This window comes from Athene noctua, chromosome Z, assembly GCF_965140245.1.
Source record: "Athene noctua chromosome Z, bAthNoc1.hap1.1, whole genome shotgun sequence".
NCBI lineage: Eukaryota > Metazoa > Chordata > Aves > Strigiformes > Strigidae > Athene > Athene noctua.
This window is the reverse complement of record NC_134077.1, coordinates 71,832,396-71,976,574: the sequence shown is the minus strand read 5'-3', so window position 1 is coordinate 71,976,574 and position 144,179 is coordinate 71,832,396. Positions and strand designations below refer to the sequence as shown.

The 144,179-nt window shown below is 40.5% G+C and overlaps 2 protein-coding genes across 2 annotated transcripts; one reads left to right on the top strand and one right to left on the bottom strand.

Moving 5' to 3' along the window:
• Positions 1–52,944: 52,944 nt before the first annotated feature.
• TMEM252 (transmembrane protein 252) lies at positions 52,945–54,656 on the top strand. The gene is made up of 2 exons (XM_074932715.1): positions 52,945–53,222; positions 54,299–54,656. Exons 1-2 carry the CDS (start codon positions 52,945–52,947, stop codon positions 54,654–54,656), a joined length of 636 nt encoding a protein of 211 aa, XP_074788816.1.
• An 8,635-nt stretch (positions 54,657–63,291) lies between these two features.
• Positions 63,292–133,950, bottom strand: PGM5 (phosphoglucomutase 5). Its single transcript, XM_074932726.1, has 11 exons — positions 133,561–133,950; positions 125,447–125,609; positions 122,804–122,950; positions 120,386–120,511; positions 117,700–117,890; positions 116,666–116,820; positions 88,404–88,519; positions 81,678–81,813; positions 80,527–80,710; positions 75,093–75,227; positions 63,292–64,846 (listed from the first exon to the last, which is right to left on the bottom strand). Exons 1-11 carry the CDS (start codon positions 133,819–133,821, stop codon positions 64,757–64,759), a joined length of 1,704 nt encoding a protein of 567 aa, XP_074788827.1. The 5' UTR covers positions 133,822–133,950; the 3' UTR covers positions 63,292–64,756.
• Between the last annotated feature and the right edge of the window lie 10,229 nt (positions 133,951–144,179).

Genomic DNA, 144,179 nt, shown 5'->3' with positions numbered 1-144,179 from the left:
TTATTCTTTCATATGCTTATATGAAGAATGGCATGCTTTAAATTGTGAAGCCATTTCTTAAGCACAGTTTATCTCATGAACCTCATTATGCATCTTAAGTTTAAAAAGGATAATATTTTAATTATAGAAACCTTCTCTGGTAGTGCTTTGAAAATTACTGGGAAAAGGCATTATTCAGGAGCTACATGTTCCTCCACCATTAAAGGAAAGAGCTTTGGAGAAACCAAACCAACAGCTGAACAATTGTGAACAAAGATAAAAACTGCAGTTACAGTACAACATTTAATTTAAAGGGCCAAGAGTTTTGACAATGTTATGAGCTTTCACTATTCAGGGCACATGCTAACTACCCATCACATAGGATTATAAAGAAACTTCTTTTCTGGACTGGTTAATTTATGATTGCCCATTTCAGGACTTTTTCATCTGTGTCTCAAAGCTTCTTCAGCCATCACACAATACTGTATTAAATTGACAACTAATTCACTAAGGCAATTCCCAAGTTCCTGTTCCAAGCAAGTATGTTAAAAAGGAATGCAAAACCAGCTTAGGTTCTGCTTAAAGAAACGGATTTTTAAAATTTATTTAACCAGCCCATGTCAGTAACTATATGCTTAGCCAATAAATTCTCCTTCCTTTAGTCCTGAAAGTTTGTCAGTCCCAGCACCTCCCTAACAACAAGGTTATTTTCAAGATATTAGTCAACACTGAAACGTTCGTATCAGCGGAAGCTAGGTAATCATATGGTAACTCATTGTCTATGTAGTTGTTAGAAGATGTTCACCTTGGCCATGGAAATGACAGGGAATGTATGAGAGCATTTGTTGTGCTTCAGTTTTCAGTTCTGTAGGAATTTGGAAAATGTGCAATAACAAAAAATCGTATTTTCTTCGATACTTGAGAATTTAACACTGAACCCATTAAATCCTACTGGGAAAACTGGATAATGATCAGATTAGTTCACCCAGAACAGAATGCCTTTATTAATGTACCCGTTCACACAGAAATGCTCGAGTTGAATATATAGTCTTCTGTATAAAGCCTCTGTATAAAGCCCTCATAAACAATTCCCAGTGTTTCATTTAATACTTCTACCATGCAAAGCCTTAATTAGTGATCTTGCATATGTCAAATATTTAGAGGACCTTTTAAAATTTGCAGAAAGCTATTTCTACACAGGAATAATTATTGCAGAAAATATTGCTTACTTATTTTACATTTACATGCTTAGCGTAGCTGGTTTTAAATTTCACACAGTAAACCACCCCAGAAGTCCATTTGAAGACATTAATGTTACATTTAAAACATAAAACTTCTCTCAGTTCATATTCTGCTTGGCCTGAAGTATTTATAGATTAAAAAAAAATAAAAAAATATAAATACCACATTCCTTTTCAGTTTCCATCTTGAACTGGTAGTACATGGATTTTATAGATTCCATGCCATTCAGCTCCCCTTTATTCCTGAAGGCCACTCCTCCACAGCTGTCATTTTTTTCCCCATTAGTGCTGTGATGCAGAAGTTGTGCTGGTTTAGAGAATAACCCATGTACCGTTGTGGTATCGAGCACTATCCAGCTGCAGTGCTGGTCCTCTTTGTGCTGGAATCCACAAGAGCTTTGCTGTTATCTGCCTCAGAGAGGTTCCAACTTCCATCATGTTGTAATAGCAGGGAAGACGTAGCAACAGGGATTACTGGGTTGAGACCCCTAAAAACATTAAAGGGTGTTGGAGAAGAAGAGAGAGATGGGAAATTCTTTGAGGAAATTAATGAAGTATCTGCACCACATTTTATTATTTGCCACGTCTGTTGCAGCTGTCTTTACAAACTTGGTCATCAAGAGTTTAAACCTTCGCTCTGCTTGCATAAGGTTGTGCCTTCATTGTAAGTTCATTTTGTGTGATGTCCACATAGGAGAGCCTGAAAGGCAGATAGTATTCTACAGCATCACTGACAAAAGTTAACTTAGGAAACAGGGATATATTTGCCATCAACTGACAAATGGTCAGTTTGAAGTGTGCTCATGGCAAGCCCTACACTTCAATTGGCAAATGAATCGTCCTGTTTCTTGAGTGATTGTCTCCTACTTCTTTGATTTATTTCTTAGGATGAAAAATCTTCACTGATAAGAAATTGATTCCCAGAAGAGAGCTAAATTGCACATCTGAAATGCAAACTTCCTATCTGAGATTATAGCCATTAAAACATTGTACCTCTGCTTCCACACCTGTGATGTAATGAAAAGGCATGCAGAGAAGAGTCCTGGGATGAGTCACCGGTGGCAATGTGAGTACCAGGAGCTTGTGGATATGGGCACTCAGTTGAAACAACTCAGAGAGAAGGGTACCAGGCAGGACTGTGAACACTGCTGCAGCCATCTTTTTTCAGCAGTCTTGCAAGAGTTTGGGGAGGGACTTTCCCAGAGGTTGGTGTAAAGGTTGTAGAGGAGAGCTGGAGCCAGAGGGACTCACCACGTTGTACCACTGTTCTGTTACACCCCTGTCACACTGCTGTACTGCAAAGACAAATTGGAGGCAGAGGGTACTGGCTTCCAATTTGTGTGAAGGTCTGCGGTGAGGTTCAGCCAAGGATGGTGTTGGGGTCACAAGTAACTGAGGACATGTTTTGTCCAGAAATAACTTCAAACATCTTAAAAGTATTTTTGAAATGGTTCCTGCCTGCCTAAAATAAATCCCTGAGGACTAACCTATATAATTCCATCTTTTGGTGTCTCAGGCTAGTTGTATCCCATACATTTATGCTGAACTAAATATTGCTCGTGTTAAGCCAGTATTAGTCTGGTATGCTGGATGTAGAGAGCAGACAGAGTGAGAATGACCTAAGGTTAAACATAAGTTCTATTTATATATTTTCAAGTGATCAAGTTAATCTGCATGCACCTCTTGAGTGTGACAGTCACTAATATGCCATTGCAGTTCAAACCAACCCCTTTAAAGGAGATATTACATTTCCTGGAAGGAGTAGAGAAGTGATTCTGCACAGATTTATGAAGATAACAATAACTGCTGTAAGGCTTTACTGTAACTTGTCAGCTATAAGGCACCATGCAAATGGAGCAGATCATAAAAGACATTCTAGCCTAGCTTCTAGCAAAGTTTGTGAATGGATTCTTGCTAAAAAATGTGAACATGCAGAAGATGACAAAGTGACTAAAGCAGAAATAGTGCATTATAATGCTATTTATAGTCATTCCCTTGGTGAAAATTAAGTCATTTTTTTCAAGATTTGCACATAGCTGTATGGCACCTTTTGGTATACAAACATTTCACATGTTGCCTGTAATATAGTACTCCCTTTTTCAGCTGGGGGTAAAACTGGAGACTTGGCTCAGGTGCTCATAATTGTCTCTGTGGGCACAGCTGTCTGAAACGCTGGAAGTAACCAAGTGTTTTTCCTAGCTTTGTATTACAGAATTAAAAAACAAACAATCCAACAGGGGGTGGGGTTGAGACAGGTTTTCCTGGATTAAGAACATTTGTATCTGCAAAAAGCGTCCTAGAGCCAAACAGACAACATATTATCTTTTGCAGATGATTTTGGAACATAGAGTGAAGAAATGCTTTCCACTTACACATCAATAGCAAAGCAGGGTGAAATTTGCTTCTAGATAATTGTTCAGTTCAGATACTAAATTATGCAGCAAAATACACCATAGATAGTCACAATTTCATCCTAAAGACTGTAACAAATTCTGAATCAATTCTCTTCAATTGCCAAAAGAGTTTCAGCAGTATAAAAAATTCATTTTGTCAAATGTGAACATGCAGAAATACCGAAGCATTCTTCACAAGAGAATTATGCCTACATACTGTTCCTGAAAGGTTAAGCATGCTTATCAGCTATTATAATTTACTTCTGAATATCAGGTCAAGGAGAAAAAACTGGTCTAACACGCACTAACATATACAAACTATACATACATTGAGGAAAAATTTGGATCCCAGAGTTTGCTTCAGCAAACTATACAATTTGTTCTATAGTAAAGAAAGTATCTGTCTGGAAACACTTTATAGTCAAACAGGGAATTGGAAAGTGATTTCATTCCATTATATATTCGATCTTAGACCTGACTGCAGGTTACAGAACTGAATTAGCAGTTGAAACAGGATAATCTTGCATTGTTCTCTCCTATTTTTTATCTTGCAGAAAATGATGCTGACAATTCAAGGTCTCAAGACTAGGTAGCATTCGTTTATATGAATGATATTGTAGGCTGAGAAAGACAGTAGTGTTTGTGCATTCAGCTTTGAAGATATTTGTACCCCCTGTGCTCCATCAAAGTATTATTTTAAATAATAATCTGAAAATTACAATGGCTGAACTTTCATTTTGGACAGCAGAAAATATACTTTGGTAAGATGTACTTCGGAACAGACAGTAAAGAAGGACTAAGAATTCACCTTAGAATCGATGACATACAAAAAATACATATCCATTCTATCACACTCAACTTGGTGGGGGTATCTGACAGACCATCCTTTTCCGTGGTCCTGTATCAACTGCTTTACTCAGCATTCAGGGCAGACACAGTCTGAATTCTATCAGTCCACAGCAGGAACGTGAAATAACCTCTCCAAAGCAAAGGGGTCAGGCCATGATCCCTTTCCTTCCCCAGAAGCATCAGGTACCCCTCTTCTGTGACTGGGGTACTCCCTGAGGCAGACTGCAACTGCACAGGTTCCACCAACAGCATGCTCCCTCAGCCATGAATGCTTTCCATTTCTCTTCACCTATTAACACTCTGCTGGGAGGCCTGAGATAGCTGGGATACCTGCAAACAGTTGACTCAGGGCATCCCCAGGTCTGCACTATCTGAATCAATTATGCTCAGGTCATATGTTCCCACTCTTCTCCTAAACCCCATGGAATAAATACTTCCCTTTGAAATGGAAGATGCTGCACTAACTGGTGCACAGCAACAGCAGTTGAAGACACTGTACTGGACAATGAGTGAGTCCTGAGAACGAGACCTGGTAGAAAATATTTTCCTGTGTTTACCTCAAAAAGAGCTCAGTAGACTCTAAATTACAGCTGTGGATCTGGCTCGTGGGCTTTGGGCTGGTCAGAATGCATCTCAATCTTTCTCCCAGATGGCAGAATCACTAAGATTTACCCTCTGGAAATATTCTTTCTTGAGTGTTTTCACCAATTTTGCCTTAATTGTTATCTTTCCAAATGCAAAACTATGAACTCATGGTCAAAATCTGGCAGAAGCTTGCAAGAGAACATTGCACTCCACATCTTCTCTGCAAGACTCAAAACACTCTGTTCTTTCTGATAGAACACTGCACAGTATACATTGTTCGTTCATTTATAAATTTTATAGGCATAAGGACAATTTCCCATGCAAACCTTACTATGACAGACTTTTTTTGCCCACTATCCATGAGATTGCTTCCAGTGGGCCAGCAGCGATGCTCACTGTCACAGCAATCACAGCCACAGTTACTCATCTTTTTCCCAGACTGAATTTTGAAAATATGTCCTGAAGGGGATGTCTTGAAATAGCTTAGTCAGAATTTAAATTAGCAACTCACTTTTGACCCTGGAACATGGAGGACTTGAGTCAGCAAGTCTGCAATGATGATGTTCCTACAGACTTCTTCACTTAAAGAAAAGTCATGGACAGTATGATGTTTGAGAGAGCTACTTAATCATGACATTAGAACATCTCTCCTCATTTATCAGCAAACACCTTGGCAAAGACCACAGCTGATAGAGCAGTTGCCTTAATTGCTTTCTCTAAAGTTAAAGCAGAAATCTAGGCCTTGCTTTAGATGTAACGGTATTTTAGAAAAGATGCTCCTTCCCTGGCAGCAACACGGTGTATCAGTAGATCAACTTGTTTTCCTCAGAAGCTTATGCAACACATAACTGAAGATTGTATTTTTACAGATAAAATATCTTTCTAGAGTAAGAGGAAGAGGTGCTCTGATGTCAGGGGCTTTTCTTGTCTATTGTTATTTCCTACAACCTAGTAATTAGAAGCTAACCATAACCAAATCAAAACACTACAGCCAAGCACAAGCTGTTCTTTTGTTGCTGCTGTGCCCCTTGTATTTTGAGCTGCACTACTGCCTGGCATTGCAGTGCATAGTTCCACACGACTGTTGCCAGTGCCTGAGTCACTGGGAAATCAGAAACAAAGCTGTGACTCAGCACAATTCCAATCAAAACAAAAAAGAATATGATATGCAACACAAAGAGTAAACCTCAAGTAAGTCAAAGCCCAAAGAAAAGTAAACATCGAAAAGAACCACCACTTTTATATGGGAGGATATTCTTCATTGAAATGGCATCATCCATCACTAGCTGTTACAGCAGTTAAAATAAAACCAGCTACAACCACATCAATATCTCAGATGCTACTGTTTCTTTCTTCCTATTTATGCAACAAGCTTAAAATACATAATAAATGTATTAGTGCTTGATTTTTACAATGTGTTGTTCCTGCCAGCCCAAGATTTCTCTCTCTGAGCAGTTCTTAATATGCAGGCTTCACTTCAGCCTGGCTTTTGTCAGCCTGTCAGTCACCCTATGAAATTTCCAACTTGGAGAGTTCATCTCTTTCCTGATTTCAGATAGCTTCCATGTAGCGAAAGCGTTTTTATCTTCCTTTTCTCTGGCCACCTTAGCAAAGCAGGGGAGATCAAGGAAAAAGTGAACTAGTGTAAAGCATGTGGTTTATCTTTCCTCTCACAGGTTGGTTGGAAACCTCTGAGACCATAGCAAGCCTTGAAGGTAGCAAAGTGGAAACATTCATGATTGCATTACTTGGGGAGCTTCATTTCTGGACCCTGCAGAAGCCAAAAGGGTTTCCACACACATCAGGAGGGTGCTTGGCCAGATCAGCCTGGTGTTGCCAGCCATCAGCTTCTTCCCCAGCTTCCCCTCTTACCAAAAGCAGCACAGACCTCACCCCACACAGCAAAATAAATGAACTTACTCCTATGCACTATCTAATTAGTCTCAGTGGAGACTGAATCTCAAAATTTCAGCTCCTGCAAGTCACACTGACCTATACCAACTGAGGATCTGCCTTCTAAATACTCTCAAGGGGACATTAATTGGATCCAAGTGTGACATTTTCCATCACAGCTGCCTGCTCAAGGAGAGATGTAGTGTAAGGGGTGAATGGGGAAGTTAGTGCAAGGTTGAAAACACCAAATGCTTCAATGTCTAAACAGTATGTTTTGGGATATTTCTATTTCAGCAGTACCCAAGTCAGGAACTGGGAGCCTACTGTGAGACATGGTTGTTTCCCACCCAGGTACAGAGCAGACTGTAACTCTTGCTTTTGCAGTCTTTGAGCTATTATTTTTTGCTTAGAGTTTTGAGTAATGAACTCTAAGGTGTGAGAAACCCCCTATGGTACACAGAAAGAGCAAAAGAAGGCAAAAGTGTGAGGAAGGCATTTACAGGATTATTCTATTTTTTGATATATGTTTTCAGAATGTCTCATCTCAGACCTCCTCCATGACACATCTTGGTGATACACTGGCCTCCAGTTTGGATTACCAGTGGCCACAGCCAGGTGCCCAAGCCAACAGCAATCATTGAAAGACATGGCTGAGCTCCAGACCCTACTACCCAGCTGAGTCTCTTTAGATAACAGCTCTTCAGAGTTTGCCAGTTGGTCTTATTTTGCCACTGCCCATATGCAGAGCCACCATGTCCTCTAGGATTGTGCTCAGAAGCATTGAAAAGGGACTCTGCTGCAGTGGTCGTATTGTAAAGAATACTCCTTGCCAGGAGCTGGTGCAGGCAGTGATACATTTACTGTAGCATCTCACACATTTCCAGCTGTCAACCAGTCCCCAGGGTTTCTCTATGGCTTCTCTAAGATCCAGGCAGCAGGGCTGAGCTCTCTCTGCATTCCTCTCTGTTCATCATCCACCCTGAACAATAGGATGGGTAGAGGGAAAAGAAACCTGATCCCTCCCAACCTCCCCACGAGGTCCCTGTCTGCCTCAAGCTCAGTAACAGTCAGCTGGAACTCAGCTACTTCTAGGTGCAACCACAGCATGACTGTTGTTTTACAATGTGAGGTGGGCCTAGATCAAAGAGCCCTAGAGCTGAATCCCCCAGAAACCATGGAGCACGCTGGTCTGGGGACATTCTCCCATAGCACCAGCAAAGCTGAAGGCACTCTGCTGCAAGCTGAAACTACAAAGGTTGGCAAGGCCCATCCTGCTTCTGAAATCAGCTAGCTGCTTCTCCTTGACTGGAGAAATGAAGGAGATGATGCAATTCTTAAAAAGAGAGAGAGAGGGAAAGAAGGAACTTCAGCGCCCCAGGCAGCTGAGCAAAAGCATATGGTGAGATCTGCTGGGGGGGGAGATAACCATAATAAGGTTTATAACAGCAAATCATGAGCCCTGACTACTATCAAATAACTACTGAATCAAAGGAATCAGTCTAAATCAAGTGACACACTGACTAAGGCTGACGTTTGTAAAAGCAATGCTTTGTCAATGCTTCCATAAGAAACACAAGCACAACAACCATCAGGAAAGAAAAGAGGTGGCTGGGTAGTTTCAACCAGCTACATTTAAAGGATTTTTGACATCAGTTTCCAATAACCAGTTTAAAATACTGGAGACATATTACCTCACCAACTTGTGGGAAATTAGCCTGGATAATGGCCATTGTGTTACTACATGCACAAATTCCCTTGCAAAATACAGAATGCCCACCCAAAACTGTCTGGACACCCGGGTGGGGGAGCAGCAGCAGCAGCAGATGCTTTTCTCTTTAAGACCTGAAGGCTCATAGCATTAGCAGCTGAGATTTGCCCAAGCCCCGTTTAAATAGAGTCTGGGCCATTTTTATGGGAATCGTGCCCTCTGTTGACGCAGATGAAACACTTCACAAAGATGTTGCTAGCTGAAACGAGGCTGCCTTGGTAAGCCGCGTTCTGATTTAGAAAAGGGTTGGTTTTGTTTGGTTGGATTGGTTTTTAATGATACTTTTCAAGTAAGCACGTAACAGACATCTCCTGACAAGGACTGGGCAAGAATGCACTAACCCGAAAAATTTTTCCTTGTTCTTACTTACGAATTTCCCCGCTGGGATGAGCATGAGAAGAGCGGGGCCACATGTCCACCTCCCTCTGGTGTCCATGCATCTGCGATAAGACAAGCTGTGTCTTGAGCAAGCAGGAGCGGACAGTGCTGTGTGTGCAAGTTTCTCCATTTGCAGGGTTTCAGTGTCTGAAGTAAAAAACAAAGTAGGAATGAGAAGAATAACAACAAATTAAATTCATACAATAAATTAAAACCTCACAAAGTATCTGGATTGTTCCTTTGGACATTTGTCTTTTCCAAATCATACTTCTATTTTCTCACAAAAAAAATCAGAGGAGGCAACAAAACTGTACTCGTCTTACCAAATGAAATATGCCATGTTTGGCATACAGAATATGCCAATATGGCGATACAGAATACCCTCGTCTTTTCCTTTAAGTAGCATTCTTTAAACAAGAATTTCTGAGCAAGCATCTTATGTCCCTGGTGTTTTTCACTCCTCTAACCAGGAGTGCAAGACTCTGGCTTGCCTGATGTCAGATGTACCATTACACCACTGGAGCATCTCCTCCAAGCACTCTTTTTGGCTTTCTGCCCTGTAGCCTTTTCTATCCAGACCTGGTGTTGTGTTCATTAGGGAGATTTCTGGTGGTATTCACCCCAAGCCTTTCTAAAGTTTCACTGCTTAGTGCCAACCTCCTCTTTACTGATTTTTTTTTTTGATCCCTTTATTCTAACTACCTTCACACCACCGTTTTCTTTTTCTCTTTTGTCACACTTCCTGTAGCTGTAAGCCACCCTTCCCAGCACTCAGCCATAGATGTTTTATTTAATATCTTCATAGGGATATTCTTTTTTTTTTTAATTATTATTACAAGCACTGATTTAAAATAGTGCAATTCTTACATTTGAGTTTCAAGCAGATTGGCTGCAGGGTATGTGCACAGACATATATTTACATGGATAAATGTAAAATCCAAGGAGTTCTGTGAAGACTTGCTGTTTCCATCTCAGAAATGAATAGGATATTTGTTATCAGAGATCAAGACATAAAACTTGGGAAAAAGCTAATGTGGTTCAGACTTACAAACTTTAAAGACAAGGACTCTGTCATCTGCCCAATAACAATAGTGGCTGATGCTCAACAGAAAGGGAAAAGTCTTTCAGGTGCTTTCAGAAGTGGCACAGGAACATTGCTCATAAGAGACAATATTAGATGCTCAATTTCTTGGTTTCTTGCTCATCTTATCAAGGACATGTTTCTTTATATAAAAATTGATATAATCAAATAGTCACCATCAACTGTTATTGCAGAGCTTGAATGCATTGTTTAGGATAGATAATTACAATACATCATGCTATGTTGTGCACCATTAAACATCTCAGTAGTCATGTAGGTACAAATACCTATACTGCTTTGTTTGCAAGAGTTTGATATGAAAAGAATTATATTTAGGGAGAGGGTGTGCTAGAGATAAAATAGGCCTCCCTTAAGCCTTTGACTGAGAGGGGTCTTATCAAACCTGCTTTCCCATATTCTGTAATACCTGACAGATTCCTTTTCACCTCTGAAAAGTAAGAACATCTCTGGGAGTCTAAAGATCTCATGGAATAATTTAGCGTAATTTATCAATTTACCTCATAGATAAAGTTATATAGTCTTATAGTTTGAAATAAAAGCCTGGAGATCTCTAATCCAAACCTCTGCTCAAAACAGAGTTGATGTCAAAATTCATGGCCTCAGTCAGTCAGGTTTTTTACACCTCCAAGGACAAAGATCCCACAACATCCCTCAACAGTCTGTTTCAGTGTAATGACTGTTGTGATGAGGAACTCTTTCCTAGTATCTGCTCAGAATTTGCCTTGGTGCAAACTGTGTCCTTTTACCCTTGTATCTTGGAAGAGACTCTTGCTTCATCTCCTCTGTAATGCCCCATTAGGTACCTGGAAATAACAACTAGATCCACCTTTAGACTTTTTACCTCCCAGATGAATTCTGTTCTCTCAGTCTCACAACCCAAAAGAGCAAATTCAGATGCATTATCCCACCCCTGACTCCTTGCACAGGGCTCAGTCAGGTGAAGTGCTAGCTGAGGTGAGAGGAGACACATTTTCATTCACCTAAGCCTGCATTTTCAACCCCAACTTTGGATTACTCCTGACTTTCAGGAAGTTTGATTTTAAACATCAACTATTTTCCTCCATAGCCACGGTTCTAATCTGGCTCCACATTGGGAGTAGAAAAACAGGTAGAGCACAAAGCACTATGATCTGTGCTGTTTCCAGCTCAGTGAAATCCAGGAAACAGTGAGCTACTCTGGGGACAGGACTACATGGTGAGACTGCCCATATCAAGGAGATGTGGTTGCAGAAGGAAAAACAGCTTGTGTTTTTTCTACACCAGTACTGACCTAGTCCTGCTTTTGCATGCCTCAGTGGTAAGACACACTGAGAAAAAACCTGGGCACTTAATTTATAAGCCTTCTGGAGAAAGGACTGTCTTTCTTGTACTTTTCACATAGTACCAAGCAGACTGTCAGATCTTAAGATCTTAAACAAGGGATCCATAAAGAGTTACTTGTATTAATAGACACATAAGAAAAAACACTCATCTTGCACTCAGAGCCATCAATGGCTCAATGCCCCCTTCAAAATAAATCCCACTAATTTTAACATTGGATTATGAACATGGGCCTCTTCCCACATTCAACTTAAAACACGTGAGAGCTGTGGCTTCTCTGCATCAGCTGTGCATACTGCTGCCTGTGTTGTAAATGCAGTGGGGATCGGATTCCTCCTGCTTTTTCAGATGTCCCCACTGTGATTCCTTAAAAGAAAAAAAAAAAAAAAAAAAAGTAAAAAATAAATACCTAGCAATATTATTAATGGTCATCATTTTCAAGTGGAGACAAAGAGCTGACTATACCACTTTAGGGACTGCTCTGATATAAAGTCTTTCTGTTTGCATTCACTGTGTCCTTCATTGACCACGCAAGTGTGTGAGTGCATTGAAAATCACTGGGTGCAGGGATCCCTCACCTCCCGCTCCCCATTTGCATGAGACCAGGCCATGCTTCATGGGCCAACACACCCCTGTGAGGTGTGAGGAACAACCACGTTCCCCTGTTGCACCTACATCATTATCCTCCTGCCCTCCCACCCCTGAAAAATTAGTTATATTTTTCTTTGTGAAGGAAATAGTCTCTAGGAATGACAGTAATACATTCCCATGCCCTCTTTGGCACATAACAGGCAAAATTAAGTACCAGCAGTCTTCTCATAATGGACATTATTTCACCATCATCCCCTTTGTGCTCCTTCTTTTACTTAAGTTTCATTAAAAGCACAGGTGAGTATCAATGAGTACCAACAGTGCCCACTATACAACAGTGTGGCACAGACAACATGTTAGGTAACCTTTCTAAAATGTTTGCTTTCCAGCATCACCATCTACTCGTGTTTGGCAGTGCAGGTGTCCAGTTAAGTAACACACAGAGATGCCATTGGGTCAGTATTTTCACTCAAGGCATAGAGATCTTGAGAAAGGTCAAAAGGGAAAATGTGAGCCCTCTCCAGAAGGAAATGGGAGATGTGGTTTCCCAGAATACGAAGAAGGCTTAGATAGTCAATGACTTTTTTTCTTCATTCTTCACCAGCAAGTGCTCCAGCCACACTGCCCAAGACGCAGAAGGTAAACATGGAGACTGGGAGAATAAAGAACCACCCACTGTAGGAGAAGATAAGGTTCGAGACCATCTAAGGAACCTGAAGGTGCACAAGTCCATGGGACCTGATGAGATGCATCCGTGGGTCCTGAGGAAATGGGCAGATGAAGTAGCTAAGCCACTATCCACCATATTTGAGAAGCTGTGGCAGTCTGGTGAAGTTCTCGCTGATTGGAAAACATTTTTAAAAAGGTGTCTTGGTATCAGACAGTATAGAGTTAACTTTCCTTGGGCTGAGAGGGAGCACAGCTGGAGGGCCAGGTCCCAATTGATCACTGGAGCATTCCATGTCATGGGATGTCATGCTCAGCATATAGGCGGACACATGCTTTCTCACTAATATTTCTTTGTTTTCAGTTTTCAGATCAGTGGGACAGGATTCTCTGGTGTGGTCAGATCACTGCTGGGGACAGGCTCTGTACTGGTCACCACTCGGTGAGCCACTGCTGCATTTTACCCATTTTGGACTACTATTGTTACGGTTGGTTTTGTTAGTATTACCAAATTTTTTTTAATTCAACCTACAAATTTATTCTTTTGTCCCTCTCCCATTTAACCCAGGATGAGGGAGATAGTAAACAACTGTCCACGTGGCTGAGTTCAAACCACAACAAAAGGGAAAAAACAAAGGCCCAGGAAACTACAGGCCAGTCAGTCTCACCTCTCTGCCTGACAAAATCATGGAGCAGATCCTTCTGGAAACTATGCTAAGGCACATGGGGAATAAGGAGGTGATTGGTGACAGCCAGCATGGCTTCACTAAGGGGAAATCTTTCCTGGCAGGTTTGGTGTCCTACAAGGCAGTTACAGCTTTGGTGGATAAGGGAAGAGCAACAGAACTCAACTACTCAGACCTGTGCAAAGCTTCTAACACTGTCCCACATGACATCTTTGTCTCTAAATTGGAGAGATATGGATTTGATGGATGGACCACTCGATGGATAAAGAATTGGCTGGATGGTCACACTCAAAATGTTGTGGTGAAAGACTTGGTGTCCGACTGGAGTGCAGTGACAAGTGGAGTTCCTTGGGTGTTGGTGTTGGGACCAGCGCTGTTTAACATCATTGTTGGTGACACAGATGGTGGCATTGAGTGCACCTTCAGCAAATTTATTGATAACACCAACCTGTGTGGTGTGGTCAACACGCTTGAGGGAAGGGATGTGCCATCCAGAGGGACCTGGACAGGCTTGGGAGGTGGGCTGTTGCAAAACTTATGAAGTTTAACAAGGCCAAGTGCCAGGTCCTGCACATGGGTTGGAGCAATCCCAAGTACAAACACTGGCTGGGCAATGATGAGTGGATTGAGAGCAGCCATGTGGAAAAGGACTTGGGGGTATCAGTGGATGGAAAACTGACTATGAGCCAGCAATGTGCGCTCGCAGCCCAGAAAGCCAACTGTATCCTGGGCTGCATCAAGAGAAGTGTGGCAGCAGGTCGAGACCTCCTCTACTCTGCTCTCATGAGAGCCCACCTGCAGTACTGTGTCCAGCTCTGGGGCCCCCAACGTAAGAAGGACACGGATCTGCTCAAGTGGGTCAAGAGGAGGCCACGAAGATGAACAGGGGCTGGAGCACCTCCCCTGTGAGGACAGGCTGAGAGAGTTGAGGTTATTCAGCCTAAAGAAGAGTGACCTTTCAGTGCTTAAAGGGGGCCTGCAGGAAAGATGGGGAGGGATTCTTTATCAGGACCAGGCATAATGGTTTTAAACTGAAAGAGGTTAGATTTAGATTAGATATAAGGAAGAAATTTTCTGTGAGAGTGGTGAGACACTGGAACAGATTGCCCAGTGTCCTGGTTTCGATCAGGATGGAGTTAATTGTCGCAGAGTATTTCACACCAGGTGATGTGATGCCCAGGTGGGCAGGTCACTCTCTCCCTCTCGGCTTTCCTCTGCTCATCCGGTCGGGGTTGCTGCTGGTAAGCTACTGTTGCATTTTAACTGTTTTCTTTTGAACTCATTATTGTTACTGTTGTTCTCTTGTTATATTTAGTAAATTCTTTCTTTTTACTCAACCCACAAATTCTCTTCTTTTGTCTCTCCCCTGTCTTACCAGAGCGAGGCGGGGGAGGTGAAGGGCCGGACACCTGGGCTCTGGCTGCTGACTGGGTTCAAACCTCCGCACCCAGAGAAGCTGTGGCTGCCCCCTCCCTGGCAGTGTTCAAGGCCAGGTTGGACGGGGCTCTGAGCAACCTGGTCTAGTGGAAGGTGTCCCTGACCATGGCAGGGGGGTTGAACTAGATGATCTTTAAGGTCTATTCCAACCCAAACCTTTCTATGATTCTATGAAAACAGGTAGGCCAAATTCAAAATGTTGGTCTCAGAAACCCACAGAATTATGTCGCTTTTGGATTTGGCTTCAGTTTGCACTTGAGATTGGTCTCTAACCTAAGATCTTCAGCAGCTGAAACTTCTGCTACTTCTCTGCCGGGTTCTTATTACAGCAGTTAGGTCAAACATCGGGATAGGTTGCCTGAAGAGGCTGTGAAACACCCTTCTGTGGAGAGGTCTGGAGTAACCCATGGAGGTGCCTTGAGCAGGGATTTGATCACAGACCCCTGGTGTTCTCCAGCCTGAAGTTTGCTGTGGCCCAGCATCTCCTGGTTGCCCACATTCACCGGGGCATTCTTCTGACTTGATTCCCAAGCCATCTTCTGTAGCCTACCCTGACATGCACTGAAACTTTTGTTTTGGTGTAGTGTCCCATCAGCACGTGTTCAACATCTTTGGGCCAAAGGCACATCAGCAGCATCTGGAGATGGCAGGGCTCAGTCTCTCTGTTGTCAGCTCTTCAGTCAACAGCCACAAGACAAACTGCAGGGCTGGTGGGTGAGGGGAAGACAACATGTAGATCTTTTTGGGTTTTTTAAGTTTGGGAGGGAATGCTTGGTTTTTAAGAAGAAATGTTGTATTGACAACTGGATTTGGAAGCTGCTAGATTCCAAGGAAGAAAAATACAATATTCAAGCTGTAACAACCCAGGAGCTAAACTTGCTTCTTCCTCTCATCATGGCCAGAGTTCAACCTGAGACTGAGGGCAAGGAGCTCCCCCATCTCCACAGCTTTCTGTCTGTGCTCCTCCTTCTTTCTCCTTTGTTCAGCTTCAGGTGCTCTTGCATACACGTTGCTGAAACACTCCCTTCCTGCCCAACCACCTTTGCTTTTTCCTCTTTCACCCTTCCCTTAATAACCCTCTCCTCCATGACTCACCCCTTCACCCTTGTCCACGACCCTACTGCAGTTCCCATCACCAGAAATACTGTTACATACTCTTTTACTCTGCAGAGCTCAAAGAGCTTTCGTTTTTAGCCTCACATGCCAGTATCTCTGGTTATTCCTATTGGTCTTCATTTTCCACAGCTTCTACTCCCCTCACATACTTTCCATGACAAGAAGTGCAAATAGTGCTTGACCTGAAGTTGTGCCACTCAGTCCTCTTGCAGAACTAATGTCTTCTCAACAGTGATCTTCAGAGGAAAAAATACCACCTTACTATAATATCTCCTATACTCTTTGGATGACTAAAACTCACAGAGCAGAAGTTTCAGTGAGCTACCCACAACGATGTTTAGGTCAGAAACAGTAATTATATTTCACTTATATGAAACATGCATAGTAATTAACTATGACAGCTCTTGGTGGGTTAAAGTAATTGGGTCTTATTATGATGTGCACTTAGTTTTCCTAATCATCAGTCAAGTCCTGGATAGGAGGAAAAATGACCTTTCTTTAAAATAGTGTTTCTTTTCTGTGTAATCTTTATTGAACAATCAGCATTAAGTTTGCATTCCTTAACTCTGCTAAGATTAAAAAGTGTAGAAGAAGAATGGATATCCAGAACATCAGGTTTATCAAAGGAGCTTCAGTAGCTCTAGAAACACATGCCGTTACTTAATTTAGTGGCAGCAGAAATACCTGCAACTCCCCTACAGTGTATCAACTGCACATCATTGATGTTTCTATGCATTATATGCTTCTAGCAATCATTCAATTTTCAATTACTATTTGAGAAAACATATTTAGGTAGACATAATATCAAGTAGACATTTTAAAGTGGCTTTAAAAGGCCAATTATTAAGATACATTTTAAAATTGTTAGTTTCAATAGGTCTGTGTGTTGCTGGTAGCAATCACTTCAGCAACAACTTCCTCTAACATGCAAGCTAGCTACTAATAAAATGGTAGTGCTGCTTGTTTTGGGATCTTGGAGCAGTGATGAGCTGCAGTTTTGGCGTGATTCCACACAAATTACACTTACGGGTCTCTGATTTCTTTGGTTGTCTAAATTCAGAGACAAAATTTGTTGGACACAGAATTAACTCCAAATTGTTTTATTATCTGAAATCAGTAATGACATCTAAATAAGGCTCCTGAGCTGCTGAATGTGGCAGCTCTGTTACATAAAGGGCATGAAAGTGTATCTCAATACTACAATCTGAGCAGAGGTATCTCAGTGAGGCGTTAACCCCACCTCATAGTATTACTCAAGCTAAATGAGAAATTTGTATGGTATAGTGATATCAGGGAGTACTGATGAAAAATTCTTTAACATAATCAGAGGTGGTAGACTCTTGGCCCTTGATTTCCATGGGTCAATTCCCATAAATAAGGGCTGAAAAGACAGAGGCATTTTTTCCATATTGAGCACAAGTGACCACTGGAGCACAAAATTTTGTTTTGGTTCCATCAACTCCGTGTGTGTACAGATCACACAAAGGACTGAGGAATGCCTTCTTTTTAAAATATGAACCATAGACCAGTATGCCTATTGACATTCTTTTGAAACTTTAATCAAGGACTATTTCCACTGCAATTATTACCCCTCTGATTGTGGATTACTCTTTTCACTCCAGAAGAGAACTGTCCGGCAAGAACTGTATGAAATGTGTACTAGGACTATACCACCCATGTACAAGTATGTTTTGTGTAAACCACAGGTACTGGAGAATTCTGGTGTCTACAGCATGCAATTATAACCTCACAGGCAAGAGCCCTTATTTAAGGAAAAAGATGTCACTTTTTGCTCTAAATGTGCCTTCTGTTGTTGTTTCTAACATTCAGTAGTCAGGGTGATTACTGGCATTATGATAATAAGTTACTTCAATGTAAACACAAAAGTGTAAATACAGCATGTATTTGCAAAATACTGGGAATGTGACCAAATCAGCTCAGAGCAGTGCAACATTTGAATGGCTTTATTCTGAACACTTAATTTAATACCTGGCATTTTAAGTAGTCATGGCAGAATTATATGAGCAACTGCTCATTATATGAGCTACTGCTGCCCTTCAGTGGGCATGACTGATACAACACTGAAACAGTGTGCAGAAAAGGGTTCCAACATTGCCAAACTGGAAGAATTTCTATGAGAGAGGTCTGTATCTGTTTTAGGGTCTTGAAGAAAGTTTTTAAAAAAAATTCAAAATCAACAAAATGTGTGATAAGAGTCTACCAAGACAATTGCAAGCAAAGAGAGTTCTACCACCAAGAGTTTTTCCCTCTCCCAAGCTTTCCCTACTAGAGGGCTGCTCACAGTCCCTCATCTATCAAAAGCGATGAGGGTGCATGGCTCTCGGTTGGTAAAGTAGCAAGGTCCCACCATTAAGCAAACTTCTTTCTTTAAGCTTTACTCGTCCCCCAGCAATGCAAAAGAACTGTAGCTTTCTTTTTGTCTTATCCCCAGGAGTACTGTTTCGAAAAGACCACAAAGGTCACTTCAACACTTAGAAAATGGTTTAGAAAAATTAATTTGTCCAGTTTTGTAGCAGAAACCCCACCACATGCCATAGGGATAGTTTGAAATTTGAAACCCATTGCACTATGATACTTTGCAATAAAGAGTTTACAAATCAAACCTTCAACAAAGTACACAAATCAGTCCGCAAGGACAGGGAGAGGTTCCTTCTGAGGCAGCAGAAGGTACTCCTGCAGTTAATCGGTCTGACCCCAAATTATTGCCAAATGACTGCCACTCTCTTCTAAGTCTGGTCAGCTAGGGCTAATCTTAGTGCAGAGCTTTGCATCAGGGGCAAAACTGATCTTACAAGAGCTGTTGTTTCATCAAGATGACCACAGAGCACAGAGGCAAGGAAACGATAAATATTTCCTAACAAGCTGTATACAAATATAGTAAAACACAGTAAGCCGTAAGTGATGATACCTCACATTGGTGATTAATGCAGCCGTTCACTTGTTCATTTGACTCCAGCAAGCCCAGGCATGGCCCTCATTGTGGAGAAACAGGATAGTGACAGCTAGTTATTTTCTTTTCTTTTAACTCTTTTATGATGATCCTGTTACACTACCTATACATTAACTCCTATTAGCTTCTCTGTGATAGGCCTTGTCAAACTATGGATATTTGGCATTGAAATCATCCTAGTTGGAGGTAAATTTATCCTAGTTCCATATCAAAATCTGCATACAAACAGTAGCTTCCCTTCAACAAGCCAGTAACTTTCTTATAAATCCTGATGTCAGCAGAAGGCTTTTCACACTTGTAAGTAACAGCAAAACAAACATTTTAAAGTTTATGCTGCACACAGAGGCACATGATGAAGTCTGTGCCTCAGCCTGTGCTGAAGCAGCCCTAGCATTAGCAGTATTATAGCTATTTTAGCAGCACTTGTAACTGGAGTATCAATGCAGCAACAAGGTGTTGTCCACTTTTCCCATCCTTCTGTCCTGCTCAGCAGGCAACGAACACCACAGGTATGCCAAAGGCAGCTTGTTTATGGACAGCAATGACTTGTGCCTTTCTGCTCCAACTACAAGGCACACTGCTTTGCTCTGCTTTTGCTCCTGTGAAACACATGGCTATGAGTGCACCTGAAGAAACCAAAAACCTTAAATCACTTTGCACAGAGATTTCTCCCCTGGGAAAGAGTAAAAACTGACAAATGTTAAATCTTGCAGGTAAACACATTCCACTTTGCCTTCATCACTGCAGTATCATGAACCTTTGTAGAACTGAGTCCTCCTCAGGTGAAAGTCTTTGAGAGGCAGGATACTCTCAGCAAGTTTGAGATCTGAAATTCCTGACTTCCAGTGTGAGAGCCTGTGTGCAATTCTGTTTTATCTCCACAGGTGTCAGTGAAGGATCGGCTCTTCTGAGGTTTCTGGAGCGCAAAATAGAGTTGGATTGAGCCACAGAAGTTTTACACAGCTAAACTCCAGGGCTGTAGGCCCATCACTTGGAAAGCATGTAATCTAAAAAAGGCTTCAAAAGACATGGTTTCTTGGCAAGCTCCACAAAGACCATTCCTAAAATGAGGAGGGCTGAACAAATCAGCAGAGAAGTTCCCTTCCACACCTATCTGAGTCCTTCCTTTGTGCCATGAAACTGTCTGATTTCTCTTTATTCCTCAGGCAGAATAACTCCAGTTTCCCCATCCCACAGCTCTTTTCATTTGCTAAATTCCCAGTGTGTTTTCCTTTCCCTCCTCTGGGCCCCATAGGTGCAAGCTTGCCTTCTCTGTCAGTGCTGGAGAACTTCTGCCTTATTTGTGCTTTTTCACATCAATCCCATTAAGCTTCTAGTTAATGAAAAAGGTACAGAGTGACTTCTGAAGCCTTTCTATGTAAGGTTTCCCAGACTGTTATTGCTACTCTGAGAGCTACTGAAAGAGTGAGGGAGAGCTCATGTATGAGATGAGAAGCACCTTAGAAGTGGGCATTTCTCACTCCTTGCTCTCAGCCCGGGCTCACAGCATACATCTGGCCCTTGGGGGCACCAAGACAAGACAAATCTTATGGAGAACTGTTTGCGGCAAATAGAGGGGGTAATGCTGTCCCCAGAGACATGCAACCAACTAAAACACAGCACCCTCCATGGTGTCTTCCTGTGTGTGATGCTGTGGTATTTGCATCTTTGTGATCTCCATCTAGGCAGGATGCTCCTTTGGAAGCAGATGCAGGATAACGCATTCCCTCACAGGAACCACCTAGGATCACTTGGGTATACAGCTGTATCCTGATACACACCTCCTACACAGGAGCTACAGATGTAAAGCAACTCCTCGCTACACGATTGAAAATGAAGATATTCTTTCCCAAGCAGATCACCGCTCTGTATCAGCCTAGCTGTATGAACAAGTCTGTACTTATTTTCATTTGTACAAAAAAACCCTGTGTCATGCACCTCTTCCCAGGGCAGCATGCACACACTCCTCATCACAGCTTCCCTGCAGAAAATCATCATTGACAGGGAACACACTGTGATGTTAAATCATCCAGCCTTGTCAGAACAGAGCCACAGATCAAGCTGGGAGGCAGCTACATGGCTGCTCTGTCCATTTCACGCCACAGCCACGAGTGTCCTTGGCTTTGGCTGAGCACAGTGCTGAGCGCTGCTGCTGCCAGCTGCCAAGGCTGGCACAATCTCAGCCAAGCCAAGGCACCAGGGACCTCCTTTCCCTGCTGCTGCTCCTTGGAGACAGGTGTTTGTGGCTGCAGGATGAGGCTGGGGCAGGGCTGCTTTGCCTGTGGACCCAGTGTGCCTGGAAGGGATGACTGGGTGCAGCTCTTTCAGATAGCCAGGCATTATACTTGCTGCAACTGTAGGTCTGCGTCCCTTCAGATGTTTCATCATTGCAATTTTGGAAAGAGTAAATAAAAGGCTTGTGAATGTCCCCACCCATCATATAGAGGCTCTGACTTATGTGAGATTTTATTATCCTTGATTTATCTTTTATTATCTAAGAAAGAATGTAATTCATTAAAATTTAAGATTTAAGATGGAACTGAGATGGAGGTTACCAGTGAAACTCATGAAATAGTGACTGTTGCAGTTGTGATGCTGCTGTCATGTTAGTGAGGAAAAAAATTATGCTCATGATCATTTCTGAAGTGTGACATTTCTTGTTTGGAGGATAAGGGGATAAGGTGTAATGCTTCAGCTGCACGTGTTGCTTACAAAAGTGGGAAGAAGATGGTCCTGTGGAAGAACATGAGAAATGGTTAATCCTGAATGAAGGACATAGTATAATAAGAAAATTTCCTGCTGTGTAATGAAAGTTAAAATAAACTCTTCTTTTGTTTTTTAAATACAAAAAAAAAAAAAAAAAAAAGAGACTTGGAGAATGACCCCCCTGCAATCCAGGAGACATTCAGTGACTTACTGCATCACACAGACATACACAGGTCTATGGGACCAGATGGGATACACCCGAGGGTGCTGAAGGAGCTGGCTGGGGTGCTCGCCAAGCTGCTTTCCATCATTTACCTGCAGTCCTAGCTGAGCAGGGGGGTCCTGACTGATTGAAAATTGGCCAATGTGACGCCCATATATAAGAAGGATAGGAAGGATGATCTGGGGAAATTACAGACCTGTCAGCTTGACCTCAGTGCCCGGGAAGCTGATGGAGCAGCTCATCCTGAGTACCATCACACAACACATGAGGGACAACCAGATGGTCAGTTTGTGAAAGGCAGGTCCTGCTTGACAAACCTGATCTCCTTCTACGACAGGGCAACCTGCTTATTGGATGAGGGAAAGGCTGTGGATGTTGTCTACCTTGACTTTAGCAAGGCCTTTGACACTGTTTCCCACAGCATTCTCCTGGTGAAACTGGCTGCTCAACGCTTGGATGGGCACACGCTTTGCTGGGTAAAAAACTGTCAGGATGGCTGGGCCCAAAGAGTTGTGGTGAACGGAGTTAAATCCGGTTGGCGGCCGGTCACCAGTGGTGTCCCCCAGGGCTTGGTGTTGGGGCCACTCCTGTTTAACATCTTTATTGATGATCTAGACGAGGGGATCGAGTGCACCCTCAGTCAGTTTGCAGATGACCCCAAGTTGGGTGGGAGTGTTGATCTGCTCGAGGGCAGGGAGGCTCTGCAGAGAGACCTGGACAGGCTGGAGCCATGGGCTGAGGCCAACTGTGTGAGTGTCAATAAGGGCAAATGCCGGGGGCTGCCCTTGGGCCACAACAACCCCCAGCAGCGCTACAGGCTTGGGGAGGAGTGGCTGGAGAGCTGCCAGTCAGAGAGGGACCTGGGGGTGTTGATTGACAGCCGTCTGAACAGGAGCCAGCAGTGTGCCCAGGGGGCCAAGAAGGCCAATGGCATCCTGGCTTGTGTCAGCAATAGCGTGGCCAGCAGGGACAGGGAAGGGATCTTACCCCTGTACTGGCACTGGTGAGGCCGCACCTCGATTCCTGTGTTCAGTTTTGGGCCCTTCAGTCCAAAAAGGACATTGAATGACTCAAGCGTGTCCAGAGAAGGGCAACGGAGCTGGTGCAGGGTCTGGAGCACAGGTCGTACGAGGAGCAGCTGAGGGAACTGGGGGGGTTTAGTCTGGAGAAGAGGAGGCTGAGGGGAGACCTCATCGCCCTCTACAGCTCCCTGAGAGGAGGGTGCAGAGAGCTGGGGATGAGTCTCTTGAACCAAGTAACAAGTGACAGGACAAGAGGTAATGGCCTCAAGTTGCACCAGGGAAGGTTTAGACTGGATATTAGGAAGCATTTCTTTCCAGAAGGGGTTGTTGGGCGTTGGAATGGGCTGCCCAGGGAGGTGGTGGAGTCCCCATCCCTGGAGGTGTTTAAGAGTCGGGTCAATTCAGCGCTGAGGGATCTGGTGTAGTTGGCAACTGTCAGTGTTAGGTCAATGGTTGGACTGGATGACCTTCAAGGTCTTTTCCAACCTAGATAATTCTGTGATTCTGTGAAATACCACTATATTATATGAATATGTATAAATAATGATACATTAATATATAAAAATATATTGATAGATATAAATATTGTGCCCCTGTGAAAACCCTTTTTTTCATGAAAAATTAATATTTAAATGCAAAGTATGGTAAAAGTTCCCAAACAAAAGTAAGTGTCCATGAAATAGTTTCATTTTATGTCAAGTGTAACCAGATGTAGAACTACATTATGTTAATTGCTGTATCTTTTGAAAATGTCACTTCAAACTGCTCAGAAATACTTTGGATGCCACTGGATGAGCAACTGAACCAACATTACAGTCTGCACAGGTTTACACTAGTCTGCAGTATTTGCTGTCAGTGAAGCAGTTTCATGCTTTGCAATTTACAAATGATAGTTCTGATTACAGCAAATCTCTCCAGTTGTCATTCTCCATTGTAATCTGTAGAGCATCTACAGAGTATTCAAGACAAAAGTCCTGGTTTCGAAGCCACAATTATTCTATTATGCTGTCCCACTGAGCCAATTTGTGGTTTGGTGAATTTTTTTTTATTTGGAGGAAAAAATTTTCATTAAAACTAACTCCACTCCTGTTAGCCTGCAGACTACTCCTATCATGTAGAAAGGTATATTTGGTGCTCAGATTTGCATTACAAATTTGTGTAAAACAAGATCCCTGTAACATCATATGTGGTGAAAGGGGGAAGAATCAACAGCAAAGCCATTTTACTTCAATTCTATGTCCAGGACAAACTTCCCAAATCTACACTCCGTTTCAGAGGTCTATGAACAGGTATGTGGTGCATGATCTAAATGAGCGTGGTGTAGGCAGTGGTAGCTCCCACCTGCCTCAGGTTATTTCTGGGCCCTGCAACTCTGGTCAGTGTTCAAGCTTGCACCTCCAAACAGTGATCACAGTGTGCAGGCCCTGAGCCATGGAGCTCTTCAGGGCAGCCAGAGGGTTGGTTTTTTCAGTAATTTAAGTGCCATCAGCTGTTGCTGGCACATTGTTACATACACAGCATCTCCGGGTCCCTCAGGCAGCTCTGTTTCTAGCTCCATAACCTAGCCCAGCCCATACAACAGGTCCATAACTCCAACATGGGGACAGGCTGTAAGAATTGTGTTGCTGCTGCAGTGCCATAGCATGGAAGCTGGTGAAAGGGGTCGAGATGAGTCCCAGTTCATGAGACTTAAGGAAGCTAGTGATGAGTTTTTAAGTCAGAGGTGTTAGTGCAGGAAATGTTACTGCTCCTGTTTTGGTTTGGTTTGTTCAGGCATCATTAGTCAGGTTCAAGGAGACTGCAAGAAACTGCACACAACGTAGAAGCACAAGGCAAACATTTTATTAGCTAACTCCTGCGGAAAGCACATAGCATGTAACAAGCTAGTACACTGAGCACTAGAATCCTCACCACCCTGGCCAGGTAGAATGGGTGGAATGGGCAGGCGAGGCACCTGAATCCATGAGCTATTAACAGTCCTGTCTCACCACCTGCCTGTGTGAGTCAAAGTTATGCAGCTGTGTCACACCAAGGCTGTGACTTGCATCCTTGGCAGACCAGCAACAAAACGCTTGGGTGGGAGAAGCTTATGGGAGGGAGACAGACATGATTGCTGAGCTTCTACCACTGGGAGGAGTAAAAAAATTACTAGCATTTGTGTGGGACAGAAGTGTTGGAAAGTACAGTCAGTACTGCCTCTGCTGTAGATTGCCCTTGTAGCTGCTGGTGGGTGCTGGTATTTGAGCAACTCAGTTTGAACTAAGTGATAAGTATTCAAGGAGTTTTAACTAGAAATTTGTTTTGTTCTAACAAGCTTCCTGTACAGGAAATCTTGAGTGGAAAGTAACCCTAAATTGTGAAGGAGCTGGTAAATACTGTGCAGCCTCATTTGTTGAAAGGATGACGGTGCTGCATTTTTGTGTTTTACTTCAAGAGGTTTACTAAAGGTCTTCTGGATTCTGCACTTAATCAGACGAGGTTTCTTTAGAAGTAATGACTGTCTTAGGATTATGGATTGTCTGTACATAAAGGAAACAAATAGTAGAGAGTATGTCAGCTACTGCTTGGTTTTGCAACCCATGTGAATATAAGCCAAGCCACAGCAGGCAAATGTGTAGACAGGAGACATGTAAGGAAAATAAGTAATTTTCTGATGATATAGTGTGATTTATTTTGCATTTGTGTTCTGGAGAATTGTTAATATATGTATACCACTTGCATTCTACATATTACATGTGTATGCTTTTGGATACAAAAGAAACTCAGTTCAAGTAACTTCCTGCCGTGCTCAGTTTATGGTGTTTCTTTTTTCCAAATATTACGGTTATTTGAAAACATGGTTTTACTGATGCGCCTATGTGGATGTCTGTCAGAAGAGATCATACACAATGAATTTGCACTGAGTTGCTGCACACCAGTACTGATATGCATGCTCAGAGATTAAAACAGAGGTCAATTTGCTACAGTAATACTGCCCGGAGGCTTTCTTTAGCAGCCTTGTGTAAATGCAATAATGATTATTACTGCCTCCTGGAAATAACCAAATTATCTGGCATATATGTATCCCATGGAGAATTTTTGAAAGCAATGGAAGTACATTTCACAGCTCTGAAAGCATAATACCTTATGGTACTGAAAGAGCAAGAGGCACAATAAAAATTACTTGCCATCTTATTAATGGAGATGCTTCTTCACACTAGGAGTTCACCAATGTGCGCATCACCTTTTTGCTGAAAATAGCCTGTGGTTATTCCTGGTGAGAAGGCCTTGGCTTTTGAACTATGGCATAAATAAACAATCTTTGGCCTGAAATCCTTCAGAAAAATAAATTCTTCAGAAAAGGAACTCTTTAGTGTCATCTCTTAGTGAAGTGTAAGAAGAGGCACTGAGCACTTGCAGTATTAATTGCACTTTTGTTGAATGTACAAAGAGTAAAATGGTATATTTTCATCTGACTTCACATATTACCATGGGATTATCTGACAATTTATATGCTGCATACCTCTATAGCAATACAGCTGTAAGGGTATGTTTCCCTTATTTCATCTGTTCAGAAACATCAAAAACATCAAAACACAGCCCACACACCATTATTTTGGGCTGGATTACCCAGTTTGATGGTCAGCTGTGCCATGGGTGTGGACAACGCATCTGGCCCTGCCTGGGAGTGATACTGTGCACCAGGACAGAGGCACCTGGCAGAGCCATTGCTTCGGATAGCCAGCATTGTAAGTCCTACCTGACCAACCTAGTGGCTTTCTATGATGGAGTGACTACATCAGTGGACAAGGGAAGAGTTACAGATGTTGTCTGTCTGGACTTCTGTAAGGCCTTTGACACAGTCCCCAACAGCATCTTTCTCTCTAAATCAGAGAGAGATGGATTTGATGAGTGGTTTGTTCAGCAAATGAGGAATTGGTTGGATGATCATATCAAGAAAGTAGTGATCAATGGCTCAATGTCCAGATGGAGATCGATCAAGAGTGGGTCAGGGCAACTCAGAGTATCAATATAGGCTGTAGGATGAAGGCATTGAGAGCAGCCCTGCAGAGAAGGACTTGGGCGTACTGGTGGATGAAAAGCTGGACATGAGCCGGCAACATGTGCCCACAGCGCAGAAAACCAACCATATCCTGGGCTGCATCAAGAGAAGTGTGTCCAGCAGGTTGAGGGAGGTGATTCTCCCCCTCTACTCCATTCTCGTGAGACACCACCTGCAGTACTGTATTCAGCTCTAGGACCCCCAGGACAAGAAAGACATGGACCTGTTAAAGCAGGTTCAGAGGGCCATGAAGATGATCAGAGGGATGGAACACCTCTCCTATGAGGCTGAGAGAGTTGTGGTTGTTCAGCCTGGAGACCTTATTGTGGCCTTTAATACTTAAAGGTGGCTTATAAGAAAGTTGGGGACAAACATTTTAACCGGGCCTGTGATGCTAGGAAAAAGAATAATGGTTTTAAACTAAAAGAAAGTGGATTCAGACTGGTTATAAGGAAGCAATTTGTTATAGTCAGCATGGTGAGACAGTGGAACAGGTTGCCTAGAAAGGTGGTAGATGCCACAACCCTCAAAACCGTCAAAGGTCAGGTCAGACCTGATCTAGTTGAAGATGTCCCTGCTTATTGCAGGGGGATTGGACTAGATGACCCTTAAAGGTTCCTTCCAGCCCAAACCATTCTATGATTCTATGACAGGACAGTGCAGCCCCTGGGATTCTGTTCACCCCAGGAGGCTGTTTGGGCAGGGAGCTCTCTCCTGCTAACTACACCAGGTCCACCACACTGCTTCAGCCACTGTTTTATGGTGGGTGACCACCTTTTTCGACCATGTCATGCCCCATGTGATTTCATGTCATCCTGTGATTGCCTGCAGGACCAGCCACCCCACCAGTGTACCCAGAAGTAGGTTAGGAAGAGAACCCCCCCCACTGCTCCAGGCAGCATCACACCTCATGCACTTTCCTAGTGTACCCTGAGGGGAAAAAGGGTTGGGGGATTTTTAAGCCAAACAGCGGGTCAGATATCCCCAGACTTGTTTCCTCATTCTGCATGACAAACATCATTACGGTGTTAAGGATGCCAGGAAGATATATGAAGCAGGCAACATCTGTGAGCTTTGTCATATATTGTATAACCACAGCCAGTGCTGTAAATACTATTGATGGCTCTACTTTTCTCATGACCTTGCAGGGGACAAGGATAAGGTGCCCCAGCCAGAAGCCACCATGCATGTCTGGGGAACACAGATTTTACAGAATGTTTATGGTTCTCTGTGTGAAGTGCAAGACCTGCGTAGGAAGACATCTCAAATGTAAAGTCTGGAAGTGGAGGCTGTGCTGTGGACAGATCTGTAACATAAACCAGCACAGGTGATTCGTACCCATGATCAAAACTCTAGAGGCAGGGCAGGCCTGTACTATCAATGACATGAGATGTATGCATGAAAGCAGGACATGTACCCCAAATGATGTTTTTGCCATGGAGTTAGGACCAGGTGCCAATTGGAACGCAGAAGAAGGGATAAAGAGGGAAAGATCTGAGTGGGAAACGGGAGTTTAAAGATAACATGTCTCATAGACTTAATTCAGCTGCCTATGGATATAAAGTTTCAGAGCTACACTTTCCTAGCAGGTAACACCAATGGCTATAGTGGCTACTTCATTGCTAGTCAACTTCTGAAGAAAAAAATGGATGTGCAATTTATCACCCAAGGTGGTAAACTCATATGCATAGGAGTAACCGGCCTAATTATATATTCATTGACTCTTCAAATAATTTACCCTAGTGTCCCCCAAGCTTGAGGTATCAAGGTCTGCTTATTGTTTCAACATTACTGAATATCAGATTATGATGATGAGCCATCTCACATTCTGAGAAAGAAGGCAGTGAATAGGTGGAGATTTATCATTGTAGGGATCCCTTTCTATATACCATGCTGCCCTCTGCTTGTACAGCTACATACCAGTTTATGTGCCTCAAACCTAACATTGCAGCACTTCTCCAGCTGGCGTTTTGTCTGCAAAGCAGATCCCAATGAAAAGGTAAATGACTATGATTTTACTAGCCTCTATACCTTCACCAGGAAACCAAAACCATACCCTCTTGTGCAACTGAAAGCTGTTTTTGAGAATTTTGACACCCTGATGGTCTGTTTCAGGATGGTCAAAGCAAAGATCTACCTGCCTCATAGACTCGTTTTCCCCTGAGAGTCAATGGCAAGCCATCTCTTCCCTTACGCTACTCTTGCAGTGAAACCTGCCATGCCCTCTACACCTAGTGAAGAAGAATGAGCCTGTGTGGGCACCTGGTGTTCCTGGGAACTGAACAAGGTTCTGCAGGAGGGCTACAGGCAAGTTTTTGCAAAGTTTTGCAAAAGGAGGGGTAGCAGCCTCTTCTCAAACTGGATAAACATGCACCTCTGCTAGAAGCAGGAAGCATCAGACTACCCAGCGTGGTGCACAGATGATAACAAAAAAGCTACATATGTTGAAGATTACAGGCAGAAAGAAGATGTCCTTTTGTGGGCTGAACATACTAAGAAAAACCCTGCCAAATGCCAAACTGCAAAACTCTTTTTAAATTTTATATTGGGAAAATTTGGACAGAGATCCAACCTCCCCAATACCACCATCATAAGAGAACCAGATGAGTTGCGTGTTTACCTCCTTTCTCTGGCTTATGGTTTGTGTTCTTGACATTTTTTTATTAGGGATTGATTCTTCACATGGCTGCTGATCGTAGGAATGAGCTGCATGTATTCACTCACACAGAATTTATTCTCAAAATCTGGCTGCAGTGGTTTTGCTAGTGTTTGCTCATCATGAAGTAGCCCACATACAGGGTCGTAAAATTTGTATCATGAAGATGAAAGGGTTCTTAGCATAATTGCAGCTATATGTGTCATTATTTATACATCAAACAAGCAGCTGTTCCCAAACCAAATTTTCCTGGCTGCTGACATGACTGCTGGATGGTGTGGTGAGCACTTACATGCCCACCTGCTCCATACTCCACAGTCAATGGGCAGAGGGAGCTCCTCCACCACCACCCAGCCTCTATGTCTGACACTTACCTTGAGGTATAGTTTGCGATTTATGGGCCCATGTGGTCCTTTTTGGGACTACCTTAGGGTCTTTTTCTTATTCAAAATAAATATTTTGCTATTGGGTCCACATCCAACCAACAGGGTTAAGTCATATAACCCAACTCAGTTTTCTCCAAAATCCCATTTCAGATTCAGTCTGTAAGAAGTGAATGGGATATAAACTGATGAGATTCAACTGCAGCATTGCTCAAGCTCCAGTCCCAAGGCTCTGCAGGCACACAAGACCAACAAGTTAATTTTTCATCATTTCTGTTAAAAGGATCTAAGTGGAGACTAGATCCTATGTGGACCTTGACATTATAATATAGGGAGATTTTTTAAGACGACTATTACAAAGGACTTGAGCCAAATCCTGTTTAGTTAACAAGAGTCTTTCTTTGCATTTCAGAGATTTTAAAAATAGCATTCTCATGCACATCCTAAGCAACCCTGATACTATGAATCATACACTTTTAATGTACCGCTCACATCTGCCTTGTTTCATACTAAGGAACTTGGCCAACAGAGCACAAACAGGATCTTTACTAGCTAAAATATACCAGAAGTCATCCACTGGGGAAAAAAATTTGAAAAAAATCTACCATGTAGACCCAGATCTTAGGCATGGACACATTTTGTGGTAGTCATCTACAAAGATTTTTCAAACAACTATGTACATCTTATGTATCCCAAACATCATCTGCCTAATTATTGTGAAAAAGCATAATTCAGACCTTTTGTGTCCTGGCTTTGTTCTTTTCCATTTTATTTCACTAGCACATGGAATTTCTCTGTTTGTCCTGTTTTTTGGGCTTCTTTATTTCTTGCTTTATAAATCATACTTGAGGCCAACCTCCACCTCCTTTCACCTTCCTTCCTACCTACCTGCTTGCTCTGTGTAACTCAAGTATGCTTTCCCCTTTGCAGCTAATGAACGTGGATATATGTTTGGTGCAAATTCTGCATTGTTTTGCTACCAGTAATCCAGTATCATGGATTCTCAGGTAAACCTCAGGTTAAAACACCTCTCCTTGGGCAGTAGAATGGAACAGTGTCAGCTTTCTTCTTGTGCATGGCATGTGCTTTTCTGCAATCCCAACGAGTAAGAGGGTAGGAGAGAACTCCACCTTACATAACCTGTATTTTAGGACTGTTGGTTACAAATGCAGCTCTCTGACATTACTCTCAGTTATGTACTACATGCAGCTAAAGTCTTCTATCCTGTAGTCTCCTGTCTCTTCTGCTTATGGGTATTTTGTTCACCTCATGTTTGTGCAGTGCCTCACACTATTCACATGAGATCAGACTTACCAGGAGGGAAACTGCCAGCACTGTATGGAAATATGGGTAGAGAAAGGAAGATTTCAGGTCAATGAAGAAGATAAAGAGATTGAAAAGTTATTAGTACTTTTTATTAAGAATATTATAATCTTTTTAGGTTGCTATTTAAGAGGTGACAACTAGAAGAGTGCACCAAAATCCTTAAAATAGATATACACTTCCATAAACACTATGGAACAATTTCATTCTCAATTTATTTCACCTGCAGAAGATAAAGCACTCCTGTGATCATGTTTTTCCAAAGCCATGGCTCAAGGCACTCTAAAACAGACTCCTTTTTTTTTTTTTTTTTTGCCTTGACCTGGAGCATTTAGTTTAATTTCCATCTTGTTAGAACAAAATCTTAAACAAAATGAAAAATCTGTTGGGGGGGACTTGGTTTACAAGGCTATATCCTGCATACAGATGAGTAATTAGACTGTACTGGATATGGTGCTTTGTCTTTACCACAGCAAGATGACTTACTTTCATGAGATAAATATGCAAACAGAGCACAACAGAGCCTTAACATCAAAGTTGTCACTAGCAGTTCAAGATGCTTTGAGTTACATCAAAGGAAATAGCTCCCACAGTGAGATCACGAGTTGCACAGTGCAAAGTCTTGTTTTGTTATTGCACAGTTGGGGAGGGAGAAAGTCTTTGAAGCTGCATTACAAGAAAGTAACAACACAAAATTTCATTAATTCTCTTCTAGTCTGACCATCCCCAGGAAAAAAAAAAAAAAAAAAAATGAACAGCAACAAATGTTCTTTGAAAAGAGTGTGTTTCACTCAGTGATAATACGTGAATGACAGGATATATCAGAATTAAAATTGGGATGTGAAAGTGAAGACTCATTGGACAGGGGGACCCATGCTGAGCGCGTCTGTACTGGAATGGCCCCATCCCTATCACTTGTGGTACATAACGAACTTGAGGAAGTATAAAAATACAACCTCCCTCCTTTTGTCACTGCAGAGTTGAGACGCAGGGAAGTAGCGGGCTTGTCACAGTCACAGAAATCTGGACAGTTCTCAGCTCTGGTCTGTGCTCAGAAACACCTTTGAGGTGCTTTTGCGCTGTTTTATGAGAATCAGGCAGATCTCATGTGACACCTGCTCCCAAGCCCTCTGAACCAGTGGAAACAAGGAGGCAGAAATACAACTGTCTCCATAAGGGGTCATTGTGAAGTGAGCAGATGACTCAGGAAAGTGAAGGGAAAGTGAAAAAAGGAAGAAATACATAAGTGGGAAGAAGAGGGAGGGAGGTGAGAGACAAATGCAAGGATAAGGGACCTTAACAAAACAGGTAAGGAGAAAACCACCACCTTCTAAATGTAGTAACCCTTACAACTATCTCACAAAATGCATAATAAACAATCCTGACACATAGCAAGGACTACTTTTTTACAGAGGATGTTTACAGCCTTCAGTAAAACACATGTCAGCTGGCTTGTGATCTACGGCCTGCTCCTTTCAACAGGAGTTGGGTACCTGACTTACCTGCAGAGCAGTTTTAACAGGAGGTGTAAGGGAGCATCTGTATGCATGTTGGTGTGATTGCAGTTGTGAATTCCTGCAGGTTAGCTCAGGACACCTGGTGTCTTCATCTTAACAGTTCCACACTTCTATTATTCACTAGAAATGCTACCAAACCCAAGGCAACATGCTGATAGCATGGCTTGTCTTACTCATAGTCAACAATGGACTTATAGAAATCAGTTTTTATGATAATCTAAAAAACATAAAGAGGAGGCTATTGGAAGAATGTGAGAAGTGCCATACCTCTGCACTGACTCATGGATGGTGGCAAATGCCCTGTGTGGGTGATTACACAGTGGAAGCGGAGCAACTGGCAGTGCAGAGGCAAACCCATCTGGGCTGCTGAATTATGGCAAGATATTGCTGCTCGGGTAGAGAATCTGGTTGTGAAAGTACACCATGTAGACACTCATGTACCCAAGAGCCGGGCCACTGAAGAACATCAGGACAACCAACAGGCGGATCAGGCTGCCAAGATTAAGGTGGCTCAAGCAGATCTGGACTGGCAACATAAGGGTGAACAATTTCTGTCTCCCTGGACCCATGACTCCTCAGGCCATCAGGGAAGAGATGCGACATACAGATGGGCTCGTGACCGAGGGATGGACTAACCATGGATGCTATTGCACAGGTAATCCAGGTATGTGAGACATGTGCTACGATCAAGCAAGCCAAACGGTTAAAGCCCATTTGGTATGGAGGATGATGGTCAAAATATAACTATGGGGAGGCCTGGCAGATTGATTATATCACGCTCCCACAAACTCAGCAAGGCAAACACTATGTGCTTACAATGGTGGAAGCAGCCACTGGATGGTTGGAAACTCATGCCGTGTCCCATGGCACTGCCTGGAGCACCATTGTAGGCCTTGAGGAGAAAGTCTAATGGCCGCATGGCACGCCAGAAAGGATTGAGTCAGATAATGGGACACACTTCCAAAACAACCTCATAGACACCTGGGCCAAAGAACATGGCATGGAGTGGATATATCACATTCCCTACCATGCACCAGCCTCTGGGAAAATTGAGAGATACAACGAGTAGCTAAATAGAAACTACACTGAGAGCAATGGGTGGTGGAACTTTCAAACACTGGGATGTGCATTTAGCAAAAGCCACCTGGTTAGTCAGTCCCAGATGACGTGCCAAGCAAGCTGGCCCTGCTCAATCTAACCTCCTACATTCTGGGTTAGGGATGAAGCCCCCGTAGTGAGCATTAGGAATGTGTTGGGAAAGACTGTCTGGGTTACTCCTGCAATGGGTAAAGGTAAACCCGTGTGTGGGATTACTTTTGCCCAAGGACCTGAGTGCACTTGGTGGGTGATGCAGAAGGATGGAGAGGTCTGATGTGTGCCTCAGGGAGATTTGATTTTAGGTGAGAATAGCCAATGAACTGGACTATCAAATAACCCTGTTATTGCAATTGGTGCCTCACAAAATCCCTGTGCCACATCCAAAGCCTCCTGCTCCACTGACTGAGCCAACTCTGCCTCATTCCTCAGCCTTATAGACTGTCATAACAGATGGAACCCAAAGTTATGGACTAAATGAACTCAGAAAACATTGTGAAAGGATGGCCCATAGACTAAGGGAATGATATCTGTGAGACCTGGGAAAAAAAAGGTGTGGTTATTCCTTAAGATGTATTTGTAAACCTGAGCATAACGTCAATGGTATGGAATAAAGGGTAGAGACTGTCCTGGTTTCGACCAGGATGGATTTAATTTTCATTGGAGTATTTCATACTATATGATGTTATGCCCAGGGATTTAGGTGGGTGGGCTCTCTCCCCCTCACTCTCTCTCACAAGTCGGGCTGTGTTGTTGCTGTGGGGGTGGTAGCCACGCTCAGTAAGACATTGTTGCATTTTACCCGTTTCTTTTTGGACTCACTATTGTTACTGTTGTTCTCTTGTTATATTTAGTAAATTCTTTCTTTTTTTTCAACCTACAAATTATCTTCTTTTTGTCCCTCCCCTATTTCACCAGAGCAGGGAGGGGGAGGTGAATGGCTGGCCATGTGGCGTCTGGCTGCTGGCTGAGTTCAAACCTCCACAGCATGTGATTCTCTAATTTATTCACATTCTTCATATTTCCAGAATGAGGAGAAATAGAAAAGCAATTTCTAAAAACTCCCAAATTTGTCACTTGGTTGTGATTTCAAAATCTAGACTATTTGGTGGACCTTTAGTTCTGAGAGTGTCCTGTGGGCTTTAGCTCTTCACTTTAATTTTGTAATTCACACAATATATTGAACAGTTGTTTTATGTAATTGGCTGTGATGATGACAAGCTTATCTGCTGAGATTAAACAACTTATTTGTTTTAATGCATTTTGTATTTGAGTTAGTTTGATGTATTATTGATGTAAATACATGACACTGTATTTAAGTGTTGTGGTCTGATCTCTTTCCACTGTGGATGGAGGCTTGCAAACATGTCCATATCCTTGCTCTCAAAGTTGACCCTACATCAAAACAGGATTTTAGAGAACACTGATTCACAGAACCTAAGCAGTTACTGGATTACAGCAATCTTCTGCAGGTATGCTTTAGATAGTAAAGATAGATCCTGATCTGGTCTTCTTCAATGAACAAAATTATTGACCGATGCCATGACTTAGGGGAGTGAAATAGTCTTAAAAAGCTGATACTTAGTACAATCTTATGCCCTTCCTTCCTCCTGCCAAATCTAAGATCCATATACGAATCTTCCAGTTTATGTGCAGACATTTTACATTTAAGGATAACAAGTAATTTCGAAGAGCTCTTGTTTTCCTTTTAAAAACACTGATGTTTCTTTTCAGCAAAATATTATCATTTGTTGAACATCTGAAGAAAAATAGCAGAGTTAAAATGCTGCTTATCAGAAAAGAAGTCTTCACACATTGAAGTGTTTTGTACCTGAGAATTCAAAATAAAAGTTTCCAAGAACCAAACCCTGTAAAGATCATAGGCGTACTTCCTTGTGAGAACATGTTCTCTGTCATGATTTTCATTACATTGACAATTTGTAGATTGTCTTTGCTGGCCTCAGCATTTTCAGAGGAAATGATCCAGAAGGAAGTCAGAAAATGAGATTAAATTAATCTGAAGGCAAAGCAGACGAAGGAGCTACTGGGGGATAAATCAAGAACAGGAGACCATACCAACTTTTGCTAAGATGCAGAGTCAAGGGTTAGGGATAAAGGGAAGCAGCATTCCCTCTTTCAGTAAGTTTGAACAGGACCTGTAGAGTCCAGGAAAATTAATTGCAAGCAGACAAGATGAAGTCAACTAGAAAGATGGAAAACAGTGAAAAATGTTGAAAAAATACAAATACTGGATACTCTCTCCCTCTAAAATATAGCTATCTTAACTGAGCAAATAACGTACTGTAAAGGAGGGATAGTCTGCAATATTTCCAAAGTGAAGTGTTGTCTAATAAACTAGCTGATCAGCTAAAAAAAATAAACAGTTTTACACATACTACTTGATGGAATGGTTACACAACATATTGTAACATGTCTAAGATTTGTTTAAATGATTCAGCTAATGAAGGTGGACAGCAGTGTCTTACATTATGAGATTTCAAACAAATGAAATGTGGCATTCTGTGAGTGTCATAAATTTGGAAAAATATTGCCAGCTACCTTTCTGCACCAATAAGCATCAGTCCTCATGACAAGATCCTTATGCTAAATGATAGTGTGCTTTTAGAGAAGAGTTTGCTGCTACAAAGGTGAGCAGTATGAGTTCAATATCTTGTTGTATATTGTGGTTGCCATGATAAATAATGGCAATTATGTTTGAAGTTCTACTAGATACTAGATTGCTGCTTTCTAGGTAATGCCAAAGAAAGGAAGGACTTAGATCAGAAGGCTCCTTGCAGAAGTCACCTAATCAAGGCTTCTTTTCCAGCCAGGGTTAACTGCAAAGTTCAGTCAAGTTGCCAAATTTTGAAAATCTGAAAGACTGGAGATTGCACAATCTCTCCCAGAGTTGCACCACTCCCATGCTTCCTTATTGTAACTTTTACCTATTTGCTTTTTTTTCCCCTACTGTTTCACTTCTGAGAAAAGTTTGGCTCTTTTTTCTCAGTAAGCTCCCTTCAGGTGATGGAAGTCTCCTTTAGTTTCCCCACTCCATCCTGCTTTCACTGCGCTGAACGAGCACTCGTCCTCTAGCTTTTTCTCATACTTCATGTGCTATGACTACAGCTATTTGAGTCATCCTTACCTAGACTTATTCAACTTTATTAGTATCTTCTCTATAGTGGAGAGATAAAATTGTACACTTTATTGCTGTTGGAACTTTGCTGGTTTCAAGTAACAGTGCAGCCGCAATAAAGAAAGAAGCTGTCTTTGCAAAGAGGATTGGGTAAGAGGCAGGAAAACCTGGGAGAAAATGGTGACAAAGAACAGGGGGAAAGAAGAAAATTATTGAGAATGAGAGGTAGGAAGTAGCACTTCTGTCTGAGGAATAAAAAACCCTACCCAGAATGTAGGTATGAACTGTTTCTCCTGTGGGTATATAACCAACAAGTACACTGACACCAAAAGGTCAAATCCTGCCCTTTATCATGCGCCAGCTGCCCATTTCTAGCTGCTCCTTCAGGTCCAGGAGCCAAACAGCTGCAAGCTGAACTGGATCAGCAGAAAGAGGATGGAAATAATAGTTTCCTTTTCTGTTTCACACTGTGGCCATTTGAACGTGAATGCTGGATCAAATGGAAGAGGAGGGAAAAAGGAACTGAGAAGGTCACAGGTCAGTGGCTGTGAGCTCAGAGGAAGCCAGATAATCCCTTGGGTAGCGGTTAATGCTATCTGAAGATTTATAGCATTAATGTGGAAGCTAAATTACTTCTGCACAATGTTTAATAGGAACTGAGGAGAAAATGCAGAGGCCTTAAATTCTGTTTCTCCTTCAAGGTCAGACTATTGAAGGTTTTAAAGGATACACATCCCTGAAAAATCCAGGGGCTGATTCACAGAATCACAGAATCATCAAGGTTGGAAAAGACCTTGAAGATCACCCAGTCCAACCATTAACCTAACACTGACAGTTCCCACCTACAGCATATCCTTAAGCTCTAAATTGACCCTACTCTTGAACACCTCCAGGGATGGGGACTCCACCACCACCCTGGGCAGCCCATTCCAACGCCCAACAACCCCTTCTGGAAAGAAATGCTTCCTAATATCCAGTCTAAACCTTCCCCGGGGCAACTTGAGGCCATTCCCTCTTGTCCTGTCACTTGTTACTTGGTTCAAGAGACTCATCCCCAGCTCTCTGCACCCTCCTCTCAGGGAGCTGTAGAGGGCGATGAGGTCTCCCCTCAGCCTCCTCTTCTCCAGACTAAACCCCCCCAGTTCCCTCAGCTGCTCCTCGTACGACCTGTGCTCCAGACCCTGCACCAGCTCCGTTGCCCTTCTCTGGACACGCTTGAGTTATTCAATGTCCTTTTTGGAGTGAAGGGCCCAAAACTGAACACAGGAATCGAGGTGCGGCCTCCCCAGTGCCAGTACAGGGGTCAGATCCCTTCCCTGTCCCTGCTGGCCACGCTGTTGCTGACACAAGCCAGGATGCCATTGGCCTTCTTGGCCCCCTGGGCACACTGCTGAATTCTGGACAGAAGAACCAGTCCTGGCTACATGCAGTAAGGAAAATATAAAGAAAGTGCTCAACAGCTTCACTTTGAAAGGAGAAACCTCTGAAGTTGTACTTTTAATAGCTTTGGTGTGCTTCAGACAAATGAATAGATTCAGTGATTGGGACATGATAGTAAAGGCAATAGATATCATGAGTGTGGGACCGTCCTACTTATAAGACCTAGCATGGATCAGGTGGATAGAATCAATGATCAGTGATGGACACGGATGCCAGCTGGGCTTGTTATCTGGGAAGAGGGAGCTGGGAAGACAGCTCCTAAGAAGTTAGCTGGGAAAATGAAGCATTACCCATAGCCTGAGGTATCCTACAGGTGTACGGCTACAGTCTTACACTTTTTCTTTTGCCAGAGAAAAAATAATCAACCACAGAAGTTAATGAAAAGGCTGACACAATGTATTAGAACCAGGTTCACCTTAAACTCTGCAGGTAAAATACCTCTGAAAAGCCTTTCATGCCTTCCTGCTTTGGAGGCAACATGCTGGGAAGGAAAAAGCAAGACAGACTTTTTTTTCTCTCAAAGACAACAGGGTTGTTTTAGTTAGAGTATTTTATATGAACTGTGGTTCAGGTTCATCTGTTAATATCGATAAGTGAACTTCATAATCTTCGTTTTATGAAGCTTGCTTATGCAAAGTGTTATGGGGATACAGGACAGGGAAACTAGTCACTGCGGATGTGCATTCACTGGCATTTAGCCCCTTTCTATTAATCTATTTTAATAGCTGTTACATTTTTTTCCCTCCTGATTACGAAGTGAATCAAAAAATTCCCTCTTCTAAGCCTACTCATTTCCAGGCTAAGTTTCTTCCTGGCTATTTTGAATACTTTTTTCCTTGTACTTCCATTGCTAATAATTTTAATAGGGGTTTTTTTACCCCTTGGTATTCACTTGTTGATGTGTTTGTAGACAAAACCCATAGTCTCTCAGATTTCATTTTGACAAGTACAACATGTCCAGCACTTTCAGTTGCTTCCTGAAGCCACTGTACAACAGGCTGTTGATTCACCTCTTTAATTAATAGTGCTTCTGTGCATCTGCTGTAGGCTCAAAGGATCCTCAACCAGGATAACATAAGCTGCGCATGGCATCATTGCCTTTGAGTGTGGATATTAATACTTCTCTATCCCTGCAGAAGAGATTTTCCCTGATGCCTCCTATGATTGTATATGTCTGTATTACGGCTGCATCACTGAGCCCTGCTTGTCATCAGCAGTACTGCAGATTTATTCCCTCCCCTCTTGTGAAGCCATAAGTGTTCTCTGTGAAGTGTTTATCCTTCTCTGTGTAGCCCTGTTGTTTCCTAAGAACTTGAGTCAGTTCAGTACAACATATATTATCTGCCTCTTCTGCTCCTTTCTAAGAACATATTTAATACTGTTTGCACTTCAGTTCTTCTTAAGTCATAAATTCAAAGTGGATTTGCTGTTTGACTCATCCAGACTTTGCTTTTGTTGGGCTTTATTCCCGTTTTTTTCCAATTTTTTGATAACTTGCTACTTTTTTCTGTGCCTTGCCTTCCTTGTATTTTCAATCAAAAGCAGTAGCTTTCTTTGCTTCTTTTTGAGTGTCATTGTATCATCCACCAGATTAGCATTGAATCTGTCCAAAACAAAAATCTGTGTTACACCCTATGGTCTCATGAGCACTCTGACTCCAGCATCGCCACCAGCTCAACTGAGGGTTTCTAGTATTAGCCCCATGAGGTCTACTGTTTAAAATCTCCCTAAACTTTATACCTCAAAGGATAAACGTGACCTTTGCTACCTTTTTCTCCTGTGGCTATAGATCCCAGCAAGGGGTAAGCAGTGAGGTGCTGAACCACAAGCACAGTTTCTTCCTCCTCTATGAAACCATCAAGGCCAAACTGATAGCAGCTGGAGTGGTTGATGTATTTGGATCTCCACACTGTTGCAGATGAGGTTGTATTTTAGGTATGTATAGATCAATCTGCATCATCTCCTTGACCAGAAATAGTGTTCACTCTGCTCCCCCACATGTGATGGAAGAGCTCAGCCAATGACTTCAAAAGACGCCCATTCCTGTCCTGCAGACCATTGGTGACCATCCTAACAGATGTCTCTTCTGAGGTGGGAAGTGCTCATTAGTCTACTCTAAGTTGAAGGCTGGTGATCTACAAAGGAGGCAGAGTTTGGAGGTGCATTCTGTGATGTTGGAGATGCTCCTGTATCACATATGGGAGGGAATCTTCAAATCATGACACCATGCTGATACAGTGTTCCATATCAGCCTGAAAGGAGAATGGAAATCCTTCCTAGGGGTGTGAAGTTAGCCAGCTTTTGCAATTGGACTCTCAGCCTCTGCATGCATCTGCTTGTGGTGCATTTCAGATCCTGCAGTCCTAACAGACATTTCTTCTTCAGTCACCCGGGAGATATCAGTCTCCTGCACTTAATTTTCCCATACAACAGCCACCGAGATGTAGGCCTCCTTGATTCGTGCAGTGTTGTGTAGGTACTGCCTGCCAGTATCAGCAGTTCTGGCTTCTCAGCTGAAAACTGAAGAGCACTAGGACTCTGCTGTTCTGTGATGTTCCTAGGTCCACCCACCAAAATGCAGACCTTCATCTCTAAACTGCCTGTCTGGACTCTCCATGTTACTCTGGCCTCTTTTTTTGCTGAATATATCTGACAAATTTTCCATCAGGCATGCCTGTTCATTTGCACAAAACTGTGAAAACTTTACACAGTGCAAGCTTTATACATGCTACAGGCTGTAGCTTTTTTCTCCATGTTTCCCCAGCCACTGAATAATTGTGCTAGTTGCTGCTTAGGCCACTGTACTTATCTCCTTTTTCTTGTAATTTCCACCTCATTTGCTTTGGCAAATAACATATGCTGTAAATGCTGAAAGCCTGCTACTTTATAAACCCGACTTCATGAATGATGGACTGTTGAGGCTTCCTCGAGTTCTGAATAACTCGTTCAGTTCAAATCAGAGACAGGTAAACCACTGCAAACAGACAGCCATACCAAAGCACATGCTGCAGTTACAGAAACAGATACGTCATTTCTGATACCAGATTCACTCCTGAAAATAATTATTATTATTATTTGAAGTCTTTGCTACCTGAGACTATTTGTTGGTTTTGTGTAAAACTCTGTCACAGGGTGTTTCCTCTAATCTATAACAGGGCTTTTGCATCCTTCCCACTTAAAATTCTGAAAAGTTACACCAATTACAATTAAACTCTAACAACCTGTTAGTATTCTGTATTTGACTTTAGAACTTAGCCAGCCTACTGTAATGACGTCAAATAAGAAGAGTTTCAGGAGGTTCAATCTAATTACATTATAATATTTAACTATATTTGAAAGCAAATGGGAACTCTTGTTTTAATATTAAACCTTCCAGCACAGACAAACAGCTAGAGCTGTAAGCTTTTCGTGCCTTTTTAGAACCAGAGCTATCAGCAGTTCCTTCAAAGTTCACTTCTAGTCTGCTTTTGACAAAACTGATGAAGCAAGCCTGAAGACCTGACTTTGCTCTGCTGCCAATGAAAATAGGCATCAGTGCCAACAGGACTGTGCTTCAGTGCCTTCCTCACCATAGAACTAAAGATAGATTAAACAAGTGCCCAGTGTGGTCTTCACTTTTCCTAGAAGAGGGCAGCACAGCTCAAATGAGCAATGTCTTTGCATGCTTATTCGAGCCTTGTTTGGAAGTATCTATAGAAGGTGTGTAGCAAACAGTTGGTAAAGATCAAAATGGAAATGACCACCCTACATCCCCTGTAATTCACACTGCACAGTCAGACAGTCATCCTGTTTTACCTATGGCTATAATTCTTATGCCTAGGTAAACAGATAGCAAAGCCTCTTTTTTTTATTGGTGATTGTTTTGCTCCTTAAAAGCTTTCAATTTCACTGTACAAGTGACAATTTTTAACCCTTAATTTTACAGAAAGAACCATAATGTCTGATTTTATAGGAACGCATATGCTGTTTATAGATTACCCAGACTCTTGGATATCATTTGAGATGTGATATTTTTAAGGATGCGAGTATGAAACAAATAAGGTATGCCTGTATTTTCACCAATGGACCCTTCCTTTATAACCTCTTGCAGACAGAAGAACAACATCTACTGATACCTTTTTTGACACAGGGAGCTAGCATTCATTTTTGAGAGAGAGAAATCAAAAGGGAAGCCATCACATCTGCTGCAAATCCCTCATGTTCATTTCAATTATATTGAAAAATATACAAGTTCTGATATTAACAGTCTGATAGTTCAAAAGTAATTTCACATTCATTAGGGAACTGTGCCATTTTGTATGTGATTTTTTTCTTTCTAACCAGTTCACAGCATCACTGTAAACTGAGAGCGGGTGACTCTCTATTGAGAGGCACTGGGACACTCATCTGCTGGCCTGAAAAGGAGTCACGAGAGGTATGCTGCCTTCTGGAAGCTGAAGTTCGAGATGCTGCTGAGAGGGTGCCACAACTTGTCAAGAGTACAGACTACTATCCAATGCTACTCTTTCATGTAGGCATGAATGACACCACAAGCCAGAACCTGGTCAGAATCAAGAAAGACTACAAAGCCCTAAGGGTGCAAACAAAAAGCTTTAGTGCCCGAGTTATTTTTTCTTCCATTTTACCAGTTAGAGGAAAGGATGCAGCCAGAAATAGACATATAATGCAAATCAATTTCTGGTTTTGTGGCTGGGGCCATCGTGAGGGCACTGACTTTTATGATAATGGGACATTCTTCCATGACTATAGCCTGCTAGGATGGATGGGATCCTCCTGTCTGGAAAAGGCAAGGGAATCTTTGGCAGTAGCTAGCCAATTTGGTGAGGTGGGCTTTAAACTAAAGGACTCAGGGGGTGGGGTCCAAAGTGGCAACCCTCACACCATTGCAACCAGCTGTGGAATAAGCCAGGCCAACCAGATCAAAGACAAACATTCCTCAGCTGCCTCCCAAGACAGGAACCCAAAAACCAACCAACTCAAGTGTATGTATACTAATGCATGCAGCCTGGGGATCAGACAGGAGGAACAGGGGCTCCATGCCGTCAGAACAGGAACAACTAAAATGTGGTGGAACAACTCACATGACTGGAAGATCATGATGGATGGCTATAGGCTGTTTTGTAAAGACAGGGAGGAAAGAAGAGGTGGAGGGGTTGAGCTCTATGTTAAGGAGAATTCTGAATGTATAGTAGTCAACTATGGCGATTGTGGAAGCTCTATTGAATGCCTCTGGGTCAAGATCAGAAGGGTCTGTCTCCAAAGCGGACCTAACAGTGGGCATCTCCTACTGACCTCCAAACCAAGAGAATAAGGCCAACAAAAAAATATTTGGGTCACTTGGACAAGCTTTGGGTCAACAGAACCTGGTTCTTATGGGTGACTTCAACTACCCAGACATTGTTGGAAGAACAATACAGCAGATCACATGTCATCCATCAAGTTCCTGGAATGCACAGAGGATTGTTTCCTCATACAAATGTTAGTTGTGCCAACCAGGAATGAGGCACTGCTAACCTGCAGTGAACTGCTGTAGAAAACCTGTTTTGTAATATCTTGCTTAGTGATATAGTCTTGGCTGCAGTGATCACAGTATTGCGGAGTTTGGGATCCTGCTGGGCATGCTGAAGGTTAGTACTAAGACAAAGTTTTTAGCTTTTAGAAGAACAAAATTGACCTTGCTCAAAGCTCAGCTGGGAGGGAAGCTTTCCATTGAGGATAAATGATCTAGAAAGTGCTTGCAGTTTTTCAAGAAAGCTCTCCTGTAAGCACAAAAACAGTTCATCCCCTTTAAAGGTAAGGGAAGTAGGTGGAGGAAAAGACCCTTCCAGCTTAACTGAGAGCTTCTGAGTCTGCTCAAAACCAAAAAAAAGAAGCATACCAGAGATGGAAAAGTGGACAAATACCCACTGAGAACTACAAGGGCATTGCCAGGGCATGCAGCAAAAGCTCAGCTCAAATTTAAATTGGCCAGAGATGTCATTAATAACAAGAAAGAGTTCTTCAGGTATGTAATCAATAAGCAGAAACAGAATGAAAATATTGGGCCACTGTTAAACATGAGAAGTGAATTAGTCACCAACAGTGCTGAAAAGGCAGAGGTTCTTCACTTCTTCACCTCTGTCTTTACCAGCACTGTTGGACCCCAGGCCTTGAGAACAAAAATGCATGTCAATGCAAACACAAACCCACCATCAGTGAAGGAAGAGTTGGTGTGCAAACTATTACAGGAGCTTGGCCCCTTGTTGCCTAATGATGCTTAATGACCTGGCTCAGGGAAAAACAACACGGTGGCCAAGCCCAGGCCGCTCGGTCCATCTGCACACAGACATCAATGTGATGGATGGCAAATGGCGTTTATTATTGTATAACACCACTTTTTATACCCCGGGTTTATGATGTCACATCCGTCTGCCTGCGTCTTATCTTCCCGTAGAACGCGGTATCTTCCGAGCGCCAGACCCTAACTACCACAGCCCCTACAAACTGATGAGCTCTGATGTTATCCACCTGAAGGTGTTAAGAGAGCTGCCTGATGTCACTGCAAGACCACTCTCCATAATTTTTGAGAAGTCATGGAGATTGGGGGACATCCCAGAAGACTGGAAGAAGGCTGGGCCATCTCGTCTAGACTGTGCTTTTGCCAAGAAAGGTTGCACTAGATGATCTTTGAGGTCTCTTCCAACCTGGTATTCTATTCTGTGCTTGTAAACGATTAAAATGTTATCACAATTGCTGTATTTCATTCTTTTAGTAACTAAACAAAACAATAAAATTTGGAAAGAATACCTGGAAAACATGAATGTGTGAGTTACCAAAAAAGCAAATTGCAATATTAAATATCAATTATGTAAATTTGTAATATTAAATAATTAACACTAAATAATTAATATTAATTAATATCTGTATTAATACTAATATTTGTTGATAACTAATTATTAATATTAATCAAAATCGGCATTATTTATTTATAGCATTAATAGTAACACTCTTATTTAATTTCAAGAATATCATTAATGTTATTAATATTAAGATCACTAATTATTATCGGTTAGCCATTGATATTAATATTAATCTTCGATTAGCCATTGACGTTCGTAGCAGTCATTAATATAAATATTGCTAATTGATATTAACAACATTAATTTTTATTGATTAGCCAGGATATAAATATTAATCGTTGATTAGCCGTTATTATCAACATTTGCCATTAATATTAATTTGCTATATTATTTACTATATTAATTACAATTAAATAACTATCAATAACAATAAATATTAATAAAAATTAGTTAATCAATCAATTAAATTTTGATTAATAATCGATTGTTAGCATTATATATATTAATTCAATTGATTAATGTTATTTGTATTATTAATGTTGATAATGTTTTTAATATTATTAATATTAGCCAATTGATATAGATACCATTGATTATTATTAACTATTAGTCATTAATATTAATGTTATTAAGATTGATATCAATATTGAATGATTACTGTTAAAGGACTATTACATAATTAATAATTAGTATTAATTTTAAATTAATTATAGTATTGAATATTAATTTTGTAAATTTTTTTTGTTACAGCTTAAAATTTCCTCAGTGATGAACTTAGTATCTAACTTCTCCTTACTTTAGGTATTTATTACTTGTTTGACCTGCCGACTCCTGGGGCAGATTACTGTCAACCACTTAGGGAAATTTCCCAATAAAAGTCTCGTAGTTTACAGCTTTCAACAGATTATTTCATCCCTGCTCCTTTCAAGTACTTGTAGAATAAATTGAGCTCAGTTTCCTTTATGCAATTCAATCATTCAATCACAAATAGCAACTAGGCCTTGTAACACCACAATATCTTCAAAACAAATATTAGCCCTGACTCTGTTCACACATCTAGGTTTGCATAGGCATCAACAAATTCACAGGTTGGGAACTGCTCTGTGAAATACAGTTTTGATGTTCATAGTGCTTCTACATACTCTTAACCTCTCTATGCTCTCAAAAGCATTGTCATTAACTCAAGTATGATATGGAGAAGGGACTACATCTGCAGAGCTTAAAACAATCTACCATGCCCTGAAGTGCAAATTTTTAATGAATACTACAATTGCTAAAGAGAGGACCATTGGTAAAACTGCACTGAATTATTGATGATAATGCAGAATAGCTGTTGAGTCATTTATTACCAGCAAATCATGTCAGCTAAGGGTGCTAGAAGGTGAGACAAGAAAAAAAAACCCTGGTTTAAATTCTGAGTTTTCATTTCATTAACAATAACACATTTCAGCCTAGAGCAAAAGAAATAATCTTGAAATTTCTGGTAAATTATTACTTTTTAGTTGCCACAGCACACATGACCTACAACATGATACTATCTTGCATCATGTACTATCATATGATATGCAGCTGGTAGTGCTACATCCCACAGCATTCCATTAATTTATTTTTTTAACTTTCTAAATTTAAAGCTTTCTACTTTTAAAATATATTTGTGTTTCACAACTTTCATTAAAATGTGTATGATACCGCAGATTTATTTTTGAGTAGCATAATTCTAGCAACTGTTTTGTGAGAAAACTGCCTTACAGGTTTCAACAGGATACAGGATAAGCAATAACCTTTCCAAGTCAAATGTAAATTGCAAAACAATTAAAGTCATCAAATCATCCAGTGGAACATCCATTAAGTCCATCTTCAGTCAGACTTCCTAAGAAGTGCTTTCTGTGTGTCTGGACTGCTACCTTTTGACCTTGGTCTGCAGCCAGTCTTACTAGGCAACCTTTACTCCATGTTAGTTATTCCCTTTTCCCACCTGATCCTCATTAGCGGCAACTTTCTTCCTGTTTTGTAAGAGAAACAGGAAAACTGCTCATCCAGTCTGATGCAGTCCAAAAAACTCACTGCCAAAAAAACAGTCTAGCTGCAAAATGGGGAGTTGAAAAAGGCCAAGTGCAACATTACAGAAAAGTGACAGAAAATAAGAAAAACAATGGAACCCTGAAAATTAAACTGCATTACGAGACTATTTCAATTTCTCATCTTCTCTTTCTTTTTCTTTATATACCTACTGTGTGACATGCAGTAGTTTGAAATCAAGTGCTAATTTCAAGGATAAGTTACCCATAGCCTCTCATCATAAGACTTAACTGACCTCTTACAGAAAGTACCAAACTTCTGCAGCTTGCAAATTAAGATCTGCAAATGTGAAACAGCTGGCAGATATATAGCTTCCTATATAAAAATAACTCCTTTATTTCTTCTTTTCCCACAGCACCACAAGTGACTAATCCCTTGTTCCTCAGTCACCCCTCTATCCACAGCTTTCATGCAGCACTGAACAGTCCTTTGTTCACCACACCTTGCAGTCAAAGTGCAAGCGTGCTGCCTCCCGGGGGTTGTGTGTTCTGCCGTTCTGCTGTGGTCTTGCTTGCTTCTCTTGAATTTTTAGAATTGTTTGGGAACTGGCTGTGATAGAAAATTACTTTATTTTTCTGAGGCTGAAGTTTATCATGAAAAACAGTTCTTCCCCCCACATGAGATGTAGACTAGTCACTGGCTTTTGATTCTTCTGGCAGTTATAAAGATTATTTAATCTTTGTAAGTTCTTCATTAAAGATTTTTCAGAATATCCCTTTATATCTCTTTTCATACCATATAAAGGGAGTGTATCTGAATTCTTAAATTTTTTCTCATAGCCGGAATATAATTTCCTGTCCAGCTTTTTCTGTAGCAATTAACTCAGCCCGCATCACCACAAATATGATGTTGTCATGTTCAAGCTATAAAATTAAAACATGCAGATCAATGAGTACAGATCAATAAATAGAAAACAGGAAGTAAAAGTTGCCATCAACAAAATTACTTCAGTAAATATTGTGTAGTAGCAGAAGGACAAGTACTACAGAAGATGTGATTACTTGAACTTTAGATTGCATGAATAATTCAGTATTTCTATTTATGTATGTGGATAGTCTGAAAGATCTGAAACATCAGAAAATCAGAAGAAAAATTATTTTTTAAAGTAAAGCATATTTAACAGGTAGGGAGAAAGTGCAAGTTATACAGGAAAAATGTTACAATTAATTCAGCTGGATCTGTTAGCCTATGGAAAAAACAAATTGCAGAAAGAGCATTCATGAATATTTGAAACAATGAAGCATGAAGCAAAGGTGCTCTTGGAGACAGTCCTGCACTAGCAGGGAGATGACCTGGTGGACTTCATACTAGACAAGACAGATGTAAATTACATGCCTCTTTAAACAGTTTGTTTCACTGTGTTTCTGTCATGTGCTTACACTTTCTGGAAGAGCAGCTGTTGCTGGTGAGTGGGCACCCAGCAACACCAACTCTGCCATAGCTTTGAGGGATCCTGCTGTGCCCCACCTGCCTCTTGTGCCCCCCAGCCTCCACTCTCATCTTCCCTGCACAAACTCACAGCCCCATTACATGGCTTATTCCTCTTGGTCACTGCTTTCTTCTGCCATAACTGGACCACCTCCTTCAAAGACCTGAATTTTTCGCAACTAGTGGCTAAACTAACAGTTTTCTGTGATTCCCCAGTCGCCTGGGAATCCCTTCCCAGGACAAACCTGCACATGCACAGGTGCTAAGTGGCATCTCAGGACAGCATGAATTTGCCCCACTTCATGCCTTCTCCAGTGGAGCAGCTCTTTAAAGGAAGGGATCCTTCCCATGTCAATGTTTGTATGTATGCACGTGTATAGATATGGATCTATGTACTCCGTATGTCCATCCTGGCTCATCCTCAAGGGCTGCTGGAACACACCTTCCAGCAAATGTGCAAGCTCACACCATGGAGGGTTAATGGCTGGTAGGCATCCCCATTAAATCAGCCCACAGCCTGCCTGCAGTGCAGGCATGTGAACTGAGAGCACATGGAAAATGAATTTGTCACACTTGCAGCCAGTTTCAGAGCAGCATAGGCATCACATGGAGTCATGCCTTTACTGCTGGATGACAGTAGCAGAATTCATCTCTATAAGGAGCCTTCATTAAGAAAACAAAAACCCATTAAAGAGTACCACACACAACATGGACTCCCATTTGTCTAAGAAGGAAACACAGTACAGGAGAGCTCACTGTGAGCTCACTGTTTTCCACATCATAAAGATAAAATTTTTGTAGCTCATTACAAAATATGCACATGTAAGTTTCAGAGGAACATATAGAGGATTTTGTTTTCGTATCATAAGGATAAGAAAATTATTTTGCATTTGGTTAAGGTTGCTACTGTTATCCAAAATATGCTAGCCACCTCCCTAGCTGGACTGCATGACTGGAAAACTGTAGCAGTGGTACTGAACAAGCCACAAGCTCATAAGGGAAACTTTGCTGAGAAATTTTAATTCTTAGTCAGCCATGATCAGGAAAGGCAATGTATTTCCCAAAACTATTAGCAAGTTTTCTGTGAGGAGGTAGCCCAAACCACAGAGATCAGCACATAATTATTACCTGCCTCCCCAGCTACATCACATATATAAGGAGGAGAGATTTGCCATGGTACAGGATGCAATCAAGGGTTCAAGACATCTAAGCGGAAAGTGTACGACAGTTTTGTGCATCCAAGGCATCTGGAGATTTGGTGTATTTAAATATGTTTGTGAATTGCTATTGTGTGTAATGATCCTGAGACAGCAGACTGTGATGTCCTCATGCCAGAAAATCATAAAACTATTGACAGCCTAATAAGTTACTGGTAAGGTGATTTTCTTCTTGTCATAATTGAACAAGGTAAATATGGTAAAGGAAACTACATGTGAATGTGAGTTTCAAATGCTGAGATCAGAATAAATAAATAACTGACTTTTGGTAAAGGATAAGGTAGCTTACAAGAAATATGACCTGAAAGAATTTTGAAAGCCTGGCAGAGTGGGAAGCACTCAACTCATACTGCCTGGTTTATCATATCAGCCACAGATTAGCTGGCACCCACTCATGCACTTAACTGTATGTGAAGTGGTGCCACGCTTCCTTGTGCTGTGTAGATGGCTGTAGCCAAGGGCTGAGAGAATAGGACTATTTCAAGTTTGGCAGGGGTTTGCTCTGAAATGAAGATTACCTCAAATCACTCCTTACCCAAATGCCTTCCTTAGGAAGGACAGAAGCTGATCTTGCAGTGTGCTCACTTTTCCTATGACATAAGAGTGACCCACCTTAGAAAAATTCTGTCTAATGCTTATATTGTTTTACAAAATTTGTTCTTGATGTTAACATTCTGAAAGCAAAAGTGAGAAGGACTTTGAAGTCCCTTTGAGAATTGAAGAAGCAGTAATGGGGGTAGGACCTTGAAATAACTATACCTGATCAGAATGTCTGACAGCTTTGTACCAGCAGCTGTTTCCTTATAAATGCTCTGATTTGTTGTAAATGAACATCCACCACATTTGAATAAACACAGGGCAGAAAAATACAGTGCTGGTTGAGCAAACATGAAACACTGTATAAGCTACTGTAAAGCTTCTGTGAGATATAATGTGGTGCAGCTCACACAGGTACAGCCCAGGACAAGGTAAAACAGGACACCCAGTACTTTCAGGGTGCCTGACCAGTCAAAATCAAAACTATCTCATCTAAGTTGAAGATACGAGGCTCAAGCATCCTATTGAAAGTGCCTGTGAAGAGCTTCCCCTTCAGAGCTGCAGGGAATGTCTACAGTAGAAAGAGCTGGCGCCTTCTTCATCCCAACAAATGTGATTCTCTCTTTTTTGTATATATGACCTACAGCATCTAGACCCAAGAAGTATATTTGAAAGTTTTATGGCATTGACTACAGAAGTCCTACAGCTTCCCCAGACTGCAATGAAATAAAGAGTCCACAGTCGCTTGGAAAAAACCTTCTTATACACCATGGCAGAAAATTCTCATGATTCTTACCCATACATAACTTACCTCACTGAATATCTCCCAACAATTCTTGCAATGAACTCATTATTGCAATAAAGATTTGATCCTGAGCCTATTTTTTGAATGGTCCCTTGTTCTGAATTGCTCACTGTGGGCAATGGAGATTTTACAACACACCTAGACAAGGTCTGTTTAATTATTGTCAAAAATATTCAGAAACATAATTAGTAGTGTTCCAAATAAGGTAGAATTTTTAGTTCTGATTATGGAGTTTGCTACGCCCTGGAGAAAACTAGTGGGTATACTCTCCGAGAGAAAATCCATAGGCTAATTCTATGTTTTGCATTGGAGGTTAACAATATTTAGGCCTAAATTTGTTGGTGGCAAGTATTTCTCAATTTCAGATGTCTAATTGCGGGAGAGCTGAGCACGCACATGACCAATGTGATCAAGCAATGCCCATTTATTACCACTAAGAAAGCCCTTTTATAATGTTCTCCCGCACACGTGAGTAACATGCAGTACAAGTCCTCAAGACTGGACAGTTAACTTAGCCCGCGCTTTAAACCTTCTTATGATGGGATAGAAAGTGCCACATCAGCCTTGCCAGGCTTCCTGCCTCGTGTAACTTCCTCTTCCATCCCAACCCCTTCTGGGGGTTGTTTGTCTCGTCGAGTTTCTCCCCCCTCATTCAGGGTCACATCCTTATCACATTCTTGCTTGGCTGAGGCTCTTATCAGTCGTGTTCTCGCACAGGATTGCTCATATGGCCATTCTCTCGCAGAAAGTCCTCTTGAATCCCAACATCTAATTATATCTGGAAAACCAAGTATAGGTGTTCCTGCATAGCTTTAAGCACTGACCCTTTTGAAAATCAGTCAGTAAAAATTGCTGGAAGAGAAAGCAAATAACAGTAAAGGATTCAGAGTGCAATTGAACCTGCAAAGGAGATTTCTTGTATGCCTATGCCTTTTTTTAACATTATACAATCTTGATTAGTTTAATTTAATGAATGAATTTAATATGAAATTAAATGAAATGGACCATTAAAATTGACCATTGAATAATGTGTTAAAGACAGAAGGAGATCAAAATACAAAGAAGAAAATGTGTGATACAGAAAGAAGGATATTTTCCCTTCAAACTTTTAACAGGGGGTTATGAACAGTGTGTTTGTTCTTTGTTGGGGTCTTTTTAAAGACAAACAAATACAGTCTCATTCATAAATTAGCAAAGTATGTAAACCATTGCAAACTGTAGCATACAACAAATGCAAAAGTTCAGTATGCACTCCAGAGATTACAGTGGCCAAGGAATGGTGCAGGAAGTTTTTGTTTCCTTCCATAAAGCAGGTTTAAGTTTATAAATTAATCTCAGAAGATATTATGAGTATCTTGAAGAGTTAATGAGTATCTTAAAACTGCCTGCTTCTCTTAATTGTTCAAAGGCCAATTGATCCTCAAGTGTATAAAATACCAATGCATGAAGATGAGAAGCACAGCCGAGACAGCAAGCAAACAAAGAGCAGACAGGAACCAAGTGCTGTGTCTGCTGGGAAAAATGCTAAAAGGTTTTTTTACCTTCATTCGCCTTTTTGTGCTCTTACTTGGTTTCTCCACTATTTGTTTGGGAGTCCTTTGCGTTTTCACAAGTTCCCCCACATGCAAATGTGGAAATAACAAGCTGGTGTTTTATTGCCTGTTAGCTCTGGGGTTCTTTCTCCTTATTACTGGCATTTTCTGGAGCACTTTCCATGAAGCCTTGAAATACAGGAGCCTCAGCAGCATCCTCATTCAAAATCCCAGCTGTAGAGAGCTACATGTCAGCACCGTAGACAGGTATGTGTTGCAGACTGCTGTCAGTGAATTGGGAGGGAGGGATGCTGTTCTGTAAACATACTATGAGAGGAAAGAAGCCATACAAGGTTTTTACAAATCAAAAAATATGAAGCCACTTTATTATACTTCTGTGTAGACAACTGTAGTCCAAAATTTTATTTACTAGAGCAAGCAGGAAAGTGCAAATAGCAATTTAAGCAAAAAAAATATGCAAGGTAAGATATACAGGAAACATGGCAGGCTGCACAGAGTAGTCCAAAGCCATGAATGGAGGGAGCAGGTGTAACTACACCAACTTCATGGAGCTCCTGGAGCAGCATCATTAGTTCTGTCTCAACAGAATCTTCCAGATATTTGCTGTGGGATATGTGCTCATATTACTTGTTACCAATGCGGTATGCAGAGAGCTTTACCTCCTGATATGGTCCCTGCTGAAGTTTTCTTGTGTAATTGTCCCTGCTATTTCTAAGCAAAGTCTGACACTTTCAGAGAGAGAGAGTTTCTTAAACCAGTTGGCACTAGGCCTGACAAAAGTCTTGAACAGGATCACTGGATACAGATTACTTTTCCCAGACTGTTGTGGAAACCACACAAGAAACAATAACTATGTGTGCTCTAAAAGCACTATAAAAACAACATTCAGCAAATTCTGGTTAGATAGATAAGCAGAAACATGCAAAATGTATTTTAAAACTGGGAAAACAATATCATATAAATATATAACTCACTAACCTACTTCGGACAGTGATCTCTTTCTTCTTCCAAATCAAACTTTTCTTGGGCACTCATAGAAATACTCACAAGCATGAGTGTTTGTATGCTATGGGTGGGAAAGCTCATCTTTTTAGAAAGCTGTGTTTTAATAAAATATTTTGCAGAAAGACACAGGTAATGATCCCAGCTATGCCAGCTGTTTTATATTAATATAGTTCATTGATCTAGACCTACTTGGTTTTCCATTTAAACTTTAAGCCTCACCTAAACTTTGGAAACATGACAGTCAAAGAATCTAACCACACTCTGGGATAAATCACATTTTGTCATGACGTGTGTCTTTTTGGTTTGTTTTTTTTCAGGCCTGACTTCTATCCCCCCTCCTATGAAGACAGCACAGATCCTGAAAAACAGAACTCCCCACTACCAGTTGTCTACACACTAAACCAGCAAGAAGTCATCAATATCCCCCTGCCACCCTATAGCAAAAGCAGTGCAGAGTTCACCAGTGAAACTAGCGAGCAGGAACAGCCACCACCATATGAATTACCTGAGTGGCAGCTACAGCAGCAGCAAACAGCTGACCAAGACTCAGACCCTGGAGCGGAGTTGAATTCTCCTCCATCCATACAAGAAAAGAGTAACAAACAGGATACAGACTGCCAGGGGACCCCAGAAAGAGCAGCTCCTGCCAGAACATCTGAGATAGGCAGTGGGTAGAATCCTGCATTTGTGAAGAGGGGAAAAGTGGAAGAAGACATTTGTCAGTGATCCTTAAGAGTACACCACTTGGGGTGAAACTGCCCAGAAGAAGCACTGGCCATTTATGTGTTTGAGTGGAGATGGAGGGGATATATATGAAGGTGCGCAGTATTTCAAAGCAGAATGAATTTCCATAGAGAGAGAAATAATCAGGCTGTGTATTATAAAAGGCAACATCTCTGGCAATAGGAGTTTCTTATGCCGCAAGATAAATTAAGTATCATGCTGTTATTAATCTTAAGTGTCTTGTGCCTCATAAGGAGTTTCATCTGAAAGTGGTTTTGTAATATTAGTTGACTGGAAACCTATTACCTTTGCTGGGAGTTTGTAAGTTATTTGCTGTAATTGATTATTTTTGTATCATATACCTTTCAAGATATTTGTTTTATTTTGGGGTCCTAATGGCTCATATTTTACTAGTGAATTAACGAATAAATTTTGTATTTAAAACAAACGCCTTCTATTTGCTTATAGGATACAAGGTGCCCATGATTTAGCATAAGCATACAATACAATACACTCCCTAGCTGCTAAACAGACAAACCTGTTTATGCCCACGGCTCCTCAGAGGGAACTAGCAATTGTAGGAGGAAAAACCTTCTCTGACTCTTTTGAGCTGTGTCTAAAAGCAGTTGCTTCCACTGCAGCTTTCTTGAGACTGTGGGAACTAAAAAAAGGGTCCTGTATCCTGTTTCTGATACAAGTGGCCTCATGGTTAGGGAACAAGTACCCGAAAGAGGACAGGCCTGGACTCATCCTTTCTCTGTTACGTATTTTCTTCCTTCCACAAAATCACTGTGGCAAATTTTCATCCAGGCCACTGCCATCTACAATTACAGATTACAAGAAAAATTACATGGAGGTTCACTTAGATTTGGACCTGCAAAACAGATTATAGATGGAGTTTTGTTTTTCATAGAATCTTGAATAATTTGGGTTGGAAGGGACCATTAAAAGTCATCTAGTCCAACCCCCCTGCAATGAGTAGGCACATCTTCAGCTATTTCAGGTTGCTTAGAGCCTTGTCCGACCTGGTCTTGAATGTCTCTAGGATTGGGGCATCTACCAACTCTTTGGGCAAACTGTTCCAGTTTTTGTTGCCAAACCATCAAGACAGAAAAATTATCACGCTTTCCAAATGCACACATGCCCCAGACAACAGCTTTAGCATTATGGCTGCATATACATTAGAAATGCAAGCCATGATGGTGATGGTAACAATGGCTAAAGACAAGGAAGTGATAATCACATTACTATTTTCTTACAAAGAATTTCAGCCTTTAGTGGGAAGGACCTATAAACCTTCAGTTGATGTAATAAGAAAGGAAAGCAGGATAAAATGGGGTGGAGAAACTACATGAAAACAAAAATCAATTCAAGACAAGTTGAGGAAGACTAACGTATTAAAACTATCACAGGCTAAAAAAGAGTCTCCCTGAAAAACATAGAAGCTGGTAGAAGATGCCACCAGAATATAAAGATTTTACAAAGTGACTGAGAAGTAGCACAGCACAGAGGAGAACAGTAAAAGTCAGAGGAACATTACACATTATTTCCAAAACAGCTAAAGTGAGGATCTCCTATACCAGGTGACCTTGTTATGGTCTTACCTCCTAGCACTACCATACCCACACCCTGAAATCCCTTGCTTATTTACTCCTGGGCACCAGATCCTGAAGGCTGTTTGCATTGCACAAAAATTGATGCAGGGATCAATCACATCAAATGAAGCTGATTAACCAGTGAGATGTCCCATGGCAAAATGCTTATCCTGTGCTTTTTTTTTTTTTTTTTTTTTCCTGTGGAAATTTAACTTTTCCACCAGAAAACTTTTAAGGCAAAACCACATGAGTGGGAAATGATTGAGACTACAGGTAGCTCTGAGAACAAGTATTGCAGAAGTACTACTGAAGGTTGCTCTTGGACCAGTTAACTATATGAAATGACATTCAGATTCTTTCCACATAGTTTATGGGCCATCAGAAAGGATTATGGACAATCCTGTCTCCATTTCCCCCAACCTCATGGCAGTTCTGTAGCTCCCTTTTTAGCTCCAGCCTTCTGCAGATGTTTTGAGGTCTCAATGGATCCAGAAACGTGAAACTGAAGACAACTGCCTCTTCAACTTGCAATATGGAAAAAAGTATTTGAGACGTGAAGGTTATTGAAATAAGGAGAAAATTAAGGTTAATAATTGACATTTTATTTGATACAATCCATTTTTCAGTTTGTCTTTTCAGCTAGTGAACTACTTGGCTATGAGCTTAGTGGAAAATGTGGGCAATTAGCTCAAAAATTTCAGCAATCTTAAAGCAGCAAAAGCTTTTAAATGGTTTGCTTTTGATCAAACTTACTAGTGTGAAGACATCTTTGCCAAGAATAGTAGCAGGAAGTTTCAGATTAAAGGCAATTTTCTTCAGACTGGAGGATATGAATAGGTCAAACTAAGGCTTCAGAACAGAACAGGTTCTTTCAGTGCATTGACAACTTCCTGACACACGTGGTTGAGGAGCCAACAAGGCGTGTGGCTGTCCTGATATCTTCAATAACAGAAGAAATGAGTAGGCATGTGAAGGCCTTCATTGCAGTGATGATGATATGGTGGAGTTCAGATTCTTGAGAGGAGGGAAAAGGGCAAAAAGTGATACCAAAGTTAGTAGAGCAGACTAATCTCTTCAGACATCTACTTGGAAGAACCCCATGGGTTATGGCCTTGAAGAGAAGACGAGTCCAGGACAGCTGTTTGATTTTCAAGGATCACATCCTGCAAGCTCAGAAATGGCTCATCCTGACACACAGAAATCAAACAAAGGCAGCAGGAGGCCTGCATGGATGACCAAGGAGCTCCTGACTAAACTCAGATATGAACAGAAAGTTTATGATAAGTGGAAGCAGGGACAGGTGACCCAGGAGGAATATAGAGACACTGTCCAATCATGCAAGGATGAGATTAGGAAAGCCAAAGCCCCTCTGGAGTTGAATCTGGTGAGGAATGTGAAGGGCAACAAGAAAAGTTTCTACAGGTACATTAGATGAAAGAAGACTTGGAAAAGGCTGAGGTGCTCAATGCTTTCATTGCCAACATCTTTACCAGTAAAACCAGCCTTCAGGAATCCCAGGTCCTTGAGCCCAGAGGAAAAGTCTAGAGCAAGGAAGACTTATCCTGGGTGGAGCAGGATCAGGTTAGGAAGCACTCAAGCAAACTGGACATACACAAGCCCATGGGATGACTTGGGATGCATGCATTGTGCTGAATAAACTGGGCCATGCCATTGCAAGGCCACCCTCCATTATCTTTGGCAGACTGTGGTGACTGGGAGGGGTTCCTGAGGACTGGAAGAGAGCAAATGTCACTTCTGTCTTCAGCTGAAGAAGGAGGGACTGAGGAGTTAAGGCTGATCAGCCTTATCTCAGTCCTTGGGGAAGTCATGGAGCAACTAATCCTGGAAACCCTTGCCAAACCCATAAAGGACAAGAAGGTGAGTGGTAGTAGTCAGCATGAATTTATGAAGGGGAAATGATGCTTAACCAACTTGATGACATTCTACAATGAGATGACTGGCTCAGAGGATGAGGGGAGAGCAGTTGATGGTGTTTGCGTCAACTTTAATGAGGCTTGTGATGCCACCTCCCATAAGATCTTCATAGACAAGCTAACAAAATATGGTTTCGATAAGTGGACAGTGAGGTGGATTGAAAAGTGGCTGAACAGCCAGGCCCAGAGAGCTATGATCACTGCCACAAAGTCCAGCTGGAGGCCAGTTACCAGCAGTGTGCCCTAGGGGTCAATACTGCAGCCAATACTGTTTAACACCTTCTTTAACAATCTGAATGTTGGGCCAGAGTGCACCCTCAGCAGTTTTGCAGAAGATACAATATAGGAAGGAGCAGCTGACACACCAGAGGATTTTTCTGTCATTCAGAGGGACCTGGATGAGATGGAAAAATGGCTGATAGGAACCTCAGGAAGCAAAGGGAGATGCAAAGTTCTGCCCCTGGGGCACAAATACATCCTGGGCCAGTCGGCTGGAAAGCAGCTTCCCAGAGAAGCACTTCGGGGTCACATGCCCCAAACGAGAAGTTGACCACTTGCCAGCAACTCACCTGCATAGCAAAGATGGCCAATGGCTTCCTGGGCTGCATTAGGAAAACGTCACCAGCAGGTGGAGGGAGGTGATGGTTCCCCTCTGCTCAGCACTCCTGAGATGCATCTGGAGTGCTGGCTCCAGGTCTGGGCTCCCCAGTACAAAAGAGACATGGACATACCGGAGAACCTCCAGCAAAGGGCCACAAAGATCAAGGGACTGGAACATTTGTCATATGATGAGAGTCTGAGAGACCTGGATGTATTTAGCCTGAAGAAGGCTCAGGAGGGATTTTACTCATTTCTGTAAGTACCTGAAGGGGGAGAAAGATGAGGACAGAGACAAGGTCTTCTCAGTGGTTCCCAGTGACAGGACTACAGGCAATGGGCACAAACTGAAACACACAAAATTCCATCTGAACACTCAAGAAAGTTGTGGGGTTCTTTTTTACTATGGGAGTGGTCACACTTGAAGAGTTTGCCCAGAGAGGTTTTGAAGTCTCCACCCTTGGAGATAATCAAAACCCAACTGGACATGGTCCTGGGCAACCTCCTCTACCTGACCCTGCTTGGAGCTGGGGGATGGACAAGGTGATTTGAGTCTTCATGGACTAGATGGTTCATTCCAACCTCAAGGGTTCTGTGATCCCATGGTTCAGGTGAGTACTACTGCCTTCCAAATTGTCTCTGAACAAAACGTGCTTCTCATCCAGCCACTAACTCTCTTACAGAAGGGAACTTCTCCCAGGGGAAGGTGTAGTAATAATTTAGCTGTGCTGGCAGGTGAATTTGCTGGTATTTTATGACTTAGCTCAAACCATTTGATGGTGAGGGGCAGATGCTTGAAGCCTGTGTGGTAAAAAGCCACACCCATGCTCCCTGATGAGACTACACTAAATATTGCTATCACCACTCATGTTAATAAGTAAAAGTCCTCAGGAAATGGAACTTTATGAGACTATGCCTACAATCTTTCCTAAACACATCAGACATATATAAAGATATACACCACACTTCAGCCTTACAGAGTTCTATTCATCTTCTACCAGCTGGAGTGCATGGAGCTGTGCCTGAGGATAGATGAGGAGCTAACTGAGAGCTTGTGGGTCAGGATTAAAGGGAGGGCAGGGACAGAGACGTTGTAGTGGGGGTCTGCTACAGGCCACCCAACCAGGAAGCCTGAGCAGATGAGGCCCTCTTCAACAGATAGGAACAGCCTCACATTCACAAGCCCAGGTCCTCATGGGGGACTTCAACCACCCCAAAATCTGTTGGAGGGACAGCACAGCAGGGCATAAGCAATCCAGGAGGTTCCCGGAATGCACTGATGGTAACTTCCTTCTCCAAGTGACAGAGGAGCCAGATAGGAGAGGTGCTATGCTGGACCTTGTTCTCACCAACAAGGAGGGGCTGGTGGGAAATGTGAAGCTCAAGGGCAGCCTTGGCTGCATGACCATGAAATGGTGGAGGTCAAGACCCTTAGGGGAGCAAGGAGGGTGCACAGCAAGCTCACGACCCTGGACTTCAAGAGAGCAGGCTTTGGCCTCTTCAGGGATCTGCCAGGCAGAGTAACATGGGATAAAGCCCTGGAGGGAGGAGTCGGCCCAAGAAAATGGGTTATTAGGGATCACCTGCCCCAAGCTCAGGAGCATTGCATCCCGACAAAGAGGAAGTCAGATAAAAACACCAGGAGGCCTGCAGGGATGTACAAGGAGCTCCTGGACAAATTCAGACACAGAAAGGAAGCCTACGGAGAGTGGAAACAAGGATAGATAGTCTGAGACGAGTACAAAGAAATTTTTTCTGAGCAGCCAGCAATCAGATTAAGAAGGCCAAAGCCCTGATAGAATTAAATCTGGCCAAGGACATCAAGGGCAACCAGAAAAGCTTCTATAGGTACACTGGTGATAAAAGGAAGATGAAGAAAAATGTACGCCCTCTGTGGAAGGGAACTGGAGACATGATTACCCAGGATCTGGAGAAAGCTGAGGTAACTCAATTTTTTGTCTCCGTCTTCCCCAGTAAGTGCTCCAGCCACACTACCCAACATGCAGAGGCAATGGGACTGGGAGAATGTAAAACACTCACTGTAGGAAATGGTCAGGTCTGAGAGCATCTAAGGAACCTGAAGGTGCACAAGTCCATGGGACCTGATGAGATGCACCCACAGTTTCTGAAGAAATGGACAGATGAAGAAGCTAAGCCACTATCTATCATATCTGAGAAGCTGTGGCAGTCTGGTGAAGCTCCCTCTGACTGGAAAAGAGGAAACATAACCCCCGTTTTTAAAAAGGGGAAAAAGGAAGGCCCAGGGAGCTACAGGCCAGTCAGTCTCACGTCTGTATCTGGTGAGATCGTGGAGTAGATCCTCCTGGGAACTATGCTAGGGCACATGGGGAATAAGGAGGTGATTGGTGACAGCCAGCATGGCTTCACTACGGGCAAATCGTGTCTGACAAATTGGGTGGCCTTCTACGATGGGGTTACAGCACTGGTGGGTAAGTGAAGATGTCATCTACCTGGACTTGCGCAAAGCCTTTGACACTGTCTCACATGACATCCTTGTCTCTAAATTGGATGGATGGACTACTCGGTGGATAAGGAATTGGCCAGATGGTCGCACTCAAAGAGTTGTGGTGAAAGGCTCGATGTCTGGCTGGAGAGCAGTGACAAGTGCCGTTCCTCAGGGGTCAGTGGGACCAGCGCTATTTAACATCATTGTTGGTGACACGGACAGTGGCATTGAGTGCACCTTCAGCAAATCTGCCGATGACACCAACATGTGTGGTGCGGTTGACATGCTGGGAAGGGATGTGCCATCCAGAGGGCCCTGGACAGGCTCGAGAGGTGGGCCCATGTAAACCTCATGAAGTTCAACAAGGCCAAGCGCAAGGTCCTGCACATGGGTCATGGCAATCCCAAGAACAAACACCGGCTGGGTAATGACGAGTGGATTGAAAGCAGCTCTGCAGAGAAGGACTTGGGGTTGTTAGTGCATGGAAAACTGACTGTGAGCCAACAATGTGCGCTCACAGCCCAGAAGCCAACTGAATCCTGGGCTGCATCAAGAGAAGTGTGGCCAGCAGGGCGAGGGAGGGGATTCTCCCCCTCTATTCCATTCTCAGGAGATCCCACCTGGAATACTGTGTCCACCTGTGGGACCCCCAACATAAGAAGGACATGGATCTGCTCAAGGGTCACAAAGATGATCAGGGGGCTGGAGCACCTCCCCTATGAGGGCAGGATGAGGGTTGAGATTGTCCACCCTAGAGAGGAGAAGGCTCGAGAGACCTTATAGCAGCCTTACAGGACTTAAAGGGGGCCTACAGAAAAGATGGGGAGGAACTCTTTATCAGGGAGTGTAGTGAAAGGATGAGTAACGGTTTTAAACGGAAAAAGGGTAGATTTAGATGATTTCTAAGGAAGAAATTATCTCCTGTGAGGGTGATGAGACTGGCACAGGTTGCCCAGAGAAGCTGTGGCTGCCCCCTCCCTGGCAGTGTTCAAGGCCAGGTTGGACGGGGCTCTGAGCAACCTGGTCTAATGGACGGTGTCCCTGCCCACGGCTGGGGGGTTGGACTAGATGATCTTTAAGGTCCCTTCCAACCCAAACAGTTCTATGATTCTTGCAGAGAAAAGCAATTAACTGGTGGAAAATACCAGTTGTTACATTTCATCAGGATCACCTGTGATAATAAAAAAGGGATAGTGAGTAGATTTGGGATTAGGCTAGTTCTGAAATCTGCTGTTTGACAGCTGTCCAAAACGACACACAAACCCCTTGTTTCTGAAGCCCAGTACAAAGTCAGTAGTGAGATTTTAAAACATAGCCTTTGTTCACAAAGACCGCCTTCATGAAAGCAGTTTGCCATCTACTGCAACTACTGGTCTAGTGACTTTCTGATAAAAGCATAATTATGCATCCTCACAGTCCTGATTTGTTTCTCATGAATCTTCCTACCACATCTAGAGAGACACCTGGCTTCAGTACATCTTACTTTTCAAAGCACAATCCCAGTCCCAGAAGCTTGGCAAATGGGATACTTGGTACTTATAACTAGCTAGTTCACCATGTGAAAAAAAATTATTTCGTTGTCATTCTCAGTACGTGTAAGATATTTTGGAAGTTCTTGGAATGTCTTTCAGAACATTCTTTCATGCAGCCCAGTAATTGAAACTAAGTGTCATAATCCAGACTATGTCTATGTTTGACCACATGAGAACACTAGTTTTTAGCTTACTATTTTGCACTTGGAGGAGTTTGATCTATAAGGAAAATTAAGGATTAGATAAACAAGGTTTCTGTAAAGATGAACATTCCAAAAGCAGATGTCCAAACTCTGTAAGAATGCCATAGTTGTCTCCAAAAACAAACCCCAAAAAAACCTTAATAAAAAGAACTAAAGCCTTAAAATCACTTTTGGCTTATGGGAAAACTTAATGATACAGTAGAATACCACATAAGAACATTAGTATCTCAGCTGTTTAGAGTCAATTAAGTAGATAATGTAATTGTATTAAAGGCAGTTTTATTAGGATGCTCAAAAGTGCAGTGTGTCTTGTCCACAACTACGTATTAAGACAAAAATACAGCATTATTCTTTATTGTGTACTTAGTGCCATAACAATTTTTTGACAGAAGTGTTGAAAGAAATCAAAACAATTTCTTTTGCTGCAATATTATATAAATTGCACTAAAATTTGACAATCACAATGAATTGAAACACACTGCAAAGAGGCAAGTTTCACAAATCCACCTTGACAAATGATACACGTGACCACACTGTTCCCAAGCAAACAAAGCTTTCTAAGAAGTCACATGCATAAAGTGTTTGTGTTTTTCTTCAGGTCACAGTATTGTAGCTAGAACTGCAGTATCATTTCATTAGCAGAAAAATGCTGATGTCCATATCCCCAGTATCCTTCTCAGATTAATGCCAGGATGTCTCTTCTCCCTTTGCACTCCCTGATATTTTATTCATGATCCACTGTTACAAAGAATCTAATAGAAATTGTGTCCAGCTGGTGAATCAGACAAGTATTTCTATTTAATTCATTAGCGTTTCATTCCTGTTCACTGCTTCACTTACAAGTGGTAAGTGGAGCATGAGTATTCTAAAGACTTAAAAACTTCCACAGTAACTCCTTCATGAAAAATTGCTGAACTTGCAGTGATTAGCTTTCAAAGACAGTAATGAGGAATATTGCAAAAGACAGCAGGATTCCACACCCGACATATTGCTGGAAGGACACAATCAGCTTCTACAGCACAAATGCTTCCCTTTGGAGGGAAAAAAAAAAAAGGAGTCAAAAAATCAGGAAAATCTAAAGGCACAAGTCACATTGATATGCTTTAAAAGCAGGGGTAAAACCAATATGGGATGACCCCTTCTTTGGGAGCATGTGCAAGTGTGTATACAACACTGTCAGCGTGCATCTGTGAGCAATGGGAGGCAGGAGAGGAGGAGTGGTGTCAGGTGAGAAAATACACCCCTTGCAAAGCTTAGTATACAGTCCCTGTGCCTCAGACATGCTCTGTATGTCTCTTCATAAACCAACAAGAAGGTGACAAAGATCCCAAAAAATATTCATCAGCATGTCTTTGCTTTGCAACTCTTCCCGTCTCTCCCTAACTGAAATTTCCCCAACCTTTATCACAGCATTCAAAAACAAGCAGTTTTCCTTTTCTGTCAGATTGCTGACAACATTTGAAGGTTAAGGCCTCTTTCTTTGGTTATACTGTTATTTGAAATTAAGATATTGCAGGTAAAACAAGTCAATACACTACTGTATTTGGAGAGCAATGCAAACGAATATGCTCAATATTATATCGAATTTTTATTCCCACCCTAGCTCTATCCCCCAGAAAACATTTAAAATCATACAAGGCACAAACGGCTAACATGTTTCAGCAAGGTACTGTCTCTTCCTTGCTGTTCCTTTTTTGGCCCTGGTTTAACAATCTTCCATGGCTTCAGGTGATGACAGTGGGTCCCTTTCGCCCTGTCCTCTCATGAATCTGAGATATTTTCAGTGCGATTGCTATAAGAGGACTCAGCACAGCCTAAAAAGGAAGAAATACACTGAATTACATAAAGCAGCAACATCAACAGATATATTTATAAATGCCCCTTTTAATTGTAGTACTATATAATAGTAAAGCGTTTAATTATAAGAAACACTGACACTGCTACAGTGTCATTGATGCAATGAAGTACCACATTGAGAGATCTTGTGAAATCTGCTGTACAAAACCACCTAGAAATCACAAAAGTAGTACTATTTCTATTCTGGGGAGTGGAAGCCATGTAGATGAGATTTTCTTCCTATACACACTTAATCTGTGAAGTTTAAGGCCAGAAGGTACTGTAACACCTTAACAAAAATCATGAAAGTGTGTTTTAAGTAATACCACCTATAATTGTATTTAAAAGGATAAATTCCAACTGAAGCAGCATGAACTCTCAGGTTTCAGGCTAGAGACCTTATTGAATGGCCATATGTATGAAACTACCCACATGGGTGAGTGCGGATAACAACTATGATAGTACAATATGAAAACCAAGTAAAACACAGTTTTTCAAATGGCAACTGAATCTTCTCACAGTTAATTAAATGATATGCAAAGATAAACCGGCAGAGCTGAGTTTTGTGTGAAAACCTTCTTTTTGGAGAATCATATATTTGATTACCAGACTAGTAAGGCAATTTTCTGAACCTCAAAGATTTTGCTCTGCTGCCTCTTTCAAATAAATTACATTCTGGCTTCACACCTGTCAGGTTTAAAAATCAAATCAAACAAACCAGTAATTCTGGAGAGCTTAAATTTAGATATCTTTTTTATAAGCTTAATATAATCAATACTTTGAATCTGTTCCAGCCACCTAGCAGTTTCTGATAGTGTGAGGTGTTTGCTTTATTTATACAAATGGTCAGATGGTTAAATCAAAAGAGTAAAGAGACAAACTGTGCAAGTACAGTCATGGAGTAACACCATGAGTGCCGCTGATGTCAAGTTTATGGTCAAATTTTGTTATGTACAACGTGTGAGCAGTGTGACATGCTATTATTCAAAAAGCTCTTATTTGTAGATGTCTATTTACTCAATAATCATTGAAAACAAGTCCATTAAAGTCAAACATGCTTAGAGAAGATTAATACACAGAGCACAAATTTGGATCTGTGGGCAAATGCTGCAAAAGGTAAATCCCAGCCAGCAATCATTTATAGTTAATATGACTCTATAACTTGAAGAGATCTTGGTTTTTAAATATTTTTCAAACGGTTATTTCGACTTAAGAAATTGTGAAACTTTACTATTGACATGTCAACTCAAAATGGCAATTGCAATCACTCTGTCAGTTAATAACATTTATCTCTTGGAAACTGGGAGATAATGACATATACTTCAGATAAAATTTAAGAACTGAAAATTAACAGAATTAACTTAAATCAGAATTTTGCTTTAGTAATAATAGATAGAAGTTATACATCTAAAAAAATAAATGGTAGGAATGATATCCATACTAGGAAATACATCAAACAAGCAGATACGTAACATAAGGCAAATAAGGATCAAAAGCCTTTTGCTTGGGAATAATCAGTACCAGAGCTGTCAGAGTTATCACTCCTGCTTGGCTCACGTAGCATTTTTTCACTATGATCTTGCAAGAAAATTCTGTACAACTCCCCTTCTTCTAGTCAAGATCTCAGATAAGATTTGCCCCATGATACATTCAGTTTATCAGAGGCTCAGGCAGGGCTGAAATATATCTGCTTGCAGTTTAAAAGCTCAGCACGTGTCTCGAGTTTGGCTTTAGAAAATGTTTTTCTCACAATAGGTGGACACATGCCACTTGTATGCCAAGAAATGCCTTGTGAAAACCCACTATGGGCTGCACTTATGCTAAAACTTTCCAACTTGCATGCAGTTCTGATGCAAAATCATCTGTCCAGACTTTGCCTTGAAAACTTGTGAATCTTTTCAGTCTCTCCCTCAGGCTGCACTGAATTTCCCTCGTTAGGAAAATCAAAATTAGGGGAATTTTACACAGTCTAGGCATGGACATTTTCCATAGGTCTCAAATTCACTTTTCCCAGCCCAATGTAAGTCTCAAAACCAAGTTGCCCCATCAGTCTAATCACTAAAAAGAATTCTAAAGAATATATCTGCAAAAAATAAAACAAAACAAAACAAAAGCTCAGAGAATGGCAATACCCTCATATAGGATCCAAATATTTTAGAAAACACCAGCTAAGTACAACTCTCTTTTACAGTTCTCAAACTTTCGCTCTGTCTTCTCTCACCGTGCTGATCTGCATTTTGCATTCAGCAACATGTCCACCAGTGTTATCTTGGACTTTCTCAGCTTTATATACACCCATGGAACACAAGGTCAATTATTTGCATTTATGTCAGTATTTGTAAACACTAAACCATTTGCTCCCTGTATTCTGGGATCACAGGAAGAGGTAGTGGAAGGCCATCTGAATTAGCCAGTCTTAAAACAATGTCCTACTGGGGACCAAGATCCAGCATCAATCAACTGAACCTTGTGTGACTGTTAAAAAGGCATTTAGATACCCGAATTACTAATATTCAAAATGACACTTCAGACAGTAATTACTTCAGAAACACACGTTCAGACCTTGCAACAGATTTCTAAGCAGAGCTGGCACAGTGCTACATGTTCCAGAAAAATTCATGTGCCTGGAACAACTGTTAATACTTAAAATTAAAGAGAGATAAACAAGTACAGCATGGAATCATCAAAGAAGGGCTATAGTTTAACTTTTGGAGCTCTGTAAAGATAGATAAGCCAAGTGTTTTCTATCTCTGCATCTTCTCACTCTAAAAACTGCTGTCAAACCCCAAATCCTACCTCTTCAGCTGTTTATCTATCCAATTTAGTAACAATTAAAGTAGATCTATAGTTTGCAAAAGTAGCCTTGAAAAAAAACATGCTTGCAGAATACTTTGAAGTCACTAAAAACTGTAGTTGCTGGGTGGTGTTATTATTATTGTGTAAATTATGATGAGCCTTGATGTTTCAGGCATGGGCTAGAAATCCTTTTCTCTCCTAACAAATTCATTTTCAGTCATTCTCTTTTTATCATTTAAACATTACACAGAAGGTTATTCAGAGAGGTCAGATAAACTGAGACAACTCTACGTCCTGGAACAAGGACACAATTGAGAAATAACTCCATCCTTTCTTACCTCTTCCTGCTCCCATGTCATTTTCCCTTGCTTCATGTGACTGCTTAAGGCTGCTTTGTAGCCTGAGCAACAGAATCACTATCACCTGAACTAAGGGCAAGAAAAACAAAGGCAGAAGACAGACGCAAATCCCCCCAAAAACATGTCTTGATAGCCTTACCTATTAGAAGGAGATTTTCCTTTGGCTATAATGTACTTTACAAGTAAAACCAATGCACACTGAAGCAAGACTCAAGTGGTGAAGAGAGACAAGAATGGACTAAAACAACTACAGAGTGAGCTCAGCACTAAGACCACACAGTCTAGCACCACAGCTGTACCTCCTGCAGGGCTTCTGCCATAAGGGCTCAACAAACAGCTCAGCTTAGCATGCCTGCTCTGGTCCTACATTCCAAAAAACAGAGGTCTTTGGAAAAGTTTATGCTACAGCCACCCATCCTGGAAGATTTAAGCAATGTGGATGGCCTGGTTCATCATGGAACAAATTGGACTGGCTCTGTAACATCCACAGCACTGGCAGCATTCACTTTATTACCATAAAGCAGCACACTCACAATGAGAAAAAGGAAACACTCCTCCACTCTTTGTGCATGGTCTGTCTGCTAACTCAAATAAAATTACAGTGAAGGTCAGGAGGCCAGCTGTTCTGCCTCTAGCAATAGAGAAGGGCAGGCATGAGGGTTGAAAACACAGGAGGAAAATGTAAACTGAGTGATGCTTGGAAATGACTATGTTTGCAACAGATTAGTTCTTTTCTAGTACATCCAAAGTGCTTTGAGTGAAGATTAGGTTTAATGAACTCATTTCCTTGATTCATGAACTATTTTATAATTGCTGTCACATGAGGTATTTTTCCTATGCTCCTTTCCAGTTCCAGCTGATTGAAAATTTGTACATTGTATGGATTTAGGCAGAATCAGGAGTTAAATTATCTTAACAGCACAAACATACTATGTTACCTAAGAATGTGATCAAAGAGAAATCTCTATATCCAACATCCCCTTAAAGAAAATCTTATGAATTCTAATAGTAAAGGCAGAACTTTATATGATTTCTCTGGACCATAGTATGTTTTAATAGCCAACCAGAGCCATGCTAAAAGACCCAATGCTTCAAACGTAAATGAAAAGGCAATAATTCTCAAGCAAACTGCACTTGTGCTTTTAAGTGTCTTGACAGAACCATAAAGAAACCTTTAATTCTATCCCTATTAACTCATATTGGACACAAGGACTTCAAAGTTATTGATTTCAGTTCTCTGCTCTTAGACAAACTCACACCATAAACAATCACTTTATATAATCACTATATACATACAATCATATATAATCATAATCCTTTCATATACTGACCAACATCCACCTGAAAATCAGGGGTTTTTTTCCTCTGCTACTTGCCGTTCAAAAAGTGTTTCAGAAATTCAGTCTTTGATGATCAAGACACTTTCTATCCCAATTATTTTTCTTCTGATTGGCTTGACCTTTTGGACAGAAGCAGAAAGAAACAACTCCTGCCCCAAAATCTTTGCTTGGCTGCTGCTAATCTAATGTTTCTGTAGCTCACTAGCACACACTTCGCTAGCCTTCGGTAAAAGTAACTGCAGCATTTGTGATTCACTGCATCCCATTTAAATAGTGTCTGATATGGACTGCATATGTCTATGACAACTCCTGTTTATTGCTCTTGGAATTTACACAGTGAATAATAACATACTGTAAACAGATCTAGTTAGTCCATATTCAGAACAGATTACTCACTACACTATTCCCAGAGCATTTATCCTGCAACAGCAGCACAACTATGTTGTTGAAGGACACACTGCATTTTCAAATGAAACAATTCAAAACAACTCTGCATAACAATTCATTTCTTTGTATATGAAACCCTGATTGAACCCAAGTTCAGTAATATATCCAGGTGGCTAGACAAAGGACAAGAAGGTATTAACCATGTGTCAGGATCAGCAAATAATGAATAATGAGCTGATCTATAAAATGAGGCTATAAATGAGCTGAAAGGTTAATAAACTTTTATTTTAGTACTTCATGCCCATTTAACACATCTCTAGACTTTCCATCTGTGTAAATTTAGGACAGCTAATAACTCTATTAACTCTAGAAAAAAATGCATACCAATGCATAAAGGTCCAAGATTTCAGAGAGAAGTCTGTTGTTTGTTATAATGAACTGAACTTCCTGAAATTGCTAGTTGGATGCCTATTTGACTGGTTAAAATTAATGATATTGTCTTCTAGGGAAATGTTCCAAGTTAGCCGGAAAGCAGTTTTTTCAGGAATGCACAAAAATGATGAGGGGCATCACCACTGACAAGGAGTATCAACAGAGTGGTCTTCCATTCTAAGGGGAACATTTCAGTTTTAGAAAAGCATTGTGCATTGTTTTCAAGACTATGTTTTGGAACTAGATTGTGTCACCACTATAAATTATGCACTTTTAAAATGCTCACATTGAACTGTTTTTAACATACTTTGCAGAGAGCATGGTGGTCATTTTTCCTTATTGCTCCTGGTTTTCATTCCTACTGATACTGGCTTATAGGAAGCACTGAACTACTCACAGTACAAAGCAGCCGCTCCTTATCTGCCAGGTGACCATGAAGCCGCTTCTGCCAATTTCCTTCAACAGATCATTCAACAGCCAGAAGCCACCGCTATTCACATTTATTTATGACCTTGGACTTCTAACTATTGACGTATTTTACTACTTTCTCTTGCACTCCTATGTTGTTAATCAGGCAGTTGTCTATGCTGAATTTATTCTAAGTGGAAAGTATTACCAATTTACTATATGAAAGACACTACTAAAATAAGATTTGGGTGACCCTTACATTCACTAATAGCTACTGTTTGACCTACATACAAATTGGAACAAAACATCCCTCCAAGCCTTGCTTCTGTCTGGTTACAAGAATGTTCTTACTGAAGCTCTAATGTTTCTGAAGGAAAACATACACTTAAAGGCAATAAGGCCTGAAAATCAGCTCTTCCTCTAAGGCTTATGCAGAGTTACCTGCAGAGTTACACAGTACTGAAGCACAACAAAGTATAAGGAGAGCTTCACTTCAGTTCCACTCACTTGAATGGCTCCCTGGGGCCAAAATTAAAAGGCACAGCTTTGAGCAGTCTCAGTAGTCCTTCAAAGTATGTTAGGCTTTCTGTTGGGTAACAAACCAAAGTACGGCCTAGAGTTAGCACTCTCACAGTAGCTGAACCTGGATGATATTAAGCATTGTTACAGATCTTTCTCCACATTTTATTGTGTGCAAGGGTTCCTCATAGAACACACCAGGTTACAAGGGATGCTGAAAGATCATCTGGTCCAACATTTTGTGGGAAAGGAGTTATGGTCATCCACAGAAGTACAGCACCTCTAATGTGAATGATTAATTCTGTCCACCTCAAGTGAACAGTTCTTTTTAAAAGAAATGTACTTATATGTGTTGTCTTTACAAGTCTCAGTTAACACAATGCATATTGGAAGGTGTAGTTCAGATTTCTGCTTATCTGTGGAAGATTCACCATCAGCAGTTATACTGTCAAAAACAACAGAAGAAAACTAGAAAAACTTTGAAAACTGCTTAAAAGCCGACCGATTGGTTTTGGAAAAGGCTTTACACAACTTCTTTAGGCTAGTGCTCTTTAAATAACCAGTCACTTATGAATACACTGACTATGCGCCTATTACTGAAAGTAAATAGGAACCAAAGTACTTTAAAATCTGTCACAGCTCTTCTCGATGTACACGTGTCAGCATGAATCTCAAAGCAAACTAAACAATAAAGGAATTACAGTGTCAAGAAAATTATGTCACCTCTCCCTGGCAATGCTGTCTTCTGAAAAAGGAGTTTGCTATTCACTTTTCAAACTTTTCACTTACTCAAATGGTCTCAGAAATTTTCAGTTATTTTTGTACTAACATGAGGATCTTCTGAAATCAAGTTTACTTACTCCCTTGAAATCCACCACCTGCCTGTGGGAAACAGTCTATGACCCTGTAGGTCCCAATGCCCTCACGTTGCTGGCGATGTATCCAGCCAGGGCAAGGAAAAAGGAGCAGTGGGAACTCTGCAATACTATACTAAAGAATTTATTGCATTAATTGAGATGAAACTGCTATTTGTCCCAAGTTTTGTGCACATGGCAAGAGATGAGGAGCCTGTTTACAGTATTACATATTTCCTGAGGCAGTCTGAATGTTAAAACGTCTATCTGCACTGCATGAATTCAGGAAAGTGCCTGCAGTAAGTTAAAGGCAATGATGTTTCTACCCCCGGGGATTATCTCTTCACTAGTGAGTATCCTATAAAACAGCCAAAAGTGTAACAATCTGACAGACTCTGGTACATGTATAGAAAAACACTTTCCAGCCTTCTGTCCCTGGGAATAACAGAACTTTTTGATCTCTAGAATAAAAGACCAGATGCTGAAAGCCCTGAGGGCAGTGATAAACCCTACTGGCCCTGTTGAGTCTCCCCTGAGGACTTTCCCCTGCACCCTGCCCATGGGCTAACATGGCCCATTTCAGTCTGCCCCAGTGGTGTTAGTTCCTGCCTGAGCTATGCTGTAGGAGTGCTTGTCTCCAAACTGATCTGTGGCTCTGCTGCCCGGGTGGACCTCAGACCTGTACTATAGGTAGCTTTATTCCTGAGGACTCCTTGGATGTACATTGTAGCTTGTCTCCAGTTCTGACTTTGCCCCTGACTTTTGGATGGACCCACACTGTGGCCTTGTCCCCACCCCTGTCTCTGGGCCCATCTCCTGCTGTTCCAGATGGGCCCTGAACCTGACCTATAACTTGCCTTGTCTGGGATGGCCAATGAAGCTTGTTACCAGAGCCTTACTCTGCCCACTCCATTTGCCTGCTGTGGGGACTGTCCCCCAGACAATGAGGGCACTGCCCATGCTCTAGCTGCTCTGGGTGTCTGGCTCCTATTACCTCATGCAGCCCCACTCTTGCTGCTCCCTGGACGGAGTCTGTGTTGCTGGTGAGGTCACAACACCTTACAGTGGACTTTATGCACCTCTCTCAAGCAAATCCATGCAGCACAGAGATGAAATGTAACAGTAGGGCAGCACATTCCCCATTTTCTGAGGATAACCTCTGCTCCTTCAATGTAGTCTCTTCACAGGTGGAAAATTCACTGAGAATATTTGCTATTTTCCACTTGTTTAAAAAAAAAAAAAAAGTGTTATATACTGGGCATTGATTATAGGTTACTTTAGGAGACACACAAGCCTAAACTTTGACAGCATGTCACTTCTCTCACATTGCATACCTTGTTACAAGTAGAACAATCCATTGATGCAAAAAAGATTCAATTTTAAAAGGCATGTTCTCATTTAGCTAGATAAATGCTGCACGTATATGCTTTATTGTTTTCCAGTATTGTTAGGATTCATTAGACAAGAAACATGTTCAGATCACACTTGTTGTGACACATATCAAAGGTTACTCTAAGTCCCCTAAAATGAACTCTTACATCTGTCTCTTACCATGACTTATTTTCATTTCATCTGCGCCTTGTCTATATAGCACAAAGAACCATACTTAAAATGGTCAGCTTAACTGCAACTGATAAACAATCTGTGCTGTAACGAAGTTTGCCATAGCTGTGGTGCACTGACCTTGGCTACCTGTCAGGTGCCCATCAAGACACTCTATTATTCCTCTATTCTTCACATCACTGACTGGCTCAGCTTTGGCCAGAGGTGGGTCCACCTAGGAGCCACCTGGAACTGCCTCTGTTCAACATGGGGGCAGTTTCTCATGTCTTCTCACAGAAGCCACTCCTGCAGTTCCTCCAATACCAAACCTTGCCACATACATCCAAGTAGCAAGTGCAAATGGGGTTGTAGAGTGTTCTTCTTTGGTTAAAATGTATTTATGACCCTGATAGCTGACTAAACCTGGATACACAGAAAAATGGCAAAATGGCTAAAAAATGGTCCTTTACTCTGCCGGAGGCTTAACATTATAAGCATTCTATCCAAGGAGTTCCTGACAATGCAAACTGTTACTTTAAGAAAAAGCAAATAAAATTAATAGATCATATCTGCAGGAATGGACTTCGCATTTCCGGAAAAACTGAAGCATTCTTTGTGACTGATTGACAGTTATTTAAGAGCATAAGAAACTTCACAGAATCACATAATCATCAAGGTTGGAAAAGACCTTGAAGATCATCTAGTCCAACCATTGCTGCCGTTTGTCATGGGAATCTGGTGAAAAAAACAAAGTCAAACATTTACCTAGTGTTCAAATGTGTTTGACAGCTTTTATGTTTTGGGGAAATTTGCATTTGCATCCCAGTCATGAATACACAACCACATGGGACTTCAAAGTACAGGCGTCTGATTTACTACAAGCCAAATGCTTATCCTCTCTTCCATGAAACATCCTTAGTCCTTTCTTGTTGTGTATCACAGCATGAACGTGTTTTACTGTGAAAAATCTGAGAGTCTGAAATGTGATTTATATTATTAATTTAAGGCATCTGCTGGACTATACAGCAACTTGCTCTCAACGTTCACTCTTCTCAGGAAAAAGTCTGGTTATGATATGAGAATTCTCAGACAGCTGCAAGTCTCTCCTTACATGGAAACCCTACATTGTTCAGTCTCTGACATCCGTATTTCCTAACTATACTCTCATCATGAGGAATCTCTGGGATGCTGTAACTAAGTGATCCCCAGATAACCTTCTTGAAAAATAATTATCTTTTAAAAAGTATTTTTCTGTAACTCAAGATTACAAAACTTGCAGAAAATGAGTGAAAAATTAAAATTAGCATGGCTTCTCTTAACAGACTAAAAGTCATTGCTCAGTATTTATCACCAGGCACCTCAGCCCCTGATATTCCTGTTGTGTTAGATATTACACAAACACATATTAAAACTGCTGGTCCTGCCTCAAAGCATGTACATTCACATGGCTAGGAAAATCATCCACAAACACAGTAAATGGGTCAAAGTGGTGCGTGAGAGTTCCTTCTGATTAAAGATTAAAACCTGTAGCCATTGGTGCACAGAGAAAGCGCATTACTTATTGACATTATAATACTACTGCATTACCTGTGGTTCCTTATTGTGTTGGCTAGGATCCTTTTCATAACTCTCTGCATAGATTCGGAGGGTAGCTCTCACATGGCTAGAAGCACTCATTCTGAAGATAAGCCTGGAAGCATCTGAAAAAATAATCCGCAGTCCCTATGGAAGAAGAAGGAGAAAAACTTCTTCAGGACCATGTAAACCACTGTTTGGGTGATAATCACAGCATCATGTGTTTGGGTTGGAAGGGACCTTAAAGATCATCTATTTCCAACCCCCCTGCCAGGCAGGGACAACTTCCACCAGCCCAGGTTGCTCAAAGCCCCGTCCAACCTGGCCTTGAACCTGCCAGGGAGCGGGCAGCCACACTTTCTCTGGGCAACCTGCTCCAGTGTTTCACCACTCCCATCATAAAAAATTTCTGCCTTACATACAGTCTGAATCCACCCTCCTTTAGCTTAAAACCATTACTTCTTGTCCTATCACCACAGGCCCTGCTAAAAAGTTTGTCAACATCTTTCTTACAAGTCCCCTTTAAGTACTGAAAGGCTACATTAAGGTCTTCCAAGAGCCTCCTCTTCTCCAGGCTGAACAACTTCCACTCTCTCAGCCTGTCCTCATATGAGAGGTGTTTCATCCCTCTGATTATTTTTGTGGCCTTCCTCTGGGCCCACTTGAACAGGTCCATGTCTTCTCTGTGTAATGCCCATCAAGACTAGGAAATATACAACAGGAAAACATCCGACATGGATAAAGGGTTGGAGTAGATAGCCTAAGAGATATATATTTTCCATCTCCAACTTTGGTGATGCCATGAAAATTTTTTAGCTGCTGTATCTTAACATTCATCAACAACATAAATCTAGTAGTTTCAATATGTACAACATAAGGGACAAACAAAAATAGTTTACAATTTGGAGACTGAGCTTTAGAGCCTGTTTTTCTAATATTTGCTGTTAAGCCAACTTTGGAATGAGATGGCTGTAACTGATGCTGATGGGAGTTCTGCCATTGATTTCAGTGGAATCAAGATTTCATCTTGGATACCTAGAATTATACAGACAGTTTGTTCCGATCTGATCCTGTGAACAAGGGGTTGTATCCTGATGATTGCTCATTTACACTTTATGACAGTGAAAATAAAGGAGATAAATTTAAGAGTTTCACAGTTCTGGGTATAGTTTGTTTTGAATGGTTGTGAAACCCAGGATCAGCATCCCAAAGTACTGAACATTAATGTCAATCAGCTTTAGGAGAGAAGGCAGGCAGTCTAAAATATCTGCACAAAATGAAAGCATAATCATCAGAGCATGTGTCTTCCTCTCCAAAGACTAAATGGGCTTTTACATGCTCCTACCAGGCTTAGCAACTCCTACAATGAATGACATGACCAGCAAGACCACTTGAATACTCTTCCCAAACTCCATGTTTTTCTGGCAATAATTATAACAACATATTGTTACCTGGTTTAGCACATCTGAAGTCTCACCACTCGTTAAATTATGGTTTTTGGAATAAAATGGATTCATAAACACTTCCCATAACTCTTCTCGTAACTTTATGACACAAAAATGCTCCACCAAACTACAGCACCTGTAGCCAGTTTGATGTTACACTTAATGGCACTTGGGATGTTTAAGCAATGTGTATAAACACACAACCAGCATTCAGACAGTCCACTGTACTATTTCTGAGCTTATTATTTTACGCATTTTGCATTTCTCCGGGACAAAAAACTGACAGTATTGATTTTTAAACATGCAAGACGACCGCTAATAGTTGCCTGTAAAACCAGGATTCCTGCCACAGAGCTGAAAACACTCTGTAAAAGGGAATTACAGAGACACAGTGGCTGTACTCCTTAAAAACAATAATCCTAAGTGCCAGGGAGAAACCATATGCTAGGGAAACAATGGCTTTTAAAGGTGGATTGTCACAGTCAACTTGTCAAATCACAATATTTATACCTGGAGATTTAATTTAACTCATTTTTTCAAGAGCCCAGCAGCAAAAATCCTGACTTTTTGACTCTCCCCTGGAAAACAGTGGTTTGAGTACTAGCAAAGCTCTTCACTCAGGAAGGCCACAGAAATTAATGAGAGATATTAAATTTTTTTATTCCTCACTGATTCCTGGAAATTATATCTAAAATCCATTAATTAAAAAAAAAACCAAAACAAAAACAGCCAAAAACACTGCTGCCAAATAAATATGAAAAAGCATTGCTTGGAGAATAACCTGTGACTCTTCATCTTGTGTAAAAGACAAAACCAAATGGGTTTTCCCTGCTTGCTACAGAAAGCCCAGTCTAACATAAGAAAATTTCACTTTTGGACATTTTTGAGCTTTTGTGGTCTGCAAGGTCAAAGCAATCTGGTGAAATTGCAAGTAGCCTACTTACTGTTTGTCATGGTGGTATTTTTATGCCTGATATAAACTCTGTTAATTTAAAGCCACATATTTGCTATGTATTATATAGAAGGTCAGCTCCACAATTTTATATGCACAATTTAGAAACAAATCCATGTGGAAAAGACAGAAGAGTAACACACTGAAAAGAAACTGAAACACTCTGTCTCAGAGGACAGAATAACTTCCAGTTTTAATAAAACAGAATGCACTATTTGTCACTAGCAAGAATAATGCTTTCTTATGGGAACAGAATAATTTTTTTTTTCTGGGAAGAAGCAGATGAAAAGAAGCAGCTCTGTACAGCTCCCACACTGAACATCTGCAGATATTTATTTTAGGCAAATTGAGCCTGGTAATGGATATTAATGAGCTGTGTGGAAACTGAAAGAAAATTAAGTTCCATGTTTGACCCACTGGCTTTGAAGCTAATGTGATGGAGCTTCACATGGATTTCTCTTTACACATTACAATCCAGTTAAATGTACTAGTATCTATGAAGCACTCAGAAAACTAAACCTACTACGTACTGTACTAAGTAGTTTGGTTTCCAAACTAGGGTTTTTTTAGTTACTAATTTCATAATTAAATAAATAATAATAATGCATTAGCATAGTATGTTAGCATGAACAAGACTAAGCAGCAAACTTAAAGCAAAATACCTTACTATTTTGAAAATCATTATTAAGGTATAACAGCAGGGAGTAACACCAGTAGACAATCTGCCTAGCAGCAATATATTAGACAGAGACATATACATAAATTAGAAGCAGGTAAAATGGCTACTCTTTTACTTCAAATACTGGCATTATCACGATTTTTATTTCGTCCTCTGCGGATCCGTAAGTGTCCCCTTGGCATAGCAGTCCACACTCGCTACTCCGACAGGAAATACTTTATTGCTGTGTACACAACTGAAATGTCATTCTGAACACAGAATAAATTTTGCCTTATCTCTGGAGACTGATCTGAAATAACTTTTTTCCAACTTTTCCAATGCCTGTTTCCTGACTCTTGCTCAAACTGAAATGCAAAAAAACAAAGACTACATGCAGAGCCCTTTGCATCCCAAATCTAACAAAGGAGCAAGAAAACATTAACAAACTTAATAACAAAACTCCAGAGTCTTATTCTGTGAATTTCAGAATGTACGAACAAGTCATTAAAGAGCTCAAAGTTAACTATTATAATGGGCAACTGTCAACCTTCTAATTCAAATTTCATACAAAAATGCAACCAGTCCCATTTCTGGCTTGCAGGATCCTCAGGAGCAGCACTGTTACGTGCTCATGTGCGCAAAGGCTAGCACAATAGGACTTTAAAAATGAAAACAGTCTTCAAGAACAGCAGAACATTTAATTTAGTTTTATGCCTCTTATTGCACTGTGATAAAGAACATTCATGGGTTTCAATAAAATTAATTAGAAGCTACAGTCTGGGCATATTGTTTGCTGCCTATTTTGTTATGGCTGCAGTTGTTTTCTGAACCTGCTGTTTATTTAACTTTGATTAACTAACATGTAGGCAGCTTCTCATTCACAAGACATAGTGTGGTTAGTTACACTGAATATAAATCTCTCTCCCCTACCTACTGCGGAACAAAACTTCAAACAGGTTCCTGAAAACCTGGAAGATCTGCATGAAGCTCATGATAGTCACAAAGAGGCATCTGCATTTACATCAAGAGCAAGCTACCTGCGGAAAATGGCAGCAGTGAACTGTTGTTTCATTTGCATGGATCAATGTCCTCTCTTATTTTATTCTGCTTGGAGAAACCCACTGAGGCTGCAGACACATGGAGCTAGGAATGTGTCCTTGCCAAAAGACAAACTGGTTAAACTGTACTCTCAATAAATAGATGCTTCTCCCTATGAAAGTACATGCTTTCTGGTTTTATGAGCTCACTTTCAGAGTCCATCTGAAAACAGGCCAAGTCACATTTCTTTGTTCATGTTAAATAATGATATGATTAGCAATTATATTCTAATTTCAGACAAGGGTTTTGGATGAAAATTAAGGGAAAGAAAACCGCACTGAGAATTCCCAAGCTGTTTTTTAAAAGTACAAGGTTCACAAGTCTGCCATGCCTGTAATTTTCCAGTGAACTTGGGTATGACAATATCCTCAAATCTTGTTTCAGCAGTAATATGCACAAAGGGAGTAGCTTAGTGGCAGGTGGGCTGCTTATATTTTCTGGATGCAATGATGAATGGAAACTACAAAGACTGAGGAGAATGGCATAACAATAGTTTTAATGGCCTGTGGTATCATTTGCTAGGGTCTGGTCAGGTCAAGTAATTTACAAACCAGAAAAACTAGGACAATAAAAATAAACATAATAAAATCAGAACACATTTTAATATGAGTCATAGCTCATATTCAATATGTTTGAATATACATTTACACCTGCAAAAGTATGTGGTTAGTTTTGAGCACATCGTGAGTTTCAAAACACTGAAGGATCAGTTTGAACTGCAGTTCTTGATAGCTAAGGAATCTTATTACAGACACAGCCCAGAAGGAACCCAGAAGTGGTCATGTGGGCTTGATAAGTCAAAATGTGCCCACATATGGTGCAATCCACTAAAGACTTCTGCATATTATTAGCTACAACAGATATAGTGCCTTAATTATGCAAATCCCATGGGTCACCAAGAGCAAGAAAATTTTAATTTTTTTTTGTAATAGCAAGTAGAGATTTCAGACAGAAAATAGAAAAAGACTGTCTTTCTACATGACATTTTGCATTGTTCAGGAAAAGAAAACCCTTCCTATCCACGCATTGCTGTCAACAAGGACTCCATCCCCTCCTACTTTCTCTGTGACAGTACCGCCTCCAGTTATGCACAGCAAGTGCAAGCTAAACCAGAGGTGGAATATCTTATCCAGATCGAGCTGATCTTAAGTAGGAAATGCGGTACCTATCAGAGCAAAGAAAACACCATCCTATAAGTAAATGAAGAGGTTTGCCAGCTGAATGTTAGAAACAATACTGTTAGAGACAGTGTGACAGTTGCAAAACTTTGGTACTCAATCACTACAGCCATACCTGTCTTTTGGTCACAGTGCCATCCACAGGATCTATGTACTCAAAGCTGTCTGTTCTTTCCACACTGTAGATGTTGTTACCCACAGCAAACTGCTGATGGCTGAATGATTTGTCAGTGATCAAAGCTTCCAGGTCTCTCATTATGAAATATGCTGTTCTGGGTTCCAGTGCTTCATAATCAAACCTTGCACATACATAAAAAAAGTAGAACCAAGACGTAAGTCCTGAGAAAACAATTTCCTAAAACTTAATACACTCACAATTAGCAATTTATTGCTTACTTCAGAAATTAGAAATAGACCACTGAAGTACTGATGGCAAATTAAAACAGCACATGCATACAAGTCCTGTGCAATGTGACCGTTACATGTGTGCACCACCCTACACTGGCCACCTAACTCTGGAGTCAATAGAAATCATTTAGAAGATGCATGGTTTCTGAAGTAGCATAGCAAAACATCATCGATACACAGCTAGCTTTCCAAGATTAAGGACACAACCAGTACAACGCTCAACAGCCCAGTGAAATAGAGGAAACTTTGTTACAAGTTTCAAGGAACAGCTGTGCAAAAGACCTTACAGATATGTGAACTCCTTTGGATTAAATGTATTCTGAGAGAAAGAGAGAGGCAGAAGCTAAAATGTAAATGACAGAATTCACCCTTTTGAAACCCTAATAGAAAAGAGTGACTGTTCAGATCTTTGGAGGAGTTCTCTTGAATTAAAAGTAGTCATAGTTCCAAATCTCACTAAAACACTGTCACACAGAAGCACATACAGGAATAAATGCAGGAGTAAATCTTGCTGGGATCTTGATTTTTTTATTTAACACAATGTAACAAGCTACCTACGGATTTCACAAGTAAATAATTCAAATCTTTCTGCCATTCAATATCAGAAAATACAATTACTCATATACTAGAAGTGACATATAAACGCTGCTCCTTCAATAAGTAAATAACTTCTGCTGCCACTTACTCATCAGAAAACACCTGCCTACAGAACAGTGGTAATCTGTGACAGATTTTCATTCTGTGAACACAGCAAATGCACACCTAAATGCAGCTGAACACAGCTAAACAAGTCATGGCAGTAGCAGAACTGTCCTACCAACTGCGTAAGTTCCTGTGCCTCTTCTTCATTTTCCTCACCTGCAGTAGTAGTGCCGGCCAAATTTTGCCCAGTGATCCCGGACAATCTCTTCCACGCTCTGCTTTCGAGCCCCTAGGATCGAAAGCCAAACTAGCACAGCCCATAGTCCATCTTTCTCTCGAAGGTGATCAGATCCTAAAGAGACATACATAAAGCAAATTATTTGCTATCACTGCAAATCAGAAAACAAGGTAAAAAGGCTGAGCAAGATGTCTCATTTAACTCTGTATGTCACATAATGGTAATCAACAGTACTAACCTCAGCAACTCTGGTATCTTCCAGATGGACAACCAGAACTAATGTTTAAAATGTGATTTACTTATATATGACAAAGTCCGTACTCCTAAGGTTAAATAAAAAGATGCACAATTATTTGAATAGAAAAGGCAGTAGTAGGAAAACATTTTTAGTCATGATTCCTACTCCCTGAAATACAGGGTGTTTTCACACTTCTGGTACTGCCTCCCAGAACTGGGCTAGATATGCAAACCCCTAGCCAATAACCAGAATGTTCTGAGTTATATGAGTCGAATTGAACAGCATGTCCTTATCTCTGCAGATGTTCATCTGTCAAGCTGCAGAGAAAGAATTTTCCCATTCCATGAAAAATGAAGATTTCCAGAATGTTCATGGCCTCCCATTAGGATGAAAAACAAGAGCCTAAAAAGTGTTTCTGGAAAAAAAAACCCACAAACCAGAGAAGAGCACTTTTTCCCCTTTCTATATTTCTCCATACCTCTCAGTGATAAAAATGTTTGGATGCTGTGCTGGTTTAGGCCCTGTCTGGACCGGAGACCACATTGCCATTGTCCCTCCCCCACCCTTGGACCAAGTAGGGCACAAACCCTGGGTTAAAATAAGAAGAAATTTAATACAACAGTGTAATAAACAATCTGAACAACAACAATAGTGATAATAACAACAATGAACAGTAATAACAGTAAACAAGACAAAAGATATACAGAGAAATACCGCAATGGACACAGCCAGCCTGCCACGCGTGCTTCCCACGACCAAAGCCACAAAGGAAAGCTTCCTGCACTTGCCACCAGACCTGACGTCAGCATGGTATGAATAACCTGGCTGGAGATCCCTTCTCCCTGCTGGGGAAACTTAACGCTATCCTAGCTGAACCAGGATAGATGCTCAGATCTAAATCCCTTCCTAAGTTTATATTTATGAAGACAGAAATCTATCCAACAATGCAGACTATGAACAATTCTGGAATACTCTCAGATATGGGAGGCACAAGTTCAAGTCTATTATCTGAATTCAAAACAGCACAGACTTGACCTTGGAATTCCCATATGCAAAGCCAAAATGCCAACTTAGAGGAAGAGGCTGCTCTGAAATAGACATGCAATGTATCTTAACCAGAAATATTTCTATGAAGCTAAACTCTACCTGTTAAAACTGGAATGTATCTATACGAAAAAAGTTTCAGTAACACCAGTATTTTCTAACAAAAGACTGTTTCATGAGAAGGTTCTTAGTCATTGAACCAAAATGGTACAGTGAAACACAGATAGAAGAATTTTTGGAAAGCTCTCTGTTGTGCTCTGAGACTTGTTCTGGCATGGCTTAAGCTGCTAAATATCTATGAAGAGGGATGAGTGTATACATGTATAGTTCTTCTAATCCATTTAACAGCTTTAGCATATGCTGTGTCCTTGAGTGTCCTTCAGGAGGACAAATAGATTGTTGCTTCCCTGGAAGGAGAAAACATTGGAAGAAAGTAAGCCAGACGCAAAAGTCAGGATGGAGAAGCTGGAAACAACCCAACTGTTCCAGAATCAGAAGTCACCAATTAAAAATGTTAGCCTGATATGAGTACAAGGTAAGTAATCCTGTGCACCCAAGAAGCATCTCAGTTCATTATTCTTAATCCAAGGAAAAATTACAAGAGGGATTTCTCAGTATTTGTTTATTCCACCTTTTTTATTTCACCAGCATATCCATCAACTGGGTTACTATATGCACATATGTTGTTCTATATATTGCCCTTGTTTCTTTTAGCAAATTAAAATCATTACTGCAACTTGGTCAACTCTGGGTTTCATCTACTGTACCATAGGTGTCTTTGGTGTCTGTAGGTGTCTTTGCCCCCTCTCGCTCACTTACTCCTATTGCCCAGCTGACATGGTAGAAACACTAGGGAGGGAGCTGGTCCTGCTGCCCCAGTTCAGCTAACACCATGCTGCTTTGCTGCTGTGAATCTGCAAGAGGCAGAGCTGTCCTACGCAAAGTGATCAAGTTAAAGGTGCCTCGCAACTATGTATATCTGAGATTGCAATAATAATAGTCCTCCTGGCTTGCTGAGAGCTATCAGCAATCCCAGGATAATTCTCAGTGATACTTTTAATTGAAATATCCAAGACATTAACGAATTCCAGATTGTTGAAGGATCTGAAGCAGAAAGAGACAATAGTACAGAGGAGACAACAAATATTTTTCTGATTATCATATTATATTTAATTTGTCATTGGTAAGGGAAATTATAATAACTGCAACTACTCTGACAACTTATTTTTTAGTTTATTTGTCACATATTTCTCCATAGCAGTAGCAAAAAGTTATTTTTTACTACTGCAACAGTCAATTGCTGTGGCTGAACTCAGAGTAAACAATCTGGGAAAAACTCTCAAAGTATGTTCCCATTCATAAGAAAGTACTCAGCTTAAACAGGCTTAAACTGAAGTAAATCCTTGAGAGACAGTAGTCTGAGAAGCAAAGTAAGATCATGCAAAACGTTCATATTACGATTTTTCTGATATTGTAAAGCTGTTGGACATGCAGACTGTCTTCTACATGTCTAACTTATTCTGTATCTGACATTTCCAATTCCGATAGAGACAGTGAGTCCTGAGGGTCATATGCTTGAAGAAAACGTAATTGCTTTCCCCCAAATTAGTTATCTCTGTGTTTTGTAAATGTTATTTTAAAACAAAAATGTGACTCAAGTGAGTATACAAGCAGATGGTAAATCACTTTGTTTTCACACACTTTGAGTCTTACAAGCTTAAAATCCAGCAATCTGAATCTTGACAATATTTTAGGCAAATGAAGATTTAGGGGTATTCTGATCTGTTTATTTATCCAAGTTAATGAGATTATTTTAGATTTGTGTTACTGTAACAGATACCACCACAGAGCTCTTTTAGTGCTTTCATTCATTTCAGCAGCAGCATATTTTTATATTCTCCACTAGTTTGTCGTCTTACATAATCTTGCAGGAGAAGGCAGATGTTGTTAATAGCATCTGGAAATTTAGAGATGAAGCATACAAATGAATTTTACTGAAGTGGCTTAAACTGCAGAAGGATAAATCAGCCACATAGCACTCCTAATCCTGATTAATAGTTTGCTGATGAAATTTAGAAACTAATTGCTGCCGCTGACGCCCTTCTCTGAACCGTGTCCTGGGCATTAGTCATATAACCAGAAAGATACTAACCTCATCGGACAAGCTCCCCACACTGCTACAAAAATGGAAGAAGTTTTTAAAGCACTGGTTGAGCTCCAAGATCAGCTGCCAGAAAACAAGCCTGGGAAACACAGCCCTATGGGATGTTTTCAAAATCTTTTGTCCTTTTATAGCAGAAAATTTGCTTTTATTTACTTGCCAGAGCAAAATCCCTTATGTTATAAAAACAGGGCTCGGCATTATTTAGAAAATCCAGCTGGACTGGATCACCTGGGTACACAAGCAATCGGTCTCCAGTGCTGTTCATTTAGTTTGACCACAGAATGTGGATCTGTAAACCTCCTTTCTCTTGCACAGAACACCAAGTTTCCTACTCTGATCAGCTGTGTGGCACATTTCTTTCAATATTCCAACCTGAAAGCTAAAGAAGTGCCAAGTTTCAGTTCCCTAAATAGATATGATCATGGGGAAAGCTGTAAAATTGATTCAAATGACCAATACTGGCAGAAACTTGTGAGGGTCACACAGTTTAGGACATTACTAAAAGACTTGCAATAAGATAAATATTTATTGCTAAAAACAACTCACATCACTGAAGTATTGGTCATCTACAGGCCAGACTGCGTTTTACAAATAAACCTCCTGGCATATAAAATATTTTCAGACAGCTGCATTGAATTGAAAGATGATAAGGAAACTGAGGCAGGGAGAAAAACAAACTTTAGGCATCATAGTCATTGCATAATTGCCCGATAGGCACTGTCACAATTCATTTACACAGCAACTACACACATGCTAAGGAATTTAAACCCAGGGCTCAAGTTGTCTGGATGCCCATGGGATTGAATCTTGAGGGTTCAGATTAGCCTTTAGATGGCATTGGATAAAATGGGAGGTCAGGAGGCTTTCTGCACTGAAGGGCTGCAAGTACAATAAAGTTCATCTGACCAGAGCGTGCTGGGATGCACAGATTAAGTATTGCTGTAGAGCAGCTGTCCACAATGTCCAGCAAAATGTTGCTCAAGCACTCCTAGAATTCACAAGGGACAGAATTTATCAGGAGTCTCAAGAATTAATGATAGGATAGGAGAACCAGATTAAGACAGGAACACAGAGGGTACTAGGAATGCAGCGACTGGTCTGAGGTCAGGAGACATGAGCTGCAAAATCAGAACAGAGGCTACAGTACAAAATGCAATTGGTTAGGGCCCTATAGAACAACACAAGCGAAGGAAAAAAATGAAGAGTAAGAACAGAGAGAAGTTAGAGGAATTATCTTGCCTACCTAGAAGAACAGACAAACTCCAGAGGCCCTTCCTTGACCTCTGTGAGACACCTGTCCCTCTTTCCCAACTTCAACGACCAATCTCAATCAACAAATCTCCTCAAATGAGACAAGGCTTCTTCTAAGTGACCAAAGATTCTTCCCTTCTCCCTGAGACAGAAAGCATCTGCAGTTGTACACAACATCACCAGATGAAGATGATCTAGGAGCCTTATTTCCCAAAGAAGAAACAGGCCAGAGGCAGTGGTTTGTCATGGCATATGGCACACAGAGGCCACCCCTGCCTGATTCACACGCAGGAGCTGCTGCACTCCGTGGACTAAGGTACCTAGACATACTTCAGCCTATGAGAACTCACCATCAAACTCCTACAAGCTCCTTCCAGTCAAAACCCACACTTGTCTTTCTTCAACATAATGATGAAGGCAGGAACTTTTTCCAATAATTTGGGTGTTAATGAGGTCATACAGATGTCTCAAGACCCACCTGAGTTTCCTGGAAATATCTGGTTTTGGATGAGCAGGAGGAATCAATATTTAGAGGGAAGGGATACAGAACTGGCTGGTGAAAAAAGCATCAAAAAACAGTGAGAGTCGAAAACTCCCCAGTTCAAACCTCTCAGGGTCAGATGAAAAACACATCACAACAAATGGTGGTACATTCTGAAAGGTACTAGATCCTCCTGCCCCTCTCTCCAAGTTAGAATTCATGCAATGACCTTACAGAACACCCTTTGAAAACATCTATTCAAAAGATGCATTCAAGGCCATACAAATCTGTAACAGTCACATCAGTTAAGCCAACGTGTCCAGGTTGCTAATCATGAGACATTGGTTCCCATTAACAACAGAAGGAAAATAAACATTCGTTATTAATTTAAATTCTCTTATTTTTTACAGATAGACGCCCAAAGAAATTGAACACATTTTTAGTTCTTCTATCACAGTCCATTCAGATACTTACAGACAGTTAATGACAGGCTAAAATATAAAGTGGCATGTCTATGGCCTCATTTTTAAAAAAGTAGCATTCTGCTCTAATTGACCTTAGCCAACAAACTTCATACTGGACTTAATCAAAGCAAAATTAAATTTGTAACCAAGTTTTACTTCATGATAAATTCTTTTCTATGAAAAGCTGTAGGCAATGTATTATACACCAAAATAAAGAACTCCATGGAACTCACATCAAAATAAGAATAAATTATTAGCCAGGCAAATGGTTATTCTGATATGTGCTCATCAAAAACACTTCTAACATAACCCTACTAATAAATAAAAAGAAGAAAGAATTTTTGTGCCAGAATCCAGGAAATTAAAAAAAAAAACACTGTGAAATTTGTTCAGTTTTTCTCATAAATCAAACCCACATTTGTACAGATTTTCAGACTACATATTTTAATTGTTTGCTCTAATGCTTCCTGTCAGTACTGAATTCATGAGGGCTCAAACTTGTATTTCATTCTGCATTCTATAGTTTGACTGGTTCTCGGGTCAGGTAAGGGAGAAATACTTAGTAAAAACATAGATGCCAACATATAACTGAATTTCTTCTAATGGTGATTCTACCTAAGTTGTGGTAATTGTGATGTTCCAAAAAGGGATACCTGCAACAGGTCTGGTTAGACACACCATTATCTCCTACTTTGTACACTGCATCACAATACAGGCAAAACCCCTCCAAATGCTGTTCCAGTCTGAAAATACTGTTACAGTGGAACCAGTGAGACCTTTCTGCATTATGTTGAAGTCAAAAGAGCGTGCCAGGCACCTCCAAAAGCTGTCTGGGCAGTGAGAAGATTGCCTATGGCTTCTGAATGTCCATCTTCCACATTTTTCATACCTCAACATACCGGGCACCAGAGTTGCAAGAAGACCCTCAAGATGGGAACAACTGACTTCTCTGTTCCAGCACAAGACAATGTTAATTTGCTGATTCCTTTGACTTGAGGCACCCAGGAAAATAAAGAGTTGTCATTCAAAGTCTGTGGAAATTTTTGATTATGTATTACCTACCAGTGCCAAAGCTTTCCTCTCCACAAAGCGAGCAACGTCCAGAGTCCATGAGATTGGAAAAATACCTCCATCCTGCTGGTGTCTCATACACAGGCACCTTCATTGCTTTTGCCACTCTGGAAAAGACACAACAACACATCACATGAACAAGACACCACTTCTTTTACATATGGCCTGAGATCAGTTGAGAAATATTCTAGGTCTTGCTACACATCTGACAGCTGGGCTATAAGTGAAAAAAACCCAACAGAACAGTTAAACAGCACCATTCGAAACTGATCCTTGTCTTAGAACTGACTTCAGTCAGAACCCAGGTATGTTTAAACACTAAGTGTAGTATTTTGGAAAATGTAGGACCTCGGCTCAATAGGCTTTACCTGTATTTTTCTCTTGTTATTGCGCAAGAAAGAGTTATAACTAGAGACACAGAGTTTTGTTACACTAATATTTTAATGAAAGTTAAGGCATCATGTTGAAGCACCTTCCTTTACAAAACACAGGTGGCCAACACCAATATGCTTGAATGATACTTCTGTTTGCATGTTCAAAGCCAAGACAATACAGGAATGTTTCCATGCTGTTTCCATCTCTTCTAAAAAACCTTTTTCAGTCTCAACCTGAGTCTGAACTTACTTTCCCTATCTCCTCTGACACACCTATATGAAATACTCCCACTAGCTGGCTGACCTGCCAGTATTTTCAAGAACCAAAATAAACCACAATATAAGCTGGATGTGCTTTCCCTTCTCCAGGTTGTTAACTGGTAACTAGCTATTACTGTTATGAACTCTAATGAAAAACAACCTTTCCTGGACTGAAAAACAAGAAAGAAGAAAAAAACACATATCCTCTAAGGAACCCAACCTGGGACTTATGCAGAATTAATATCACCATTCTTCTGGTTTCTAATTGTATTGCTTGTTTTCATTGTGTGCCTAGGATTTTCAGAGCCAACTCTTTTTTAATATGAAAAACAACACTTGACATATAGTCAATCTGACTGAAAAGGACCTTACAATCTTCCTAGGACTGCTGCAGCAATCACACCCAACAAACATTTCCTGAATTCCACTCCCACAGAAGAATACTTGACATGAGACAATTTACATAATTTTAACTGCAGTCAAGCCCAGGCAAAGCAGTTCAGTCAAAGCAGGATTCAACACGCTTAATACAATCCACCTAGAAGTTACATGTCAAGGCAAACGCAGTCCCCTCTCGGATCAACAGACACACCTGTTGTCAGACAGTCCATCTCAAAGTAGACATGCAAGTAGACATAGACATGTAAGTAGACATAAAGTAGACATGTAAGGTAGATGGGATAAACTGTCAAATATGCAAATACTGACCCTTTCAAAAGCTGGTACATAAATGTACCTAAATAACAGTTCAGCCCTTAAGTAACCTCTTTGAAATCTTTAAATTGTTCATAAGCACTGGTATTGTCTCCAAATCCACTTTTATTTTTATGCAGTAAACATCCATTGCTATCTAAGTCTCCTCCTATTCAGCCTAGGTGTTCATTTTTGTACTTATATTACCTAAACATTACCTTTTTTGAATAAGATAGAGTAAAAATTGCTGATGCTTATTTCAAAAGAGCTAAAGAGGTACATGGAGAAAAAAATATTATCAAAATGTTTAATCCTAAACTCAGTTTTTGTGTCTCTAGTTTAGAGGCAGAGTAAGTGTATACTTACTCATGTTTATACATCACTACCTATATTATTGGCCCTTAGAAATGCTGCTGCATAAGGGAGGTTATACAGTGTAGAGCTGAACATGGTTTTGGGTGGCTCTGCAAACAAATTAAGAACATAAAAGGATTTAATCTCTGTGTGACAGTAGCTGCAGGCTGGGAACAGGCCAGAAACTAGAAAACAATCAACTAGAAAACAATGGCTAACATGTTGAAGAGCAAAACCAATTCTCTCGAGGTAGCCTAACAATACAACAGAACTACTATCTCTGCTTGCAGAAATGTTCCCATATCCTGGTACTGGTTTTGCAGAAGGAAAACCCTTCTCTTTCACTTCTCTGTATTTCTCCAGTGTGGCGATAAACAGTCTTGGACAGACCCATCTTGATCAGCACCAAACGCTTCCAGAAGCTGTAATGGTTTTCAAAGGTTTCTGTGCATTAGGTTAGCACTGAAAATACAGTTGTTGATTGTGTTGGCATTCAGCTTTCTTTAAACAAAGCTTTTCAAACAAACAAAATATAAACATATACATACAAAGTATATAGTGAAATATTACAGATCGTGCCTTGCAATATTTTTTTGTTCTTGTCTCTGAAGACTTCAACAAAATAAATAAGTAGAAGGACACTGAAAATTAACCATACTCTTTTTTAACTGTCATTTTACTGAATTAAAGAATCATCACTGGAAGTCTCAATGAATGCAGAATGTGTCCTTATGCAAACTACAGACACTTAAGGTGAATGATCACTCCAAGAAACACAAGCGTGGTTCCCACAGGAAGATGCAAAAAATTTTCAAAGCTGTAGACTCAGAAATAATGCACTGCATCAGATCAAACAAGTAACAATGCAAACTACTGGAAAATAGCCTCAGAGGAAGGAGACTAATGTTCTGTAACTGGGAAATTACTAGATCTTCAAAGCCAACAAAAACAGATATTAAATGCAGGAAGGGGGAGGGATTTTTAATGCTCCTACATCTACATCTTTCTAAACAAGAAATACAACTAGTATGACTTCAGTGCAGAGAAAGTTGGGAAAAAAAAAAAAAAGTATCTTTATTTACCACTTTTTTTTTCACTTTACATTGACGAATCTGCTTTCTAGACAAAATTACAAAATCAGAGCTTTCAGTCACTGCTATACCAAGTAGAGAGATGCTTATAAAAAAAAAAAAGTGCCAGATGAGACAAAAGAGTAGCATCCCTTGTGGACCAAAACTTGGAAGTGAGTTCCTATGTACAACTGAAGATTTCCAGCACTACCTAATGCAGCATATGACCTCATGACAAGCTTGAAAGATACTAAGGTAATATTTTATTCAGCTAGGCAAATAAATGCTTAGGATGAGGGTTTCTGGAACTTGTAATTCTGCAAAAACAATTGCTGGCAAGTCACAATAAAGGTTTTTGTTTAATCTATAACAGATCACAGATCCATTAATTACAATCTATGATGTTTTTAGGAATGTACCTTCACAGGGCAGTTTGAACAAGTATATACAGAGAAAGCTTTTTAAGTTTATCTTTTTTCTGTACATTTACACTGCAGTCCCTAAATTTGGGTAGTCAGAAATGGAAAGCCAAGTAGTTACCATAAAGATTTTGTTTTCTATATGAGATCTCTTAGTCAGACAAGATACTGCTTCTCTCAGAAAGTGAGTTTTGGAGCTGATGCTACAAAAAGCTTGTATCTTGCAGAGGTCTCACTCATAAGAGTAAATTTTATATGTCCTTATATATATATGTATAGCGCAACATCATCAAGATACTGATGCAGTAGTGCTCCTGTAAGGGCAATACTGCAGTCTCTGAGGTCACTGGGTGAAGATGTTAGCTGTCAAAAGGCCCAGCTTTGCGAATAGAATATACTTCCAGAGCAGTTCAAAAGAAAAACTAGAAGAAAATATGCCATATGAATAAATTCATTCTCCTAGTCTGTTTGAAGTAAAGGCATTCTATTTATGCCTAACCACACAGTTGATATAGCTGTGTTTATGTGTTCCATGAGTACGAACTATGTAGAAGGAATACAAAAGAACATGGACATTCTGGTTCTTGTCACCTCAGATATTTAACGGGATTGACTTCAAACAGTATTACTGCTTGCCTTCTTTCAGTATATGTGCTCATTACATCAATGAGATTACACAATAAATTTCTTCTGTCTGTGTGTAGCACTAATTAGATCTCAGCAGACTGGGAAACAGGGTATTTACACTTGAAACTAAACTGACGACAATCACCTTAGTTATTCTGCCCCTATCAGAGCTAAGGGTATTTATGTTCCCAGTATGCTCAAATACTAATTAAGGAGAACAAAAATAATCAGAGCGAACTGCAGTTTTTGCAATTACAGACATTATTTAATTATTATTTTGCAAATTTTAAAAGGAGAAGCAGCTGGTTTTAAATGGGGAGATAATAAAGTGAGTTAAAATAAAAATACACATTATTGTAAGGTTATATAGTTAAATTTAACCTCCTACTGTACAAATCCACTCTCATTTTTATTTTGAAGAGTTAGTCTCAAACTACCTATACTGACTGCCCACTTTTTATTAAAACATAAGGAGAACACACACAATGCAACCATGAGAAACAGTTTGAGTTATTTCATCACCAGAAAACAGAATCACTGGCAAGTTTAGTACCAACACAGAAATTTTAAGACAATTCTTGCATTCTACAATGTCTTACCAAAGAATGAGCTGTCCAGTTCATAATAAAGGTAATAATTAACATAATAATAATCTCCATAATGAAGATCAGAATTTTTGAAAATTTATTGTCAAAAAAAAGATTTTAATTAATTCTAAAATTGCTCCTGAAAGCCTTAACAGATTGATGTGGAAAACTTACCTGTTATGCACCAGGCAACTGGACTACTCATTGTACAGATGCACATCTGAATATCCCAGATCTCTTCCTTACACATTATAGCCATAAGCGTGTAACCCAGCTAGGGAAACAGAGGGTACAGGACTCTTGATAGCCTCAATGGTTTTCCATGGAATGATAGTAAAAATATCATCCTACTTAAACTGTGTAAAAAAGAAAGCTTTTATTTGAAAAAAAAAAAAAAAAAAAAAGATCTTTTACTTAAAATGCTTAAAGGAATATCCTTGTGATACTTTCAGTTCTCCACCCAGTGGAGAAAACAGACTATTCTTCACAGACGAGCTAATAAAGTAAAGTGGTCCTGGAAGGTATCTCCCAGTCACTGCGGTTTTGGACTAGCAAAACACCACTGACTTCAGCAGAATTACCCTGACCTACATTAACGAGAGTCAGAGGGAAGTTTGCTCCAACCTATTCTCTACAGTGCCACAAAAAGTCCTGATGAATACACATCATTCAGATACAACAAATGGTCTGCAGCAAGCTGACTTTCTTGTGCCCAGCAAAACTTTTATAATTTTTGAGAATAGATCGGCCAATAAAACAAATCTATCCTGACGAAGTCGTGACCCCTGTTCACCACAAAGAAAAAGGTCGGAAGGGCTTTCTTTGACAGACCTCATGAACTTTCGCATTGTAGGTGAAATGATGGCTATGGTAAACTGCAGCATCACATCCATTCTGAAGTTTTAACTTGGAGGTACAAAGAGATATTAATGAAAGAATCACTAAAGAAGTGGCCGTTGCATGTCCTTATCTTTCTTGTCTTTTACCACCTGTAGGTATCAGCTGCATGTGTGAAAGATGCTCATGGACACCTGGGTGAGCAGGCTTCAAAACACAGACTGGTGTTTCATGGACACATTTTTTTTCAATGCTACTCCTCTCTGTGGAGCCAGCACCAAGGTAGGCAAGGTGATGTAATTTAGAGAGCAAAGAGCCTGATTCTGCAGAAGACTCTTGGGCCCTAACAAACAGGAATTGAAGGAATCTGAGGGACAGACATGTGGGCCACTGAAGGATAGTGTGTGGTAGCAGCATTTCACAAGAGATCAAACCTCTGTAATTGTTTCTTTCAGAGTTACTGGCTATAGAAGAAAAACATTTCATACTGGGTCTTCTAAATCTCTACTTAGCCACTGAAGTAGACTGTGTTATCTAATCTCTAGCTGACTTAAGGCCTGAAGCGTATTTTATTTTAAAGACAAGACTACGGCTTGACTGAAACTAAGAAAATCAATTTTTCTTCCCACTTTTGTAGTCTTTCTTCACAGAATGAAAAATCTTTCAAGTAAGGATCTGCATCTGATTTACCAAGAAAATACTTTTTCTAGCTGAAAATAAAGAGTCTTCAAACAGCCTAGCCTTGGCATACAAAGGTGTTTCATTTGATATTTTACTGCCTGAGATGCTTCAAAATTTTTCTAACACTCTGGACACTTCTCAGATCAAAACAACTGACCTAATGATTGCCTACATCAATTTTTCCATCCCTTTATTAGAGACCCTGGTTTTGCTATTCTCTAACCATATAGTACAGTCTTTGCCTTGATGGACTTACTTAAGTATACTTGAAACCAGACCTAAAATTTCATGGATTCACTCCTCTGGAGTAATAAGATGACATCCAGAATTGAACCCCTACCATGCTGCCACAGTTTCTTTTACATCCAAGCATTCTCATTAGTTACCTCATTCCCTTTCCAACATCCAAATTTCTTTTGTAAAGAAAATTTTTCTTAAAACTTTATTGAAAATTTAGACACGATGTTCATTGCCTTTTTAGTCACTGAGTCCCTATCCCATTCTCACTGCATGATGTTTCCACTTGTTCTTTCTGAGGTCCCTTCTTGTTGATGCTGAAGAGCTCTTTGCTACTTAATTTCTCAACTCTGGAAGTCTAATTCAGCTCACCTTTGTCAGCTCCCTCTTCATTCTAATTATTTCTCAAGATATAGGAGCCGTGAGCTCCTATAACTTTTATAACTTAAACTATTTTATGTTATGTTTTATGTTATAAAACTATTTATAACCTTTTTCTTCAGTCTCATCTGTAAGTCTCTCCTTTTCAGCTATGCAACTCCAACAGCCTGTGAGAAATTCACAGCAGTAGCAATAACAGCACCCAGCACTGGCACCAACTATAACGTGAAATGAATGTTCTGCTTCTGGTTGTTTTCACTCTGTCTGCACCACCTTCCCTTAAAAGGCTTCAACTGCATTTTGTGCAAGGAGCAGAACTAAAACAACAGACACCCCCCTTATATGGTCAAGTATTACAGTGTTACTCCCTTCCAGTCTTTAATTTATTAAGCAAAAAGCAGTGGAATGCTAAAACCTCACACACAACACACATAGCCAGGACATATCACTAAGATAAGATGTAAACAGCCATGGCTGGCAAAGAGGTTGTCAGGAGCACAAGGCAGAAAAAAAAACAGCGGACATCAAGTTTCGTTTCTTTCAGCTTTCTCGTGTGCTGCAACTCACAAAGAAAGATCATACTAACAGAAATCAATAAACAAAAAGCATCTGAAGCCACTTTAGTTACAAAGGATGTAAAAACATACGGGTTTTTTTTTGTTTTGCTAATTCCTCATCCCTACAAAGTTTTAATTCTAAAACACTTCTGCAAGTGGACTAAAGGTACCAGTGTTCAGGAGCAGTTTCTGTCTCGAAAGCTGGTAACTTCAGGTGGATTTTTTTGGCTGACAATAGTTCTGAGGATGGTTATAGTTGCTAATAACTGCAAAAATAATCTCCTTGTTAAATTCTATTCAGAACAATTTGAGCTCCCTTTCTATCAACGGAGCCTCCTGGCACTCATGCAATGTAACTGTGGTGCCAACTAACTTTTCCAATATTCTCTCCTGACCCTCAGTCTCACATTGGCCTTTCCATGTGTTTGAAATTTTTCAACAGAAAAACTAAAAATTATCCCAGCAGAAGGGCAAAGTCCTACAAACACAACCTACCTTGCTCGTGCCTTGTAACACACAGCAACGTACATACTAGAACTTACTTAAGCTATATGGAACACATTTACGTTCAGCACAATCACCACTGTACTCCAAGGATGTGAACTATTGTGTGGAAGGTCAGCCCCTTGGCTTTAAATTTCTAAACTAAACAAATTTAAAACTTAGTATCTCCCTTTGGGCCGTTCAAGTTCATTGGACTTACGTCTCCTGTAGGACCAGACTTGAAAAGGCTTGCACCATCACAAGAATAGTTAAAACACTCATCAGGGAACCCAGGCACTTACACACAGTGAGGCCCTGCAGTTATTCACATTCCTTGTTGCCACCTATAGGTCATGGTGTGAACACACAGCTCAACGTTTCATTCCATCAAGTTTTCTTGCACACAGACTCTGCACTATCACAGTCAAATGTTACAAGCACTGTATGCAGCATACCAAGAAGACAGCACTTCTAAAGTACTTGAGACACTTTACAAAATAATGGTAAACTAATTTGTGTCCCAATACCAACAGGCAACTTTCTGATTCAATCCTGGGGGTAAAACCAAATTCACGTGCCCAACTTCATAGCCAGCTACAGAGACAGGGGAGCACTGGGGAACTGAAACACATTTGTAAGAAAACCAACAGCTGCAGCACAGCTCTGCCTCAGATCTCTGACAAACGGCTGCAGAATGTCTCTGCTTCTTCCCCGCTCTTCAGAGTAAGTGGTCAAAGTAAAAATAGCCAGCACCGCTTGTCGCCAAGTCTGCCTTCGCCTTTAAAACTAATGTGATAATCCTGTCCACTATGGGCAGGAGGTGCAAGGAATCTGTACTTTACCCTAGTCATCCTAATTTGCTGTGGAGTGAACTGCCACTGATGTAGAAATCACGGGTGAACAGGAACAGTAAATACACCTTTAACAAACAGACAAAGCAGATGGCATGCAAAGCTGGAATTTTTCACCCCATATTTACAGGTGCTGCAAGTAGGCAATTGTCACAGTGATCAAGATATGAAATTACTGCCAATGTTAAAACTATCAATATTATGCATGTTACTTACGTATTATCACAGTGAGATTGCTACCATACCCAATTTATGGGCACTATAAGGCATTAAAGAATCTTTTTCTGAGAATTTAAATCAGTTTTAAGAAGTTGTACTGGAAAGACCGCATACACAGGCGTAGGTTTTTAAGGCTTGAGTACAGCTTTGGCTTATAAATTCCTCTCTGAAGTCTGATGATAACACAGAGTCCTATCAATGAGATTCCATGGGAGAAAAAAGTTCTCTAAAGAGCCAAGTGCTTAACTCAATTTAATTAAAGTTTGTATGAATGGAAACTAAGAACTTCTCAAGGAAATATAGCATTAAAGAAATTCCACCATGAAAAAGTGGACTTTATTAGAAGCCTCTCCTTCAGACAGGAAACTGGCCAATGAGCCTACAACATCTGTTTCTGCTCAACCAGACTATCATGGTATGGACAGTGCTGTCAACATAAAGCACTGTAGCTCAGACTACAAAACACATAATTCTTTGCAGTCTCCAGGAAAAAAAAATGAAATCCCCTGTTGGCTTTTAAAAACATCTCAGCAGTTTGACAGACTTTAGCATGAAGCAGATGTTCAGAAAAGAATCAGAAATGGACTCAGCTGCTAGACTCTAGTCTTTTGCATAATAATAGTAAAATTAAGTAAATACTGACTCAGTGGTGTTTGCTATGAGTAGAGCTAAGAAGCATTTTCTTGAAAATTGTTTTTAATATTAGAATTTACCTCTAATAAATACGTAGCAGCTCAAGAGAAAAAAAAATTCCCTCCTGTTGTTTTTTAAAAGAAAATCTTAATGAGAAACCTTTAATTTCAGAAGTAAGTGTGCTCTTATTACAGGCAGTGGAACCAGGTCTTAATGTCAATTTACATCTAACTGCTAGAAATGATTCTGTTACCTTTTACTAGGAATGAGCTGAGTGTAAAACTGTTGTCAAACTACTAGTAATTTTACTCTTTTGAACTCCTCACATGGCCAACACTTCTCTTTTCTTTCTCTCCCATTGAATGATACAAGTCAGAATGGATCTGCTGTGTTTAATGCAGACTGTCATCATGAATGCATGTATCTGGATGGAGTTTACTAAGAGCAAGATTTTATTCTATAGAGTATTTATAATAGTGTCCTTTTCTGCTGTGTGTGAGGGAAAACAGACATGACGGAATGAAACAAGAAAGGAGACATGGAGCAAGTCTGAAGCAATTCTCGGGTGCAGCTCCACAAAATCTGTAGCCCAAATTTTTGTGGGAGGACTAGAGCGATTTAAGTCCTGCTGGACACTCACCAACTTTGGCAGCTCTGAGGTGCAAATGACAGTAAAACATACACCGTACTGTGCAGCTAAGCATGGTTCAGGGATCGATAACCTCACAGGGAAGAAGCTATCTGTTAAGCAGGAAGCAGTCCGGTCCTATCAGTGTGGCACTGTGCCCTGTTGGTTGGTTTCCTTCTGAGGCCGGGTTTGGTGCTTTGCTAGCACAAACACACAGGCAGTGGGACTCCAAACAATATCTCTGCACTGCTGTGTACTGTACCATGTAGATATATGGGTTTATCCAGGCTTCTATGAAAAACACTGCACTGTGTGAAGTAGGCATGTTTCAGGCTTTGATGAATTACTGGCCTGTATTTTCCTTAGCTGAAGCAGCGTTCAGAACGTTCACAGGCTTTATACGATTTCAAACTACAGTACCGTCTATGGACACACAACCCAGTCTTCTGAGTTGTGCTCCTTCTATTTCTTTCACTTCCATGTCTTCTGTCTTTCATCCCTGCTCCTGCATGCCACCCATGCTGAGAGTTACAAAGAGAAGCAACCTAGAAGGTTTGTGCTAGGGGATGCTGACTCAGTCACAGCACAACTTCAACTTCTCCTTTACAGAACAAGTATTTTATACAAGAGCTTAGTGCCAACAAGTAACGAGGATAGTACATAATAAAATGGGGGAAAAAATAAGACATTGAAGTTATGGAAAAACTAGTATGTTGCACAAAATCTTTTTTCTGTATTCTATACTCATTTTAAAAAAAGGAACTTTTACAAAAGGCTTTCGGATTTCCATTCAAAACTCAGGGGCTTCTCATGAGTCCAAAAAGTTAAGTGTGCTTAAGTATTTCACTGAACTAGTGCCAAGAGGACAAAGTCAACTATTTTGCTTTATTGAGTATTAAACATCCATTATAAAGCAAGAGACTAGTTATCTGTACTGTAAGACCTGTTCCCAAGAAATATGCTCACAAATCCAGTACCTTGCAGACAGAAATACTGCTTCTTATGAAGAGAAAAAAAATTGATGCCAAGGTGGATAGGTCTGTGTAAATAAAGATAATTTGGAACGTTTGTTGTTTTAAAGGGAGGGAAAAAGTAATTTCAAAGTGCAAAAATGGATGTGTTCATCCTCTTGCTTCTGACTTCTCCTCATTGTGTACATCCATATTGAAAAACAGGATGCTGTGGACACACCCTATAAAGCACAACCATTCTTTAGTGTACCTAAAGCTAGCTGAGATGTTTGTCTGTGCCAAGACTGTAAATTGCATGTGTTCCTCCTGCCTAGCTTCTGCAGACCCCTCTAACCAGTAGTACCAAGAGGAAAAGCCTGTCCTTCATATGACTTTATTTGACCTTGTACTCAAGGCTCATCAAACAGATTAGCTTGACCAGATATCAGTCATCACGAACAAATGAACTGGAGCTGGGATGGACTCCAAAGCTCACAGGAGGAAGGTCAGTTTGTCAGATCCACATGGGGGAAGAAAACCTTCTAGAATAAACAGTTACTGAATGTTAGAAAATTATTTTCCTGCTCTGAGTCTCTGACCATATGGATTCAACTCACTTACGGTGACTTTCCAACAGTCTCTGAAGTCACAGAGTGATGTTTAAAAGATCCAAAAGACAGCTGGTTAAATAAGGACCGTGTAAAACAGCTGTCCTTAAGTTGGGGCATGAGCAACAAGCACAGGAGGAACATAGTAGACTCCTTGCCCACTTTATCTCAGGTACGGGAATACTCTTAGGCATGCTAAAGCATTGCCAAGACTCTCATTCATTCATTAGTAGCAAACTTTTAATGTGCTGAATGATCCATTTGAAGCATTTTCAAAAATGTATTGTCAGGCTTTCCACAAGTCTTTCCACTGAAACAAAAAAATTGACTTATCTGGTGCAAATAACACAGTGCTTTGAAAACATGGCATGCATAGCTTGATTCATCCTGCATTTGATGGTGGCTGTAAGGATGGAAAAGGAAGGGTCTGATTGTTAGTTTAAGCTACAGTTAAATATTATTATGGTAAACTCATCAGGACATTCTATCAATACTTCATTCCAGTGAGTTAGAAAAACCTAAATTCACTCTCTAATTATGCTGGCTAAGTGATACCCACCATAAAGACAATCTCTGCAAAGGAGCAAAGTCAGATTTAAACTGGATGAGGAGCACACAGATCACAGACTGGTAACAATGTCAGTAAGATACTAGAATTGCAAAACTGAGCATGAATCAGACCCCTTAAGCACTTCTAAATGATGGGAGCAAAAATAAACCATGTTGTACAGAGCTGTGACAAAAAGAAGCTAAGAGACCTTTAGATGTACCTGAGAGGGAGCTGACTTGTTTGAACAAGAGAAGCAACCTTACAGATCTATCAGCTCACAGTAGGCCTCCTCAGAATGTACAGACTCATATGATTTTAGACCACAATTTCTTGTCTTTAGAACTATTTAAACAAGATTCAGGTAACTAGAAGGGGTGTAGAATTAGCTCTTGATTCTGGAAGACTCAAGAGTTGGTACACAAGGGCTGACAACCAGTGCTGCCTGGCCCACAGAGAAGCTATACCTTACGATCACTTCATGCCTAGTCTTCCCTAAGAAATCAATCTTCACATGGGAAGAAAGATAGTGAGAAAAATATGACACTGAATGATTGCAGAGGTAAAACAATTCAGCAGACTACCCCAGCAGTGAGTGATCAGCCAGTCAGGAGCATCTGCTAAAGAATTTAATTCTCCAGTTTCCAAATAGATCTATGACTAGGTTAATTTCCTAACACAACCCAGCAGTAACTGTATGTAGGCATTTTCTATACCTACATTATTCCTCTCTGGAATCACAGAAAGATTCTGTAGGCCAGCCAAATCACCTGTAGTGCCTGCACATTAAGTAAGGAGGCTCTCTAGCATACTACAGGGGACTCATAGCATGCTGTGAGTCTACCCATCAGAGGAACAGTAAGAATTACTGTGGAAAAAGAGATAGGAAGTGGCACCTTTACATCCCACCTGGTACTCTATCCATATATACAAATTCTGTCAATCTTGGGATGGGGAAAGCAAATTTTGCCACGGTATTGTGGTGTTTGGTGGTAGAAAATAGCCAAAGCATGGGGTTCCTCTCTCACTCTTCCTACATGGAAAGTACACAGAAAAAGTTAAAAGGAAATCTGAAGAACTTGAATAAAATGGAAACAAGGCGTAAACAACAGCCAGGGAACTGAAACCCCCTTAAATTATATGAATTACAATGATTATGAATGCCTCTTAACCTAGACTACCTATAAGTAATGTTTTGACATTTCAATAAAAGGACATACTGAGTACCAGAAGATACTGCTGAACTTTGGTAGTTAAAAGATGGAAATAAATACCTTCTAGAGCACACAAACACAAAGCACAAGTTTCCATGGTGCTGTAGTCCTACTCATACCACACCTGAGATCCATACTACCAAACAAAATGAACAAAAGAAGAGCAATCCTTTAAGGAAATTTACAGCTGTGGCTTCATCCACACTGTAACATTCTGGCAACCTCACGATGTTGTTTTAGTAGTAATAAATGCTACTTGGACAGCAAAACCCCAATGAGTTTCATCAACAACAAAGACCATACTTCCCAGAAACTCAAACAAGTGATGTAACTGATGTGACAAAAGCATGAAAACTCTTACTGGTCCCCCAATCATATAATCTAGGGTGAAAATCTATTTATGCATTACAGTTGCAAGCTATATATATGGGAAATTACTCCTTTTCAATATAAATGCCACACACACATCCTGTGTATAATATACAAGTTCATGAAAATGCCATCACTGCCTCTGAACTGTAAATTTCCAGGAACCCAAACTTAAAAGTTTGAAAACTTCTGACAAAAAGTATTGCAGTAACTAATGTTGTTTTCAACTGTTTCTCTGGGTTACAAATGTATTGGAAAGCTTTGCACAAGATGCAGTCTGTCTAACTCTAATTATGGGGTTGTTTTCTTCAGTGTGTGGGATGCTAACAGGTGTACTTATCATGATGTTCCACACCAAATGCTGTTCTCATGTTGCTTTAGTCATCAGTTTGAGATTCAAATCCAAAATGCATAACTTCGCACTCCCTTTTGTAAATGTTTCAAGAGTCAACTCCCAAAGGAAGTATAACCTTCAGGACTGAGTGCTCTGACTCCCTGCCTTGTGTAAACTTCACTGGCCCCTTCACACAAGCTCTAATAGAATGACTAGAAACAGCTGTTGACATATACAGTATATAGATATGGCTGTGCTAAAAGTAAGGATAAAGCAAGAGACAAAAGCTGCTTTGCTAAAGACAACTAGCAAACGCAAGCATTTCTAGGAGTATACAATGAGGGAGAGATGTGCTTTGGCAGCAACATAACACAACGGAATTTTTTCTTTCTCATAATAAAACCAGATGGCATAGTGCTCAGAGTCCCTGTGAGGTGAAATTAGAATCACAGAATCACAGAATATCTCAAGTTGGAAGTGATCCACAAGGATCATTGCATCCAACTCCCTGCTCCTTGCAAGACTACCTAAAACTAAACCATATGACTAAGAGCATCATCTAGACGTTCAGTGAACTCTTGACAGGCTTGGTGCCGTGACCACTTCCCTGGGGAGCCTGTTCCAATGACAAATTGCACACATATGTACTGTAGATCCACACAGAACCCGAGGTTTGATTGCAGAGTTCATAGTATTAATGAAAAGAAGTCCAACCATCTGGCAAGCATGTGGCCATGCTCTCCAGAGGTACTGCAGTAATCCCTAAGGTTTTTCAAGCCCTTCCTGGCTGAGACACAGGTATCAATTTTCATTACTATTTCAGCATTCATATGCCTGTAGGGTAAGTTAACTCCTCCTTGTCAGTAAATTAAAGGACAAAGGGAATGGATGGCAACCAGGGAGCTGGAGCACCTCCCTTATGAGGACCGGCTCTGAGTGTTGGGATTGTCCAGCCTAGAAAAGAGAATGCTCCGGGGAGATCTTATAGCAGCCTTCCAGTACTTAAAGGGGCCTACAGGAAAGGTGGAGAGGGACTCTTTATCAGGGAGTGTGGTGGTAGGACCAGGCATAATGGTTTTAAACTGAAAAGAGGGTAGATTTAGATTAGATGTAAGAAAGAAATTATTTCCTGTGAGGGTGATGAGACACTGGCACAGGTTGCCCAGAGAAGCTGTGGCTGCCCCCTCCCTGGCAGTGTTCAGGCCAGGCTGGACGGGGCTCTGAGCAACCTGGTCTAGAGGAAGGTGTCCCTGCCCATGGCAGGGGAGTTGGACTAGATGATCTTTAAGGTCCCTTCCAACCCAAACCGTTTTATGATTCTGTATGATTCTTGACAGCTTCTCTGTAGGTACAGGCAGCTGCTGTTAGGTCCCACCAAAGCCATCCTTCTACAGGGTGAAGAAACCCAGTTCCCCAGTCTCTCCTTACAGGCCCTGTGCTCCAGCCCCCATCTGTCTTGGTGATCCTACATTGAACTCACTCCACTTTACTGATATCTTTCCAGACACAGTATCTGGAAGTGGTTTCACAAGTACTGAGCAGAGAATAATCACTTCCCTCACTCTCTGGGACACATTCATTCATAGGGTGCTGCTGGCCACCTCCAGTTCTAGGGCACACAATTGGCCCTTGCCCAGCTCACTGCCCCCTGGGGCCACAGGTTGTTTCTGCAAAGCTGCTCCTCAGCCCCTCTGTCCCCAGCCTGCATCACTGTATACCTCTGCCTTTTTAGGGGCAGGATTTAAGGTTTGTCCTTGCTGAATTTCATCAGATCCTTGTCCATCCACTCCTACCAGCTGTCCAGATTCCCCTGACTGGCAGCTCTGCCCTCCAGCATACCAAGAGGTAGCCCCCCAATCTGGTGGCATCTGCAAACTTGGTTAGAATGCCCTCCATCCCCTCCTCCAGACCACTGATCAAGATGCTGAACAGGACAGGTCACAGAACAGACCCCTGCAGTACCCTGCTTCTTATCAGCTCATTAACTGATGGGCCTTTAGCCTGACCACCAAACCAGATTTTTACCCACCCAAAACATAAAGTCCCGAGCTGGATACAAGAATAATGTGGGACACCGTGTCAAAAGCCTTGCTAAAATAGCAGTAAATGACATCTGCTGCCCTAACCTCATCCACAGATTCAATTGTTTTATCAGGCAGACAACCAAGTTGGTCAGACATGATTTACTCTAGTAGCTCCCAATAATGCCATGTAGATTTGGATTTCCCTCCTTACACTAGTTCTGCTTTTCCCCTTCTGCAAACTGTTCTGTGGATTTTAGAGAGTAAGAATTAGTAAGTGGTCTGTGTGGTTGTGATACTTGTCTGGGAAGGGCAAGGAAGAAAGCAGTTTCACAACTTTATGATAGTGTTCATAGAAATAGAGAAAATTTTAAAAGAAGAAGAAACTATAATATGCCATAGAAATAGATTGTAACTACAGAATCACAGAATGGTTGAGGGTGGAGAAATCTTAGGCCTCTTTCACTTCCCCACGAACAGAAACTCCTCCAAAATTTATCTGACAATTTAAGTGACTAGGAGTTAAAGCAAGATCTGTTCTAACAGGACACTCAAACTTCTTCACATGTTAAGTACCCTGGCTTTGTCACAGTCTTACAGGGATCTTCTTCAAAATATCCAGAATGTAAAGAAAATTTCCTGTCTTCTCAACTGGTGAACAATCTAAGTAACTTAGCAGAAGATTATAATTTAATACACATAAGAAGCAGAATTTTAAACACACTGTTTTGAAATTCTGTGCCAGAAGTTTTCCTTGAAATCAGCAGGAAGCCTTCTCCATGAGGGTCACCCATTTATAAAAAACCCTTTGATGGGAGAGGTTGCTCTTGGGCTAATACCAGCTGTGCTGTCCAGCACAGGCAAAATGTGTTCAGACACACTAATCCACATGGGAGCCTTTCTGGGTTGAAGCATTAAATAAGACTGCATAAGTCCTTGAAAGAAAAGGGGCCTTTATTTTAAACTTTCTTTTGGTAGTCACAAAGCTTTCTGTAACTGACTTGCTATAAACTTCCTCATATTGTTTTAATTAAAACACTTTTGGACTTTTTTATCAGGACATTTGTAGGAATTCCTGTTATTTATACGTAACTGAATACTTTGAGATACAAGACAGATGCAGCACTAAGAAAACAGTGGACTTCCTGTTACCTAACATCTGTCTATTGCAGTGCAAGGCCTGCTCAGAATGTTTTGGAAAAAGTTTATTTTTCTCAGATAGTTTTTCACATGTGTAATATTAAGCCCAGACAAAAGTCTGTTTGTGAGAACTACCAATATATGTATTTCTTAGCAAGAGACAATGAAGTTTACAGAAAATATGTCCCGCCAAGCACCAAATCTTGCTTTCTCTAATTCTGATGGACAAACAGACTGCATTTATAGCCATTTAAGCTGGAAACGGAGCACTGAATAGTTTTCAACTCATCTTTTCCTTTTAAACTAAGAGAGCTTTCAATACACGTTTCTGTACTCAGTTCTGAAAGTTGCATATTGCACAAACAACGAACATTCTCATTTTAGGCTAAGCAGCCATACTGTCTGCTCCAGGCACAGGCCAGAATGCAACTAACTATGAATGAGAGTAAGAGTTGTGTAAGGCTGCTCTGCAGCCTGTCATTCTTAACAGAGATCAGTTGCCTTCAGGCTCAGAACCTGCCAGTGAATCCCTCTCAGACACAGAAACTAAGTTGTATGCCAAGTAAGGTACTTGGTAAGCCACAGGACTGCCTAGCCTCTCTTGTCATTCATCCATAAACAACAACACAGAGTTTTCTACTGATATTTCACAGGACACTGACATGTCTTCCGCCCTCTTCTTCATAAGCAATGAAATGCAGCCACTGAAGAAGACAAGATACAATTATCAATTAATTCTGTCCCGGAAAGCTCAAAAGTATGTAATATATTGAGAGAGGTTAATTGTCATCTTTGGCTGACAAAGTTGACTGCTGCTGTCCTGAAAAGCGTTCAGAATAAACAATCACCCCACAAACATCCAAAATGTGGCCTGGCATGACCACATTGGCCAGCATGTTTTCACCAGTGCAGGCTAGGATAATGAAACACTGGATAGCCAAGAATACAGGAGGCTTTCAACAGTCAAATATGCCACACTATACTAAAGCATACCAAATCCAGCATCAAAGAAAATAGAAAGGCAGCTCCCTAGAGATATCCTTGAAAATATCTGCAATGATAAATCACTTCCACTACTTAAAAAACATTCAGGGATGAAAGGATAATAGCTAGATTACAAGCACGTTGTAGAAATAAAACCAAGAGGCATAGCTACTGAAAAGACATCAATGCTTTGTAATGACAGGTATTTTTTTCTCCACAAATTTTTTCAAGCGTGTCATATCAGTGTAAGTAAAACAATTAGCTGTATAACATGTAAAAGCTGATACTGAAAAACTACCCTTCTTTAGACATGCAAGTATACAGAGGGCATACGTAACTATTTTCAATATTGCAAAGTTATTTAAAGTTACAAATCCTGAACACATTTGCTATCAACAACTTCATGCTCAACAACTTTGTATTACACTTCAAGTAAGTTAAATTATATTCATGAAAGTTTTAAATTGTCTTTCTGCAGCATCCTGGAACAGAACTTGTCCTTCTGCTCCATCTAATTTAAAAACTGCTTGTACGTGACATGGACTCCATTTGACAAAGGTGTCTTAAAAAATTCACAGCAAGCCTATTCCAGATAAGAGAAAGTGAGACTGATTTATTCTACTGAAGGAAGATAAAAATCATGAGGTTATGACTGGCATAACTTGAACAAATCACAGAGTGAATGCAGTATCAAGCATGTAGAAGGATATATTTATAACCTGAACAGGTCTTTATGTTGAAAGAATCCCTTACAATTCAACAGTAAAGGACGACTGCATAGATAAAGAAATGCACAGCCACCTATCCTGCTGCTGTCACAAACTTCTTCATTAGAACAGATGATCGACAATACAGAAGAAAAGCAGATAGTTGCAAAGGAACAGTAAGCTACAGATTCACAAGACAAGACAGACAAAAAAATTCATGTAGAATTTCTAAGTGAAGAATTGAAGGAAATAATCACAAAGTCATCACAAGTGTAATGTGGTATGCTGTTTTCCTCAGCCAGAGGTATATGTTTCTGTAACTGCTACTGCTCGTTAAACACCAATAAAATGCCCCATCCATTAGTTCATACAAAAACTTTTTTCAGGGTTTACAGAGGAAAGACTAAGCTCTACAGGAAGGAGGACCACAAACACCTACACTGGACAATCCAAAAACATATAGGAAGGGTCCAGTGCTTCAAGAGTAAAAAAAGATCTCCTTGGGTCTGCATTCCCTCGTTGAGACTTGCGTTTAGACCACTGACTCCCAAGAGCATTGTCCTTGCTGGTACCAGGCCCTGAGAATGATTGGGAGAGGAACAGTCAGCCCTCCTTTCTTCACTTTCTCATCAACCTGTTTCAATTTCTCTGCATAGCTTGACTTTGACATAATGCAGTACACACTAGCCCATCATTCAAGCTTCATTATGCCCTTGTGGTTTCCTTCTGTTGTAACAGTGGTTTAAATGGCAAAGAGAAATATTCATTATCTGTTAGTGGAGATAACTACCTTCTCTAGTGCTTCCAGGTAGGAGTGAGAGACAGAAGAAAACTGACCTAAGATGAGACTTACTGGGAAATTGCTCTGAAACAGCCAACTCTCTCTTTGTTTCCTAATTCTCACAATGAGATAAAAGCTCCTGGAGCAGTGTTGCTCCTCTCTAAGCAGCAAGACAGAGCAATTCACCTGATAATAATGTTTAAACAGAAATCCAGTCTTTGCTGTAACTGAGCAAACTTTGCCAGGTAACTGGGCAAAATAATTGTAACAAGACACATAGCTGAATTAAAACTTTTCATTCTGTTTTTGTGTCGTTCATTGCTGCTTATAATGTTTGGGGCCCCTGTCCCAAAGAAATGAGCATACAGAGGTACTCAGAAAGTAAACGAGGAGGCGCAACAGGGGGGAACAGGAAGATCAAGAGGAGGCAAAAGGAGGGAACTGGAGGAGGATGCAACAGGAGGCAAGAGGAGGAGGAGGTGGAGGAGGAGACAGCAGGAGAAAACAGGAAGCAACAGGAAGAAAAAGTTAGAAGAAGGAGGAGAAAGAGACAGCAACAGAAGGCAACAGCAGAAGTAGGAGAAGGCAACAGGAGACAAGAGAAGGACAAGATAACAGGAGGCAAGAGCAGAAGGAAGAGTAGGTGGAAGAGTTTGAAGAAAAGGAGGAGAAACTGGATGAGACAGGAAAATAGGAATGAGGGAAGAACACAGGAATGTGAAAGATAAAGCATGAAGATTAACAAAATCCAGAGGAAGTGTTTAGCAAAAGAATAGAAGAAATAATAGCTGGAAGAAAAAGAGGAAGAGGAGAAGGAAAAAGGAGTAGAAGGGAAGACTATGGTAAGTAGCTGGACTTGATGATCTTAAGGGTCTTTTCCAACCAAAATGATGCTATGTTTTAAGCAAAGCTTCCTGCTGTGCTTCAGATAAAATGGACCCCACTTTAAAGCAGCATTGTGAATTTATGAGTTTCTTGTTGCATGGGTAAGCTTCCTTCCTACATTCAACACAGCTTGTTTAGAGCTCATCACATTTCTGCCTTTCACTGCACGACAACATTTATTTGAACAAGTCAAAACAGTCACTGTCACTGCAGCCCCCCTTAAAACCTGCCTCCAGCTGATCAGATAGCAAATGGACAATCAGCTGACAGAACCCTGATGTGTCCAAGTTGCATTAAAAAATGGGCTACCAGATGTAAAGTGGCAGGGTGCTGCACAGTAAGGTGCTTAGATTTGCTCAGGGTAACTATAATCAGAGCACCTACATGATGTTGAAATGACCTAGCTGTAGAAATGAGGTATCAGATAATGCTAGCCACAGCAGTATTCTCTCAACAACCCTCTTTTCCCATACCAACTTGACTGCTATTTTCCACACCCACCCAGCTTTGTAATTCCCACAGAAACAGTTTTTACTCACCCTTGTAATTCACATTTTGTAGACCATTAGCTAACATCTCAGTACTTCCTCTCACTTCCTTTTACGCCAAAATCAGATAAATCAGAACACAAGACTATGAAAAAAGAAGTTTGTTGAACAGGTACACAGCTTTGCTTTCCCCACAAGAAAAAGAACACCAACCTAAGGGTACTTATCAGCAGAGAACTGAAGTTTGGAGATGTACTGCCACAATCCTGTTGATGTTGGAATACATTAAAGCAGATGTTTCCTGTCAGATGTTACACCCTCCCTAGAATACATACCAGTATATTCCAGCAGTCAGTTCAAGCAAACACACGTAAATGTTCAACATCTTGAGAGAATTCTCTTGTAATCCACTGCTCCATTTGTTTAATGCTGTATTCCTAAACAACATTTAAGAGTCCTCTAAATTATTACTTCCTTCTGTTTAACAATGCACTGTGAAAAATTACTAAACAACACATCATCATGCACAAAAGTGAAATCAGGGTTTCTAAATCCTTTATTTCAATTACTATGTATGGTGGAGTTTTTTTAATAGCTAAGGAAAAGCTCTAGTTCAATTATATAGGCTAAACTGTGGCCACACAATATGGAGCAGCACAAACTTCAGGGGAGAGAGGCGCATGACCTCAGAAGATAGTAGCCAAGTGGACAGGAATTGATCCAATTTCCTCACATGACAGCTACTCTTATTACCAAGGCCCAGAAGAGGGCCAAAAGAGACAGTTGGATATGCTACAATAACAAGATTCATTTCATAGACACAAATCAAATTCCACCTTTCAGACAACAGTGCTGCTCTGATGACTGAATAAGTGTCACCACAGAGGCACTGTGGTAACACCATCAAATATAATGAAGTCTTTCTAGCAGAATTCAATTTTTCTCAAGAAAAAAAATTAAGGATGTTCACATGCAAGATTCTTTTGACCACCATTATCTCTGTTTCCCTACTCTGGTAACATCTGTTGGGAAGAGATTTCCAAGTGTTTTAATTTTTTATGGAGTAGTGACTGCATTATTAAATCCTGGTTGATGTGCTTGAAGTCAGCATTTCCTAACTTCTTCAGGAAGACTAACAAATAAAATATTTCTTTTCTTTTCCTAGGCACTATTTCTGCTATCCTACTGCACCTTCTATTACATATGTTGCCATGTCCTTTTCAATCACCTTTAACACAGTTTCTCTATTTCTAGTGTTAGAACAACAAAATACAGAAAATAAGGAGTATCAGCACTCAACAGCACAGTAGAAATATTTTTTAAAATGGTTTATTGGGTGTGCTTTTCTTTCCCTTGTTAATCAAGCGTGGTTCTTATTCTTGTCCATAATATTACATGACGTAGATACCAGTTGGCCTCAAAGTCCTTTTCTTTATTTATTTCTTCTAATTCACTAACAAAAGAGACTTTCTAAAGTATTTTTAAACAACAGTTCCCATGGTACTGCACATGTATTAAAGTCCAAATTATGACTGACTCAAGCTGTCATACTTCAAGATTAAATCTAGCAAGGTAAGTGGGACATGTCTAAGAAACCCGTAGATGTAGACTGGTATGATGAATAAGAACAAAACCACTTAATCTCTGGCTGTAAGACAGTCTGCTAAGCATCAACTACCTCCTCAAATGGAATAAATACTAATTTGAATGAATGACCATCTAGATATGAGAAATATTTAATTATTTCAGGGATTTGTTTTAGATGTTGTACTGGGTGTACATGGCAGGGTTTGATGGGATGAGCTGCAGGGGCAGCCTCTTGTGAGAAGAAGCTGGGGCTGCCCCTGTGCTGGGCACCACGGGTTCCAGCCAGCTCCAACAGACACACCACAGGGCACAGCTGAGCCCAGCAGCCAAGCCAGTGGCCCCTCCGGGAAAACATACTTAAGGGCAAAAAGCTGACCAGCAGTTGAGGACTGAGGAAGAAAGAGCCCTGTGAACATCAAGGTCAGAGAAGAGAAAGGGTGAGGAAGAGCTTGCTCAAGGTGCTGGAGCAGAGACTACCCTGCAACCCATGGAGAGAACCACAGTGGGGCAGAAGGATACTCCCTGACAGGAAATGCAGCTGGTGGAGAGCTCATACTGGACCAAATTTCTTCCTGAGGAATAGCAGCACATGAGGAAAGCCCAGATGCTGGAGCAGGCAAACAGCGTAAGGAAGAAGGAGCAGCAGAGGAGAGCTGTTATGGACCGACCCCAACCCCATTCCCCATCCAGCTGCATCTGCACCACTTAGGGAGGAGGAGATAGAAGAATAAGGGAGTGAAGTGGAGCCTTGGGAAAAAGGACTGGGGAGAAGGTGTTGGTTTAATCTGTGAGTTTTCTGTTTTTCACTATCTGAAAGTGTTTTAATTAGCAATAAATTATTTTTTCTCAAGTATTTTGCCTATGACAGTAACTGGCAAGTAATGTCCCTGTATTTCTCTCAACCCATGAGCTGTTTCATCCTATTTTCTCCCCAAGTCCTGTTGAGGAGGGGGAGTGAAAGAGTGGCTGAGTGGGTGTCCAGCAGCCAGCCAGCCAATGTCATCCCACCATAAATATTTGGATGCATACTTTGATGTTCATTTTAAAAGCTTCCAACGTAGAAGCTTATAACTTAGAAGTTTCTAAGCACTGATATAACTACAAATAGTTAACAGCTGCAAAGATGGCAAAAGCCAAGCAGTTTTGGAAAGTTATGCAAACAGGACAGATTACAGCTAGTATCAGATGATGATCTGTAATGTTTCACTCAAAACGTTTTACTTATTTCATTCGAATCACTACTTGGAAGTTCACTAGGATTTATTACATTAAGTCCCTTTTGACCAATACCCACAAGCTTTCACTGTCACATGTTTCACTCACATTAACAATTTGTACTTTCTGCTGCAACTAGCACTAGGTAACACAAGAGTCTTCTAATGACAAGAGTGAGGTGAGGGATAAGTGGAAGTCTTAAGCAAGGAAGACCCACCCTCAGTAGAGGAAGAACACATTGGGGATCACTTAAACCAGACATACACAAGCCCATGAGGTCTCAGATGCTGAAAGTCATTTCAAGGCCATTCTGTGTTATCTTCAATAGGTTGTGGCAGTTGAGGCAGCATTCTGAGTACTGAAAACAAGCAAACATCACTCTTACCTTCAAGGGTGGCAAGAAAAAACATCTAGCGAACTACAAACCAGGCAGTCTCCCCTTGATCCCTGGGAAGGTCATGGACAGACACATCTGGAAATCATTTCCAAACTCATGGAAGACAAGCAGGTCTTCCATGAGTAGTCAGCATGGATTTATGAAGCAGAACTCTTAACTGACCGATCTGATAGCCAGGTGACTGGCTCAGAGGATAAGAACAGAGCAGTTTACCTTGACTTTGTCAAGGCTTCCAACTCTCCCATTACATCCTCACAGACAAAATGACAAAACATAGAATAGATAAATTAACAGTGAGGTGGACTGAGAAGTAGTTGAATTCCAATGTTCAAACTGTTGTGATGAGCAGCACAAAATCCAGCTGGAGGCCAGTCACCAGAGGTGCCCCTCATAGCTATATACTGTGGCCAATACTGTTTAACATCTTCATTAATGATCTGGATGACAGGGTAGAGTGAACCCTTAGCAAATTTATAGATGATACAACACTGGTAGGAGTAATATAGCAGAAGACTGTGCTGCCATTCACATGGACCCCAACAGCCTGCAGAACCTGGCAAACAGGAACCTCATGAAAGTCAATAAAGGGCAATGTTGGAAACCCTGCACATGGGGAGGAATAATCCCTGGCATCCATACTGGGGGCCAAACAGCTGGATATTAGCTCTTCAGAAAAGGACTTGATGTCCTTGTGGACCATGAGTTGACCATAAACCATCAATAAGGCCTTATGGCAAAGGCCAACAACATCCTGGGTAGTATCAGAGAAGCACTGCCGGCAGGTGGAGGGAATTCAGCCTTCCTCACTACTCAGCAATGGCAAGATGAAATGTGGGATCCTGAGTCCAGTTCTGAACCTACTGAAGCCGTTCTGGAAAAGGCCTACCAAGTTGACTATGTCAGATGCACCAATCCCTTACTCAGAGAAGCTGAGATGGGATTGCTAAACCTCAAAGCGAGAAGGTTCAGGGAGGAAATCTTGTCAATGTGCATAAATACCATGGGGAAGTGGGGGGAGTAATGAAGATACAGCCAGACTTTTCTGCCAGTGCCCAGTAACATGACAGGCACAATGGACACAAACTAAAATTCAGTTTCTACTAGAAAAAAGTTTCTACTTACGAAAAAACTTTTCTACACTGAGAGTGGTGAAATACTGGCACAGGTTGCCCAGAAAGACTGAGGTTTCTCCATCCTTGAAGTTACTCAAAACCCAAGTGGACACAGCTCTTAGCAACGCACTCTAGTTGACCCCACCTTGAACCAGGGTGTTGGATTAGATGACATCCAAGCATCCTTTCCAGTCTCTACTATTTTGCGATTATTTCATTCTTTTCTGACATAATTAGTCATAGTACAGTTTTTAAATTATTTTTTTATGTTTTCTTTCTAGTGCATGAGCTTTATAGGTAGATGTACAAAAGGGTTCTGTGACAGTTGTCTCTGGAACACATAAAACCATACATTAGAAGGAAATAAAAGGGATCAAGAAACAAAAAAAGGCAATAGATTTAAAGCATACACTAGTAAGCTGTAACCTGAAACCAACTGCAGGACTTAAGCAAGCAGTGTTATCCATTCTTTTCTACTTGGAGCACAAAATATTTTTCTTCCTGATTTTGTTATATTGGAAGTGAGACATGCAGCGGCAAGCACAGCAAAGATACTGGCCCTCGCACTAAACATGCTGTCTGGAATCAGACATCACATTTTAGAAGAAAGGATTTTCCTTCCTACTGCAAAGTATAAATTGAGGTTTTAGAATTTTAATACTAAACATTATACTGGTGTGCTAATTCTACATAGAATTGTTCAATTTTTCTTTTTTCTTCTTGCATCATTGTATTGGGAATATTCTTGTCCTTCCAAAAGACTTTCTTTTTTTTCCTTGCAAGCTCACTAGTCAGTCCATGAGAATCGAATCATGAATGCCTTACGCATATTCTTTTATACCCACTGTCCCAGTGTAAGATTTCATTGACATTAATGGAACTGTTCCTTATGTTTATAGATACGTGAGATTGGAATTCAGTTCAACATGAAACCTATTCTGAGAAACAGCCTCTCCATTAGTCACTCCTTCGAACAATATATTGGATTTCAGACAATGACATTCTACAATTTTACTGAAAAATACCTCTTATAGACAACCATCTTTCCTGGAAGTTCAGTAGTTCCTTATGGTGGGCTTCACTGGGAATCTTGGAAGGTATGATGGCTCAGTAATTCATGCAGTGAACCTCTGAGAAAGGTGATTATGATACTCCTTACTGTGTTCCAATCCATGTAGCCAGCCAACACGCAGGAAAAGTGACTTCCTTAAGATGAACTGCTGATTGTGATTTCATGTCTAAGCTGGGTTCTACAATGAGTGAGTCAGCACTGGCACTCGTAAGTTAAGCAGGTTATACAATTTTGGCTACCAAAGCATGAGAATCTCTGGACAACATTATGGCATTTTACAGAAAATCAGAATTCAGGTAGTCTGGATTGTCATTCATGTAAGTGAGTCACAAAAGTGACCGACTTTGAAAACATGTAACTTCAATCTTCGGGAAAACAAAGAGAACCACAAACCAACCAACCAACCAACCAACCAAATATCAAGTGCTCTGGATACAGATTGCAAACTTCATAATAATAAATATTTTTAAGAATGGCTGGAAAAATATTTACATCCTTCCATCATTATCAATTGCTCATGTTTATTTAATAGTGAGACTTAGATCCACAAAACTAAATAAGGCAGTAATCATGAGACCATCTGTGCTCCAGAAGGTCAAGTAAACATTGTCAAAAACATAATTCAAATAGTCAGAGTGTTATTGAAGGGGATTTCAGTACATTTATACTTTGACATATTTACAGAACTTTAAGAAAAGAAGACAGACAAACATACTTAAATGTCAGTGTTTCTTCAGGTCTTACAGGAATGCAGATATCCTGGATTTTATATCCAAAATGAAGGTCTATTTATGTTATATAGTAAAACAAATAGAGAGCGTCTACTTATTTTATATAGTATTTCAGTATAATGGTAGCTTTCACTTAAACAATAAGATTTTTAGATCTCTAAACAGAATAAACAAAATACAGCAAATCCTGACCTAAAGGTATTTCCTTAAACTAGACCATCTACCTAAAAGTAAGGAATATTCTCCTGAAGTCTCTATCAAGCATTAGAGGAAGCTGCTAGCTCTGAATTTAGTAACTTTCAGAAATTTCCTGAATAGGGAAGCACCCTAATATCCTTGCTTCTCAAAGAGCAATCAACCTCTTCGTACAAGCTACTTTTCGCTTTTAAAATCACTGTTACCTGATTAGACACGTTTAATGCGGGGAGCAGATCATTCCTGTGCTGGTAAAGCTATGTAACCAGATCAACACTGAGACACAACTGACTCAGTGAATGCTCCTTCTACACATAATGTATAAGGCCATAATATTTAGCTTAATCCTCCTATGCCAGAAAATTTTACAGAAAATTTAGGCCTGGATGAGACTTGTTCTAAATTCAGCTGCTGTCACAGGATGGATATCCAGCAAATCTTTTAAAAGCAGATACAACTTGTCAGAAATAGCTTTAAGCATACTTTTAACCTGCTGTGAAACCAGGAATGGGTTTCAGAACTGCCTGCAGTCTGTTGTGGGACATTTTGTATCATAACAGATGACATATTTCAACAGCTTAAAAGAAGAAGGGGATTATGTTTGGGTTTTTTTTTTTTTAATGTTTGTTTACTACTGAATTATTAATTTATCTGTTTTAAACTTCCATGAGTTTCCTAAGAAGGGCTGCTAGATTAGGCTGTAACCCATTATTTACTAAGAAAAAGAGTAAAGTTATTTGGAAATGAATTACCAGTTAAGTGTGTCTACTCTCAAAAAGATTTAACCTATTTATTTCTTTGCTGGGCTGATTTAAATATTTTCATCCAAGTCAAGTTTGGTAAAATTAGTCTAGGTAGGATCAAAATATTGTTGAAACTAGTTAAAACAATAAATCACATAAAGCTTGTGAAAATTAGAAGCCCTTATCAAAAGAGTTCAGTGTTTCAGAATTGCTGTGTAGTACAAACCAGAGAGACAACTAGTATAATGACCAAGGTGATACAAAAAAATGTCTCGTCTTACTTGTCCAGGGCTGTGCTGGTAGGCATGCTCCGGCCAAATCCTCGGACACCCATCTGACAGAAGTACGGAATGCAAGACAAATTGGCAGCGATTATAGCCAATGAATCCGACGCATTAACAAAGAAACCATTTTGGCCAAGGATCATGTAGCGGTCCTGGAGAAGAAAAGAAATTCAAAAAAGCATCTTAAGTTCCATGTTTTGGGGAGTGGTAATTTCTTTTATTAGATCCACTGTAGGTAGGTAAAAAAATAACATTTGGGTTGCTTGCACCCCTCTTTCAGCAGAATAATGTACTGGCATCATCCTGGTACATTTATAATCTTGCTATCGCACCATCACTCCCTCCAGCCTTACAAATCAAAGCTCCATACAGATGCCTCTAGATTCAGCCTCCTACATGACACTTCAGTAGGTCTGTTCCTGCCAGGGAATGCTTGTGTAGGAGAATCTTTTTGCAAATGGCACACACTATACAGGGAGTAGGAGGGTGTTTTGTGTTTACTGACAACACAAAATAGCTTCTGTTCTTCAGAATCTTTTCATCTTTCTCCCACTCTGTTAGGACAGAAAAATGTTTCTGTAGTCCTTTGCTGTTTATAATGCTGATAATATGACATGAAAAAATTAAAACAGAGATTATAATTCAGTGCTTTATTTTGCTAAAAATCCCTCAATTTATGACGTTAACCAAAAAGGACTTAACTTAGTTACCTCTTACTGTGACACGTCCTATTATTTTTATATGCTGTCTCTTTCTAACCAGGGAATAAAAGCGTTATACCAGTACAAGATAAAATCAGCCTAATATTTAAAGAATTCTCATTCTGCATTCAAATCCAGCTCGATTTGCAGATGGATTACAACATATGTGTCTGATTTATGGGTTGCAAATGCTATTATCTGTACCTGAAAGTAATATCACTTGCAGCTTAAAGGGTTTACTGAAAAGCAAATAAATTACACTTATATGTCCCATATCTGACCCTAGACAAACAACTACGGTGAAACTTCCAGACAGATCAAAATACTTACTCCATCAGCATCAAAAGCAGCTCCAAATCCATATTCACCACCTCTCATAGCCTCCAGCAAGGCAGTTGCATATGTTAAATTGGGATCAGGAGGCTGTCCACCAAAATCCTCAAGAGGAATACAGTTTATGGCAGAATTTGCAGGAGCTCCCAATTCATCACACAGGATTCTTCTCACGTAAGGTCCCATAACTGTAAAAACAGGAATCTGCCAGTAATCAGAAAAGCATATGCTTGACACACAAATTTTTCACAGCACCATGAAGACTTGATATGAAACATACTTCCAGCAATTCTATACATCTGTCCTAGCAATAAAAACCAAACTATAATTTCACAGAGGAGTATGTGATTGTCCCCCCGGTAAATAATCAGTTGGCAATTCAGCATTAAAAACAAAGTTCCCCACTAGCGGAAGTGAAAAAGTAATCACAGAAAGAAAAGAAAGAAGCAAGTTTTGTTTACCTATTATTAAGCAAAGAAATTACCATGCACATAGAGGATTTTTTTCTCACTAGAAGGAAGATGCTATTCTGCATGCCCTGGAATGCCAACAACCGTTAACACATAATAGCATGGGAAGTAAATAGTAAGGGAACACAAATGGGAAATAAACTTACTGGAACATTCCAATTCATGTTAAAATTGCAACATGTTTGTCCACCAAAGAATTTTACCACATTTTAGTTACTAACATGTAGACAATAAATTAAAACTTTCTAAAAACTAACTCCAGAGTAATTTCTGTATATGGCCAAATAACAATAGTTCATGCTATTAGATATCATAATTATTATATGCATTCAGCCGCTGAATGGACACTAACAACTGACTGAACCCTCTACGGCCCTGAGGCAGGTGTGAACAGGTCCCTCAGAGGTAAAAAAATTCATGATTGCTTGCTTGCTGTAGCATGCTCTCTTACTCCCAAATCTTGCCTAACTGAAGCAACTGTAACCCAAGGTAAAACTATGTGTGAAACTTGTGTTCAAGGAAATTTAGACACTAATTCTGTAAAATATACAGTAAACAATGATTCAGGTTCTTATCAAGAGTGGACTCCTGACAAATTACTCTTTTCTATACTAACTGTCAATGTCTGCAAGGCATAAAAGCATATTCCATAGGTGCAGAACTAAAACAAACTTTGGAAGGCAGTTTGTCCAAGTACACATGTGGTCATCTCTAACATTCACTATATTGTGGCTAGTGACTCACTTTTGGCTAACACAAGTCATCCAGAAAGTCTTTTGATCTGATGCCATCAAGAGAAGGACAAATCCCACCTATCTTTGGTAGAATACTCCAATGGTTACTCACTGTTACCCATAAACATGTGAGCTACATTTCAATTTGAATTTGTCTGGCCTCAACTTCTCACTACTGATTCTTTTTGGTATTTTTGGGAATTGAAGACTGAAAAAAAAATTTTCTGCAGAAAAAAAAAGAAACCTTTTTCTGTTGTATAAACAAATAATCTTGTATACACTTACTTTATGTGTACTGTGTATTATAGTATGGTTATTTCTAGTCCAAGATACAAAGTCATAATGCCAATTCTCTATCACCTTGTAAATAATGTATACAAACTCAGTCCTTTAAAATTTTTGGGATGTATCAGGTTTTCTAACCCTGTATCACAGTATGCATCTTTTTGACCACATGTGAAACTTCTCAGCCCTCATTTATAGATCTGGACATCAGAGCTCTACCAACTAGATTAGTAACATTCTCTCCAGTACTGTATGTGACAGGAGACAGTACCTTCCTCATTGTTCCCTCTACACTGTTCAAGGACACCATCTGCCCTTTTGCCAAAGCCTGGCAAAAGTGGGTGTTCACAGTGACTGTAAGTCCAGTATAATCTTTTGAACAGTGACTATCACAGTGTACTAGATACTTTACAAATGCTTTGTACGTCTATCCAGCTCCTTTATCATTCTGGTTTTGTAATCCTGTTGAAGAACAAAACCTGGTTGGTTTGATGGTATTAATTTTCCATAAAATAATGTTGAACAGCATTACCTACATTCTTATCCTTCAAGTCATAATCTGTAGAAATCTTCATTTGTGTTTTCATGATGTAGCCTAAGATAGATCTCACACTGATCTATGTTTCCCCAAGCGACACAGCTTATAATTTTTTAATATTATCACTAACTTGGTCCCCTTGCTGTCTTTTATGACACTTTCATCTTGCTCCCAGTACACTGAAATTTTTTAAGTTAACATTAGTGAGACAGAGGTCCAAGGCAACATTTTAAGGACTCTTGGATGCAAGAGTCTTATAATTTTATACCATTTACAATTTACTCTTAGTAGACGCTGCTCCGTAACCTCCTTGGTTACTGCACACTGCAAGATACTTCATCACCCTCTCATGGCAAGATTACCTCATCCAGCTTGCTTCCAAAAGCAGGAAGAGAATATTTATTGGACACAGTGTCTTCACATCTTTATCAAGAAAGATAAACTTCTTTACCTAATAAGGGACTTAACACACTGTTAAGATTGCCTTTGTTACTAGTATAACATTCCAATCCTTTCTTATTACTCTTAATCTTACTAAAAAGTCTGACTTTTATATGCTGTACCTTTACTGGGAAACTAATGCAGTGTGCCATCTTTACTGGGAAGCTATTGCAGTGTACCTAGAATTTTGTCCTGATAGCAACTTAAGTTCATACCTCCATTCATGGCATCAATCCTTATTTTAATCTGGTTGGGTCCGGTCAGCAAATTTCTGATCGCATTGAAGTCAAAGATACTTCGAAGAAGATTCAGGTAAATATCCACAGAATCTACAATTTCCACTAGAAAAATTGGGTAGAAAAAAATCACTACAGTTCACACATAGGAAAACATCTCTTTCAGCAAACTTCCACCAGCCACGCACCTCAACTAAAATCAGAGCATGCAACCTCTATAGTATATTAATTTGCTCTGAAGCCCACAGAGGCAAAGTCAAAGACTTACACTGATTTCAGTGTGACTACCATGAAGTTTTAAGATTAACAGCCTGCTACAAGACTGCAGAGATCATGTAAGTTAACAGTTCCTACTTCACTGAGAACATTCATTAGAGTACAGTATATCAAAGTAAAATCTTATTTATCATTCACTAAATCACTGAACAACTTTTCAATCTGAACAGGTTTATTCTCAGAGGATGGAACATGTCCATACTGTATTGAAGTCACACATTCTATTCTTCTATCTAACAGCAGTATTTACCTGCATTATTCCATCAGGAGAGACATACAGTTTTCTCCCGTTTCAGCATCTGGAATATTTGTCTTCTATTTGTTGTCAATCTACCATTTTGCATTTTATATCTCACTGATTTAGGAAAGTTAGGCTCAGATACCACATCCATTTTTTTCTAATTTGAATTCCAAATTCTTAAAAGCAAAGAGCTACAATTTTGCTAGTTCTTTTAAAACATTAGAATGAATTAATGAAAGCAAGCCTGTTGTAACGAAAGCTGTTACCAAACAACTACCAAAAGCCTAGCTTGTAAAGTCATCTTGGAACATATTACTTTCCCTGATTAAATCAAAAAGCATTTATTACACAAATGTCTTTTTATCAGGTTAAATTAGTATCTTGAAATATTTTAGTTACAAGTTAAATTATTACTTAGACTATTGGCCAGTTTTTCTCAGAAACAGTGACTTCGCCCTAATGATCGTCTTTAGGATAACATTAACATGACACAGACATTTTTTGAGTCCAAGAAAAACTCTTATAATAGATTGAGACAATACAATTCAATAGAGAAACAAAATAAAGGTTCACAAGGCTGAAAAACAACCTGTAAAACCTATTTGAAAGTGAGTTAATTCTACGGTATATGTCAAAACTCTCAAGGATTCACTAAAATTACATTAATGCATATCTTCTATGCAGTGCTCTTAATGATGTTTAAGTAAGCTCTAAGCTTTACACATATGTACAAATGCCTCAAATTCAGTGGAGCTGCTCACACATATTAAAACAAAGTGCATGTGTGATTGAAGTCTAGAAGTTATTTTAGCTCCTACCAAACTCAACTGGCTTACTCTCTGTTGCTTCAAAACCTCTGTAGCCTTGATTCACAGGAGTTAGTTCATACAACTGAAAAAGCAGAAGCTTTAAATACATCAGACAGTACCTTAAAATACTTGCAATTATTTTTAATCTATTTTTATACTAACTGTTGGGGAGGAAGAATTTCTCATTTTCATTTAGAAAAATACAATTTGGAGAAATTTAGAAGTTGAAAAAACAAAATCTAAAACTGGGGCAGTCGTATGATTCCAGAGTGGTGCTAGAGCTGAATTTCCTTTGCTTTTTGTTTCCCTAAAAAGCTGAACATGTTCTTTGCAATCAAAAAAAATGAATAATTTAAAATCTTTAGATTTTTTTTTTTTTTTACATCAAAAACTTTATTCATCTGAATGTACTTTGTCTCAAAATATAATGTTCTGGTGGAATATCAACTGGTTTTAATTCTACGACATCAGGAACAACAGAGTTCTTGAGGCCACACAGACTTTTATAGTATGTGAAATACTGTCTAGATCCCTTTCTTTGCTTTCTGACTTCTTCAGGACAAAATGGTTGTGCTAGCTCATTTTAAATCAAGTGTAGGAATAAATGTATTCACGTGCATAAAACTGAGCATGTGCTTTAGCACTCCCTTCACATTTAGAGTCACTGGCTGTATAGTGTTTTACACATCCCCCAACTTTTCAGAAAGCATGAGCAAAGAATGAATAAACTGAGAATCTCATTAACTTTTTTATCAATTAGACTTCCATAAGCAAATTATTCATAGTCCAGAAATGTTTGTATTTGGTGTTTAACTACTAGTAAGCCTAAGCACATATATCTGGCAAATGTATTTGGCTAAATGATAAGGTCTGATGCACTTAAAGTCCGTAAGTCAGCTTTCTTATGTGCAAAACAAACCCAACATCTATACTGCCTAGTATTTTGAGAACTTGTAGTAAGGCATTTTTAAGAATTAAAGTTCTGTTTAAATAATTACCCATTAGCATTCTGCAGCAATTCTAATATTTACAATCAATGGATGTAGCATGCATGAAAGCACACACTGATACCTCGGAAAGGTTTGAATTTGTTCTCCAGATCAAATTCTTGTCTTCCTAGGCGTGATAAATCAACTCTGAGATCAGGACAAATGGCATATTCCTCCAAGGTTTTGCTGATTTGATAGATTTTATCTGAAACTATATCTGGAGCAGGTCCTGTAAGAAAACAGAATGTACTGGGTCATTTTTTTAAAAGCAAGGTTCCCTACTTAAAAAGTGAGTGCTCTAGCAAACATTTTTCGGAGTATATTGGAGTTATTAAGAAATAAACCCAAACAAAAAACTATAATAATTACAGTCTGTTCTTTCAGTGTAACACAGGTTTAAAACATTTTTTGAAAAAATATAACATGGAAATACAGTGCGTTACTCACAATTTAAATGAATCATTATCTAGGACAGGGAGGATGAGGAAAAACCCACCGCCATCTTTCTTTGAGTTTATTGCTCAAAGACTGCCATTTTTTACTCTACACAAAATCTCAACATACATATTATAGGAAAGTCTGTCCTTCAGCAGTGTTTCTAGTGTTTCACAGGGCTTTCTGTAAATGCACACTTGTGAAGGTGACATAGATTTGTGTTCCACATTATTTCATTAGACATAATTATCATTGTAGAAAGTCTTACCAGTTTGATAGTGATGTTCTCTTACAGTTTTCCTCCAATGGCTTAATGAAATACATATTTGTTAGAATTCAAAATACCTTAATTGCTTAACAAGCAATTATGACCTGGAACAGTTATGTCATTCAGAAACAGAAATCACATCTTACTTGTGCATTACTTTTAGTGCTAAATCCTGAAGACTGGCTCTATTTTTAAAGATTTACTGTCAATCAAATAAAAGTTGCAGGCTTGATGCAAAAATTACCAGATGAGCTATGCCATATGTAGTGCAAGAGTTGAGTTTAAGTTACAAGAGTCCTTTCAGGATCTAACTCTTCATTGCTTATATTAAAGCTACACTTTCAGTCTGAAAAATACTTTCTTTATTTCCTTTTATGTGCTCCCCCTCCTAATCCAAGGCTTCTGTCTTTCCAGTACTAACTTCCCACTACTCTAGTAATGCTGCAATATTCAGTGAATTTTTGCCACGTAATTTAGTGTGTTCCATCTCTGATGCAGTGTACCAGATGGTCCAAGGCAATACGCTAAGTAACAATCACTTAACTCTTCACGTGGTTTAGAAAATGATTTCTTACTCATGTAATCTAAGCCATCCATGGGGTGAGAACAGGTTTCATCAGGTCTGTCTATCCTTGATAGATGGATGTATCATCTACTGTCAGTTAAGGAGATCCCACAGCATCGCTCTGCGTTCTCTCTTACGGCTAAAGAAACAAACTGCTTCTGCCTGACCTGAATCTGCAAAATAGACTAAGCAAGAATGCAGAGCAACAACAGCCTTCCCTAGGAGGCTGTCATGGTGCCTAACCACTCTCTTAGTTCAGAAGCCTTGCCAATTCTTTAACCCACATTTTCTCAGCTGCAACTTAAACCAACTACATTTCATTTCGTCTCTGATTATCATAAATAACAGAACCTTGTGACCTGTGCTTGAGGAGTGTTTCATATTTAAAGCTTAATAAACTGTTCGAATTTTCTTTTAAAAAGCAAAGCACACTGAAAAGAATGCCCCACCATTCTGTTACCCATTTATCAAACAGATTTTAGGTGTATGTGGTATAGTAAAGTTTACAGAGTGCTAATACATCTAATGGTTTGGCTCTGGTATGTTTGTCCTGTGACCCTGGCTTTCTCACTGTCTGACCTTACACAGTCCCTTTAATCTCTCCTGGATTCAAGCCTATTCTGTTTATAAAATCACACTGGTTTAACCATGCACGTTTTTCAATAAAACAAGAGATTGACATTTCCTCCCTCAAGTTCTCCCACATTCAAATTGGGGGAGAAAACATAATTTTAAAAGCACTTTATTTTTTTCAGATGGAAGGCACTCCACATGTGTGAGGTATACAAGGTGTCAGCAATTGTCACCACAATGTTTTATGTGTGTACACGGATCTATAACATAAAACATACGTAATGTATAACACACCTACATGTGTTAACTTGCCGATTTTCAAAAACAAGACATTGCTTTATACACAAATTCCATTATTCAACAGTGGAATTGCAATAGTTAAAATGGTACAACCCTCTCCCTGGATAAGAGCAGTTATTTCCCGGGTAAACATGAGAAGTGCTTTCTTCCATACAAGACAATGAGTTATACTGCTTACAGCACTTCTGAAATTCCATGCTTTAAAGTAAATGCCAAGACAAGCAACACAGAAATATGACCAAAACAGAGCTCCTTCACAGGCATCTTTATAAAAGGATTAGAACTGTTATAATGATCTGGCAGACTACATAGAATGATATAAAAATGGGATGGCAAATCTCTCGTTTACAGAAGTCTTACAGCTACCACAGGGACTTCAGTGAACATTTAACACCTATTGTACAGATCCATGTAAATAAATACAATCCTATTACTGGGGAAAAAAAAAAAGCGCATATGTTCTTCATAGCTTTAACAGAATAAATGAAAAACACATAGTTAAAATCAGCTAGTTATCCTTGTTAGAATATTTTCATCATATCAAGATGCAGTGTTGTAATAATGTGTTACTAAAAAAATCCTACCTCCATTGGCAACCTCAAACTTGACTCCAAACTCTCCTCCAGGTCCCCCAGGACTGTGGCTAGCTGTTAGAATAATTCCACCAGCTGCTTTGATCTTTCGGATGATACATGAAACAGCAGGTGTGGATAAGATACCATTCTGTCCAATAACCAATCTGCCGATCTAAGTGGAAAAAGAAGTCAAAGCACTCTGAATGGTACTAAACTTTTGAAAATTAATAAGCAAATACACACATATATAGGTATACATGTATAGGATAGAAATGTAAAGTGCTAGTACAGAACCTATATATTTCTCTGCAAAATAATGAGTTGGTTGCATACTAATCTGGAGTGTTGACAAAAAAATATTGTACCCTGGCACATGTAACTCCAGTGGCCTGTGTACTAATAGTAAAGCAATAGCACAGCCAGAGTAGTGATTTGCAAAGCTCCCAAGCATAGCACTGGGCTATGACCCTGCAATCAAACCTTTTCAGGTATCCCCACAAACCAGCAAATCCCCTCATTATCAATACAGTTCAGGGCTGACTGCGCAGATGAAGTTTGCAGGGTTGAGGCTTTAACTAGCGTAAAAGAGAACAGCAAACAAATTGCCTTTCATGGAGCAGCCTTTCAGTACAACCACAAATTATCACTACGTACAGGACCTGTTGAGTCACATCTCTATTACCAATACAGTCTTGAATGTCCTGCCCTATAGAAAGCATTGCTCTTTCTTCAGCCATTAGTGACTCCTTGGCTACTGCAGATGAAGAGGATATGTTTCCCAGGCCACAGCTGAGCAGGGGAAGCTCCCACCAACCTTAAAGTAAAAAAAAGCTTGCAGGTGGTGTTATTAAACACTGACTCAATGTGTTTGGGATTATGTGCAGCTCCACTGTAAGGTTCCAACTTCAGAACCTTGTCCTCATCTCCTACACAGATACTAGTTTCAGCTCAACATAAATAATCTAGGAGCCAACCAGAAATGTATTTACAAAGTAATATGACAGAGTTCCAGTTCCCGGGAAATGGGCAAATACACAAAAAAGGAGGGAAGAAGGGGAGGTTAGTGTCACAGATGAGAAGTGAGGCAGCTGCGTATGGAGCTTAAAAAGACAGTGCCAAAGTTTGGGGTTTTTTTTAACATCCTCACTTAAAAAACAAACCAAAAAAAACACCAAAAAAAACCCCCCACCATTATTGAATAGAAGTTTGGGAAGGGGTGGGGCAGAAGAGAGAGGCAGAATACTGAATCCTTCCCACCCCCTATCTAAACACAGACTGGGAGTTCAACCTCAGACTTCCTTCTCTAGTTTGAGGGAGACTTGACAGCTCTACTGTGTGTAGCAAAGCAACAGCAAGGAGGTGTTATGACCTGCCTCTTTTCTGTAAAGAGCTGTTCTTCATATACAGATTAATTTCTTCTGGGTCCAGAGCTTGTGTGAGGCCCTTACTGGTTATTTAGAAGTGGGGTTCCAAATAATTTCAGAAAAGCAAAGAAAGGATTGATAGGTGACTTATTTAGCCTGTTTTTGTGAACTGTTTTAATTTTTAAAATGAACATTTCTACATTTAAATGATCTTCTAAAGTAAGCAGAAGTTACTTTTTTGCTAACCCTCACAAAGCATGAAGTATGGTTCAGCATTTCTCTTTCACTGAGAATTACAAGATCTGCTTTCAAATTTAAAAAAAAATGTGCAGAACAATGCATTCTGTTAACTGAGATTTCTACCTCAATATCTGATGATAGGATGACTGTCTACCTGGATCTCTTTTCACTTTTTGCAGATCATTTTGAAGCCTATGGATTGTTGCTGGAAAACAGGAAAGCCATCAAAATTTTAAGTAGCGTTCACAGAAAATCTTAAAGGTTCATTTGACTTGCTCCTGCTACTACTGGGAAAATATTTTGTTTTACTGCCTTTTCTTCTTCCAGGATGGAACAGTTTTGAAGGAAATGCAAAAATAAAAAGTTAATAAACAAGAAATTTTCATTTCTCATTTTTCTACTGTAATGAAAATATTTTACAGGGAAAACAAGTATCCTTTCTGGTAGAAAAAATGCAAATCAGCAGAATCCACATTTTCTGTTTCAAGAGATTATTTTAAAGGAGCACTTCCACTGACATGGCCAGTTCGTGAGGGTGTATATACAGTTAACACATATACCACACATCTGAACCTCATTTCTGCTCACTCCTGTGGTACTAAACAATGTTATTTCCTACTTAAACCTAACAATATGGTTTCATTAACCAACTGAATGATTAAGAGCAATACCATCTTCCTTGTTATAGAACCTGATGTCAACTCTAACATAAATACTTTTGATTATATATGCGGAACAAAAGCATACCAGTGAAGACAGTTTTCCTTGAAGAAACAGATCAAATGTTGCGCTTGTGCACTGTGACAGCATTTACTTGTGAGGCTCTGTATCACTGACTTTGTCTCTCATGCCATTCCACTCCTGCTTCTCCCTGAAGGTTAAACTAAGCAGTAATTTACAGCACATGTATTCGTAAATCTCTCGATTCATGATAATTTACAGACTTTAAGAGCAAAAATAAAGGTATATTTCTTTCACTCCTAGCTCCAAGCCAAGTGAAGCAGTTGATTAAATGTTATTTCACTGATTACAGAACAAAACTGGTATCTCTCTTACTGATCAGACTTCTTCACATTTATGTAATGTTCTTCCCATCTTTCACAACTCCTTTACGTCTCCAAACGTTATATTACATTTTATTTACTCAACTGTTTTGAATACTAAACTACTTCAAAAATACTTTCTATACAACACTACTTGTTACTACAGAAATGTAATTACTACACCATGGAACAAAGACGACTTTTTTTTTTTTTCTTTTTTTTTATAAGCAGGAGTGTTTCCAGTTGTTGTGGGCTGACAATTGACAGACACACTTTTACCTCAGAAAATGTGTAGGGTAAAACTCCATCCATCAGGAGAGGCACTGAAATCACTAGGGGTTCTAGCACATGCTTTGCACACTTTTAGAATCAAGCTCAAGAAAGAAATCTTTCCATTAGCTACATTTACTGTTTTGTTTAAACTAGTGCCATGTAAACAATTTGAAAGAGCAATAGAGATTTTTTTCAAATTGTTCTGAATTTGAGTGTGTCCTTTTATGGCTTCTTTTCAGTCCATGAAGCAGCTTTTGGACAACATGCCATGTCTTGCAAGACTGTTGTATTTATGCTGTCATTTAATCACTACTGCCAATTGTACTGAAGCATTAGAAAAAACACAAAACATTGGGAAATAAACTTCAACAAACTCTCTTCCAGTCTATGTAACAGTCTATCCATGTACCTTTATTACAGAAAGAGAAGCATTATGAAAATAAATACTGAAAATGTTTGTTTCAAATATTGTCTCTGCCTTTTTTAAACTATGAAGCATGTAGAAAGCTAAAGCAATGACTCAATCTTCCAAATACAGCTGTCAGAAATGGGTGCCAGCTCTTAGAACAGTATTGTGTATGGGTAAGTAAAAGGAAGATGACAGGAATTACATTTTGTAAAATGCTTGAAAACATTGAATCTATCTTGAGGTAGTCAAGGATAAAAGCAATTATACTTGCTTACAGGCTTATCATGAGCACATGTTCTCTGTACTTCTAAACCCTAACGAGTGAGGTTTAGATTTTTGCCTTCATGAACACCAAAACTTTTTTTTTTAAAGTAAGTAGAACACTTCTTGAGAATGCACAAATTACCTGGCACTATCTCTTCACAATGTTTTTACTCTTTTCCTGTTCAACAGACGTTGCACGAAACAGCTTTCCCATTTTTTATGGATGCTCAGTATTAATATCAACAGGAGTAATTTGATTTGCCTTCAGCATTTGTCACAAGGCTATTATTTCTATACTACTTAGAAATTAGTATGATAAATAATATTTCTACACTGTAGGAATACTACAATATTTAGTATTCTAAACAAAAGACGTTGAAAGTGAAATTACATAAACGATACACAGGCTCTTCATTTGTAGTCACTAGTGCAAAGAGCTTCATCTCATGTGAAGGTCTTCAGTGCTTTTATGAAACTCCCCAAGGACAGTGCAGACCTCAGAAGTGTACACATGCCACCCATCTTCCTCTGCCCTCTGCATTTTGGTGGCAAGAATCCACAGGCTCAGCCTCTCGGCCCAGAAGCTGTTCATTTTGTCTCTGAACCAAATAGTGAACTGACATTTAATTAAGTTTAAGTAATGAACACTCAGATTTACAGATTCCTCACAATCTGTGCTAAAACAGTGAGCAAATAATGTCCATGTACTGACTTGCAATTAACATTCCAGTAATATCCTTCTGAAAGTCTTGGACAGTTTCATAGCTTGGAAAGATTATCTTTGGAATTCAAAAACTTGCATGGCTACGAGATCACAAGCATGTACTGTTTCCTAATACTGTGCCCCTATGCCACGTTCTATTTTCTCAGTGCTTTTAGTAGCAATAGCAGAAACAAAGACCATGATCCTCAGCAAACTGTAACATCTCAGAGAATAGTCACCCCAACAAGTACTTTAGAAGAACATTGTTTTGCAGCTGTGCATTTTCAGACAACTCAGTTGATTATCATGGAGTCACTTAATACTTTTTTTTAATTAGTTTTCCCATTAATCTCTCGCATGCCTCAGTCAATTAAAACTTGAAAGAATATGAAGCAAGCGGGTTGTATCTTGGACAGCATGGGGCTGTACCTTCCTATCTTTTACTATAGTATCCTAAAGATGACAGAGTGTCACACTCAACATAGAAGCAAATATATCAGTCACACGAGTCCCAGGGAGAGAGGGCAAGATTTGCATGGAAGACCATGGAAAATAAAACCAACATGGTATTATAAAGCAGACAACTGGAAAACTCTTTCATCATCTCAAACTTCTACAGCATTAATAGCAATACTCTGTGATCTCTCTCAGATGTTGCTACGACTTTCCATATTCAGAGTACGATCATCAGCTTCTCATCTGCCACCGAAACTCACACATAGCAGCTTCTCACTTAAACTAATCCTAAATTTGCAGCAAAAATGAGACACCACATCCTGTTCATGGGTCTAATGGAACACTTACATTTAATCTGTAGTGAAACTGTATTATAAACGATAGAGCCTTTTACCTACTGACAGGACACTGGTGAAAAGTGAAACAGAGCATCACTTTCCTACCACCCCACATCACAAAACTGCTTGTTGCAACATGGAATGGTACAGAACCTCTGTTTGGCTTTCCTCACACTCCCTCATCCTCCCATGACATGCAGTCCCTTAACCAAACATGTTTGCTACAGCCCCAGCTGTGTGACTCACTGAAGGGTGACCCTGGCTAGCCACCTTCAGGAGCTGAACAAAAAGATTTGGTGGAGCATGTGCTGGTTACAGCTGCACAGCATGGACTAGCCTGTAGCTGTTGCCACCAGTGGAAACCCACACAGGCTATAGCTGTGGACTGTGTACCTGCAACCCCAAGCTGGAGGGCTGAGTCAGAGGGACTGAAGATGAGAAGAAGGCAGGGCAAGCACTGGCAGCTGACCGGGCAGGGGGCCTCATCTCATTCCATGTACTGGGGCCTATGCCAACTGTGCTAGGCTGTTAACGCAGGGGGAATGCAGGGTGAGTCACCAAATTAGAACAAGGGGAACCTAGCAACTCTAAAGGGCAATACATTTACAGTTGATAATAGAAAATCCCTTTTATTTTTGTACTCAGCAGGCACAATTCACCATAACACTTGGTATGTGTCTTCCAAGAAGGAGACTCAAGTTCAGTTTATCAGCACTATGTGGCTATCCCTTTCCTGGCACTCTGGGGTGGCTAAAGGTTTTGAATGCAACTTCAAGGCTTCCACATGTTTCATCTGATCACGCCTACACCAGCTCACTTTTTTCCTTGTGATACTGGCTGGCTACATGCCTTCTAATGACATTAACTTCATCCAAAGAGAGAAATCGCTGCCCTCCGGGGTATTCCCTTCCTCTCCACTTACACAGCACAGCACTAAATAATGCCTTCAGATAGGTTTTGATATTTTTGATATTTTCTCAGATGTATTTTAACAGCCACAGAATAAAACATACAAACACTCTTCACTAAATAAATGCAAGGCATATGCATTTACAGCATGCTTGAGAGAAACGGGGGTGAGGGTGAGCAGTGTGAGTATGGTAGAGAGAGAATGAAGCATTAACACATGGAAATGGGAAACCTTTTCAGTATCAGTAGCACCTCACCAGCTGGCCTGCTGAATTTGTGAGGACTGTTATTAGTATCATGGTTGAACTCAGGTATTTGCAGGAACTGTAAGGAGAAAAGCTTGTTTTTTGGAATCAGAAAACACTAAGGAGAAAATGTGTTTCCAAGAACTTGCAGTAACTTCAGAAAGGGGAAGCACTACTACAGGAAGGTACCAGAAACATGTCAAACTGGAAATCTCCTGAGGTCAAAAACACCTGATCTTCAGGGAAAACAGAGCAAAATGGGGAACAAGACAGAAGCCGTAGGAAACAGGCAAGCTGACAGAAAAAATCAGTCAGAAAGGAGTCCTGAATGCAGCATAACCTGGCTGACAAGCCCCCGTTCCTCTAAACCCTAAAGTTGTCTTCCTCAGCACCTCAGTCCTTGTGGCTATAACCCCACTCCGTAGCTCCTACCAACGTGCAAAGGCAGGCAAGCACCTCAGCCTCGGCAGGGCAGCTCTTGCTTTAGCCGTTGCTGTGCTTTATCCTGCGTGGTCAACAGGTACAATTACAGCATCGAGGCTTTCTCCACCAAGCTACATGGGGGAAGGGGTCGGGGTGCACCACACCTCCAGGCCCTGTCCTACTTTCCCCATAATGCTCCCGCTGCTCTGCGTTCCCTCCCTGCACGCTCGCTCCCTGTTGCTGTGGACAAAACACCATCACTACCCTCGCCAGCACTCCCCTCTCTAGCCCTCCTCGTGCCCTGGGCCACATAAGTCTCTACCAAGCCTGCCAGTACCTAACACAGCCAATCTCTACGAAATCTCAGGTATCGTCTTCACAGTATCAGCATGGTGAGAACGTACTTTAGAAATAAATTTAAAATAACTCATTATTTATACCAGGCAGGCTAATCCATACAGTTTGTATGTGACAAAAAATCAGTAGGGAAAATTCAAACACATATGGAGATTTTTTTCAAAGTTGAAAGATCTCCTGGTTATAAAACAGCACTGCATTTAAAAAATGAAGCTTTTGGGGAAAAAAAAAAAAAAAAAAAGAAAAAGCAAATTCACTACAAAAAAACACCCTTATAAAATTATGTCACTTCTTTTACCAGATTCAGAGAATTAATTTAGCCATCATAACGAGAGACAGCAGATTCTCTGAGGTAGAGACTGCAAGCCTACACGAGGTAGTGTCTCCAGCTTTCTGTACATACACACTGACACATGAATGTGCATCTATCAGAAGACACCAGTTTTCTTCCAGAGTTGTGTTTTCAAAGCCGCACAAGAAAAGCTGTAACCCATCTGACCACAGAGGTATCTGCCGCTGCTTTCTTCTTGCGTTTCATAATTCGCTCACAAGTGAAAAAGAACAATTATTTTCTCAAGATGCAGCCAAAATGCTCAATTTCTCTTGCTCCAATAACACCATTTTCCTTGAAATTTTTTAAAAGATCCCGAGCAGGAGATACACATCTGACTCCCTCGTTTCCCACACACTTCTTTTTAATTCTGCTACGTTTTCTCCTGCGGAGCCAACCGCGGTTTTATTTATTTAACCGCTCCCATTCCTGCCCCAGACTAAGTCGTGAAACAGGGCGGCGGGGCCAGCAGCCCTCAGGGGTGACCACGACCTCCGCCGTTACACCTAGGCAGCACCCGCCACGCCGGAGTCCAGCCGCACCGCCCCAAGGACAGGCGAGCGGGCGCCGGGCCGGCTGGGGGGCGCCGGGCCGGCTGGGGGGCTCCGGGCGCACCGGAACACCGGCCCTCGCCTTGCTTCCACCGGCCCGTTCAGCGCTACCCGCCTCACGGCGCTGAACCGCTCCCGGGGGGGCGAGGGGGCGCCCCGGCCAGGGGGAAGGCCGCCCCGGGGGGACGGCGGCGGCGGGGCGAGGGGGCCCGCTTACCCCGTTGGCCGCGGCCATCTGGACGACGATCTCGATGGCCGTCTTGCTGAAGTACCTGCCGTCGCTGCCCACCACCATGGTGCAGCCCTGGCGGTCGCGGAGGTCGACGGAGGAGAGGAGGCTCTGCACGAAGTTGGGCAGGTAGTTGCGCTGGCTCTCGAAGAGCCCCGTGGGCCGCCGCAGCCCCCCGCCGCCCGTCGGCCGCTGGTCCTCGTAGGGCGCCGTCTGCACCGTCAGCACGGGGATGGGGGTCCTCTCCATGGCCGCTGCCGCCCGCCCGGCTGCGGCTCGGCTGGGGAGCGGCGGCCCCTCGCGCGGGCTGCTGCCTCGCCGGCGGCGGCGGGGAGCGGAGCGGCTCCCTGCGGCGGGCTGCCGTGGGGCCGGGCTCCCTCACGGCAGGCCCCCCCGCGGGGCCGGAGGCGTGCCGGCGCAGCCCCCGGCGGCCCGCCGGCGGGAGGCCGGCGCCGCGGGGCGGCCGGGGCGGGGACGGGGGGCTGCGCCGCCCCTTCGCCCGCCCGGCGGGCCGCTCCTCCGCACCCCCGGCCGGCGCCTGGCCGCCCGCAAGGCTGCCCGGCGCTGGGCAGTCCGCCGCCGGTCAGCGTGCGGCGGCCCCGGCCGAAAATAGCCCTGGAAGGCGAAGCCGAGAGTCGCGGTCTCCTGCCAGGGCTGTAACCGGAGGCGGGGGGGAGAGGGCGAGCCAGCACGGCACACTTGCGCGGGGGGATCACGCTCTGTCAGCGCCGCAGCCGCGGACCCCGGGCGGCGTGAGGGTCGGGCGGCCTCTGCCCCGCGGCCGCGCCGCCCAGCGCGGGGAACGGGCAGCACCCACGCGTGGCAGAGAGCCGGTGCGCGGGCTGGAGCGAGACCGGGAGGTGGTCCTGTCCCGTTTTGCAGGCGAGGAGGCAGGAGAACGGGCAGTTACAGAGTGAGCCAGTTCCTTCACTACTAAGCCTCAAGCGGGAGGAATCGACTGTGGGCTTGTTTGGGGGTTTCTCCTGTACTATGTTGCTCGAAAGCAAGTTTTTTGTGCAGTGAGCGACCTTACAGAGAGGGCTTGGCTTTGGTTTTTTTCTCACAGCAGGAGCTAAGCACTGCAGGTAGCGTTTGGTCTGATTATAGGACAACTGATCACGCTCGTGTCTGTCCAAGCTTACTCCCTGTAAAACCAAGCAACCTTCTGAAAGTGTCTTTCCCTTTGAAAAACTCTAATGATGTGGGGCGACGGAGTTCATTGACATATGTGTTCATTCTGCTTAAATTAAATGCAGAGGTGATGGCACTGGCAATTGCGAAGATGCCTGACATTTCCCAGTATAAAAGCTGTGTTTACAGATGCCTGTGACTGCCAGGCATCAGCTGAAACCTTCCAGCCAAATGTTTGTTTCACACTGGGCCCACAACAATATTTTGCTGGAACAACGCTGTTAAATGGAGAATTGGAAAAAGTAGTCGTGTAACATAGATGTCATTCTTGTGCTTAGACCTGCACCTGAGCAGACAAAAATTATTTTATAAGGCATTCCTGAGGTCTCTACAAAGGAATCTGCTCATAAACTGCTCAGAAGCACAATGGAGTGTCACGGCTCAACAAGACAATGCGCTGGGAGGTGGCCAGGCAAACACGGGGTAAAATGGTTTTGTCTGTTACATAGAGCAAGAGCTCCTTAAGAATCAGAGTCACCCAATGAATGGTAGCCAGAGTAACTCAGTTACTCGGGTTTTGGGCCCTATTTCTGGATACTCTGTGGTGGTCCGTAGCAGATAAAAGAATATGACGGTTTAAGATACAGTTTGCTACTCGTTCATCACTTTGGCAGTGACTTCTGCCTTCACAGTAAAGCACTATACATGCTATGGTAGGCTAGGCCCAGCACTTCAGTTTAAATAAACTAATCCACTGAAACAGATGCAAGGATTCTAGCTCAGTTGAAGGAATACCTGTATACTGGGCCATATACTCAGGCAGAGGGCCAGAGCAGATACAGGGAAGCAGTAATACCTTCTCTCTCTTTTCTTAGACCTCCTAGTCTGTAGTCTCATTTGTGGCTTCCTGTACTGATTCAGAATGCATTTTAAATAGCAAAAGGAAAAATTCTGCAGTATGCAAATGCCAGTTCTCACATCCCTAATGTAAATATCTATAGATGAGATTGTTATACCTTAAATCATTTTGGGCACTGCCAGTAATGAAGCCACAGCATATAGTCTGCATTAATGAAAACTGAAATGGGATCAGGTAACTGATATCTACCACAGCAAGTATCCGGTAATGAAACAGCAACAAGGTTGAAAGCATTAGAAAGAATGGATGATAAGTTCCAAATACCAAATAAAGGAAAACACTTGACCTCAGTAAGAAGCAAAGTGATAGTCTTCAAAAGAGACAATTGACTGCATTTTTCATATGAATAGGGGAAATGTGTTAGCCTTTGGAAAAAAAAATATATGTTTGAATCAGTTTTAAAAACTGCAAACACTGACATTCCCAGAATGTACATTTAAGAGGGACAGTCAGTGACAGTTTTCCAGAAGTGTTTGTGTTCACCCCTATCATTTACATAAACAGTGCTGAAGAATAAAGTCTGGTTTGCAGTCTCTTCAGGCATCACCTTGACAATGGCTCTACAAGGAGTGTAATGGGTTGTAAAGAGCACTGTAAATTTTTTTAGCTCAAACTCAGGCTCTGCTTAGTCCAAGCAAAAGTTTATGTGACCCCTCTTTTACTGTGATTCCTGTAATAATTTGCAAAACTTGGGTTCCCGAAGTCATGCTATTTCATTAAAAGCTCGGGGTTTTTTAAGAAAGAAAAAACATGAAAATTTACCAGCCTTCCCTGTAGCAGTGCAAAGGATAAGAAAGTTAATGTAGAGAACCTAAACATTCTAGGACAAAAGCTGAAGAAAAGAAACTATTTTTGACCTTTTTTTTTTTTTAATAAATGCTTCAATTTTCCAGTTCCTTGATTCACATTATGTTGATACACTTATACATGGGGAAGCATTTCAAATTCTCTTTCACAGCAACACAAGTCCCAGAGGCAGTTCTGCTCTCAGCAGATTTCATTGTGAAGTGGAAGTCTTTGTATATGGTTAATATGGCAATGCATTAAGTGATTGCTGCTATCTATCTCTAACAAAGGAATCATTATCGATATGGGATGATATTAAAAGCCTGAAATGCCTTCTTGGAAAACAGCAGCTAAATATATTCTTAGTATTACTATAGTGTGTTGTGAGTTAGTTTTTAAAAGGTGTTAAAATAATAATAATTAAAAAATTATAGGATACACATTAAATTTGTTCCATTTCCAAGTAAAACAACTAGCTTCCTGACTGCCAGTTTTGCAAGCTTGGTTTGACATATGCTAACTAGTACAGGAACATTTTCAACCATTACTTTGATTATTAGAGCTTTTAATTCCCGAGCCTTAAGATGTTTATCATAACTCATTTGTCTTGGGCAACTGACTGTGGCAATGTTAATTACTTTAAGAGCCATAATTTTTTATTTTCCTCAGCTTTTTTTCCAGCATTGTACTGGTGCCTTTCTTTGTCCATTTAGGTCCAGTTTTTTCATTCACTGAGCTGGGCATTGGGTTGTTGTCTGTGTTGACTCAATGGAAAGAAATCTGTCTCACAGCAACAGAAGCCCTCTGTAGCCCCACAATTCCTTCTGATTCGGTTGACCTGGTGACCAGAAGTGTTCCCTCTGCAAGATGGCAGAAACTACTGATGGATCTTCTTAAAGATGGATTATGGAAGACCAGACCAGCTCTGATTTAATACTAATATACAAGAAATTGCTGTGGACCTGAAGCTTACTTTCTGTTAAGGAAAAATCTTTTGTATTGGCTTACCAATGTTGTGGCACAATGTACCAGCACAGTTAACTAAGCAAGTTTTGCTCCTTCAGTTACACTACTAAGTTAACAGTGCGGTGCCAGTATAATACCCAAGTTTTAGATGGAAACATATTTTTACAGTTGTTTCATACATTATGTGTTTGTGATAGAAATGTGAATACTCAAAATTAATTCAGCCATTCCCCATGGTGCCGTGTTTTGCATTTCAAATTCTTGTTCTGCCACCAAATTGGATTTTCCATTACTCTTATAGTGCAGTTATCATTTGAAGAATGGTATATAGTAGTGCTACTATAAGACGAAGATTGTTAACCAGAGCTATTGAAAAAAGCAGTTTACAAAAAGTTCTAAAAATAAAATGTTAGCATACTAAAACCACTCAAAGAAAATAGCTAGTATCAATTAATGTATTGTTTTGCTAATAAAACCAAAATACTTTTAAACCCCAGTGCTTCCAACTGAGACATTTCCTACTTGTGAATACTTTGTCTTCCAATAACTTTGTTTCAAAATCTAAATTACTTAGGAGTTAAAAAAATTAGAAAATAAAATTGAAAATTTTGTAGATACTTTGACCGACTTGATCTGTCTTGTCTTTCAGTTCACAAATGAAATATTTTCTATGAAAGATGTTCTATGTAAGCCTTGCTACAATGCTTAGAAAAGGCAGAGAAAGTGTGTTTTATACTCTTACAGGAAAATTCATTCCCTTATAGCAGAGCTTATTGAGAAGTAGTATTTATGATCTGGTGGATACTAAAACTCAACGAAGTTGTTTTCTGGAAATTGTAACTGATCACTAGAAAAGGCTGTATTTCACTACAGCTGTAAGTCTCTAATTACTGTGAAACAGAGTGATTGTTCTAAGGAACATATTCACACAAACTTACATACAAATTGATATACAAAGCCCAAACAGAAAAATTCCCTGAAATATAATTCTCATAATTGGCAATTGATTTACTGCTATGTCAGCAAATTGTGATGTTGTATAAGTCAGGTCTGACTTATAAAACAGCTTGTTACTATCCATCAAATTAGGAGAAACAAGGAAGGAAGGGAGGAAGGAAGATGACCAGCCATTAACCTAACAGAGAAAGCAACATTTGTAAAATGAACATCCCCCAAAATGCTCAAAGAGTCAGTTGCAGTAAGTTTATTCAAAGGGTACAGAGCAGAGAAAATCAAGATAAATGTGCTTCAAAATGTGTTTCAAAACTGTAACAATATACCTACTGAAATTAGTGCTTTGGTTATCTTAGAATCACCAGCAATTTTTCATTTTCCAGTGTTACTGACAGACCAGTCCCATCATTCTATTTTTCAACAAGTAGAAATACTCAGGCAAGTACATTGAATGCTAGGCCATGAGGTGTTATGCAAAGGTATGAGCAACAGATCCATCCATCCATCCATCCATCCATCCATCCATCCATCCATCCATCCCCCAGTGTGGGGAAGAAGGAGAATCTGAGCATGGACCCAAGGAACTGTCTTTGCCCCTGCTCTAGTCCTACCACAGTTAGTTCAGCAGCTCCATTGCTTTGTCTAGCTTCTGCTGCCAGGACTGGAATGAGCAGGGGAAGCAGCTGACACGTTAATTCTCCTATCGCCTTAGCAGCAGCTTGGAATGTGACTCACCAGCACGGGAGAGGAAACAAAATGTAATTCCTGGGAGTCAAAGTAAGCCCTCTCTCTGGCCCAGCAAGGGGGTATGCAATGCTTCTCCTCTCAGTATGTTGCCTCACTAGCAAGAGCACCATTGTACTTATTTACACAGCTTTTTCAGATCCATCACCTGTTATGCACTCCTGTAGATTGAGGGAAATAATAACAGATGTGTTAAAGTCTTACTCCACGTGCTAGGTTTGCTGAATGGCTGGGTAGACCAAAACAGCCACTGCTCTTCAGTGGCTTCTGCTGGATGTCTGAATTCCAGGATATAGTGGATATGCTTCGGCACAATTTACAGCTCCTCATTAGGCAGCCTGTCTAGATTGGCACAGGGTGAAGAAGCGCTGGAATTAATGTTGTATTGATAAAAAGGCTGTAATTAATATATGATTCAAGTTTTTCAGGTATTGTTCACTAACCTTTGTTTAACAGCTGCTAGAATCAATCCTTCAAATAAGCTGTAAAATTTGTGCGATTCTTTGGACATATGCTTGCCACCAATATTAGAGGATTTAGGGCATCTGCAGAATGCATCTTCTGGGAAGAAAGTCTGTATTTTTCACTTGAGTTCATGTTGCAATTTGTGTACAAATGTAAGATTTTTTTATTTTTTTTTTCTGTGTGGGAATTAAAAATAAATTAATACCAGAAAGTTCAGGATAGAACAATGAGCAATCAGCAAATGAAGTGTTTGTTGATGTCATTTAATTAAATACAGATTGGGAAGTAATGTGGTTTAAGGGTGGAAAGAACTATGATGTGGACAAGGAAAGGAAGGGCTAGGGACAGGAAAGACCTACACAGTCTAGTGGTCTCCTCTCTCATGGGAGGAGAAGACAGTTGGAGAGGACACTCCGCAGTATGTTTCCCTCCTGCTACTCCATAAAAATCACAGCTTCAATATAGTTAATGCCCAGAATGAATGTAGCAGAGATTCAATCCCAAAAAAAGCAAAGATATCTGACATCGATCCCATGTGAGCCCTTCACAAAATCTGGAAATACACTTCAGACATCTAAAATACTAACATTCTCAAATATTAACATTCTGTAATTAACTAATTAAATTCCTGCTCAAGAAGTGACAGATTCTCTAAGTACAACACAAGCTCTGTGTGGAAGTGCTGAATATGGAAGGATGCTTCACACCCTTAGTTTTGCCTGCTGTCAAGATATTCATACTCTTTTTCTAACTGCAAATAAGTAAGTTAATTAAATGTTACTGTATGTAAAATTACGTGTGCAGTTACCAGAGTCTTGCTAGACTGTGCGATGGAAATAGACATACTCTGTTTAAGAAGTTGTTTGTACTGCCAAGTAAGTACCATGTCATCAAGGCCTGATTTAGCAGGAGCTTATTCCACATACACTGTGGAAGCCTTACACTTCCATTTATGGCTATTTACCAATTATGTCATGAGTTAAGAGTGGAAACTTTATCCATATGATTGGCATTCTGTCACATGATATGCAAAGAATGAAACAACCTACAAACTGGTCCTACTGACACAGAGCTGCAGATTTCAGGTCTGATTTTTAGAGGTGTGTGAAATAGGTACTACCACTGCATCCAATGAGAGTGATACAAGACTAGGCCCTCCAGGCTGTAATGCTCAGATAACATCATGTTCTATAATCATGACAAAATATGCCTTACAGATACTGCCAACTGCATGGCCTCTCCCATGTGATCACTCGCTTGTGCACTGTGGAATCCTGGCAGACAAAATACTTCATGATCTGAAGTCCACTCCTTACAAGGTAGCATGTTCTCTATGTATGTTCATCCTTTTCAGTGGTGGAATTACTGAGTAAAATGAAAATCTCAGCTGAGGCACAAGGATCTGATCCTGGGAGCTGGGGAGTGATGATACAGAAGTGAATCATACATTCCAAAATATATCATGGCTATCGATCTACCAGCCCTAGGGATGCTAGGTAGTAAAGGTAACAGAGAAAATGCTGCTTTTCTTGCTGTATTAACAAATTGGTACATGAAGCAGAAACTGAATTTATAGTTCAGATCTACTGCCCATCCATTTAAAAAGTCTGGGATTTTTATCATTAAGTCAAAACATATACAAGGTTTAAAAATGCAGAGCAGGGAATGTTCCCCTGATACATAAACACATCAGAAGGAAGATACACACTCGACATAATGATTGGTACAGCGATTCTTTGTCTTATCTATACCAGCTTCTACAACAATATATCAAGGTAGGAAAAGCAAACTATCATCACCCCTGCTCTGAGTCACAGTGTCTCTGACAAGGACTTGGGACTAAAACTATTCAGGACAAAAATGGAAGAAGAAAACAACATGGAATGTGGAAAAAAAGAAGATATTAATACCAGTTTTCTTTCTGAGTTTTTGGGGAAGTCACAATATATTTAAGCCCCTCAGTTCACCAGCCAAGTTCCCTGGCCTTTTAGAAAGCACTTTGAGACCAAGGGATTAAAAAGCCCTATTTTAAGAAAGTGTCCCAGACAGAATTCCAGTGATTCCTTAATAAGTGTCAAAGCACTTGGGATTTTTCTAAGAGTTCCCCTCTCTTGTGTCAAGGGTCAAGTAATTTTTCAGCATACATACTCTAAATTCTATCTGACAAATTGATTTTGCCAGGAGACTTATTTTGTCTTCTGACTATAGCTGATGAAAAAAAAGTAAAATTTCTTACAGCAATATATTGTGTCTGCTAAACAACCTCCCCATACTCAAGTGGCTCTGATTGTTTCTCTGGCCACCAGTGAGCTTAGATACACACAAAAGTGGTACTTTGAATTGATAAAAATAATCCAGAAAGAACCATTGACTTTAAGATCCAGACAATATGAGTGAAAGGTATAATTTCAAAATGCCTCAAGACATCTGCAGCTGAGTCCCGATTTGCTGGTGAGAAGCTCACCCAACTGCAGGTGCCTACAGCGATGCAGAAAGTGGTTGAGCAGCGCCTCCTTCTGTGGGCATGTCTAGTCTAGCGTTAACCAGCAAAGTCTGCTCTTTTAAGGCATAGTAGGATTTATTTTTCCCTTACATAACCTGCCATATCCTCTGGCTCATCTCTGAGAAGTTCGTTCTCAGTTCTCACGACTTGGAAGCTAGAAAGCATGCTTAATTAGGGATATCCGTTTGGATGTATGTCTTTGGGCACTTGTAGTCAAACCACCCTTTCAGTTTTGGTGTGTCTTCTGCTCCTGGTCTTGTCGGACCTTTCATCTGGCCTCAGATAAACCCAGGATAATTTCAGATTTTTCTTATTTAGATTCCGTGAAATTGTAAGTGGAACAAAAATTTGATAGTGTATCTGTACTTGGCAATTGCAATAGAAAGTTAGCTAAAATAAAATAAAGTACCAATTGCAGATGTAAAGTAGGGCATTTCCTTAAGATTGCCAGAGACACTGAGTTAATGTACCCGTTTATACCTGCAGTTCACATCTGGGTTGGAGTCTTTAGAGTGTACTGCAGCAGAAATTAATCCATCGTGGAACTGGCTTGAACAAGTCTATCTTATTTATACCACAATACTTTTAAAGAAGTAACATGCTGCTTTATTTCTTTACTATAGAATTACAAGTTCTTTTTCCCAGGAGATTCCCCTTGCACAGAAGTGGAGGGCTGTTTCTAACTACCACTTTTACCAAGAGTGCTGGTTTGACTTGCTGTTGTTGGCCTTTGCCTGTTGTATTTTACTTTGAATCAGATTATGTCAATGATGCCACTTCCCTTCCAGCCTCTCCTTGGCCAGATGATTAACCAGCATTCACCCTACAAAAGTGATGGTTTCCTGGGGTTTCTGGACCTTTTTTTTTTTTTTTCTCCAGTGTTAAAGCTATCCCTGTCTTAATACAGAACAATACTTCTGGGGTGATCTTGGTCCAAAGTTTACAAGCTTGTCTTTCAGCCTTCCTAAGATCACATTCAGGTGGAAAGTGCTGGAAGCATACTTCAAAAAGTATGACAATTTAACTTTCTTCTTTATATTACACATTGTTATAATACAGATAGTTAAAAAAAGCTTTACATAAACTTGGTAGTGGGTTTTTGTGGACCCCACATCACTTTTTCTTAGTGTTATCTCTTAATCAAGGGTGTATTATGGCATAGCCTCATTTCTCATCCATCCTACCTTTTCCCAGAAGTGCTGTAGGCATACTTTCTGCACACCAAACCCTGGGCAGAATGCAGCATACCAGGTTTAACATTTGTGGGTTTGTGCTGCATTACTGGACAGTCCTGACCACAGCGTGTATCATCTAACATCTGTCAGTGTAACTGCCTGTAAATGATGCAGATCAAGAGTGCCTCATTTGACAGTTTTTCAAAGAGTATAAATTGATGCAGCTTTATTGATATCTACAGAGCTAAACCAAGCAGTAGGAGCTATAACTCACTACATCATGGGTATAGAATATTACAGATGTGAATGATACAATGTGAATAATACCTCAAGATTTCATGTGTTACTGACACACTGTAGCACCAAGAATACTTGTGGGGGGTAAAAACAAAAAAACAACCAACAAATCAACCTATCTTTAGATAACACTCTCGCCACTGTTTTTGGAGAAGATGATTATGGCTATTCCTCTGGTGGTGGGGGTGGAAAGCTAAAACTTATCTCCTCAGGGACCTTTGAAGTCATCGTTCAATCTTGCAATCATGTCAACAAAGTCCTTCATCAAAAAAATGAAGTCAGAAGTCTTGCAGTTTTAGAAGGAAGCGGAAAACATTTGGCAGGAAAAAATCTCACTATGATTTTAGACTGAACCATCATGAAAAGGATACAGACTTTTTGTTCTTCATAAATTCTCTCCTTTGCTACCTGGAAAAGAGTATAAAACCAAAATCAGTTACCGAATTTCCTAGGAGAAAACTAAAACTGCATTGTTGCAGAGCTAACAATTGCTAAAATAAATGTTACCACTAGATGGCAGCAAATACTCATTTTCTGTGACATTTTCTTTCCCGTGAGTGGCTGAAGTGACTGGAAGGCAAAAATAAGAAAAGAAATCCTGTGTTAAGGAAGGAGCTGGGATAAATCCCCGTTCAGAAACAAATTCTTTCCCCCTCGAGATGACGGT

What these genes read in the sequence shown, in the direction of transcription:
- PGM5 (XM_074932726.1), bottom strand. Translation starts at nt 133,821, where the DNA reads ATGGAGAGGACCCCCATCCCCGTGCTGACGGTGCAGACGGCGCCCTAC. An exon ending in ACCAGCACAGCCCTGGACAA is followed by an intron (nt 88,520 to 116,665) that starts GTAAGACGAGAC and finishes TGTCTTTTCCAG; the next exon opens with AGTGGCAAAAGCAATGAAGG. An exon ending in AACACAATAAGGAACCACAG is followed by an intron (nt 64,847 to 75,092) that starts GTAATGCAGTAG and finishes CTTCCTTTTTAG; the next exon opens with GCTGTGCTGAGTCCTCTTAT.
- TMEM252 (XM_074932715.1), top strand. Translation starts at nt 52,945, where the DNA reads ATGCTAAAAGGTTTTTTTACCTTCATTCGCCTTTTTGTGCTCTTACTT. An exon ending in CATGTCAGCACCGTAGACAG is followed by an intron (nt 53,223 to 54,298) that starts GTATGTGTTGCA and finishes GTTTTTTTTCAG; the next exon opens with GCCTGACTTCTATCCCCCCT.